Raw genomic sequence first — 128,912 nt, 5'->3', positions numbered from 1 at the left:
TAAAAAGTAGCAATAACAATACATTTGTGGCCCCACAGAGCATTTGTTTGTAGATGGGGTCCGTGACCCTCCCGTCTGAAAACTGGGTCCGAAGAAGAAGGTAAATAATTAAAAAAAACTATAAAAGTTCAAGGCTAATTGAAAAGTTGCTTATAATTAGCCATTCTATAACATACTTAAAGTTAACTGAAAGGTGAACCACCTCTTTAATAGCCAACAGTAAATTACAGGCAAAACCGATCATGATTTCTGTGTGATTTAATCAATAGTCACGCAGGTTTCCAGTCACGACACCTTCCGGTGCAGAAGAAAAAGACTTCTACATAACAGCAAAGTAAAATCGAAACAAGTCCACTTTCATGCGAAAGAAAACTATTATGCAAATTATCGAGTACATTGTTCGCTCAAATATCAACAAAATAAAAAAAATGAGAAAACAGAAAATAGTAAACATATTAAACATTAAAGCTCTGCTTGGTGATAAAAAAGATGGAATCTGCTGTCATGAACACAGTCTCCAAATACAGCATAAGATCGTAACTCTTCCTACCTCTCCTTCAGTCAGAACCTGAGGTTGAGTCTCCCTTAGAAGGGACTGTTCTTCAGGTGAGTCCGTACTATTGTAACAAAAACAAATGTCAACTGAAATGATAGACATGTTTTCCATGTTCTGGCACAGAATGGGCACGGCCTGTGTTGCCTTACTACACTAACTCAGATTATGTTTCTTACCCTGTAGCAGATGAGCAAACATATTTAAGGAATAAGATCCTAAAGATGGATTCAGTGAACTATTATACAAAATATACTCAGTGTTCTGGAAGACTTGGGTCTATCATCATACAAACAGCAATGTTATCTCCAGTTGAAAAAAGCTATATTGTTGACTTGAAAGTCCACATCTGCTCCAGCATTCACCCTCTAGAAAAAAACAAATCAATGACGTTACCCAAACAAAAGCTGGTGTACGTGTCAATAGGATGCCCAGCTAAGTTCAATGCAATATGGGACACTTGGCTGAATGCTCAGTCTTTATAAATAGACACAACTCCTAAAAGCCTAATACGCTTTACTTCTCCCTATCTATATTCTTCTTTCCTTCACCTAACCTGGTTTTGTTGCTTTTGGTCTCGGTAACAACTGGGCAATGGGGAGAACCAATGACACTGGGGGTAAAACAATGATGTTGTGGCATGTGATCTATTGGGTATTTTACAGATTTATGTTCTCAACAAAACGGCCCAAAGAAATTGGTTGGAAAAAGATCGGACAGGTGAAAACCCTGTCTAGCTTGCATAGCAAGTTTGTTGTGCCAAGAGTTGTGATGGAACCCACAATCCTCCCCATAAAATATGATTTTTGAAGTGCAAGACTTGTAAGAGTACAAAGGTCTGATACAGACATGGATATTTATGGCATAGCACTGTGTAAAACTACTGGTCAGGGGAGGAGACACAGCCTCAAAAAGACAGACTCGTAGATCTAATATTTGCTGGTATGTACCTGATCAGATCAGATCAAATCTCAAACAGATCATAGCAGATAAAAACAAGTTACTACCATAAAGGAAACAACAGAAAACAAAGCACAGATGACCTAGTAGAAAACCTTCTTTGGGAATCCCAAAGGGATGCTTTTCATTCCATGGGTTACAGAAGCCATTCCTTTGAACATATATATGTCACAAGCAGTCAAAATTCTCAGTAGAGAGGGAGGATTAACCTAATTCACTATCTGTATATATTTCTGTTTTTTCTTCTTAGTAAAGTTTCAGCATTTTTACTTAAAATAAAACAATATAATCCAACCATGTCAAAACCCTTCCAAATATCATCAGAAATGGAATCCTGTGCAACAGCTGCCACACAATGTGTTCATCTTTCTGAGTAGGGATGTAGCGAACGTCGGAAAAAAAGTTCGCGAACATATTCGCGAACTTGCGCAAAAACGCGAGCGGTTCGCGAACGGTTCGCGAACCCCATAGACTTCAATGGGAAGGCGAACTTTAACATCTAGAAAAGACATTTCTGGCCAGAAAAATGATTTTAAAGTTGTTTAAAGGGTGCAACGACCTGGACAGTGGCATGCCAGAGGGGGATCAAGGGCAAAAATGTATCTGAAAAATCTGCCTGTTATTGCAGCAGTCAGCAGATGAGATCAGAAGCAGGACAGCTGCCCACTGCAGCTACATACAGAGCACTGCAGTAGAAGGTAGATTACTAGCCAGCAAAGCTACCTAAGCTTAAATGTCCCTCAAACCCCTGCAGACTTCTGTCCCTCCAATAACAGAGCAGTATCAAAACGATTACTAGCCAGCAAACTTTCAACTGTCCCTGAAATCACTAACAGGCAGCAGCTCTCTCCCTACACTATCTCTTCAGCACACACAGGCAGAGTGAAAAAACGCTGCAGGGCTTCGGTTTTTATAGGGAAGGGGAGTGGTCCAGGGGAGAGCTTCCTGATTGGCTGCCATGTACCTGCTGGTCTGGGGTGAGAGGGCAAAAAAAAGCGCCAACAATGGCGAACCCAAAATGGCGAACGTCGCGCGACGTTCGCGAACTTCCGGCGAGCGCGAACACCCGATGTTCGCGCGAACAAGTTCGCCGGCGAACAGTTCGCGACATCTCTATTTCTGAGTGACCATCCTAAAATCAAATGCTGCTGTTGCTGACAAAATAACCATTTGAAAAAGCTATGGTACATCTGTGCCTGTGTACTAGTTTCTAGTCATTTCATGCTGGCTCAGTCTCTCCAAGAAAAAAAGGCGTGACGCTATGGGGCAGATTTACTAAAGGGCAAAGTGGCCGTCGCTAGGGAAAATCCACCAGAAATCTCATCCTCAGGGAAAAAGAGACTGTCGATATCGCGCTTTTGTGTTCTTACGCCAGACGAATTTTCAGTCTGGGAATAAAGCTGCCGATATCGGTCGTTTAGACCAATTTGACACCTTATCTGCCTGTGTATGGGGGCTTCCGACGGGTCTTCCCGATTGATATCTGGCCATCTGGTTGATTTTTACCCGACCAACCCGTCAGATCCCCTTGGCGTATTGTAATTCGATTGTTCGACCATACGGCCGAATGTTGAATTACCCCGGATATAGCCCTGCCGTTAGTGGCATATCGGGGAAAGATCCGCTCGTTTGGCGATGTCGCCAAACGAGTGGATCTTTGAGTCTATGGCCAGCTTTAAGGCCCCCATACACGGGCTGATAAAATCTGCCGACAGACGAGTTGCCAGCTTATTTGCTTGTGTGTGGGGCCATCCGACAGACTTCCCCGATCTATACTGGCCGAAAGTTGGCAAGATGCCGATTGGGCAGTCCCGTCGGTTGCGGCCACATCTGTTCATTGTTGCGGCCCTGCGATCCAACTGCACGTATAACCTCCATTCTGATCCAATCGTTGGGCCCTAGGGCCCACGATCGGATCAGCCTCGATACCACTCGTTTGGTGACATCGGCAAACGAGTGGTTCTCCCTGTGTATGGCCACCTTTAGACCAGGCAAACTGATAAGATGAAGCTACACCCTCCTGAATCTTATGTCAGTGACATCATATGATGTATACTGGAAACTCATAAAAGTTATAAAAAACACTGTCATTTTTTCATTTTCTAAAGCGGGATTGCCTTCAAAAAGCCGAACTATTAAAGATTTTTGTGTGAACATTTTTTTTACAACCATTTGAGGGGCATGCCACATTTATTTTAGGGTGGGCTTATGTCTAGAACATCAGAGGATCTCTTTTATCTTTATTTTGTTCCTTGAACATGTGTAATAATAAGTGGCCACTTCAAGCATTTTAACCAACATCACTAATAAAGACGTCCATACAACCTATATGTACCCATTCTATTCAAATTGACCTAAGTGTAAGAATACTAACGAATTTTCGCTAGGCAGAATTGAACTCTAGCGAAAGATCAATAAAAAATGCTTGCGCTGACGAACTAACGCTAACAAACTTTACCAGCGTTTGGCTGCTGAGATGCAACTTTGCATTTTAGTGAATTAGCATAGTGAATTACGCCTGGCAAAGTGGCGTGAAGTGTGGCAGAGTGTTAGATGGCAAAAATTCGCCCTTTAGTGAATTTACCCCTATGGCTCGTAATACTTGGTGGTGGTTAATGGTGCCCATCAGTCCCATGTCCTCTATAGTTCCTGGGCCCCCAGCATTTGCAGGGTCTGTTTCCTCTATATAGTTATAGTTGCTTTTCAGTAAAATGTTTGGTGAATTTGTATCATAGTAGCTGTGGATCAAACAAATACATCCAACCAGTTGGACCCTTTGTCCTAGTAAAACTCACCTAACTGCTAGTTAATCATTTGTGTAGCACACCCAAAGGGCCTAGCCAAAACATGTGGTACTACATGTTTGTGTTCATGGGGGGCCCCAAAGTTTCTGATACTGACCCTGATTATAACTCACATATATTGTCATATTTTTAAGTGATAATCATGGCAATCTGTGCCACTTTTCATCAATTTGAATCATTTCATTGGCTATAAGGCAAATATATCATAGAGTGAAAACAGATGTCCAGAGGGGAATTCCATCCCCAGCTCCCTATTTACTTGTAAATCAGATCCCTACCTTATAGTCTCATTTCTTGTAGCCAGTGATGTTTTCAAATGTACAGCTTGGCAAAAGATGGCAGTATTACTTTTTTTTAGAATCAACTTTTATTTTATGCGTTCCGTTGCACAAAACCAAACTAGATACACATACAACAGCAATGCAAGTGTTAACTGATTTCTTTTTGGTACAGACTGTGGGTCTGTACCAACTGATGTGGATGCCAATTTGCAGAAAAATAATTGAATTTAATAGATGCCAGACATAAATCAAGTGCACATCATCAGACCTACTGAAACAAAACCTATTGCTTTTGTATAATGAGCACAACTAGATCACTACATAGAGCTGGTACATTATGAATTGAGCAGTGATAAGATGCTTTCAAAAGTGATCATATGTTTTACATCATGGAACCATCAGATGAAATCAGAGTGAACTGTCTAAATCCAGTACTATGTAGACATTTCATATGACTAAAAAAAAAAGTATAGCACCACCTGACAGTACAGATAAATTAAAATCAAGTACTTTATAAAATCGTCCACCTTCTTCATTATTTGCATGAAGCTAAATATGCTGCTAATAGCAATAGAGAGGAGATGTCACGGTCGGCACCCAACACCAGAACAAACACCAGGCACCCTGGTCTCGGCTCGTGCTTCACCAGTAGTGTGACCGCCTTTGGGCCTCGGGAGGAGCCCTCGGCTTACTTGGATGCCATCTGGACTTAAACGAGAGGTGCAAGATGAGGGTTCTGGATAGGCAGAGGGGCACAACAGTAAAGCAAAGTCTTTTGGACAGAAGATCGTAGTACAAGGCGTTTAGGCAAAAGAGTAGTCAGAACAGGCCGGGTCGAGGCAGGCAGAGAATAAACGTTGTCAGACAGGCAAGGGTCAAACCAGGAAGTCAATCAGAGGGTTAATCAGAAGAGGTAGTCGGTAATCAGGCAAGGGTCAGAATCCAGAAGTCAGAATAGTCAAAACAGCCAGGCAAGGGTCAAAACAGTGATCAAACAGATTCAGAATATAGCTCAAAGCACCAGGAAACAAAATCCTATCACGGGCACTGAATAAAACCAGAGATCCCTTTAAATAGTATTTGAATTTCGCGCCACTGCGCGCTGACGTCATCACGTCAGTGCGCATGCATATAAAATCCAGGAAGAGGCGCGCGCGCGCCCTAACAGACCGGCGCGGCTCAGTGCGGCGAGCGTCCTCGCCGAGGGGGCGGCAGGCGTCCCTGCCGTCCCCCCACTAGACCACCAGGTAAGGTTGTTACAGGAGAGAGCCAAACACAATATTCAGGCTACAAGCCAGAACCTCAAATAAACAGAAGAATTGGCTGATTACAGTTCATTGATAACTGGCAGTTACATAGTTATATAGTTAAATCGGGTTGAAAAAAGACAAAGGCCATCAAGTTCAACCCCTCCAAATGAAACCCAGCATCCATACACACACCCCTCCATACTTTCACATAAATTATATATACCCATATCTATACTAACTATAGAATTTGGTATCACAATAGCCTTTGATATTATTTTTGTCCAAGAAATCCTTCAAGCCCCTCTTAAAGGCATTAACAGAATCAGCCATCACAACATCAGCCGGCAGTGCATTCCACAAACTCACTGTCCTGACTGTGAAGAACCCCCTACATTGCTTCAAATGAAAGTTCTTTTCCTCTAGTCTGAAGGGGTGGCCTCTGGTACGGTGATCCTCTTTATGGGTAAAAAGGTCCCCTGCTATTTGTCTATAATGTCCTCTAATGTACTTGTAAAGTGTAATCATGTCCCCTCGCAAGGTGCCAGAGAAAACAACCCTAACCTTGACAGTCTACCCTCATAATTTAAGTCTTCCATTCTTCCAGTCAGTTTAGTTGCACATCTCTGCACTCTTTCCAGCTCATTTATATCCCTCTTAAGGACTGGAGTCCAAAACTGCACTGCATACTCCAGATGAGGCCTTACCAGAGACCTATAAAGAGACATAGAAGAGCAATAAAAGGTTCTCTGTAATTATTTCCAAGCAATTAATCACAGACCAAGCTATGTATCGGCTGTTGCAATGGGACTGGTCATCAGCGCTGCTTGGATCAACAAGGCTCAGTGGTGTAATTAGATTTTACTGGGACCCACAGCAAATTCAATTTAGGGCCCCAAAGCATTGGTAAATTGATCTATTCTACCAAGAGATTTTGAAATTACTCATTTATTACAGCTTTACTGAACCCCCTACATTTATGTGGTCTGCTTCCTCTGTAGCTATGCCCTGACATGTCTACATGTGAAGTTCTCTCTGAAATGTTGTGCCGTTCAGGGGTGGTTCGCCTTTTAATATGTTATAGAACTAATTCTAAACAACTTTTCAATTGGTCTTCATTTTTATACTTTTTGAATTATTTGCCTTCTAACTTTTTCCAAATTATAAAAGGGGGTCACTGATCCAATCTAAAGCACAAATGCTATGTAAGGCTACAATTGTTGCTTTTTATTACTAATTTTTCTATTCAGGCCTCCTTTTTATTTTCCATTCTCTCAATCAAATCAATGCATGGTTACTAGGGTAATTTGGACCCTAGCAGCCAGATTGCTGAACGTGCAAATTGCAGAGCTAAATAATTCAAAAATAATAAAAAATGACAACCAGTTGTAAATTGTCTCAGAATATCAGTCTCTACATCATTCTAAAAGTTGTGTGTCACTTTCTATTCTCTGCCCGGATGATTCAGACTGTTGATACAAGATAAGACAAGGCAGCTGATTAACAGACCTTGCTGGGGAACTAAAACTTTTGCAACACTGTTTAAAAAGTAACAAATAGGAGTTAAAGGGGTTGTTCACCTTCCAAACACTTTTTCAATTCAGTTGTTTTTAGATTGTTCCCCAGAAATAAAGACTTTTTTAAATTACTTTCCATTATTTATTTTTTAAGTTTTTTCCAAAATCTAAGTTTAAAGTTGAATGTCCCTGTCTCTGGTGTTTCAGTCTGGCAGCTCAGTAATTCAGGTGCAGATTCTGAACTGTTACAGTTTTGCAGCATTTAGTTGATACATTTCTCAGCAGCCTCTCTGGAGCATTAGCAACTATTGTATCAGTTCTAACAGCTGCCTGTAATGAAACCCATAGATTCTTCTCAGCAGGGACAAAGGTAAAGAAATGTATCAACTAAATGTATCCATTTAGAACAGGTTATAGGATCGGCGACCCCCCCTCCCAGAGCTGCTTCAGAAGGAGAGAAATTACACTTTACACTTCAATATTAGAAAAACCATCACACATAGAAAATAGAAAGTCATTGGAAAAAGTCGTTATTTCTGGTGATCTATCTGAAACCAACTAGTTGTTTGAAGGTGAAAAACCGCTTTAATTACTGGTTTTTAGTAGCAATTGCTTTTACAAATAACTTTAAAACACTGATTTTTTTAAAATAAATGTATATTGGAAAGTTGCTTAGAATAATGTTTTCTTTTATTAGGACACCAATTTTTATTTTGGGGTTGACTTGCCCTTTAAGGGCATATTGTCTTATTCTAGTGTACGAGACACTGCTATGGAAGCCCCAGTTCAGTCACCTCTGTCCAGGCCCAGATTTCCTCCATGGGCACCCCAGCCCCCCACCTTCATGTGTGCAACACCCCCTCCCCCCCCACACACACACATGTGAGTGCATGCGAACATGCACCAGAGCACTGGGCAGCTGTACGTCCTCAGTGATCCTTAGAATGCGGCTGGGCCACAAATTCGAGCCTGCCTCTGCCCAGGATCTTGTGACCAGATCCATTGCATTAAGGTGTGTCTGTATGGTGAGACTAAATCCAATACTTTTTATCCAACCTGGATGGGTGTGTGAGTACATCTTTTGTCTGCCCATTTTTGCACAATCATATCTATTGCCTCATCAGTGATTACTGTACCAAGGAAATACATTTTCTGTCCAATAAACCATTGTTTAAGGGATTGTTAGACTTGTGGTTACCTGCAATTTTATATGCTGTAGCAGTTTCCCCACTGTTCGCTGGCACACACAGCATTCTCATCCAACCAGGTTACGTGAGCTCTGCTCCTGTGACAATCACCCCATCTTAATTTATATCCAAGAAACAATGTATTATGGTTTAACTGGGAAGGGTAATCTAATAACCTCCTGAGTCCTACTTCTGTTTTCAGCTTCAAGAGGAATCTGCTGGATGAAGGGATTAATGGCGTGCTTCTAGCAGGGTTGCCTCTTGAGAATCAGGGGCATGGCATAATGTGTTTAGAAATTAAAGATTTGAAGGAGAAAGAGATTCAAATATATTGAGGGGGAGCCAGCAGGGAAATCGGTGGAGTAAAGCATGGTTCAACCAGTGTATAGCACTGAAAGTTTAGGGAAGGGCTGATACACAAATACACAAAAAGCCTCATTTAGCAATGGGGGGTCAGTATGCAAAAAAGAGGTACAATCCATCATGCTTTTGCACCGCACTTTGTGCCTATGGTCACAGGTTTTTGCTTCACTTCTCCTATGAACACTGCCTGAGTTGTTTAAAATTACATATATGTGTAATTGCAGTTGAAAGCTGTATTGGATCTCATTCTGACATTTGAAACAATGTAGAAGAAAACAGTTCTCTCCTCCAGAAAATATTCCACTTCCTACAATGTTTTGAATATTTTTTTACAGGTTTATTATCAGCGTGCTTCTGCTATATTGATTCAATAGTAAAGAAAAAAGGACTGATAAATACTGGTTTCAATAGCAATTTGACTTTTTTTTTTTTTTAACCCTAAAATCACAAAAAAATATAGTATTTTAATTTTGTAAAAAACAATTCTCGGGTTGTGCTATTTATATGACAAACAAAACTAATGGGGCTATCAGGCACTCAAAGGAATCCACAAGGCTAAAACCAAATAAAAGTAAAAACAATATTTATTTGTAGAATTTAAAATTTACACATCTCCATGGGCACTACGTGTTTCGTGCGATCAAGGCACTGATAGTGCCTGATAGCCCAATTTGTTTTGTTTGCCTTGTTCAGAATTGCCGTTTCCTGAAGCTGAGGGTCTGGGGCTGGTGCACCTGGACCACTTGTTATATTCGGTGAGTTATCGACATTGGCAATTTCTTGTGGTATTATTAATACTCAGCAACAGATATAAGGCCAAATAACCTTTTAATCACTAATTTGTGTAAAGTGTAAAATGGGTCACAGAAAATAAAATCTAAATAGTAATCTTCCCATAAAAATAATCCCCTCAAACTAACAGAGGATAGGCCAGTACAGTACTGTGGACAAATCCACATATTTAACCCCTAGTGGAAATATGAAGCAAACATGGGTGTTCTCATCCTTGGTTAGAAAAAATTCTTTCCTAAAAAGCCACTGGACAGGGAAGTGTATTGCTTTGACCCCTTTCTTTCTCTTCCTATATAAGCAATCACCTTTTCTGGGTGTAATTCTCATAAAGAAAGTCTTGAAAGAAGCCAAAGAATCGGTTGTTGCCGAGGAGAATGATGAAGAGTGAGAAGCCTTCAATGAGCTGAACTTTAAAGGTAAGTAATGGGGGAACCCTGGTTACCAATGTTTTTTTTTATACTTGTATGGGGACCCTGAACACCCACCATTTTTTGTAACTTGTGTAGGTTATTTTGATCTTGTCTAGGGGGACTGTGCAAACAAGGTTTTTTTTAAACTTGTGTAGGGGGAACTGACAACCAATGGTTATTTTTTACTCATGAAGGGGGCCCTGGTCAGCAATGTTATTTCACTTGTGTACAGGGCCCTGGTCAAAACAACATTTTTTGGTTTATTTTTGACCAAGGGATGTGTACATTAGAAATGCAGACAAATTCTAAAATGAAGTGCAATTTAGGTTAGAGTAGGTACCTGCTTAAAGCCTAGCTTGACGTGGTGGTGACAGGGGCCTATCGGCTCCAAGCGGAGTAGTCTGGACCGAGAAGGAAGTCCAAGTCTGCTGTAACCAATAGGGATCAGGAGTAGTCATAGTCAGAATCCAGGCAGTAGTTCAATATGCAGGCAGAATAGGAGAAAAACTCAAGGTTCAGGCAAGGTCAAAATCCAGGAATCAAGTTAGCAAGAATTTAGGAACACCCAGGAATGCAGAAAACAAATCCTATAAGGACTCGCCACTAACCCAAGCTCCGCAGCACACTCCTGACAGGTGGCAGGCTCAATATTCCTTTTGCCAAAGGAGTGTTTGCTGTTTTAGTGCTCAGGACTATGTGTCCTTTTATTGGGGTGTGGCAGGGTCCAGAGGGTGGTGTGGGTGAGGACCAGAGTGTGAGGCCTGAGGTGGGCAGGTCTGGGGTTCATTGCTGGTGGAGCTACGGTGCAGGGAAGGCCACTGGTGTTGCTATGGCAGGCTGGGGAGGCACCACTGGTGGAGTCTGCCACAACAACACAATTGGCCCTCCCCACACCCCAGCTCCACCAGCCAGCTGTATCAACACAAGCTGCCCTCCCGGAATCACAGGTCTACCAGAGGAGCCCCCCCAGCAACACTAGCAACCCATCCCACACCGCTGGTGGAGCTGTGCTGTGGGAAAGGCCACTGGTGTTTCTTTCGCAGCCCAGGGGGTGGGGTGGGTGGAGTCCATGGGGTGGGGTGGGCAGTGCCCGCTAGCCTGCCACAGCTACAATGGCCCTGCGCATACAGCAGCTCCACCACCGCAGGCTGGTGGAGCTGCAGTGCAGGGAGGGCCGCTGCTGTTGCCATGGCAGGCTGCACCACTGGTGCCCCCAACCTGTAGCAGTAACACCAGCAGTCCGCCCCATACCACAGCTTCACCAGGGGTGCTCCCAGTATACCATTGCCCACCCACCCCATGGACTCTGCCCACCCCACGGCTACTGCAGCAACACCCCTCCCCACACCGAAGCTCAATCTGCAGTGACCCAGTCTTCTCTTGCCCACCCCATGCCCAGCCTACCATCAGGCCACCACAGCAATATCAGTGACCCCCCGCACCCCAGCGGTGGCCCTAGCCTGCAGTAGTGAAGTTGCAGTGTGGGTAGGGCCTCTGGTGTTACTGCAGAAGCCTGGGGTGCTGGTGGAGCTGCAGTGTAGAGAGTGCCAATGATATTGCTGCAGCAGGTTCCATCAGTGGTGTCCCCCCAGCCTGTAGCTGAGAGGGTGCATTGCTTGTGGAGGTGCAGTGTGGGGAGGGCCGCTGGTGTCACTGCAGTAGGCTAAGGGGGCGCACCATTGGTGGAGGTGCTGTGTGGGAAGGGCTGCTGATGTTGCTGCAGATGGGCTGGAAAGGTATCATTGTTGAGGTCAGGTCAAGCATTCAGAATAATATATCCTATGCATATATAGGTTTAAGGATTGCCACCCATCTGGTGTTGAACTGGACAACTGTTTTTTCAAGGTGCTGTCAGATTCAAAACTTTCTGCCGGTTTTCTTCATTCTGAAAGTTTGTAGAATCAACCGCAATTAAGTCTCTTTAGACTGCAGCTGGAATGTGTCTTCAAAATCCATTCCTGGATTCTAGATTCAATATGATACCATAAAGCTGGCCATGCACCTTGAAATTACTTGGACACTTGCTGCAGCTTCTATCTGTGTTGTGCTGTGAGATGCAAGTATTATGTATGCAGGAAATTGAAACTGCCCAGTCCTGACATATTATAGCATAACAGAGATAAAATTAGCAGCAGCAGGTCTGCATCAGGGGGAAAAAAAGCCAGGTTTTATAGGCACTGAGCCAGCAATGCTGATATCCTGCTTGTACCATGCACCGAAGTGGAGAAAGAAGGACAGACTTGGTGAAGTGGAGAAAAAACCCATGATCAGCATATAAAGACATCGCTCATGTGGGTAGATTGAAAAATGGGAGCAAGGGTATCTTGGTTGGTACCTGACAAGAGGAAGGAAAGGGACAGAGTGAGATAAGAATATGGCATACTGGGAATGGAGGAGAAAGGTAAAAGACAGTGAAACAGAAAATATCTGAGAAGAAAAATGTGGAGATAGAGAAAAGAAAAATACAAATTAAGTAAAATAATCAAGAAAAGGAAAGATCTTAAAAATTAGAGAAAATGTGGAAGCCTGAAAGGAAAATCAGGCTTTAAATTGTGATTACATGCGGGGGTGGAGGAGCGCACTGTGCTAGCACTGACCGAGAGCCCCTTAAAGAACACGCTATACTGGAGCATCCCACTAGTGTTTAGACACAATGCATATAATTAAAATGTATTCATAAAATAAAAATAAACCCAATGTGAGATGTACAGTAGATTATTTTTTGATTGTTAGAGAACCTGAGCTTAATAAAGGGATGGGAGCAGGCCAGAAACATTGCAACTGCTGCAAATCAAAAGACATATGTTCTTAATAAAGGCTTTTTAAATTTCATCCCTCAACGATGCTGTGTCATATACTAGAGAGAACCTGAGCACAACATGTGATCTGTGCATAAGAGTACCTTAGGCCTTGATTTCAAACAGAGACAACCAGTAAAGCAGTGGTGTGACTACTGCCCACCCTTTTGCCTCGTTCCCCCACACCTGCCGTACACTTACACTTTAAAAATCTCCTTACGTCCTGTCGTCTGTATTGCTCTATCAAGAGTGCACCGCTTTTATTTAATTCTAAAGTGGAGCAGAGCCAACTGCCAGCCAATAGTGGGGAGTCTGTGGGGGATAATTTATCAACACTGCGTAATTTTACCCATAGGCATTAATCCATGGCAACCAGATTGTTGCATTCATTGTTATACTTGCAGCTGGCTTTAAAGAGCCAATTCGTTGATTGGTTGCTATGGGTACCTGCCCATGGGCAAATTTGCCCAGTGTTCATAAATGAGCCCTTGGTATGTTTTAACTCACTAAGTGCTGGAAGACATTTTCAAAACATTTCAAAATGCATGTTGCTGACTACTCTTTCACCCAAGAAGTTAAACTTGTGAACTGGGGTAATATTTCAATATTTATATACTTACAAATGTATATTCATTATATGCCTTTCAACTGCTTTCTTGTTTTCTTTGTTTGCTTTGTTGTTTTAGCAGGTATGTAAGGCAGAATTACATAAGAAGCGCCATGTTATGTCCTGGCCTGAGGAGAAATGTTTTTCGCTGTTTGGGCCTCTGTGTACCTGAAATGCCAGGACGCATTTTGATTCTCAGTTCTGACTTGCTGTGTAGGATCCTTGGTCACAGTTAAAAAATTGCATTGTCTGTGAATAAAGATGAGTCACTTGTTTAGTGTTTTAACTTAACATAACATTAACAAGTGCAGTTGCCAATAGCAACCAGTCGGCAATTTGTTTTGAAATGTCTACTACTACAAGAAAAACCTGTGGTTGCTGTTGGCAACTGCGCTTTGGCAGTGTGACTCAGGAGCATAACTACAGAGGAAGCAGACCTTGTTACTGCAGACCCTGTTAATGCCCTAATTCATTTACAATCTCAATAAATATGGGTAAAACGGGTCAATCTCTTGACCTTTTGGGGGCATCAAAAATAATTTGCTGTGGGGCTCGGTAATACTGTATCTAGTTACACCACTGGTGTGGCTCCCATGTTTGTAAATCAGAACTCAACTCAGATCCTGGATTTGATGCATACCTAGTTTTATATATTAACCAGCTGCATTAAAAACTGATAGCAGATCTCAGTAGTCTCACTTTACCTCACAGTAACTGAAAAAGCACTCAGAAGTGGGCAATCTATATTCTGCGCTATTTTTGCAATTTTGATACAGTGGGAGCTGCCATACTTTTGGCTGCCACATTTTTTTCTGGGAACAAAACCCCAACCCTATATATAGTTTTATCTTTCTTCCTTATTAGTAACATTGGCATTAAAGGGGAACTATCACGAAAATGAAATTTTAATACAAGCTTCATCTTACTGAAATAAGAAACTTTGTCAATACAATTGTTTACATATTCTGCATCATTTCTGAAAAGAACAAAGTTTATGTTCACTATCCTTCTCTCAGAATATGTTTCTCTTCAATCTGTCTTTATGCCAGAGTTGGGTCTCAGATAATCATTGACAGTTAGATCCAATCCAATATATATCTTATAGGGGGGCTCCTTTTGCCTAGAAGATGTATTAGAGCTGACTCAAATAACTGATTCCAGTACAAACAAAATCTAACAAAATAACTGCACAAATTCTGCATGTAGAGAGACAGAATTTCTGGTGATTTTAATAGAGTGAGTTCTAATACATCTTCTAGGCAAAAGGCCCCCCTATAAGATATATTGGATCTAACTGTCAATGAATATCTGACACCCAACTCCTGCATGAAAGCAGAATGAAGAGAAACAGATGTTGAGAGGAATAGTAAAGATGAACGTGATTATTTCAGAAATCGTACAGAATGTTTAATTGATTGTATTTAGAAAGATTTTTATTTCAGTAAAGCTGAAGCTTATAATAGAGTCCTGCAGTGGGTTGGCTACCCGCGGGTTACCTGCAAAAACCTGCGGTACCCTGTGGGTTGCGGGTAGAAGTTCTGGATGCGGGTAAAGACACGGGTTGGCGGTTCTGCGGGTTTGCGGGTCGTACTGTGGGTCTTCTCAATAGCAATATTTACTCCTTTTTTCTGGTCTTATCTACTTCCAATGACATCCCTTCCGGTTTACAATGACAGCATTTCCTGTTTTACTACTTTTTTTCTGATCACGTCTTCCGGTAATGTCACTTCTGGTTTACAATGACAGCACTTCCTGATTATTGATGGTCAGCGGGTCGTGGGTTGGGTAGCTGTTCCAAGCGGGAAAGAATGCGGGTCGTGGGTCCGGGTTGCGGATAAGGTACTTGCGGGTAGGGTCGGGTAGCGGTTCCAAGCGGGTAAGAATGCGGTCTGTGGGTCCGGGTTGCGGATTGCAGGTTGCGGTTACCGGTTGGGTACGGGTCCCAAAAATGGACCCGCGCAGGATTTGGGTCCCAAAAAATGGACCCGTGCAAGACTCTAGCTTATAACAATTTTCATTTTCACGATAGTTCCCCTTTAGGTTTAATATTTACCAGCCAGGATACCCTAGACACATTGCAGAAATTGTCAGAGACACCTGCCAAAAGGGTTGCTATCTGGCAGGTATTTTACCAGCCTGGCCGGTAAAAATGATGGTTGATCCCAATGTCATTAATAGGAAAAAATGATAAATATATAGGAAGGCCGGAAAAGGTGCCATAGATGACATCACTTTATGTACACCAAGGGACAGTCATACCTCCCAACATTTTGGAAGTAAAAAGAGGGACAAAAAATGTTTCCGCACGTAGTGCAGAGAACTTTTGTGACCACGCCCCTTTCATATGATGCCCCTTTCTGTGGACACACACACCCTAATTACCATGTTCATTTTACAAAATTTGGCAGGTTATGAAAGTTTGAAAATAATTCTCCTTATCTAAACTGTTTTTTTGTGTCTCAAAATTGTTACAAAGTATCTTATTTGCATCTGTTAGCTGTTCTATGCTCTCTGCTAAAAGCCAATTTGTTTCTTTTTCTGGCTGTTCAGTGCAGAGAAAATGGGGACTTTCCAGTACAATTGAGGGACTGCAGGTTGAGCTGTCAAAAGAGGGACTGTCCCTCCGAAAAAGGGACAGTTGGGAGGTATGCAGTCCTGTTTTGTACTATTGCATTGATGGAGAATAATAAAACAAAGCTGTATTCAGAAACATATAGGGAAAGTAAGTCTGTCATTCATGGAAACCACAAGGCGACATATGAAGATTTTATTGATTACCAAGCTTAATTATACGTGTAACATGCTAAAAAAATGTCATTTTTCGAAGCGTCTCTTTGCCCATCCAGCAACCAAGCCAATGTGTGGAATTTGATTTGTTTACATGTAGAACTCTCCAAATAGACTACATATCCCGACATTCATTGAACGGCGTCATTGGCCACTCCCCTTTGCACAGTCTATGTGGGAGGAGTAAATATGGCTGATTTGGCTCTTAGTTCCTGTGTAAGTGAAGAATGGGCGGGGCGCTGTAGAAAGCGAGTACAGCTGCGTGAAGTGCTGACAGCTGGTGCCAGTGAGTGAGTGGGCAGGTAGTGCGGGCGGTCAGTCAGTGCCTGGTCGAAGCTAAGGGGAGCCGCTGTGTGTTTGGCTTCGTGTCATGAGCCGAGTGATGGACCTGCGCCGCTGAAGACTAGGTAAGGTTGCTCTTTCAGCAGAGAGTTTACACTTGCATCCTCATGTGATTTACCCCACGTCAGAGCACTTCGCCAGCAGCTGGAGCGGTAAACAGGCAGCTGCCCGGTGAAAGAGTGTCTGTGCTGAGCTGACCCATCCACATCTGAGGCGATACCGTATGGCAATTAGGTGTTCGTAAAGTCGAATCGAATTGTCGTGTGTAAAAGTTACACCGCCATTCACTGATACGTACAGAGACAATATACACATGGGCTAATGGCAATGCTGAGCTTATAGACTTCTATTATCATATATTGTTGGGTTTTATATATGACCCTTGTCTCCATTATAACACATCTTATTTACTTTAACCACTGTGGCTCATTTACTTGCCTATTCTCACATAGTCACACAGACGTGAGAGCTCATTGGCTCCTGGGAATTTTGACAATGCTGCGTGTGATAAGGACTGTAAGGGAATGATGTGAATAAAGTACCCCCTCTTGTAAAATATAAGGATATTATACATTACCGAGGAGTTTCATGACCATATACAGGTCATGGAACTCCGAGGTAACTCCTTGCAACTGGGGGTACTTTATTTATTGTAATAGACACGTTTCAGTGAGTCATGTGACAGAAATGACATCAGAACTCACCGTTTATAACTGATGACATCAGAACTCGCCGTTTATAAGGATATCGTTTACAAGATATTCATTGCTTTTGTGTATTATAAATGTATAGTTCTATATACATATTGCTGGAGAATATGTCACGGCTAATTCCACTAAAGGATAATGATAGACAGAGAAATTTACAGGAAAGGTTTGCGAACATTCTAAGATTTCGAAAGCTAACAGGCACATTTCCTCATGTGTCAGTTCCAATGGGCTGTGCACCTAAGGGCTGTGCTAAAATACAATACAGAGGAGGCAAATTTAGTGTTAAAACTTTAATTTAGAGAACATGGAAGCCATTTAAACCTACTTTTGCCCAGCCTTGCATTGGCATTTTAAGGAAATGCCAATGCTTCAGTGTGGAAGCAGTTACAAGGGTACATGCAGATTGTATTCTATCACCTCAGCCCATTCAGTACTTGGCTGCTTTACACTGTCGTACCACTTGAATTAGAAGTACTGTATCGTTTTGCCCAGGAGCTAGCTTTTTATAGCAGTATTTAGGCACGACATCGGTGGCAAGTTGTCGAATATTTGTAGGAAAACAATCTCATGTGCCGTACATAAGAATCTTTGGTTTAGAATCATTTTTTTAATAGCACACTGTATCACAAAGCAAGGGGAAAAAAACTGAGAGGTGGAAAGTCACAGTTATTACACTTGTCTAAAATTAGAATCGTCGTACTAATGACAGATGTCAGATTTTTTTTCTGAAGTGATTGGTGACAGGAATGCAAATGAAGATGATATATTTAGGTCTGAGTGTAGTCTAGAAATGACATTAAGTGGTTGTTAGGATGGCACACAGGGCTGGATTCGGTAAGGAAGGTACCTCGGGCAATGCAGGAACATTAACCCTTTCTCCCAGTTTGAGGGGGGATAATTAGGGAAACTATATATCACTAATAAAAATGGGCATTTACATATGTTTACACTTTTAACAACAATATTTTCTGGCTGCTTGAGCCCCGGGAAAACGTACTTTCTTCCCCATTATGGTATTTCATGGCAATAGGTTTTTCTTACTCGCATTTGATTCCTCTGCTGGAGGCTGAAAGAGCAGTATGTGCCCTGTGGTACAGCTATAGTATAATTAACATTGTGTAAGGTACTATATAGTGCATTATTATTGTTGACGTCACAGACCACCAATCAAAATTGCTGCCATTGCATGCATGAAACCAACCACCTAATATATTTGCACCCTGAGTTAACACTGCCCATGTTATCTGTGACACAGTGAAACACACCAAAATGCAGGTAAGACATTGCATGTTGTGTCTCACAACAGTATGGCGTTTCACTGTTGTCTTGTGGTTACTGTCACTATAGGATAGATTTGAGAGTCTTTTTCGTGCAGTGGAATGTATAGTGTATCCACTGCATGGAAACACATGGTAAAGGAGCAATTCACCTTTAAGTCAACTTTTAGCATGTTATAGAATGGCCCATTCTAAGCAACTTTTTAATTGGTGTTCATTTTTAATAGTTTTTGAATTATTTGCCATCTTCTATCTAAATCGTTTTCAAATGGGGGTTAATAACACGATCTTGAATAAAAAGCCACGCAAGGATATACATTTTATGTTATTGGTACTTTTTATTACTCTTATTCTTTCTATTCAGGCCCTTTCCAATTTATATCACAGTATCTTTTTCAAATCAGTGCATGGTTGCTAGGGTAATTTGGACCCTAGCAACCAAACTGCTGAAACTGCAAGGTGGAAAGCTGCTAAATAAAAATCTAAATAACTCAAAAACCACAAATAATAAAAAATGAAAACCACTTGCATATTGTCTTGGAATTTCACTCTCTACACTCTCACCATCTACACCATTCTAATTGTTAATTCAAAAGTGAACAACACCTTTAAAACGCCTATGAGTAAGCCTTTGGCCAGAACTTTAAACATCCTCATGACTTGATGTCAGTAATCTTGATCTTGTACATCAGCAGTTTGAAGCAACACGTCTCCTACTATTGCCAATATACAACTATACCAATGTTTTGTTGACAATAAAGACCAAGATTGCCTTTAAATGAACTTTTAGCATGTTGGGGGGAAAAAAGTGATAGTCTGAATTTGCAATTGGTCTTCATGTTTTTTTTGTGTTTTGAATTAATTATATTTTTGTTCAGTAGGTTTCCAGTTTGGAATTTCAGTAGCTAACTGATAGGGTCCAATTTATCCTAGCACCAAGGCACTATTTTGAATGAGGGACTTTAAGGTGAATAGTAGGTAGGGCCTGAATTGAAAGATAAGTAATAAAATGTAGCAATAACATTTTAGCCTTATAAAAGATTGTGGTCTAGTTATTTTTCTGGGCCTCGTATGTTTTTGTGTGGCTGCTTTTATACTAAATTAATATTCTTATTTTGTAAATGAATAACTGTTCAGGTATAGAGACACTCTGTTGTGTGGGCTAATGTGTATTGTTCACATTCTTGTGAAAAAGAAAAGGTGTTTTTTCAGCACTTTTGAAGTTTGTTAAAGATAATGTAAGTTAAAATGAAGCTTTTTAAAATGTAGGTCACAAAAAGTTGCTAGAAAAAATATATGCAAGAAACAATCTTGCATGCTAAGTAACATGCAAATCATCAGTTTTCAGACTTTGCAACATGTTGTCAAGCCATAAAAATAGGTTAGGTAGCATGGTATTCATATTTCCTTAGAGGTGATATAATGTAAAATGTCACCCACCCGATGCATTAAAAATCAGTATATACAGGTGTCATCCTTGACCTGCAAAGAAAAGTTTTACCCAAAAACTGGCTTGAATGTGAAGCATTATTGTAAGCGCAAGCTGGGCCACAGTCGGTGGGGGGATGGGGTACCTATGGAAGTGGGGGGCCCCTAGAAGGACAACAGTGATATAATTTCATAATTTGGAGCACCATAGGTTTTGGTTACATTAAAAAAAAAATGAAACTTGAACGAACTCTAGAGGATGGTGTGCTACCAGCATGCATTCTTGCAGCTTTGTTACCATCAAGTACAACCTACATTGTTAATGTTATGACATAGGTATGGGATCCAGAAGCATATAGAAACATATAACAATTATTTGATTAAGTCAGACTGTATGGAAAAAGTAGGACTCATAATTCTAATACTTCAGAGCTTTCTGTATAATGGACTTCTGGATAGTCAATACAATACATTTATTAATTCTTGAATATGGATCTGCATCTGCAGGCATCAACATCAGCGTTAAAAGCATTAATAAATAGATCAAGAGGTTTACACGGATGTATATCCTTACTTAGTAGCACATTAATACTAAGCTTAACAACAAATAGAACTCTGTGCTACACGTTATTTGTGTAGGAATGTGCTGACAGTATAAATTATTTCCAGTGCTTTATACATTGTCATTATCACTGAACAAATTGTACATTGAGTCCTTGCTGGTAAGTCGGCTTATAGCCTCACCTGGCAGGGCGACTGAGGGAGGGTAAGGGTTAAGAGTAAAACTAATAATTAAAAATAAAACAAAGCCCAGAAGATTTTTAAAGTGGACCTCCACCGTATAACTATTTTTTTTTGCATGTTGGGATTTAAAATGGTTTTACATTTTTTTGTTAACGTAATTCCATTGAAAGCAGTAGCTCTCTATTTTCTACAGTCTTGTCTCTGACTCCTGAAACAATGTTGTAAGCCAGCTGATAAAAGCAGTATTCGGAGTCCGATCCAGAGGACAGAAAAGGGATAAAATAGGGATGCACCGAATCTACTAGTTGAGATTCGGCTTAATCCCCGAATCCTTCATGAAAGATTTGGCCGAATACTAAACCAAATCCTGTCTGCTGCTCTGAGCAATCTGTCTCTCTTATAGCAGGAGTCAGATTTTGACAATGAAGTCTAATATATTAATTGGGGGGTGGGGTTTCCCTTTGCCTAGAACATGTGTTCCTACACGTAGACTCAAAGAATTTGTCTGTTATTTGGAACAATTCTCGTATACTCGTGTATATTTTCTAGGCTAACTGAGTCCCTAAAATTAATAATGAAGACCAAATGAAAGGTTGCTGAGAATAGGTCAATCTATATCATACAGAAAATAAATGCCAAGGTGATATATTTAAAATTAAAATAAAATCTTTCCGGACACTGTACAATTTGAAATAATCTTTTGAGAAAATAGTTCCTGTTGCTAAAATCCCTATTTTTATGCTTTTTTTTCACAATCCATTTAACTCACTAGAGTATGAGTGAAAAGTATTTACAAACATATATTTCCTGGCCATATCTTGCTGCTATTAAATCCACATAACTTCATAATCAGTAGGCTAAAACTGTAGAATAGGCAAAATAGTAGCTGAAGGTGTGTTGAGATCTGTGTCTTGATCTTGTGACCAGTGTATTGAAACAGTGCATTGGCCAAAAACAGCTACTGTATATAGTGTATGAGATGTAAAATAACTTGATCTTTAAATGATTTAACACACCTTTACTGTATACTGCAAATAGAAATGATTTTGTTACCCCGTTTCTTTCTGTGATGGGGGTTGAAGGAATCATATAATGTTAGCTTCCTTGCTTACTGGGAATACAAATTTACAAACTTTGTTAGGAATGTGTAGTTTTCCTTTTCCCTACAAATCATTTATAACACAAATGTGTCCGGATGTGTCGGAATTTTAGAAGAAACATCAAGGTGTTTCCCATATTTCCTTGGCCTTGGTATTTGAGGTGTATCATTAGCTTAACCCCTGTTTGCTCCAAACAACAGTAAACAAAGCCCTCCATATGTGTCCAGCAGGGCATTATTTAACGTGACCTATTTTCTGTCCCATCTTTCTTTATCCACACGTTCAGTCTGTTAGTAGGGGATTATAACCACTGAGAAGTAACTGCTGTAGGCTTTTTATCCAAGCCCACTGTTGAGTTGTGTGCTAAACTGTTGTGTCATAAATTCAGAATTTTATAACTGAGCTTTATATAATGGGCATACCCTATGTATGTCTTACATTGAAATCAGTGTATGTATTATGACTGTTATGTATATTCCTCATGTTCTAGTTTTGGGCTAAGCTTATGATCAGAGCTTCCTATAATCCTAAAGGTTTGACTACTATCTTATTTATTATTCTGAAAAGGTGAGGGTATGTATTTTGCATGTTAATATAAATATAGATTAATCTAGTCTAGTTTAGAGTTGATTAGAAAACAGTGTGGGGGTTGGAGAGACTGAGTATCGTATGCTGCATTAACACTTACATGTACCAGGTAAAAAGCCTTTTGTTTATTGCCCACAACATTGACTAAGCTTTACTGCACACAGATGGCAAAAATGTGTAGACTGTATATGCAGCCAAAAATGCAGTGAAAAGGGAAAACAAAAGACCAACCAAGGCTACATAGTGATTTGGTGCTGTGGGTCCAGGAGCAAGCTTTTCACCTGCTATTACATTAGCCTACTGTTTCACAAGATGCTTGTTAATGCTATTTCCTTCATAAATGGAGTATTGTCATGTAGCACCACAGTCTTGTCTATTTTATTATGTATCCAGAGAGCACTACTACTATATAAATAGTGGCAAAAGTGGGATGCATAATTATAGGTGAAAAAGTTTCTTAAAAGGATACCTTTTGCGTTGTTAATGTGTCGTTTCTCTCTTACTTTACGCTCTGAGAAATCTGGATTTATTGTAGCTATGTAATTGTTAAGTACTACAGTTCAGTACAACCAGTAATCCACCACCTTTCATTTAACAATGCTCTTTGAGGCCACTTTAACCCTCAGGCTAATATAACTTGGCTGCTAATCAAAATCTCAGTGTGTATTTTCTGCAATTGTATACTGTAACCGGGCTTTTAAAGTCAGTAGATCTGAAAGTCATAATTTGTATTTATCTATACTTTACTATAATGCTATACTTTTGCAACCATAGAGCTGTCATATCATGCAAATAAAAATGAATTGCTAAAAATCAAAGATTGTGTGCCTCCTTTTCAGTTTACAGCACACGAAAGTAGTGTCAGCTACTATACAGAAACAATATAGCAGAAATTTACTCTCCTGCAGCCAAGAACCCAGTTCCCACAATGTCCTGAATGCTTAGTCTTCTATGTCTCGGGTCTGTTAATCATAGAACATACAAGTCATTGTGGGAACTGGAGTCTTGGCTGGAAGAGAGGAGATCAGGGGTTTCAGTGGTATGAGTGGTCAGGGCAGGCAGTGGAGGGAATAATAAGATTTGTACTGCTTTTAGTAACCGTGATTCACTAGCATCCTGCATACCTGGTCCTGTAGTTGAAAGTATGAGGACATTTCTGCCTTGCTGGAAGAGAATGAAGACCACCACAGACTATATAGCACATTGGCCTCAAAGTAGACTACTGCCTAATATTTTCACAATACAAGGTTATTGGCACACCGATAATTGTAGTAAAAATGGATGAATGTGTATGTGGGAGGGGGCTACCTGAAAGACTCCATAGTATAATCATAAAATGTAAGGGGACAGTGCTTTCAAATAAAAAGCACATTTTATTTGTCACATATTAAAAAAAATAAATAAAATTTCAGTTGCTCCTGATATTGGGCACGGGTGCGTCAAAAAAAGGCTATTTCTGCGATGCTGTGTCCTGTCAGAGTGCTAAAAAGGTAACCTTGGCTGGTGAGGGCAGCATTAGGACTGTGACTTCAGGCAAATTGGACCTCAGAAATGCCCCTGGCTCTACAAAGTACAAATAATAAAAATAAGCATAAACATATAAAGATAACCTTTGATATGCCCTGGAACTAATGAAAAGGCAATAAAAGGTGGTGAGTGAAGTGTATTTGACAGAATAAAGTGCACATATGAGAGACACATATAAATTAAAGATCTTACAATGTCTTATTATGAGAGAGGATAGTATTAAACCAACACTAAAGAATGCATTCCTTAAATAAACAAGCCGCTAGCAGTGGCAGATTGTAACATGGGCAGATTATTTAGACTATATATTTGCTCTGCTAATGTAAATACTTTGCTTTGACAGTCAAAAATAGGGCCATTCTTCACCCCTGCCAAAAACATGCCAACATATCACCATACTATAGCCACCTCCTCAGTCTCGCTAAGATGTTGAGGAGCTAGATGACTAATAGAGAAGAATGGGACAGTTGTGTCTCTGCCATATTATAAGTGTGTATGACCATGAAAGTCAGTCTGACTTGACATCTTAATAGAATATGGTTGATTACAAGGAATAATATAAGATGTAGGGATGCATTGAATCCATGATGATACACTAAATCCAAACCCTCAAAATGATATGACTTTCTAGATCTGGATAGATTTATAAAAAAAATTTTGGCAAAAAATACCCAGTACATTTATTAACAGTTTTCAGTGGTTTTAAAGTTATTTGCAATTGAAAGCAGTTTTTTTCTGTCCCTTTCTGCGCTGCTAGTTTTGCCCTTGAAATAATGTAGCAGAAGTCAGCCTTGTATGATTCTTCACAGGCATTCCATGATTTCAGAAGTCAGAACAATTTTAAAATGGAATAACAGCACTATAAATTTAGCCTCTTATATCTGCTTTCAGATTGTGGTGGTCACTCTCGGCAGCAACCAGAGCGCATTTTACATTCCAAGATTAGAAGTGTAGAATAGAAAGGCTCATGATTATTAATACCACCAAGATAACAACTAAAAATGGTTTACATCATACAAAATATTCATTTTAACATGCAGTGGGTGCATGAAGGTTAGTTTAAGAGTTGAATTTACAGTTGTTTCCATCTTCTTTAAAAGTTAATTTCTCATTTTATGTAATCCTGCTTTGCTGGACATGGAAAATGTAAAGCCTAGTCTTATTGTATCCTGCTTTTTGGCATTGTTCCTTGAATACATAATTTTAGATTTGGACTACCCAGGAAGTGCACAGCCCTCAGGGAGAATTACCCAGCCCATCGTCACGTTGATTTATTTAACTAATCTGGTCTGACAACAACTCACAGTGCCTATTGCGTTTTTTTTTCAAAGAAAAGAAAACTCTTATTTCCAAACGAAAATTACATTCTTTAAGAAGATTATATTATTTACAGAGGGTTTCAGCAGGATGATAATTTGCCACAATGGCTTGATCTGCTATTAATAAGAAACAAAGTGAAAACAAAGTTGGAATGGGTCAATGGATGGTTTTCTGTTGCCTGAGTATGTAACCTATTCTAATAGTTTAGTTATAGCTCCATATTAAGAATCTATATAAATGTTCTTATTTACTATAAATGTTAAAAACTGGAGGAAAATCAGAACATAATGCAATATTGATTATCTGCTTCCCCATCTGAAGTCTCAAGGAACCAGTTCAAGTCCTATATTGGGTAGGTTGGCCTGATATAAACACCATGCTTTATAGGAATTGTTCAGGATAAAGATAAAACTGTGTAAATATGCTGTGCAAAATGTAAAATGTTTCTTATATAGTTAGTTAGACAAAAATGTCATATATAAAGGCTGGAGTGACTGGATGTCTAATAAAATAGCCAGAACCTAACTTCCTACTTTGCTGTTCTCTGATTGGTTACCAGTCAGTAACCAATCAGTGACTTGAGTGGGAGCCACATGGGTCATAACTGTTTGCTTTTGAAGCTGAGCTGCATGCTAAGGATCAATTGCAAGCTCACTGATCAGTTATGTCCCACATTGCCCCCCCTTAAAGTCACTGACTAAAGGTGGCCATAGACACACAGATCCTATCGTACGAATCGAGGATTCGTACGATTTTCGGATCGTGTGTGGCGTGTGCTGACATCTTTCGTCCGGCGGAGATCGGTCGTTTGGTCGATCGGTCAGGTTTGATTTTGACCCGACCGATCCCGCCGGAGCCCATGGCACATCGTAACCGGATCGTTCGGCCATACGGCCGAACAATCAGATTACCCCCGATATAGCCATGCTTGTTAATGGCATATCGGGGAAAGATCCACTCGTTTGGCGATGTTGCCAAACGAGCGGATCTTTGTGTCTATGGCCACCTTAACTCAGAGTTAGAGAGCTGAAAAGCATGAAGTAGTGTTCTGGCTATTATGTTAGACATCCAGTCACTTCAGCCTTTATAGATTACTTTGTTGGCTAACTATTAGAAACATTTTTTATTTTACACAGCCTATCTATTTACCCTGTTTTTATTTTTACATTGAACTGTTCCTTTAAGCAGCGTTTTCATCATATGAACACACAGGAAAGTTATGGAATTTACCTAGAAGAATGAGGGAGCATTCCAGCAGCAGAAATTTAAATACCTGTATTATGTACTGTATGTAAAAGTGCTCTGAAGTGGCTATTATAATTTTGTTGCTCAGACACTTTGGAGTATATTTGTCAAAACATGAACAGGTAGTTCTCCAGTTCACAACAGGAAAACACTAAAAATCCTACACAGAGTATAGAGATGTAGAATTCTCTTCTGGCAAACTGTCTATTCACATTTGATTAATGTGCCATATAATGCTTTTTTCTTTAATTTTGGCTCCTCCACAATGCAGAGTGTAGATTCTATAACATGAAAGAGGCAACTGCCGAGTATATAAATTGTCTTCTATTTGTTTCAGATTGAACTGGATGAACCTGGGACAGGAATGTGTGCTAGAGTTGTAATTAATACATAAAGCAGCTTTAAAAAAATGAATGCTTAATGTATGAAAAGCAAAACATACTAATGCTGGTCGAAATGAGTGAAGTAATAGAGGAAAAGTACTTTTTTGCATCATGTTTTGCAAAAAAAAAAAAAAAAAGTGCCATTATTGCCATTGCCAGGTGTTTGCTTTGCTGGTCAAAAGGTAACAGTAGGGATATTTTTCATGCAGGTAAAAAATGCCAAGTGAAAAGCAGAGTTTATTATCTGTCATTTAATATCTTGGAAACTGGCACTAGGGGGTGAATGGTCAGACAGCTCTGGGCATTTGTCTAACTAGGTCACTTATGGCTGGAGTAACAAAACACTGGGAGTGTGCCAATGTCCTAATAATATTTATTTCTATTATGTAAGTACTTTGTTATATACTTTTTATTTGTAATTTTATTTTTGGTATGTACAAGAGTCTCTAATGAATGTCTATGAAACAGTAACTCTTCTCTATATGTCACAGCATTTACACTTTCATCTTTAGATTTGTCTACTTATAATGTTCACATTGTTAGCGCCTCACTCTTTTTCTTTTCCTTTTTATCCACAGAAATTGCAAGTCACTTGTTCAGCTATAGCTCTAGCCTGCTGGTTTTGAAGTAAACTGTGAGGAAGGCAGAGTATTTTTGTTTTAGCAGCAGCCATTTGGCTATTTCTGTATTCTATTTTGTGTTCACCTAAAATCTTTCTGGGTATAAACCTATCCCTGTTAGAAGCAGTTAAAGACATTTATTAATTCTGATATTAGGATAATCTTTTCAGAGTGAGTTGTACTATGATATTTGTGATTTTACTTAACAGCAATAAATGAACAGACATTCCCACCTCTCATTTTAGCCTAGCTTCTGAACTGAGAGGTTCTCATTGCAGGTAAAATGCATTCAAAATGTGTTTTTTCTGCATCATTACATAGTTTGAGGAAAGATTAATCATATATATGATTATGAGGGTTATGTAAAATGTCTCCTTTAAGATGCCAATCTGGATGAATGGAAAGTGGTCGAAAAGTATTTGTTTAAAAAGTTTCAGATGGTCTCATATGTGAGCAGTTTAGTATAGAATATGTCTGCAAATGAATATGAATATGGTTACAAAAACAGACTTTTGGTTTGATGAATACTGTGCTGATTATATCACGAGAGGTCTGCAGTTGTTTTTAAGTACAGGTTTCACATGACCTACAACCACAATTTAAAGATTAGTGAAAATGTTTATTTTTACATTTTAGAACTACTCTATATCTGTTGGGAGGGCATTGGACAACCTCTTTGTGTGCAGTCCCCCTATTTTTAATCCAAGTCCAAATGCATTATGCAGGTGCAACATGAGAACGAATAAAGAACTCTTAAAAGGGTATATTTTGCAACTAATGCATGCATTATGTTCAAAAGAAATAGTAAGTGAATGGATGGATGAGGCAATCAAAATGTAATTATTTCTATTCTTAAAACATAATTGCTATACAGTTATACCTGTTCAATAGTAAACAAATGGAATACCACTGGGCACTGCAGAACAGCACATTACCATGGCTAAATCAGAAACTAAAGGTGACCATACAGTGACTGAGCTTAAAGATATGCTACTGGTCGACCCACATTCCAAATAAACCAGTATTGAACAATGTGGCATGTATGGCTGTAACGCAATGTCCTTGTTCCTTTTGAGTTACATCTATAAGGCTGATGGCAGACAAAGAGATTTATTGTAATTCTGCAGTACTGTGGGGAACAAATGTCCTGAAAATACCACCCATGTCTCTAATATTTAAGTTGCTGCAAGTAAGCCACATCACTTGTGGTGATCCAGCTCGAAAATGGCTTCTTTCACATGGCCATGGCCCTAACAAACTGAAAAGTAGCTATAATAAGCAGGATAATGCAGTCGATTTTTATCCATCTTACAGGCATGGGACCTGTTATCCAAAATGGGGACCTGGGGGTCTCCAGATAAGGGATCTTTGCATAATTTGCACCGCCATAACTTGTCTAAAATCATTTAAACCGTAATTAAACCCTATAGGTTTGTTTTGCCGATAAGGATTAATTAGATCTTAGTTGGCTCTTAGTCGGGATCAAGTACAAGGTAATGTATTATTAGAGAAAAAGGGAAAATTATATATATATTTTTTTAAAAAATGACATTTCATAATTCGGAGGTTTCTATGTAATGGGTTTCTGCACAACAGAGTCCATACCTGTAGTTTCTCTCTTGCAGCAAATCAAAATTTAGTTACGCCAGTCTTCTATACTGAAATTGGGTCTGGCTGGTAGGCTGATTTTGTCTGACCATCTGCACATGTATGTGAGGCTGAAGGCAGATTCAACAGAGGGTTCTGGTATTAATAGGACACTCTGAGATATGGCAGTGCTGTATTTTGGATATTTCTGTATTGCATAGTAAGTTAGGTTGATGGACATGTCTTTTTTTCAAGTTCAACCTTTTATGTCTATATATAACTCACCTAACTGCTATTTGATCCAGAGGAAGACAAAAAAAAAAAAAAAACATTCTGAAGCCTCTCCAATTTGCCTCAGAGGGGGAAAAATTCTTACTCTAAGATGGCAATTGGACTAGTCCCTGGATCAACTTGTACTAAAAAGCCATCCAACCCCTTCTTAAAGCGATCTAATGTATCAGCCTGTACAATTCAGTACTGATTCAGGGAGAGAATTCCACCAATCTTCACAGCTCTCACTGTAAAAAACACATTCAGAATATTTAGCCCGAGCCTCCTTTCTTCTAATCGGAATGGGTGCCCTCTTGCCTCTAATCGGAATGGGTGCCCTCTTGTCAGCTGGAAAGACCTACTGGTAAATAAAACAGAGCGAGATTATTATATGACCCCCTTATAATTTTATTGCAGGTATCTGCATAATTGATACCATACCTGAACAGGTGTGGGGGCCATTATCCAGAAAGCCCTGTATTATGGTAAGGCCATCTTCAACAGATTCAATTTAAAGCAAATTATTTAAATTTTTAAAAATTTCCTTTTTCTCTGTAATAATAAAACTTTGTACTTTATGATAATAAGGCTACATGAATCCATATAGGTGGCAAACAATCCTATTGGGTCTATATAATGTTGAAATGATCTTTATCAGACAGAAGGTCTGGGGATCCAGATAGAAAAGGACCCATTATCCAGAAAACCCCATGTACCAAGCATTCCGGATAATAATGGATAATCATTTTATTTAGGTTTCTTCCAGTCCTGCTTATTCTTTATGGTGCCAGTTATTGCGTATGGTGGTTACATTCACTTTATCATATATCAGTCACAAATGTGCTGAAAATATCCTGCACAGTTAACAGGATGACAGAAAAATGATTGCTTTTGTGTTACTGAATTAAAGTTGGTGTGCATCCTATTCAGCACAGAGCAATAAAGTACAAATAACCATTCATAGTAATGAAAGGAGCTACTTGCTATCAAGAGCGAGGGAGATCAACTGGGGGTTCCTTAAAGGAGAAGGAAAGGCTAAAATTAAGTAAGCTTTATTAGAAAGGTCTATATAAATACACCAGTAAAGCCTCAATGTAATGCTGCTCTGAGTCCTCTGTCAAAAGAAACACCACATTTCTTTTCTTCTATTGTGTACACATGGGCTTCTGTATCAGACTTCCTGTTTTCAGCTTAAACCTCCAGGGCATGGCCTTGAGCATGCTCAGTTTGCTCCTCTCCCCCTCCCTCCTCCCCTCCCTGCTGTAATCCGAGTCCAGAGCTATAGTGAGCAGGGAGAGACTCAGGCAGGAAGTGATGTCTCACAAAGCCAATATGGTAGCTGCTATCCTAAACAAACAGAGAACACTTCTAGAGCGGTTTACTCAGGTATGGTAAAGTATTCTGTAGAATAAATATAGTGTTATAGTTTGCACTATTATGGCTAATCTATTGGCAATAAACTGCTTCAGTAGCTTTCCTTCTCCTTTAAGAGAGTTTTTAACACAACTATTATGGGTATGGGACATGTTATCCAGAATGCTTGGGACCTGGTGTTTTCTGGATAACGGATCTTTCCGTAATTTATTTCTTTATACCTTAAGTCTACTAGAAATTAATTTAAACATTAAATAAACCCAATAGGCTGGTTTTGTTTCCGATAAGGATTAATTATATCTTAGTTGGGATCAAGTACAAGGTACTGTTTAATAATTACAGAGAAAAAAGGAAATCATTTTTAAAAATTTGGATTATTTTGATAAAATGGAGTCTATGGGAGACGAAGGGGTACGCCCCCGAAACGTTGTATCTGTTTGGCTTGGCATTAAACACGGGTAATAACCCTTGAGCAGATTTCGTGTGCTGGATTCATTCTATTTACTTACCATTTTTGGAGGTGCCGTCCTCCTATGTTCCATGCACCGTGAACGTGATAAGAGGGAACAGGTGTGCATCTGCATTTCGTTTGGCTGAAGTTCGTCTATGGGAGACAGCCATTCCGTAATTCGGAGCTTTCTGGATATCGGCTTTCCGGATAAGGGATCCTATACCTGTACTAAGATATTTCAGATTGAGTACTTAATTTGTTGGCTGTACATGGGCTGATTAATCAGATCAAAATTGAACTGTGTTCCCACTTAGTACCATTTTGATCAGCCAACAAGTGATACTATTGTACTACAAATAATGATTCAGTGCTGCTTATTTCCTTTATTCTATCCTTTATTCTTATGTATTTTCTCCTGTGGCAGTCCCAGTTTGAGCAGTATTAAATGCAGGCTTATATATCATAATTATATTGTAGCGCTCTAATGTTTATTTCTCTGTATTCAATGCCCATTTGGAGCCTATCTATATCAATGTAGTAGAAATAGCAAACTCTATGCAGTAAAGGCATAACTGAAATGTGTAGTGGGTAGACTGTAGGAACAATTGACAATGCTGTGGACTAGTAAATAGGTGCTACAAGTGATTCTCAATTTAGTTAAAATCACTAGATAATACACATTGAATGCTCCCAAAATAAAATTGTGGTGGTTGCATCTGAACTGCATTTATTTGCTGATCAGAGGATAAAGCTGTCATTATAACAATGGTGCAAAATAAACCGAGAATGTCAAATATTTGTACAGTACAGAACTATTAAAAGGGGAGGTGCCGGTTGTTGCAACTATAATGAAGTAAAGTAAATGCACCTTTTAATAATTTAATTGCAGTTGGTTCAATGTGACTGACTCTCCTTCTGTGTATATTGTTCCCTAAACACATCTTTATATCTGCTTTCTTAATCCAGGCTGTGCACAGGCTTCTGTGGCCTCATCATGTTTCCTTGTAAGCGTAATAAAAGTCAGGGCTTCAGGGATCTTCAGCTATACTTCATGTCATGTGGCTGCTGTAAAATGAGGCACAATGTGTAGTAGTCGGTACAGCTTCTTCCTCACTGGCCACCTCCCAATGGTCATAATAATGAATTTCACAAATGAACAACACAGAATTTCCATAAAATCACCTTTATTGTTAATCTGAGGCCCATTACAGTGGTCTGCTAGCTTGATAAATGGTGATAAATTTGGTGTCCGGAATGGGTTTTAGTTCTCAAACTGTTATATGTAATTTTGCATAATGAGAGCAAATATAATTTTAAGCAACTTCCAGTATATATTAACCACACATTTTTCAGTTTTATTTACAAATTTGATTACTACTGAAAGCCCCATCAGTCTGTTCTTTGCTATTCCCTGCACTGCTGGGTCTGACTTCATGTACCATTGAAATAATGTTGCAGTAGTCAGTTTCCCTCTAGCCAAGATTTCAATTCCCTCTGTGTCTTACACGCTTTTGTGATTAGCAGACGTGTGCAGAAATGTGTAAGGCATTATGCAAAATTATGTTTGTGAGCAGCTTTGTAATACCCTAGTATAGAATATGGGGGCCTGCCAGTGACCTGAGATAGGTGGAACATCAGGTCCATGTCAGAATGTTGGCAAGACCTGATATTTCAGTGGGGGAGATAGTAAGCTGCTTCTTACCTAGTGCTGTCAGTACAGCTTTACAATCCAAAGGAGAGAGGGACAGATTTTAGAAGTCACCTGCATATTCATTTAAACCTCCGGTGGCCATTGGAGCAATTGTATATGCATTTTTGGGAAAGCTTAGATCACAAGGTAGATCACAAAGTAGGCATAATTTTACTGCATGGAAGGCAGATTTGAAATTTTAAACAAACTGGCGCTTTGCACCCTGCTTTACATCCTAGATATATTGCCTGCCATTGAATACAGCATTGCATTGAATAGTGCTGTATGAGTGAGGGACCTAGATATCCCACCTCTGTTCTACTCCGTTTCATTTCATTAACAATGCATGCAGGCACCTTAGAGCCTCTCTCATACCATAGTCCGGTGACCAGCATTAGAAGGGGAATGGCACCCCTTTTCTTTTTACTCTTATACAAGATAAACTAACCTGGCACAGGGGTGCAGTTCAACACAGGGAAACCCCTGTGATTTTTTTGTCAGGTAAAAGTGACGAAGAGGCATGCCCCCAAAACTTTGTGTTTGTGTTCATTTGTACCGATAAAAACATTGATGTATTCAGTGAATTGTTGTCTCTTTTTATTTAGGTGCTGGAAATTATGCACTTTATTTAACGTATGCAAAAAACTAAATGTTAAAAATACATTGTATTTCGATTAAAATGCTGTATTTCCTTTCTTGCTTGATTAAAGGGTTTGGCTTCTTGGCTAAGCTATAAACTAGCTGTTTATCTACATTCTTCTCCAGCAAACTCCTACATGTTACTTTGCTATTTTAAGGATTTTGGCACTTTGTTGTTAGATTTTTGCAGAGTCTTTTCAGAAATGCTTTGATATTCTGCCAGGAATTAAAGTCGAACTAAATCCTAAAAATGAATATGGCTATAATATCTATATTTTATATATCGAACTTATTGTACCAGTCTAGATGTTCAGCATCTGTATAGTAGTAATGATCCAGGCCTTCAAAGCTGTCACAAGATTTCCCCATCTTGGATTTTTTTGGAGTGTCTGCGCCATGCTTAGTGGGCTTTGAGCAGCTGTTGGGATGTTAATCTTAGGGGTTGTCGCAAATTATCAAGCAGAAAATGAGGTTAGCATGATATAAGATGATGTTATAGGGCTGATTATTAAATGCTGGTGCTATGTGTGCAGGTTTCTGAGCTTTCTTGTACCAGTAATCTGAATTATTTACGAATGAGCCCTATGTTGTGAAATTGATATTATATATATATATATATATATATATATATATATATATATATATATATATATATATATATATATATATATATATATATATATATATATATATATATATATATTCAGTATATTGTACATTGATCCCTAATCTCAGTAACAGACAGTAGCACGGAGCATGTGAAGTAAGCTTAGCTACTGGGGCATCTTTGGAGGCACAGATCTAAAGGGTTGCCTTGGATTGGTATAGAAACCAAAAATAATGTACAACATTTCTGCCCTACTTCTTTAGCTAAGCTTAAGTTCTCTATTAAATTGCCCTCCTCTGGAACATACTAATATATTTGTGTAGACAGAACCTCCAAAATATTTATAGTTTACCTTAAAGTGATAATATAACCCATTTATGTTTACCACTCGTCCATATTCCTCTACACAGCTTAGTATGTGTAACAAATCCTAAAACTATTTTGCATTCTTTTATACCATTTGTTTTACATTCCTTAGAGGCAGTTTTATTAGTCGGACTTCAGTCGGAATTTACTTACAAATATCTGAAGCAATTATTATTATTAGCATGTATTTTTAGAGCGCCAACATATTGCTCAGCTCTGGCAATGTAAAATAACGACAGAGAATCTGGCGTTCGCATGGCGTAAAATATTGCACACCTTGATAAGTTTGCCATTTATTTTACACAGCTTTTTACACTCTTTTTCTGGCAAATTTAATTTACACAGTATAATAAATGGGCCCCTTAATTAATTTCTTACTCCAAACTTAATGAATCTTTGCACTATATAAGATTTATTGTACAAGTATATAAGAGAGATTAAAGTATTATACTGGTGGCTATATTACCAAGTTGCCAAGTTTTTTTTTTTTTTTGTTTTTTAGAAATCAGGTAGTGGGAGTGTGAAAAAAAATTAAAAACCACTCGGGTAAATACCTGTTTTCTGATTGTTATTCACATAGAACACTTCTTTGTGATTTGTGAACTGCTGATCACCTACTATCATTTATTATGCTGCAGGAGTCACTGGGCAGTAACCCATGTCAACCAATCAGTGATCGGTACTTCTAGCCAGCTGCAAGTAGAACAATAAAAGCAAATATTTGATTGGTTTAGATTGTTTTGTAATTTTCACATGAATATCTAATAATAAGTTAGAGGGGGGGCTCTTAAGAGAGTCTGGGGGCAAATCATATATCCAAACTGATGAAAACTATGGCCAAACTTTGTACAAATTAGTCAAGATTTATAATCATATAGAATAGTTTGTAAAGATTCACATTCATCCAGGTCATGGTATATCTGTAGAAATAAGTCAAATCAACTGGATTCGCTGTATTTTTCTAAGACTTTTCACCAGTCATCCGACTGACTTTCTCCGACCAGTTGGATGACTTTCTCCGACCAGTTGGATGACTTTCTCCGACCAGTTGGATGACTTTCTCCGACCAGTTGGATGACTTTCTCCGACCAGTTGGATGACTTTCTCCGACCAGTTGGATGACTGGTGAAACGTCATAAAGAAAAACACAGCAAGTCCAGTTGATTTGACTTATTTCTACAAATATAATCTAGAATTTTTTTATAATTTAAATAAATGCTGACTCATTGTTTAAAGTAATTTACTGTGAACAGCTAATCTGCTGTAGTATTTGTTTATTTATTGTAATTCTGGAAAGCAACTTCTATGCATTTTACTTTCCTTTAATCGGCTTACTTGCTTTCTTCTTTTTTTCTTTTAAGCCAGTACCTTCCTGGGGTAAATATAGGAACTGTAATAAAGTCATCTTCCACTGAGCAATTATACTTGAAGATTTCTTCTGTATGTGGATTTTTTTGCTTTGTACTCCTATATTTAAGAGAATTGCAGCTTGAATATTGCTGCTTTTGATATGCGAATTTCAGTCTAGAGATGCTGTTTGATTGGAATCTCTTTGAAGAAAAGCAATATTGCATTGACAAAGGAAATGGCATAGCAGCCTCAACAAATAGTTATAAATACAAATAGATATAATATGTAAATTCTTATTACAAATTATGGGAGTTATAGACACTGTTCCCCTTAATTTATTGCCCTTTATGAGCAAAATGTGTTGTCTTGTGTAGACTTTATAAAGTCTTGTGTGCATACAACTTAGACAGAATGATGGCTATATATTTTTGGAAGGTTTGATGCTGTGTACCCAATCTCACTTTCAGCCCTTTGACATAAACTGAATAATATGAAGTTCCTAAATAAGAATGTAGAATCTAGCAGATTTGGTGCCTTAGCTTCATGGGGTAAAAGCTAATTAGATCATTTCCAACTGAGATTCTGTGTACATACTTAGACCCTGGATACCTAAATGAACTCTGCATAGTCTCTCTCTGTTTAAGTTGAAGGGCACATCAGTAAACAATCCAAGATAATTCAAATCAATGCCAATATTAAAAATCAGTGGCTGTTACCAGTGGTTCAGATGCAGCAGCCCCAAACTAATAACCCAGGAAAGAGTCTCAGCACTATTGATTTTATCTGTACTACAGCTCAAATGAAGGTAAAACAATGAAACTTTCAGATACAGGTTGCTGTTTTTACCAAATAAAATGTTTGCTTTGTTAGCAATTAACATCACCATGTGACGTTCTGCTGATGGAGGTTGTTGGGTGTCTTGCACTGCCATACCTATGGTCGAAGGCCCCTCCTGACTCTTAACTCCCCCCCCCTAAATAAAACAAGCCAATGTCCATTCTCCCCACGTGACACTCATTGCCTGGCCTCATGATGGAACAGATTGCATGAGCAGTTGATGCTAGCGTTACGCCAGTGATGAATGAAAATGTTATTAGCTACATATATACAAAATATGGGGTATAAATGTGTACAAGCCTAAAAAAACACCATAGCTATTGTCAAGTAAGATGGTTGCAGCATCATACAAAAACACATAGGGCTTGCACTTTTTTTCCCATTTGCATTCTGTCCCACTGTCAGTAAGCGATTATATCCTGTTATGGAACCTTATGAACAGATCATACTCTTTGTAATTAGTGTAAAGCTGTACTGGCACACATGGAGATTAGTCACCCCAATAAATGTCCTCTACCACAGACAACTAATCTCATGCAAATGTTTTCCCAATGGCAATACTGTAAATGACCTGTGGGAAAATAAATGTCTTTCTCAAAGTAGTCCAAAGTTTCCTCACGAGGCAACCCTTAGGGTAGTGGCACACAGGAAGATATGGAAGGGAGAGGCATTTTCGGGAGATTTGTTGCACGTAAAAAAAATTGTGTAACAAATCTCCCGAAAATGCCTCTTTATTGTCAATAATTAAAATTGCTGGCGGTATGCCCATATCACCCAAAGTTTCCTCTGGAGGCAACTTCGGGTGATTTAATGATAAGTTGGGCATACCACCAGCAATTTCAATCATTGGCAATGGAGAGCCATTTTCAGGAGTTTTGTCACCTGCAGCCATGCATAAATAATTTTCCTGTGTACCACTGGCCTTAGGATCATGGTTACATAGTTAAGTTGGGTTCAAAAAAGACACAAAAGTACATCAAGTTCAACCCATATCCACAGACCAAGTACAGTCTGCATATTCTGATTATTAATCAGTCTTGCTGTATCGGCTTTTATGGCAGATATTATTTGACTTGTGCTGTTTTGATAATTTATGATGATCCATAAGCTTGACCTTCAATCTGAAGCCCAGACCACACTGAGCATGTGCATGGTCTTGGTCTTGCGGCCAAATGTGAAAGCATAAATTATTTGTTTTTATTAGGTTTAGGAAGTTCATGTTTAATGTTTTTTTATACAAAATACAGAATTTTTAGCATTATTCTATTTTAGACTTTAGTTCCCCTTTAAGAGGTCTCTGTAAAAGGTTTACAGTCTTTTATTTGCAGTGCCCTGTAGGTAGTAGTAAATCATTCTGATGTTAAAAACTGAGGTCAAAGACCCTCTTATGTGTCATGACTGTAATCTGCAAGAAGTGCAATTTGCAGGCAAGGTTAGCCTGAATTTAGCCTTTTTGGGTGGAAAGAAATCTGTCAGTGCCTTTCTCTGAAGCCCCATGCCCAGTTCTCTCTAAAGACAAAAGCCAGTGAGAGTTTAGCTTATGGCATATAACAGTTGATTTGTTGGCGATAACTGAAGAATAGGATCTGTTATCTGTAAACCCGTTATCCAGAAGCTCAGAATTACAGGAAGGCCATCTCTCATAGGGGCAAATTTACTAAAGGGCGAAGTGACTAACGCTGGCAAAAATTCGCCAGTGTGATGTCATTTCGGGACTTCACTGATTTACTAACGGGTGCTGGCGTAAATTTGCTAGCGAAGGAGATAGACTGTAGCGATACTTCGCACTCAAACGCCTGGTGAATTTTCGCTCTGGCGAATGGACGTAACTACGCAAATTCACTAAGATGCGGATTTTAATGAACATTACCTCTTGCACCAGATTTGCCTTCGCCACCTCAGACCAGGCAAAGTGCAATAGAGTAGATAGGAGTTCCTCAAAAAGTCCCAAAAAACGCTGGCGGCATTTTTCAGGGTGATACGCTGCAAAAGATCGTAAATTTGTTTTAGGGTACCCAGCTTCCCCCCTACATTTCCTAACATATGGCACATAAACTATACACTGGGCACATGTGTAGGGCATTTTAACAACTATTTTCTTTGATTAAGGTTCCCTGGGCTTGTGTAGTGTACTGTAATGTATTTGCTGCAACATATACGTCCATTGAAATTTAACTTCCCGCCGTGTGCAAATTAGCCAACGCTAGCATAACTTCACTTTGCTTGCCGAATTAACGCTAGCGAAACTTCACCATCATTTGACGCCCTGGACGCAACTTCTCATTTTAGTGAATTAGCATTGTCCTGACAAATTTTCGCTTGCCGAAGTGTGGCAATGTGAGCAAAGCCGTCGCTGGCGTATTTCCGGAGGTTAGTGAATTTGCCCCATAGACTCCAGTTTGATAAAATAATTAACATTTTTTTAAAAAAATTTCCTTTTCTGTCTGTAATAATAAAACAATAGCTTGTACTTGATCTTAAATAAGATAGATTTAGGTCTACTTTTAGTAGACTTGCGGGGGTATGTAATAAAAGACGCTAATGGAAAAACTATTCGCAATGTGAAAAGTTATGCCTTTCTGCAAACAAATTTTGCTTTGCACGAATTTAATATAGCTTTTTGTGAACTGAAAACTGTTTAGCAACCACTTCCAACAGTGGAAGACCATTTGTGAATTTTATAGTTTGCACCAATGAACAGTAAAAGTAATAAAACTTCTTACTGAAAAAGTTGTTGTTTGCTCCAAAAGATTACAACACCTTCAAGCACTTCTAAGAGTGCGCAATTAAAATTCGCAATGCACCATTAAAATTTGCAATGCAATAACAGCTTAAGGAATAATATTACATTGTGAGATGTGCATTTTTATTTGTGTGAATTGTTTTTCTCTTTGCGACTTTCATTACATCCCCCCCGTTAAGGTCCAAATTATGGAAAGATCCCTCATCCGGAAAACCCAAAGTCCTGAGCATTCTGGATTATAGTTCCCAAACGTGTAGTACAGTTACACAGATGTAGAAAAATATAAAGACTATTGGGCCTATGTATTATGCTGTGTAAAACTAAATTTGTGTAAAAAGCTGTTTAAAGTAAATGGTGAATTTATCAAGGTGTGTTTTAATTTACACTGCTTCAGACCCTTGTAAGTTCTGGAGGAAGTTGCTCAAAGATAAAGAATATATGCCTGCCTATGGGTGGCAAATTATTCTGCCATTTTTTACACCACATAATAAATCTGCTTCTTCTGAAACTGCAGTTGCGTCACAAAACTTGTATGTTCATCTGGGTTAGTACTACTGCTGCAGAGAAAAAATATTTCTGCTTTGGAAAGCCCTCCCCAGTCAGATTTACTTCTAGGTGGCAAACTATAGCCAACAATCACAGATGTACTTTCAGGTAATTGGATTAGCACCAGCCCACATCTTATTCCATATTCGTTATTTCAAAGGGAAACTGTAAAATAGCATTTAATAGTCTTTTCCCCACTAAAGGAAATGTATTTATGATTTTTTTACTATAATGTATGTTTTAGTTCTCTTTGGCAAGGAACAGATTTACTGTATGTATCTGAGTCAATATTAGAACTAACCTGTTCATATACGGACAACTTGGAGAGGGTTAGGCCTTAGGGTTATGCACTTTGCAAAGAAAAGAACATTGTTTTGTCGCCAGTTGAAAGGCAAAGTGGAATGGCATTGCTCATTATTTATATTATCCCTTTAGTGCACCAACCTAGTACTCTGATGCTGCAAAACAGAAGCACTGGGTGTTGTGAACAAAAAAAACAGTAGGCTATTTCTACATCTAGATCATTGTTGTGCCTGAGGGACTTACTGACCTGATTACTCGATGCAGATGGTCATCCCAGTACCAATTATAAGTAAGGAATCAGACTAAAGTAGAGTGCAGCCAAGCAAAGAGGTTTCTGCATCACACAAGGCTTTTCTTTTGCATCCGTTTCCGTTTCACCAGCCCTGTCCTTACCGTCAAGAGTCTTTTCAAGCTGCAAAACTTGCACCCATGGAAATTTGTGTATGGTAGGCAGTAATACAAAAGAGGTATGATGCCTTTATGTAATAATTGATAAAAAAAATTAGAGTAACTGTCACGTGTGACGTAGAAAACTATCATTGTTGTTTGTTAAAATAAATCTTTGAGTTTTGCTAGCGGCAGTGGTGGGAGGAAAAGGTTAGGAGATATGGCAATGTAAGCTAGAGTCCTGCAGCGGGTCGGGTACCCGCAAGAGAGCAGGTAGCCTGTGAGTTGCAGGTAGAACTTTTGGGTGCAAGTATAGACCCCGGTTTGCTGCTCGGGTTGTGGGTCTTCTCAACTACTTCTAATGATGACACTTCTGGTTTACAATGACAGCCCTTTCTGTTCTTGATGGTCGCTGGTTGCGGATAAGGCACTTGCAGGTCGGTAGCGGGTCCAAGTGGGTAAGAATGCGGGTTGCAGGGTACTGTTTGGGTTTCAAAAATTGGTTCCACGCAGGACTCTAATGTAAACTAGGAAGACAAATGGGAGCACTCCCCCTCTCTCACCTGCACGAGTGATTCAGCGAACCTGTTTGCTTACACGCAACATGCCCCCGGTCCAGGCCAATATCATGTGAAGACAGTACAGAACTAGCGGAGCATTTCGGCAGCTGAATTCATAAGATCTTAATTTATTAAATATAATTAAAAACATATATATCATAGCAATGTCATATACCCCACGCTAGATGCGTTTCGTGGCGTCTCACCACTTTCTCAGAAGCATCTTCCTCAGAAGCCCAGATGACCGTTGCTGTCAACCATCATGTCATGGGTGGAGACAAACCTCAGAGGTTTAGTAGCCTTTTATGTGCCAGGCAAGATGAATGTGCAGGCGGATTTCCTGAGCAGGAATGCCGTGGAGCCAGGAGAGTGTTCTCTGAATCTCTCTGTGTTCCAGACCATTACCCAAAGATTTGGCAATCCATAGATAGACCTCATGGCCTCGGATCACAACCACAAGTGCTGAAGGTTCTTTTCAAGGTACCCATCCCGGATATCCAGTGGAGTAGGTGCTCTAAATCAGAACTGGAGAGGGATGTTCGGTTAAGTCTTTCCACCCTTTCCATTAATTTGGAGGGTGTTGAAGAAAATAGACAAAGAAGGAACACAAGTGATTGCAATAATTCCATTTTGGCCCAGGCGTCCCTGGTTTCCACTTTTGAGGCAGATGTCAGTGGAGCCTCCAATGAAACTACCGGTTGTGAAAGATCTGCTAATGCAGGGTCCAGTTCCCTTTCAAGAGGTGTTCCACTTGTCGTTGAGGGTGTGGAAGTTGAAAGGCAGAGTTTCTCAGTTATGGGCCTCGAGAAAGACCTGCTAGAATTGCTATTGAAATCTAGGAAAAACTCAACATCAAATCAGTATTATCGTGTCTGTTTGTGTTTTGTCAAGTTTGAGGAAGATAGAGGATTTAATCCTAGATGTCCTTGTGCGTCGGAATTGGTGCAGTTTCTCTATGCTGGGTACCAAAGGAAGCTTAGCGTCCGTACCTTGAGAGGACAAGTTTTGGCATTAACTGAAAGGTCATGGGCTGAGGAACCCTTAATCATCCGCTTATTCAGTGCACTGAAGAGAGTGTGTCCAGTGAGACGACTAAGAATGCCTCCCTGAGATTTTTAACGGAATCTCCTTTTGAACCTTTAGAAGAAGCTTCGGATTGGCATGTTACTTTAAAAGCTTTATTCCTGGTGGCGATCACTTCAGCTTGTAGGGTGGGGGAAATTCCTGACAAAGTTGTCTTGAGACCAGCATTTGAATTTCTTCCAAAGGTTGTGTCACAATTTCACATGGATTTGGAGATAACCTTACCCTCCTTCTGTCCGAATACCAAAACAGAGCGTGAGCGGCAATGGCATACGTTGGACCTAGTTTGAATAATCTCACATTATCTGACCAGTACACAGTCATGGATGAGATCGGAAAGACTCTTTGTTTTTTCAAGAGGCCCTAGAAGCGGTTGTGCTCCGTCTAAAGCGACTATTAGTCAATGGATCATTGGTTGCATAGTGTTAGCCTATCACAAGACAGGCAGAGAGGTACCTAGAGACTTGAAGGCTCACTCTACTAGAGCACAGACTGCTTTCTGGGCGGCGGAGGCCAGAGCGCCGCCAGATGTAATTTGTAAGGCTGCAAGATGGACCTCCTTACATACGTTTATCAAACATTATAAGTTGAATGTTTTTCTTTCCCAAGGTTTTGCAGGCTGTGTTGCATTCATAATAAATATTAAGCATCAGTTATGTCCCTCCCTTCTTATTAGCTTTGGAAATTCTCATGTTGGCGATGAGCTGCCATGGGTGGCTTGGGAAATAGAGAAATTTTTATTACCGTAATTTCTATTTCCAAGTCACGTACCATGGCAGCACTCGCCAACTTCCCTCCCTTCTGAAGCTAGAAAACATAGATAAGGTGGGGGTAGTGTAGAGCGGATATTATAGGGTGTTGGAGTTAACCCTTTCCTTTCCAGTGACCTGAGGGGCGGGGAATACTTATGTTGGTGAGTGCTGCCATGGTAGGTGACTTGGAAATAGAAATTACAGTAAGTAATAAAAGAATTCTGTTTTTTTTCAGTGAAAAGAATGTCACCACTTGAATAGTTTCAGTAAGAGGCAAAGCTACTTTTGTAGGATATTCAGTGTTCCTATACAACAGTGCATCAGAAGAAACATTCATTTTGTCTCTGTTTAAGAAGAAACAGTCCATTTTATCTCGGTTTAAGGTAAAAACCTCTGTGTATGTTTAAGATGTAAAAAAATATTACAATAAATATACAGATGTAATCAATTATTTAGCCATAAAGTTGTCTTGGTACCAGTGGCAGGGATCAGCATCTTTTAAAAGACCATTGAGACCTCAGAATATAAAAGATTCATGCAGAGACTTGTAATGGAATTTCCAGAATCATCTTATTTGCGTGATTATATTTTCATATATAATCCATTATATATATATATATATATATATATATATATATATATATATATATATATATATATTGTTTCTCTTTTTTGTTGCTTCCTCTTTGTCAGCTCTTCCCTTTAAAGCAAAGTCATCTGTGGGAGGAAAGTCCTCTTACATAATGAAATCCCCTGGTGAAATGATGTTGCTGTCATGTTCAGCCTGATAATATATGTGGGTAGATGAATTTGCCTCTGGTTTGCAATAGAATTAGTTGACAGAAACTGTTACAAATATCTAATATCTTTTTAGTTATACAGGTCTGAAACCTATTATCCAGAAAGTTCTGAATTACTGGAGGGCCATCTCCCATAAACTCAATTTTAAGCAAATAATTCAAAATTTTAAGAAAATATTTCTTTTTTTCTCTATAATAAAACAAACCTTGAACTTGATCCCAACTAAGATATAATTAATCCTTATTGGAGGCAATACGTTTAAATTACTTTTTTTGTAGACATAGAGTATGATGGTTCAAATTATGGAAAGACCCCTTATCCAGAAAACCCCATGTCCAGAGCATTCTGGATAATATGTGCCATACCTGTACTAATTAGTACAGGTATGGAATCTACTATCTGAAATGCTTGGGACCTGGGTTTTTCTGCATAATTTCTTCCGTCTTGTCTTTGTTGCAGGCTGGGCAAGCACATGCACAGTGTGAAACAAGTATTTTATTTATTTAAATCTACTGCATATGTGCCTGCACATGCCTGGAGAAAAGAAGATAGAAGTGGAAGAACATCTTGGCAAATGAGCTTCTACAGAAATACCCGTGTCAGTGTGATTTTTTTTTTACTGACCCGAGCAATTCCAACAAGGTATTAGGTAAGCAATTATGATCAAGGGGTGCCTAATATTTTTGCACCCCTCAGTTATTATAACTTTAGTTGTCCTTTAAAATCACCCAGTAGGATTGTTTCTATGAATTTACAGAAAAACCCTGATGTTACGTTTCCTGACTTTACAGACATTTTACAGAATTTTACATATGTTCTTTTTACGTTCCTTTTTATGTTCTGATGCATAATTAGAATTTTTATAAACGGTACAGCACTCTCTAATTTATTAAACAGACTTACTCAACCCCATAAATTAGGGTGGTGCAGGGGATAAAACAAATTAAATAATTTAAATTTAATTTAATTAAAAAAATAAAGCTAGCGTTTCCTCAGTGATTTTATTTTTAACAGATATATATGGACACTTTTATGAATTAATTTGGGACATTAACAAACTAATCAACTAATGAATTATTACACCCTAAACAACCAGTCTACAATTATCAATTGAATGTGCATTATTATGAACTTTGAATAACAGCTTTCAATAATCAAATTTAACCTGAATTAATGAATGCTATCAATTTTGAAAAATTTTGTGTGAATTTTTGTACTTTATAAATTTATTAATATATATGGTTTTTTGCATACGTGTAAATTAAAAGGTGAATATTTTGTATTAACATATGTGTAATTAATTGAATCAAGCGGTTGTGAGAGTAATTAAAATGTAATATAATCACTCATAGACAAAATACAGAGTGCAGATTTTGATATACTTTACAACATTAATTATGTTCTAATGCATCTCAGTGGAAGCATTTTCCAGATTTTACATTTGTTTCCCTGCATAATTTGGTCCATTTTTTTAAATTTGTTTTTATTGAAAATGATGACGTAAAATCACATGGTACACTTGTACATTTTTCCATAAATTGAAAATTGTTGTGATTATGACATTAAATATAGAACATTTTAATAACTTGTAGAACTTTCAGCTCAATTGTGGTTTAAGGCGTGAGGATGTAGATCCTATGAGGATTAGTTTAGATAGGAGGTTAGTAATCTATTAATCTGATGACTCCTGGGAGGCGCATGATCAGGTTGTAATTGTTCTTGTTGTAGAGTTTCTAGGTATTGGGATGATTCCATGATCAAAGGGTGCTCTTTCAATGTTTCCATATCGTACCACGATGTATGTCTAAAAACCCTTGTTTATCACCTGTAAATGTTACTTTTAGGTCTTTTTTTTTGCAGTTTACACAATTTTTATGGTTTCTGGGATATTATGGTTTTTGTTCCTGGTCCCCTGAAAAACATAAATTTGGGGTTTGACTGTATTCAGTTTACATAAGGTACTGTTTTATTATTACAGAGAAAGAGGAAATATTAAAAATTAGAATTGTTTGCTTTATATAGACTCTGGGAGATGGCATTCCCACAATTCTGAGCTTTCCAGATAACAGATTTCTGGATAATAAATCCATGAAATTCCGGTTGCTCTCTATCCTTTCCTGTGAGAACTCTCCTTTTGAGAAATAAAAATTGGAGAGGCTTCCAATGGGTGTTTTCTCTGGATCAACTAACAGTTAGGCAGGTTATATATAGACTTAAAAGGTTGAACTTGATGGACATCTAACAAACTTTTTGTAATTAAACTTTTGTCATTCTTGTTCTACTCCTCTCCATAGCTGTCAAGCTTGTCGCATTGTATAGCACATTTCTCCAGACACATTTCAGTGGCTAGTAGAGAATTAGAATGTCAACCTAGGCTAAAGGAACCAAACCATCAAATCCTGCTCTCCTTCCGCTCTTCCACTTGTTACAGTAATATGAAGAGACAGGTTTGTGAGCCTGACATACAGAGGATTAACCTAGTAACTGTCGTCTCTGCTTCTGTATGACTGGATTTTCACCAGTAATAAGATATTTTGAGATTAATGTAGTATACAATAAGCACTCACTGAGCAATTTAATGTCTCTCTTTTGTTCCAGTTTTTCTCATTTGGACAAAAGGTGAGAAAAACATTTGTTTATGTGTGGATTTTTTAAACGCCTAAATGTTTCAAGCGTAGCCACACTTTTTCAGGGCGACTAATCTCCCCGAACTGCCTTCCCCTGGCTTCCAACCGGCTAGAATGAAAATCGCAGACGGGGGTGGCAATCGGAGCGCTTCGTTTTTCAAAGTTGCCCGAAGTTTCCTCATGATTAGTCAGCCCTAAAAAGAAGAGGAGATTTGTCTGACCATGTGTCTCTGCCCTTAGTGTTTATTTCTAAGGCTGCACCAAATCAAGGATTTAGTTCAGGATTTGCCCTTTTTCAGCAGAATTTGGCTGAATCAAAGTGCCTGGCCCAACCGAATATGAAACCGTAAAGTCATGTGATTTTCATCGGACAAAAGAAAATTGCAGGGCTATTTTCTGCAAACATCATGTGGTTCTTTTAAACCTTCCTTAACCTTATTTGCCTATGCAAATTAGAGTTCAGATTCAATTGGGGATTCAGCTGAATCCTTCATGAAAGATTCCGGGTTTTGCTGAATCCCAAATATAGTATAGTAGATTTGGTGCATATACGAAATAATAGGGATGCACCCTGAAGGCAATTTAGCAGTAGTAGTGTTCTGCAGGATGAAATTAGGGTTTATAATTCAGTTAATTTTTTAAGCAACTCATTAGACCATTCTTTCACAGTTTATTGAAAACTATACCACTTATCTTACAAAACCATCTTTGCAAATTAGGATGCAATCTGAGGCATCCATCCTTTATTAAATATTTGTGAGGATATTTTGATATGATTGCACCCTCCCCCTATGTCTTAAGAGATTTGAAACAAAGGGGAGCTTTGCCAAAAACATCTGAAGATCTTGGGGTCATTGGCACTATAGTGCCAACGCTGTTTAAGGGGGGGGGCAACCATAATTCTGGTACGATAAAATTACTTGCTGCAGTATAAAATAGTTCTTTCCATATTTTTAACAATTTTCGTTAATGTTTTTGCATGACCCGATGCTTTATGCCACATGAGATACAGTTCTCCATCCCATGCTTCCAATATTTATCTTAAAGGGATCCGTTGACTTTTCCCTCTTCTGTGTAAAGGAGGACATGTGCTGACGCAGAGGAACAGGTACTTCATACACATGTGCATTGATGCTCTATGCTCTGGGACTTTACAGAAGTACATAGCCCAATAAGGGCAGAAGATGGAGTACTAATCCTAGAAGCTAACAGTCTGTTTAGGGGCTATATCATATGCCATGTCCTTATTAACATCGGACATGGCAGCCTTATAACATGATAGTGCTTGGGTCACTAATGCTAGAAATGGAAAATGAAAGCCTTATGAATGAAACACTGGAATTGAAAGTTGTTCACTAATTGACATGGGGACCCGGAAGCTATGGGTTGTAATAATGCCAGGGTTCAATGTCCAAATAGTAACCCACCAGAACTCCCTGGCCTCTTGTATAATGACAGTCTGGTGCACAGATATAGTCAAAGCACAAAATATACCGACACACAAGACCAGATGCAACTTGGGATCACCCCTGCGTGTTTGAACAAGTTAAACGTTTCAGGGACACGCATCTTCGTCAGAAATACACAACGCTGTGAGAGTGCAAATTTAAACCACAGAATAATTACATCATAGTTAATTTACATACAGTTCATTTAACCCTTAATAAAAAGAGTCCCAAATATTTAAGTCCACAAAGAAAGTCCATGATCTGTGATTGATCAAAATCCATAAGTCAAACACAAAGTTCCATAGTAATCAAAAGAAGGGATGTGTCCTGGAAATGTTACACTTGATTAAACACGCAGGGGTTATCTCCTCTGGCATATAGTCTTGTATGCTGGTATATTTTGTGCTTTGAGTAATTACAGGGTTCCCACTTTGGGCTGTATCCTTATGCGAAGTGCACTGAAAGAAATGCTGGAAATGAGATCATCCTGAAAATTTCCAGTGACAGTGAATCGCTTTTATTACCAGTTCACTACCCAACATCAAAACACTGCACATATTTCAAGCACAAGCATAAAATAATCTTGATTTTAGTGATCTGCCATTCCTCTAAACCAGGGGTCCCCAACCTTTTTTCACCCGTGAGCAACATTCAGAGGTAAAAAGAGTTGGGGAGCAACACAAGCATGAAAAATGTTCCTAGGTGGTGCCATATAAGGGTTGTGATTGACTATTGGTAGCCCCTATGTGGACTGGCAACCTACAGAAGCCTCTGTTTGGCAGTACACCTGGTTTTTATGCAACTAAAACTTGCCTCCAAGCCTGGAATTCAAAAATAATCACCTGCTTTGAGGCCACTGGGAGCAACATCCAAGGGGTTGGGGAGCAACATGTTGCTCACGAGCTACTGGTTGGGGAACACTGCTCTAAACGATGACACTGTTAACCCCCTGCAATATCACTGGTTCTTTGAGGCTTTAATTGGTGGAAATATTATCCTTTATATCAAATAACTGTCAAAGCAACTGTGATATGTTGAATTTATGTTATTGTAATATTATTCTATATACATGTGTTGATTTAAATCTTACTGCTCTGTTTCTGTCAGAAGAAATTTGTCAATGACGCAGATGCCAATTTGCTATTGTATTGCAAGTGCCCAGGTAGATGCAGAGTGCCTGTGACTAGCTATGAGAAGCTGAACATGCAGCAGTTGTAACATTTTTTCTTACAATGAATATTAGCAGTCATTGGCAGCAGTAGAAACCTTTGTCTTGAGCAGCATGTTCTCTTATGAACCCAGCTTTGTGTGCTGTATCTCAGCCCATCTCATAATGAGAAATCTGGCAGACGGTAAGAGCTCTGACGTACAGACACAGTGTCACTGATTTAATCTGTCTGCGTGGGTGGAGGTTTGGGGCAGGAGACTGGAAATACTTCTCATTTGTGTCTTTATAACAATGAGGTCCAGAAAGAAAGTGATGCCAGTGTATAGTCAGAGGCATTCACGAAATGTCACAGGCTAAAAGGAAATCCAAGCCCCCCCCATAATTGCTAGGCTCTATGAAGTATGACCATTTGTAAATCTTGTAAATTGAACTCCTAATTTTTCTACTTGATGTTTGATATTTAGCTTCTAATATTTCTATATCTGTTTGCATTTGCAATATAAAGAAGCAAATGTGTTTAAAATTCTTCCACGATTGAAGTGAAAAAAACCCTCACAAAATATACGGTAGTATTATTTTCTATCAAAATAGTCGCAATTTATCCAACTGAGAATTTTTTAGAAGCCCAGGAGAAGTGTATGAGTATGCAGTTTAAGGACAGCTGGCTGTTGATACAAAGTAGCAGTAGTCGGCCAGCTAAGCAAAGTAGTCAGAAAGATCAGCAGAAGAGTAGGGGGCTAGGCTTAGGGAACTGTCAGAATCCATTAAAAATCATGAAAAGTCTGCATATTTTTTAATTGATGTATATTGCAAAGTTGCTTGAAATTAGGTTTACTTTTCAAAAAGCTTGTTATGGTTTTGTGGAGTTCCTCTTTAAGTTTCATTAAAGGTGGGTATTATAACTGATACAGAAAAGAACTTTCATTTGAAGCAACGTAGGGGGTTCTTAACAGTCAGGACAGTGAGGTTGTGGAATGCACTGCTGGGTGATGTTGTGATGGCTGATTCTGTTAATGCCTTTAAGAATGGCTTGGGTGATTTCTTGGACAGGCATAATATCAAAGGCTATTGTGATACTAAGCTCTATAGTTAGTATAGGTATGGGTATATAGAATTTAATTAAAAGTAGAGAGGGGTGTATGTATGGATGCTGGGTTTTCATTTGGAGGGGTTGAACTTGATGGACTTTGTCTTTTTTCAACCCAGTTTAACTATGTAACTATGTAAGTAGTTGCTAATACTCCAGAGATGCTACTGAGAAATGTGTCTACTAAATGTTGCAAAATTGTTACAGTTCAGAATCTGCACCTGAATTACTGAGCTGCCAGACTGAAACACCAAAGAAAGGGACAACTTTAAACTTTTTTTTTTTTAACAATTCTTTATTTTCATGAAACCATAAGAATTGCAAAGAAAGTTACAGACATATCCATGTGTACAAAAATATACCATAAGCATTGAACAAATGCAAAAGAAGGATACAATGTCAGCAAGTAAATAAAGAAAACATGAAATAAAAACAAGTAAAAAAGGAAAAAACCGGCTTGGTGTTGTCATTTCCAAAAGATTAAATCTAAATGCCCTGTATTGACCAGAATCAGATAGAGGTATAGATAATTACTTTGTTTGTGTTCGTACCCCAGAACCATGTGCAAGCAAATTCCAAAGACATATCTAGGGGAGATGAGTTAAGCCTTCAGGAGGGAGTTACCACTGGTTCTGTGTCCACCCACAAATCCCAGACTTTGTTAAATTTACCCGGGCATCCCCGTCTCATATAAGTAAGCTTGTAGAGAATTACGGATTTATCAATTAATTGTTCCCACTCTTTGTGTGTCGGACCTCCCCGCGATTTCCACCTCATTGCAACAGCCTTTTTAGCATACATACAAAGTATTGACACCAGAGTCCGCTGAGCCCGTACAGGGAGCACATCCTCTAGTTGGTTGAGCAATAATACCTTAGGGTCGTTCGGTAAAGGAATATCAGTTCTCTCGTGAATCGTATGTATAATTGCTTCCCAGAACTTCCGTATGGAAGGGCAATCCCACACCATGTGGAAGAAGCCTGCAGGCGAAAAAGCGCACCTAGGGCACACCGGACTAACATTGGAGTGCATTTTGTGCAGTCTCTGGGGCGTAAGGTATGTCCGGTGTAGGTAATTTAATTGAGTCATTTTATCTTTAGCACTTACTATCCCCTCATAAAGCATATCCAAGGACTCATCCCAGTTTTCAGATGTTAAGGTCGGGATATCCTGTTGCCATTTGCTGAGCACCCTATTTAAAGTGGAATTACACTGATGAGTCAGATTCTTATAGAGGTGCGATAGAGGTTTGGCCAACTCTTTAGTGTGCACTACCTGTTCTAAGCTATTCGGAGTGGTATCTATACAGGAAGTCAGGAATTGAGAGTTAAAAGCATGCCGCAGTTGTAAAAAGCGAAATAGGAATTTATTTGGGAGAGAAAATTTCTCTTTCAGCTCCTGGAAAGTCAACAACTTGCCACCAGCTACGATGTCCACAACGTATTTTATGTTATATTGTGCCCAGAGTTGTGGATCCGGAACTTGCTTAAAATGCAGAAGTTGAGGATTACACCACAGGGGGGCATACTCTGAGCAGTAATGTTCTGCCTCTGGGTAAAATTTAAGGGCGGCTTTCCATACTTTAAACGTAGCCGTCATCAATGGGGTGATCTTATCGGAATAGGTTACACCTCTATATAAAATATTTTTAAGTTCCTCGTACGAGCCTAGGACCTGTGCTTCCAGGGATATTGCAGCATTCGATTTAGGTGAAATGGCCCACTGTCTCACCACCGCCAATTGAGCCGCCATGTAGTATAGATAGGGGTTTGGGGCAGCTAGCCCTCCTTGGGAGGTGGGAAGCTGCAGCGTCGTAAGGGCTAGTCTAGGGGAAAGTCTGTTCCAGAATATGGAGACCATGAGGGACTTTATTGAGGCAAAGATGGACTTTTTAATCCCTACTGGTGATTGTCGAAAAATGTATGTTAGTTTGGGGATTATCACCATTTTAAACAGGTTAATTCTTCCAATTAGTGAGAGTGGCAAATTGGCCCATAAATCCCTTTTTTGCTCCATAAGTTTAAGAAGAGGAAGTATATTCAACTCACTGTATTTTTCTAAATTTACATGGATCCAAATACCTAAGTACTTGAATCTATCTACCCATCTTAAGCCTAGTGAGTGTTGTGGATGATTGTCTGGGAGCTTGTCTATGGGAAATAAAACTGATTTCGACCAATTTATTTTAAGGCCTGAATAGCTGGTATGACTATCAATAATTTCAAGAGCGCGTTGGAGAGCTTGGTGAGAGTTAGGTAAATACAGAAGAGTGTCATCAGCGTACATTGAGATAGTTTCGCTCATTTTACCAATGGTTAGCCCCCTCACGACTGGTGCAGTTCTGACCCGACAAGCCAGCGGCTCCATAGCTAATGCAAACAGCAGAGGCGAAAGGGGGCAACCCTGTCTCGTTCCCCTTCTGATCGGAACTGCCTTTGATACGTTCATGTTAGTTCTTATTCTAGCGATCGGGTTGTGAAATAGCGCTCGGACCCAATTAATATATGTCGAGCGTATACCCACCCTTACCATTGTGGCCCACAAGTATTCCCATTCCACCGAATCAAAAGCCTTTTCATTATCCAATGAGGCTATTACCCTAGTTCCGGCATTGTCATGTTGTATTGCAATATTGGTAAACAGTCTCCTTAGATTAATATCGGTAGAACGACCTGGCATAAAGCCAGTTTGATCTGCCGAGATTATGTCCGATAAATGTGGGGCCAGTCTCAATGCCAGTACCTTAGCCAATATCTTGGCGTCCGCATTGATCAGTGCGATTGGCCTGTATGATGAGCAATCTAGGGGGTCCTTACCAGCTTTCGGGATTAAGATTGTTAGTGTTTCCCTCATAGAGTCTGGGAGGGGTTTCCCAAGTTTACAACTTTAAACTTAGATTTTGGAAACCGTAAATAATAAAAAATGAAAAGCTGTTGAAAAAAGTCTTTTTATTTCTAGAGAACAATCTGAAAAAGTGTTTGGAAGTTGAAGGGGGTTATTTGTTAAAGGTCGAGTTCTGTTTTTCCCAAAAAATTCTAGTTTTTCAGTGGTAGCTTCAGTAAAAATTCTAATTTTTCTGGATGGAAAAAAATTCTTCTGACATTTATTATGCCCCGAAGCTGCAAACAGACTGATCCAAAAATACTGAATGTAAGAAAATAGGAGCACTCGTTTATTTTTATTTATGATTACAAATAGTAAAAGGCTGTTTGATACAGCGTAGCTGTTGCCATTAAAAGTAGATTCTTTTTATTTTATTACAACCAACAGTCGGCCCACAAGTGAATAATTTGATGAAATAGCTTGACAGGCCTAGGCATGTTATTTTTAGTCCCTGGACTGTGAATGTGTCAAATGTTCACTCAATGGCATCATTGTATAAAACCATGTGTTTCCATCTTGTCAGTTCAGATTATAATGACTCGATTATTCTTTAGATTTGTCCAGTATACAGTCATTGACATTTCATTGACGTGAATTTGGCCGCTGCTTGTGTACAAATGGACATTTTTTTTAAAAAAAAATTCCCAAACACTAAGTATTTTCCTATCTTTTTGTCAGCATAAGGCTCATCTCCATATGTAACGGTATCAAGGAAATTAATTTAATTCTTTAAGTGCTGTGGATCACACTGGCTGTAAAGTACCATAATACCAGCACCATCAATTTTACTGTTCCATTTTTTCCTTTTTCATCCATGCCGCACTGCATGTTGTTTGGTGTCACAGTGTGCATTGCGTTTTTCAGTTAATTATTTTAATTGAGGTAAAGGTTATGAGTGATGAGCAAGAGTGACCTTCACATTCATCAACAGAGAACATTCCTCTGATTTAAAGAGAATGTTTTGAATTATTTACATAAGTGTTTTCCTCTTTTTATCTGCAGTTGGCAAATTCCACAGAATATCATATTTTCGGCAGTAATTCTATATCACGAGGGCAGGGCAAAAATGCAAATTCTCTTTTGAGTTGTGGAAGTCTTGTTGTTAGAATTAAAAGTACAATTTTGTTTCTTTTTTCATTACCAGATAATAAAAAGAGAATTGTGTATTTGTTAAACCATAACAGTAAATAATTGCTTCAGTAATATTACTCTACCTGATGACTTCTAATATGTTTTTTTGTATAGTACAGGTTCAGGGCCAAGATCAGAAATTACAGGGCCCTGTACGTCAAAATTTCCTGGGCCCCCTGGGCTGTGGCGCCGTAAGCCCCACCCACAAATCCACCCACCCCACAGGTCCACCCCCACATGTTAATAAAAAAATATTGGTGGTCAAGGCCCCCCATTAAAAAATATTGGTGGCTAGGACCCCACATGGTAAAAAGAAAAAAATGGTGCCCAGGGCGCCCCCCACACAACAGGGACCACAAAGGGTTACCTTTATGGGGGCCCTGCCATGTTGCACTTACCAGGGCCAGATTTATATAGTGAGCGCCCCTAGGCCCACTGCCGTTCGTCCCCCCTGTCCCCTCCAGGGGGATGGGAGCAATGGGGATTGGTGCATGGGAAATTTAAAAAATGATTGTATCTCCAGCACATCCCCAGTGTTTTTGAACTGATGTGGGTGTGGTTGGACAGCATGCTGCCCCCCAAAATCCTGCCGCCCTAGACCTGGTGGCCTTTCCAAAAATCTGGGCCTGGAACTTACTTCATTAGTGTTGCCCACCTGCTGTCAGTGAGCTGCCAACTTCAGAAGGGAGGAGGGGAGCACAGGTGGCTGCATTTTCTTCCATTGACAGCATTTTCTTCCTTTATTGGTCACAGAATTTCAAGTCCCAGTAAAGCTGCATGATGATTGGATGAGCTGGAGGGGAAGATCAAAACCTCAGCTATCCAATCCCTGAGCAGCTCAACCGGGACTTAAACTCTGTGACCAATAAGGGAAAGGAATGGATAGAAGATACCTCCCCCTGTGCACCTGCCCTGCCTTCCCGAAGTCGGCAGCTCTCAGAATGCAGGGGGACCCGGCTAATCAAGTAAGTGCATCACGGCCGGGTCCCCCTCTGATGGCAGCCCTGAGTACAGGTATGTGACCTGAGGTTTTTTATATAACGGATCTTTCTGTAGTTTGGATCTTCATACCTGAAGTCTACTAAAAAATCAAGTAAACATTAAATAATTCCAATTGGCTAGTTTTGCTTCCTATATGGACTAATTATATCTTAGTTTGGATCAAGTATAACGTACTGGTTTATTATTACAGGGAAAAGGGAAATCATTTTAAAAAATGTGGATTATTTGGATAAAATGGAGTCTATGAGAGACGGCCTTTCCATAATTTAGAGCTTTCTGGATAACGGTTCCTGGATAACGGATCCCATATCTGTATTACAATTATCTGTTATTTGCATAGCACCAACACATTTATTACTGCTTTACTGAGATTTTAATAGTTCACATCATTGCTTCCACAGTGCATCCCACAGTATAAAGACCCTATATTTACACACAGGCACTATTGTCTGTTCCATCAAAAGCCATGTCATTTTTTTGTCATTTTAATCCAGTACATCACCAATTGTATCCTGCTTGTTTTTTGCATATCCTTTCTTACTCCAAGTTCATTCATTAACTTGAAATATTCTTTCTTTTAGTTACCTTTATCTGTATGAGATGATATTTGAAACACATCTAAGTGGTTCCAAGAAAGTGTAAAAGAAAGAAATCTGAATGTTTGAGACTGTCTTCATTTGCAAGCTACCAGCAACAGTCTGGAATTTATACCTGATTGTACCCATCGTTCTGTAAAGGGGACAAAAGAATAAGAAGAATAAGCTATGGAATCACCCCATGTTCCAGTTGGAAATTTAATAGACCTTGACTCAGACCCCGTGATTGTGGTACCAGCCTGTCCTGTCCAGTTGGACTCAGATGGTCTCCTAGAGTTGCATGAAAACAATGCAGAGAGAGAGGCCCAAGATGAGGAAGAGGAGAGTGATGCCACAGAATCTGCAGACAGTGAGACCGACATGGTGGGATCTCCTAGCCGTCATTGTTGGAACCACTCACAGAGATCCTCCTCTGAATCTTTCTCATCAAATCAAAGCACAGAGTCTGCCCGTGATGAGCTGATGTCTGAACAGCGAGAATTTGTGAGGAAATATGTTGAAAAAATCTTTGAAGGAGGGTAAGCTGGAAAAAGGTGGCATTGTGGGAGAGGGGGTGAGCTTTTAATTTTTCCTTTTCAAACAAGAACAGTGTACATTTCCTTCTAGTAACAGACTACTGAAATTTTGTATTTTTTCTAAAATATCTATAGTTAAAGGGATACTGTCATGGGAAAAAAACATTTTTTTAAAAATGAATCAGTTAATAGTGTTGCTCCAGCAGAATTTTGCGCTGAAATCCATTTCTCAAAAGAGCAAACAGATTTTTTTGTATTCAATTTTTGAAATATGGGGCTAGACATATTGTCAATTTCCCAGTCATGTGACTTGTGCTCTGATAAACTTCAATCACTCTTTACTGCTGTACTGCACGTTGGAGTGATATCACCCCGTCCCTTTCTCCCCCCAGCAGCCAAACAAAAGAACAATGGGAAGGTAACCAGATAACAGCTCCCTAAAGGTGGCCATAGACTCAAAGATCCGCTCGTTTGGCCAAACGAGCAGATCTTTCCCCGATATGCCACTAACGGCATGGCTATATCGGGGGTAATTCGAATTACGATGCGCCAAGGGGCTCCGACAGGTCGGTTGGTTAAAAATCAAACCTTCCCGATCGATATCATGGCCAGATATCGATCGGGAAGACCCGTCGGAAGCCCCCATACACGGGCAGATAAGCTGTCAAATCGGTCCAAACGACCGATATCGGCAGCTTTATTTGCCCGTGTATGGCCACCATAACACAAAATAACAGCTGCCTGGTAGATCTAAGATCAACACTCAGTAATAAAAACCCATGTCCCACTGAGACACATTCAGTTACATTGAGAAGGAAAAACAGCAGCCTGCCAGAAAGCATTTCTCTCCTAAAGTGCAGGCACGAGTCACATGACCAAGGGGCAGCTGGGAAATTGACAAAATGTCTCGCCCCATGTCAGATTTCAAAATTGAATATAAAAAAATCTGAAATGCACTGAAATGGATTTCAGTGCAGAATTCTGCTGGAGTAGCACTATTAACTGATGCGTTTTGAAAAAAACATGTTTTCCGATGACAGGATCCCTTTAAGTGTAAAAATTATGGCTGTGATATACAGTATGATTTTGCATTACTGTCCCCAAAGGAAAACTATACGGCAGATAATTACAGGGCTCTATAAATGATGTCATATAAAACAACCCATGTGCAAAAAAGCACTCCTAAATTAAGCCTTATTTTAATTTTATATATAGTAGAACCCCATTTTACGTTTTTCAGGGGACCAGAAAAAAATGGTGTAAAATCAGGGAAATGTATTATGCATAATATATAGGTGGGACCACAAAACAACAATGTAAAATGAGGGGAAACTTAAAATCAGGGGATGTAAAATCGAGGTTCCACTATTTTTTTTATTATTATAAAAACAGACCTGATCCAGGGACTGCAAATACTGGACAATCCCCAGTTTGCAGAGATCTATAAACACTAGCTGAATAGCAATCTAATAGGTGCATTTTTATTTATTTTTTTTGCCAATGTGTTTGCTTAGCGCTTTCATCTGCCATTAGTAAATGACTAATTTTGCCATTATATCTAGCATAGAAGTGTGTGTATTAGTGTGTTAAAGCACAGTGTGACAGAATAAGTAAATGGCAGGCCCTGAAAACAGAGATCCCTTAAGGGGCTAACTGTGCTTGCTGCTAGCCTGCCAAAGCACATCACACTAGAAGCTTGCCTTGGGAGCTGCTAGGCTTTATCCTCTCAGTGCAGAAAATCTGCACACTCTGCATTTATGCCCTTTTCTGTTGTCACTTAAAACCTCAGGCGCATAGAATACTTGTTGTGAATTGAGGAGCAATTAAACACAACAGTTAGTATTAAAATATCAGTACTACAAACTACGTTTGGTATTCCAAATTACATTGAAGAAAATGACAATTTCCCGGGTTCTGCGGCATTCTATGTAAAGTGAAAACATAATTTCCCCCAACCCCTCAAATCAATTGAGGCACCCACCCAACATAACAAATGCAAATAAAGGAGAATCATGCTCTAGAAAAGAATGGCTATTGTCTAAACGTAGGGCTGCAAAGTCTTATCTTTTGTGGGTACAGGTCAGCAAAAGGATACATTCTGTGCAGAGCTGAAATAACTCTGCTGTTATTCTGTAAGCTCCTTAAATGCTGCTTTATCTGGGATTTAGTGAGCACTGGCAAGTTATATTTGTAGAGAACACAAGTGATTCATACATACACAGTAAAGCTGTCCATATAAGCACCATAAAAATGTGTTGTATGATTTTAAGTACATGTATGGAGTCCTACTGTTCCCAACTATCTATCTGCAATCAGTAACGTAACTAGAGGGGGGCAGGCCCTGGCGCTGGATGTGCAGCCAGGCCCCCCGCCCCCCCTATGTACACCCGGAATCAGCCCGGATCTCTGCCGGAGTCAGTGGCGCGCAAGCTGCTGGGGGGCCCTGAGGGGGTGTGTGGGCCCTGGCCCAATCGCATCCCCTGCTCCCCTGGTAGTTACGCCACTGTGTGCAATGGACATTGGTTAGTTAGTGTCTAAAAATGTCAGCCAGTGCATGCTTTATTACCACAGTTCCATGGGTGGAGCCAGAACAATGGTAGGTGGGCTTAGCCTGATGCTAGATAGAGAAGGATTTGGGGGCAATGCCATATGGATATGGCTATTCTAGATACTCCTGAAAACACTAACTGTGCTTCAGTTGTAGTAATATTTAGGGTGAACACTTATTTCCGGTCTTATTTTTTGTCTTGGGTATTCTTGGAACTATGCTACAGTAGTGTTTTCATATATATGTTACATTATTATGATGTTACGGGGCCTGATCAAATGTTGGACCCTAAAAGGAAGCTTGAACAAAGTCCAAATACCATTACAGAAAAGGTTTAGTCAGGTAGATAATATTTCCACAGTCCCCCAAACAAACCACCAGTACAATACATGCATCAGCTTGCTAATAAATCTTAATAATTATTATACTATTTTGTAATTTCTGCCTTTATTTGGGACCCCCATAACATGCTTGATACAGGATCCACAGCTGATGGCCAAAAACAGAATACCAGGTTGGCCAGTGATACATATGTGTATGGGTTAACTGGCTAAACCAGAACTGGGTGGGCTCACGGTTTGAAAAAGTGATCCAAACTATTGTATATTTCCTCAGGCATTTGTTAAAATATGTCGTAAACTGACGAATAGTGCACATTTAAGTTAAAAAAAACATTGAATTTGCTTTAGTTGGCCTTAAAATATTTGTGTAAATACACACACACACACACACACACACACACACACACACACACACACACACACACACACACACACACACACACACACACACACACACACACACACACACACACACACACACACACACACACACACACACACACACACACACACACACACACACACACACACACACACACACACACACACACACACACACACACACACACACACACACACTGTAAAAAAGACCAGCAACACCGATATATTTTGTGCAAAAATTCAAGTGTATTGAAAATGCATGTACAACCTGTACATGCATTTTCAATACAATTGAATTTTTGCACAAAATATATCGGTGTTGCTGGTCTTTTTTACAGTATGTAATCTTTTTTACCTTGCACCCGACTTTGAAACAGTTTAGCAGAGTGCGGCCCCATATAAATATTTATATATATATATATATATATATATATATATATATATATAGGAAGGTTTGCTTTAAAAAAAAATATATATTTATATGGCTTACTATAAAAAAAAAACATGTATGGGATCTGTTATCTGGAAACCCGTTATCCAGAAAGCTGTTATCGGTAGACTTCATTTTATGCAAATGATCCAAATTTTTACAAATGATTTCCAAGTTTGTTTGTCGAACTTGATCACAAATTTTACTTTAATTATTTAAAGTTTACATGATTTTCTAGTCGACTTAAGGTATGAAGATCCAAATTATGGAAAGATTTGTTAAACCCCAGGTCCCGAACATTTTGGATAACAGGTCCCATACCTGTATTTAGATGCTAGTACTGTTGGTCTAGTTTCCAAGATCTGCTCTTTGAAACAACATGTTGCCTGAGTTCTTGTCACAGAATTCTAGCTGCAGTCAGTGTGTATTTTTTGGCTCCTTTACATAAACATTAACTTCAACCAGTTGATAAAGTCTAAGCTGTAAGGTTATACAGGGCAGTTCTGAACACTGCTTCTTTTAGATATAGCCATAGCTCCCATTTTATATACCACATGCAACTGTCCAACTTCAATTTCAATTCCTGCGAAATGTCATTATAAGACATTTGTGCATGTTATGAAGCTAAAGAGAAGATGTAATAGATCATTGGGTTTTCCCACATCAGTGACCTGTTGCTTGTCAGTTTTGCATAACTGTAAAACGGCAACTTGTACATTCGCTGGAAAAAGCACAATTTGTATTGTAATTTCTGCAAGGTTTTTTAACCTGTACCATAAACATCAATGGAAACTGTTGTGACACCTGGACTGCCTTAGGATCTAGGCAGATTGTAGAATTATTTTATGAAGGGTTGGTTACAATTTTTAATCAATACATTGGCTATTTATGGAGCTGGTTTATCAATGGTTTCTTAGCCCAATGAAAATAAAGCATTTTCCTCGCAGCAGGAATGTTAAAGTCACCCCATATACTGGAGAAGTCCATGGGAACATTTTCCCAAGTGCTTTCACCCTTAAGAAAATTAAAGCAAGAAGGTAAAAATGTGAGAAATAAATGCATTAGTAAAGAACATAAGCCCTGGAATGCTCACTGTTGGGTAATGTTTTCTCAAAAAAAAATTTTGTTTGTGTGCAAACCCTGCACACGCATTTTTCTGAAGAAATACAAAAATCAATGTTTTTACACAAAATTCTTTGTACACATGTTGTGGGTGTTGTTCTCAAAATTTGTGCACACACAAGGACCACATTTAAAAAAAAATAATGCAGATTTAAAAAATACATTGTGAACATTGATTTTTTCTAAACTAATATTCGTAATAAAGCCACTGTCAGGATAGCATAGCTCCCAACTGTTCTATTTTTCGTGGGACAGTCACGATTTTGACAGTTTAGCCCACTGTCCGGGTTGTTAGTGAAATATCTAACTCCTGTACTGGACAGCCAGAAAAAATTACAAATTTTATGAAACATAAAATAAGGGGCTATTGGCAAAGAACATTCAGCACCTGCACTTCGATACATTTGTAAAAATTTAAGATAAGCTAAGATACAATTGTAAATAAATAAGATAAGCAGGTCTCTTGGGAGAACTCAGGCTTTCAGCTTAAAGGGCAATTCACATTCACTAGCAAAACTGTAATAACACATAAAACAAGACCCTAAAAATCCCACAAATGGGAGTTTCCCATAACTCATTCCATAACATGGCAAATTTTGTAAAATGGACATGGTAGGGGGTGTGGCCATAAAATGGGAGTTGGTCAAAAGATTTTCGCCGTGCTACACATGGAAAATCTTTTTGTCCCTCTTTCCGTTTCTCAAATGTTAGGAGGTAAGGGATAACGTATGCTGCCTCAGCTATCGACTGGTCCAGAGATGCTGTTGTAAATTTGGAGTGAATTGAAAAAAAGCTATTCCAGCCATGAGGATAGGGATGCTAAAAAAATAAAAATGTGTGGGTTGGTTGTGCATAGAATGAGGAAGGTGGAAAAAAAGAGTAGACAAAGCAAAATCAAGTTGAACTTAGACTTACAATGCATGATAGACAGATTCACATTTAATTTGTTTCTATTCTTATTTCCCATTCCCTCCCTTTATTCTTCTCTCTTACATTTGGTGTTTTCTTCTAAGATATGAATACATACAGCAGTTTGTTAAAAGACTGCATTTTCATGGGAATCCATAATTCACATAATGATTTGCATTGCACAACTCTGGGGGAAAAAAATATTTCAAATCCCAATATTCACCTACCCCGTTCTACCTTTAATTAAAGATGATTTTTAATTGAAGTCTTTGAAATGTAATTGAAGTGTATTAATGAAAATTAATAATTCATAAAAATTAATATTAATTAAAGTATGCTGTTTTACGTACTTCAGTGCTGCCCTTTGTTTGGGTTCTGAAGCACATTTGGGATCTAAAGCACCTTTGGGCTGTGGGTCAGACTTGTTTATATATTCTAGTTTATGGCAGATCTTTTAGGGGATTATTTATCAAAGTCCAAATTTATCTCAATATTTTTTGCTACAAACTCCGATCAAATCCTCTTGGGTTTTTTGCGCTTATTTATTATTATATTTTCCCGAAAATTTGGCTTGTGGGAAAAAATATGATTTTCACGATTTCTTCAGATTTTTCACCCAAAAACCCAGATTTTTTCCAGAAAACTTCGGGGTATTGCACAAAACCCATCGCACATCAAAAAATCATTGGGACTTCTCCCATTGACTTATATGCAACCTCAACAGGACTGAGTTGCCGGATTTTCTGATTCAGACTTTTACATCCCCAGGGTTTAATAAATTCTGAAAAATTTGTGATTTTTTTTAGTTGATGTAAAGTATAGTGATCCAGATTACAGAAATACCTCTTATCTGGAAAATCCCAGGTCCCAACCACTGGATAATAGGTCCCATACCTGTAGTATGCCAGCTAATTACCAACGCATTTAGTTAGAGCCCTATCCAACTTCATCAAGGTCAGATAAATTATGAAAAGTTGTTATTGTGAACTCACCGCACAATTGGGTGAGTAAATAGCTCCTGATATAATGGCTTCTATGGGAGATAGCCTTTCTGTAATTCAGGGATTTCTGGATAACGGGTTTTCTGATAATGGATCCCTTACCTGTATATTGAATAAGAAGCCTTGTATATGCTACATCACTGAACATGCTTGGACTTTACAAATCGTTGATCCAAGCAACTATCTATATACCCCTTTATTATTTTATATATGCAATAGAGATGAATAATTTGTTGTGTTTGTGTATCTTTTATTTTTTCAATAGGGAAGACATGGACCAGGAAGAAAAGGCCCGCTTTGGGGAGCTTTGCAGTACAGAAAATGGCAAGGGAAGGGAATGGTTTGCTCGATTTGTCAGTGCCCAGGTAATATTCTGCAAACTGATACATATACATACTTTTTCAATCTAGAAAAATATGCAACTTTTAGGAATCCATTTGGATGCCCCAGTTTGATAACTTAAATTACATACAATTTATAAATGTTTGTATATAAAAAAAAAAAGTCTGTTTATATAAATATCAATAAAAAAAAAGTCTGTTTATATAAATATCAATATATATATAGGATTGGTGAGGCTGAGGTTATAAAATGGACTATGCGTTTTGTAATTCCAATAAAATTCCACTTTTGTCACTTTAGTCATATCCTTTGGCAAGGCTAATAGTAGTTGGGCAGGGCTAATAGTAGTTGGACAAGGCTGATAGTAGTTGGACAAGGCTGATAGTAGTTGGGCAAGGCTAATAGTAGTTGGGCAAGGCTAATAGTAGTTGGGCAAGGCTAATAGTAGTTGGGCAAGGCTAATAGTAGTTGGGCAAGGCTAATAGTAGTTGGGCAAGGCTAATAGTAGTTGGGCAAGGCTAATAGTAGTTGGGCAAGGCTAATAGTAGTTGGGCAAGGCTAATAGTAGTTGGGCAAGGCTAATAGTAGTTGGGCAAGGCTAATAGTAGTTGGACAAGGCTAAGGGTAAGGGCAGATTCGGGGATATTACTTGCCCAGGCAACAATCTCCCCGAATCTGCCCGTGTGCCCTTACCCTAATAGTAGTTAGCAAGTAAGTAGTGTTTGATAAGTAGCAGTAGGAGTTTTATGGATCTTGCAGCCTGACTGAAGCTTCGGTCATTGCTCTTTTCATTTAGGGAAGAATATTTTCCTTTCAACAGAATATTTTGTAGTAATTAGATGTTCTTCTCTTCCCAGCGCTGCAATTCCAAGTGTGTCTCAGAACAAACCTTCTATCGGCTTGTCCAGTCTTTTGCTGTAGTGCTGTTTGAGTAAGTGTTTTGTCACTGATTTTATGATTCAGCTTATGTAAATGACAGTGCTGCATCTTCAGTCTCTTCCTTCTCACACTATTTTAGGTGTCACCAGATGGATGATTTCGGGCCTGCCAAGAGCTTGATGACTATGTGCTTTACTTACTATTATATCGGTGAGCTATTGATGTATCTTAGTGGGATTTGCCAAAATGGACAGTTAGTGCAGTGCCATCACTATTTACCCAGCAGAGACAGCTGAAATAAGGCTTTGAATTATTTATTATTCCTGGCACCAAAATAGTTTCAGCATTGTTTTTTCTTTAATTTCAACTCTTTCTTTATGTATTCTGCGTACTCTGTCCTCACAGTTATTATCTGTTCATAATTTTTTATTATGAAATATTCAGAAAACGTAAAAGGGAAGCAGACCCTAATATAACATTTTTCATATTGAAAGCAAATTGAGTTCCAATTCATTATCCAATTCATGATCCATTTGCATTAATCAAAGCATGTAAATTATTATAAAGCTATTTGTGCACAATATTGCCATGGAAACAACTATATGTCTTCACCATATTTACCCTGACTACATGTGCCTTAAAATAATAGAGACATAATCATCTTCCCTCTGGTCAAGACTTCATTTCTTACAATGCCTTGCACGTTCTCTAATTAATAGACCTGCAAAGAAGTAATATACAGAAGTTTGCATAGACGTGTGAATGGGTAAAACACCATTCAGTGTAAGTGTTCTTGGACCGGTTGTAGTTCTTTGGTTCCCCCAGCTCCCTGCTATAGGCTCTTGCACCTAAAGGATTGTGCACACGCGTCCAACTCCCCCTTGTAATCGCAATTTGCACTTTGTATATGGCAGATGTAAATGACCCCATGTTTAATCTGCGTATATTGGAAAGTTGTAACGTATGACTCATTATGCAAGTAATATTAAAACGGGAAAGGAACTCACATTTCATTTAATACATTTGCCACGGATCACTTCTTGTTCTGTTTCTGCCTTTACTACTGTTGACCCTCCTACTCTTTAATCTGCATGATGGTGCTGTTTTACCACAGGCAGAGCACACATTCCTCCTACAGAGTCACGAGAGAAGCCAGTGAGCACAGGGAGCATTGATGCATACCTGAAGTCTGCCAATAGCTGGCTGGCTGAGAAAAAGGACAATGTGGAGCGCCTCTTGAGGACCACATCAACCACAACAGAAAACATGAAGGGCTTCTTTGGGGGGTTAGAGAGCAAACTGAAAGGACCACTTTCTAAAAAAAATGAGTAAGTTATGTTTTATATTCAACCATACCTTATTTGTGTTTCATTTATTTTTTGTGTGTCTTTAATGCTTTTAATTTGATTGTAGCAGATAAAGGGCTAGATTACATTTGATGAGGAAAACTAATCTACTAATTCAATTCCAGATTTCCCCATACATTTCCATTAAGTTTTCATGAGGTAAACGGTGAGATGAGTTTTTCTTTTGGACCTGAATCTATCCCTATTCTCCAGCCATTTCTAGTGGCTAATTTACTAACATAGCTGCTAAATTGCATCAATGCAGTTGCTTATGAGATTTTTCATTTTATAATTTATAGTATACTGATAAAATACATTTCTGATTATTTGTGGGTAAATTTATTGGTGAAAGTTAGCATCTGTTTAATAAACATTGATCCATTTAAAGGAACAGTAATACCAAAAAATGTAAGTGTTTTAAAGTAATGAAAATATCATGTAGTGTTACCCTGCACTGCTAAAACTGATCTGTTTGCTTCAGAAACACTACTATAGTTCATATAAACAAGCTGCTGTGGAGCAATGGCGGAAATTGAAAAATGGCTATATTGCACAGGTTAACTAATGGATAAAAGATTACACCATTAGACAGACAGAGCTTATTTGCTATCTGCTGTGTAACCTGAGCCTTTTCTCCTTTGAATGGCTGCCCCCATTGCTACACAGCAGCTTATTTATATAAACAATAGTAGTGTTTCTTAAGCACACTGCAGTTGTACCAGTGCAGGGCAACACTCCATTATATTTTCATTACTTTTAAACACTTTTATTTTTTGACGTTACTGTTCCTTTAATGGGCGCAGAAGCACTATTAGGAATTTTTCTTCTCCACAAAACTTTAATGACCTAAAATAATCAAAAATAAAAAAGCCAGGAATATCAGCTAGGTTAGTGGATAAATAATGCATAAAATTCACTGATGTTTATGTGCCATATATATATGTGTGGGTTATGTATGACAAATTATGCCTTTATCATTGTGTGTATACATTTGTAAAATATTGTGATGAGGTTGACTGTAGTAACAAGGGTGAAGGTTTACCAAGGTCTTATAGTTTGTACTGCAATATTGTTACAAATACGGTATTAGTTTCATTCTAAAAAAATAAAGCAGTTTTATGACAAAAAAAGTTTTCATTTGACAAATTTATCTTACTTTTTGAGATCTAGGTGCACTGTAATTTTTTAATACTTATTTAAAAAAAATAGTAATTAGCTGGGTCTCATGTTCACTTCATCAGTAATGATTGCTCCAGAAAACCTAATTTGCACTGAGATTGTTGTGGGAACTTCACAGGGCTATATTTATTTGGGCGATGGTAATGTTGTTTCAGCACAGGTGTATTGGTTGATCTATTAAAGATATGTTGCATTGTTTTATTTTCTCTTTCAGCCAAAGTGAGAACCACACAAAAGAGAAGGCTTCTGATAACAGTAAGTTTTTCTGTGTTGCTCTTACTTTTTTCTGGTTTAAGATGTATGTAAAGGAAAGGAATGTGCTTCTACTTAAGGGAACACCAAATTATGAAAGTGTTTAAAAAGGATTAAAATATCATATGCTGTTTTCCTGCATTTGTAAAAAGGGTGTGTTTGGTTCAGAAGCACTACTATATAAATACGCTGTTGTTAAGCCATGAGGGCAACCGTTCTACCTGAAAAAGAAAAAAAGCACAGTTACATAGCAGATAACTCTGTAGAATACGTGTTTAGTTCTGATACAGGCATAAAAACAGGAGTTTACTGCCATTCATGGTTTTCTACAGGACTAAATAATGAATATCTTTCTCATTTAAAATAGTACATTTGTTGCCAAGAAATAGTTTATTTGTTGGGTCTAGATCAACAGATTTTCTTATTGGCTAGTAAGAGCTTTACTTCACACTGACAATGTTCCCTCCCTGTCAGAGCATGGTATCAAAGCTTTCATCGGTGCAAAATACAGGCAATAATAAAAAGAGAGAATAAAGCTAGCTTATGGGGGGTCACAATTTTGTGCTTGTGTCTCCCGGATCTGGTGCAAGAAAAAGCTGCTAAAATCAGTGTTAACACTTACTCACATGTTGCCATAACTGTGAAGAAGTTGAGTTGTGAAGTATTGTATTTTTTCGTGCTAGACTCCCTTCAAAGTCCAGAGGAGAAGAAAGGAGAGAAGATATACCTTTATACACACCTGAAGCAGCAGCCCATCTGGTAAGGAGCAATAAAAGAGTGTGTAAACAAAAAAAAAAACAGCCTGCATCGATCTCCCTGTCTGAGAGCTCTACTTAATAACTGGACAAAGCAAACTGCAGCTAAACTGGAAACTTATATCTGCTCGTTATTTATTGTGTATGTCATACAGAAGACCATATCTATTTTGGAGACATTTTCTTTTTACAGTAAGGAGGTCTTACATCATAAATTGATGCAAGCATAATATATTTATTTTCGAATTACATTGTTTTTAATATTTCAGGCACACCCTGCGTTTCTGGAATGCAGCATTTTTTGACGCTGTGCACTGTGAGAGGAGGAAGAGATCTCCCACTACTAGGTAAGCATATAATTTTAGTCCAATCGAAAGCAATACAGATTACATCCTCTAACAGCTGTCATCCAAAGTACAGTGAAGTTATTGTGTTCACATAGCTTGCAGGACCCTTATTTTGCAATTGCAATTAATATAAGAAGTACTGGTTTGCTCCTATAACCAGGTCACAAGCTGTTATTTTGTTACATTTGTGTTTCCAGTTTAAACATCCTTTAATAAATATACATTATAAATAATTTAGTATTTCAAATGAGATTAGGTTGTGCACATGAAAATCCAGATATAAGTGGCTAGCACTGTTCTTTCAATTTGATGGAGCTTTGGGCTCTATTTAGCCCGAGCCAATGTCACGTTTACCAGGAGCTTGGGAGGAAACCAGAGTACCCAGAAGAAACCTACTGAAGTACTGGGAAAACATACAAACTCCTTTCAGATAGTACCTGGAATCAAACATAATATTTGAGCTAACCATTGCCTTACCATGCTGCCACATTGTAAAAAACCAAATTAAATTGGATTTGGGCAATAAGAAGTAATCTTTATGGCCATATGATACAGTGTGGTAATTATAATATAGTGCCTTGTTTGAGTGTTCCTCTCTATAGATCATATAAAGGAAAATGTGAGCAATACAACATAGAGAATTTTGGCTTTCAATGTGCTACTTTCCAGTTTTTTGTCATTCAAAATGCAATTTTTCAATTCATCTCATTACTATAGACGACCTTTTGCAGAGTCAGAAAATGGATAATGAGGCTTTAATCACCACTATAAAGAAGCTTCATAAACATGTTGACATTTCCTTTCTAATTAGCCTCTTGCAGCCCTCCGAGAAGACTTATTTTTCAGCTGCACCGTGCCAGGTGTTTTATTACCTGACTTGTCACAATCAGCAGCTGAACTTTACAAAAAAGCCCTCAAAAGGAACATTTGCTGCTCATACCACGTGGTGATGTTAACACACCAGATTCACGCTAGGTTTTCAATAAATTCTCTGCAGCACTTTCATAGTAATCCTTATCCTAAAGGTAACCGTTAGCTGATGAAAAGCTATAAAGCTAAAAATACAACTCTGGTTCTGTAGAAGCTCATAATATGTTGGATTATGGCCATTTCTGGAACAGGAAATCTGTAATCTTGATGCATGGTCTTGCTTCTTCACTTGCCAATGATTTCATTCTTCATTTCTTTTTAACCTTTGTCTGGAATGAACTCTTATCTCTATCCTTTTGCTAACCTTGTTTCTGCTGCCACTCCAGAGAGAATGCTGGGGAGGAAGAGAAAGAGAGGTTGGTTGGCATATGTTATTTAGCTGTGTATCCTTCTATATAGTTATGTGCTTTACTAATTCTACAGACAGCCAAGAGAATATGTTTGTTCATATTAAACGGTTACCTTGAGTGCAGCCTTGGGGGCTCGGGGGTCAAAATGCATTAAACTTATTATTGTATTATTCTACGTTCATGCTTTTATACTGAGAACTGACATTTAGTTTGTCCTTTTCCCCTAGATATTAAAAGGAAATAGTTAGAAGGTAGAAGTGATTTTCTTTAAGTCTAGGGTTCCTTCACTAGGTAGGTGATATAGAAGCTATCTTACAAGGAAAATATGAGCTAGGCTTAGGTAAAAAAAAAAAGTGTATAAATAATGTTTTTTTTTTTTCATGCTGCGTCATTTAGAGAATCAAGGTAGTCTATCTTAGGCTAGGGCCCGAAGAGTTGTAATGTTTCCAGGTGCAGGCACATCTGGCAGAAGGGCAGAAGCAGAGGAGCAGATTATCAGGTTTATCTTGCCCTAGCCTTATAGTCTATAGCAGGGATCCCCAACCCTTTGAACCCGTGAGCAACATTCAGCTGTTAAATGAGTTTGGGAGCAACACTAGCAAGAAAAAAGTTTTTGGGGTGCCGCATAAGGGCTGTGATTGGCCATTTGGTATCCCCTATGTGGACTGTCAACCTACTTGAGGCTCTGTTTGGCAGAATATGGGGTTTTTATGCAACAACAACTTGCCTCTAAGTCAATAATTCAAAAATAAACTCTTGGTTTGAGGCCACTGGGAGCAACATCCAAGGGGTTGGAGAGCAACATGTTGCTCGCGAGCTACTGGTTGGGGATCACTGGTCTATAGGATGGAGCAGGCAGGACCTCCCTCTAAGAACAGTTACTACATTTTATCTTAGCCAAGATAAAAATAAACTCAGGAAAACAAACCATTTTAGCCCATATTTTGGCTCACACTTACCTTCCAGTCCTCATCTGTGGCCCACCATTGTCCTGTTTGGTTGCTACAGAACACATATGTAGTGCAATTCCCAGAAAGTGGAGGATTTGTTGCACATGCAAATGATTTGTAAATTGCTCAGTGCTACCTGCTATGATATTCCCAATAGGCAAATGCCTATTTTAGGTGTTAGGGTGCATGCATGTTCCTGGACCCCCTAGAGAGCCTTTTGGATGCCACTCCCTCAAACACTGCAAATATTTAACTCGCAAGTGGGAAAACATACTCAACACTTAAGCTTTCTGAATTTGCCAGCAGTCACCTTGCTAGGAAACTTGTGAAACTTGGCTACTTTGCAAAACAGAAGCAAAGCACATGTTTTCCCACCAATAATTTACGTTTTTGTCAGTGGGAAAGCATTTTCAGGATATTAGTTGCCCACAATAGCAGAGACTGGTCGTGGGAACTAATCTCCACTTGTGCCAGAGCCCTAAAAGGCATATATGTGTTATGCACACATCTCTACCTTATGTCACATGTATATAAGGGCTTTGAAAGTGTTAAATTGTTTCCACTGTAATGAGTATTGTTTTTCTGTGAAGTGCTAAATACTACTTTCAGAACAATCATCTTCCCACCTACCTAAACTGTAGTACTACTGACATGCTATTCTGAGTGTGACACATCCCTATTCTGCAGCTGCAGTTGGGAAATGACAATAGGACGCCCATATCAAAAGTCTAACCTTCACATTTCTAATCACTGCTCTTTGCTGGCTGTAATTAACAAGCTACAGCAGCAGTTAAACAATAGAGCAGGTGGAATCTGTGGCCATGCTTTTATCTCTTCAAAGGCTTAATACGGTACATTTCAGCACTTTTTGAAATCTTAAGCCCAATCACATGTTAGTATTTGACTCTATAGAAGCGGGAGATCAAACTTTAGTCTTCAGATTGCTTTGAGTACTGCTCAGGTCAAATATGCATTTTTATTCTTTGGGCACTTTATTGGAGGGGCAGTATGCCCCTTTGTTCAACATGAGGTCAATGAATGGGACATTGGTATACTACCCCTTTAAAGAAGTCCTGTATGTCACCTGATTTAAATATATTGTTTTTCAGCAACGAGTCTCCGTTTCATAAGGCCATTCTAGGAGGACATAAAAATATGAAAATGCATCTTCTTCAAGAACATTATTAGATATTAGTTATTAGAATTCACCAAGATGCTGTCTCCAGGGTGACTTCTAATTTACAAATATGCCATGCCCTCAATTGTACTGTAACGAAAAAGGACTTTGGTAGTGTATTTAAAGGGATACTGTCATGGAAAAAAAAAATTTTTTTTCAAAATGAATCAGTTAATAGTGCTGCTCCAGCAGAATTCTGCACTGAAATCCATTTCTCAAAAGAGCAAACAGATTTTTTTATATTCAATTTTGAAATCTGACATGGGCTAGACATTTTGTCAATTTCCCAGCTGCCCCTGGTCATGTGACTTGTGCCTGCACTTTAGCAGAGAAATGCTTTCTGGCAGGCTGCTGTTTTTCCTTCTCAATGTAACTGAATGTGTCTCAGTGGGACATGGGTTTTTACTATTGAGTGCTGTTCTTAGATCTATCAGGCAGCTCTTATCTTGTGTTAGGGAGCTGTTATCTGGTTACCTTCCCCATTGTTCTTTTGTTTGGCTGCTGGGGGGGGGGAAAGGGAGGGGGTGATATCACTCCAACTTGCAGTACAGCAGTAAAGAGTGATTGAAGTTTATCAGAACACAAGTCACATGACTTGGGGCAGCTGGGAAACTGACAATTTGTCTAGCCCCATGTCAGATTTCAAAATTGAATATAAAAATATCTGTTTGTGCAGAATTCTGCTGGAGCAGCACTATTAACCGATTCATTTTGAAAAAAATGTGTTTTTCCCATGACAGTATCCCTTTAAGTCTGCTAACATTTCATTTGAGCAAACCATAAATAACAATGCTCTAAAGTGAAAATTCAGGACACTTGACCACTCTCTGACCCACATAACTCTGTATGCCATTCTTTTGCACACTGACCACACTCCATTCTAATGAGCAATAAGTCCTGACAAATGTTCCTAATTTTGCCTTTACTAGTGCATAGAGCTGGTTGACTTCTGCCACTTACAGTGCCCATGTCTATCTTGTGCTTCCTTTCTTCTGTTACATTCCAAAGTCCATAGGCATGGGCTGCCTTGTCCTCTTTCCCTGGGACAAAACACATAGAAAGCTGCGTAGTATGACAGATGCTAAATTGCCCTAGTACATTTTTACTTTTATTTTCCAACCAGTAGGAGACTGGGCAAAACTACGCTTGCTACTGGCATCTGCACTGTTAGTGGTAAATAATACTTATAGGGGGTAATGTAATAAAATACACTAAGTTTGCCCAGGAGCAGTAACTCATAGCAACCATTCAGCAGGTAGAATTTACTGGTCACCTCTTTAAAAGCAAACATCTTATTGGTTGCTATGGGTGTTATTGCTCCTGGGCAAACTTACAACTTTTATTACATATGGGGGATAGCGCGCTGCCCCAGAAAGCAGAGAATGGGTGTGCATGCAAATTATTTTTAATTCTTTTATGTGACATTTTGTGTCAGTGGTGGGGAAAGAAGCTAAGCATTTAGCAGCACAAGGTACACTCAGTAAAAAATTCAATGGCACATGTGGCAGGTGCAGGGTCAAGCCCTTGTGTGCGGGTTTGGATACAATTTGTTGGACATTTCTATACTTAACATGAATGATATCACAACTCTCTCATAATATTGTTATAATCATATAGATGTGAGATTATGTTAGCATTCATGTTGCAATATGCCATTTATTCCAATGTACTGCTTTTATGGCTTGGGGAAAAATGTAATTGCTCATTAAAATGCTAAAACTTATAAAACATATTTATATATAAATAAATTCAACACATTCTTGGTATGTGATGAGTGCTGATGATGTGTAACAGACATAATAAGAATAACTTGGGCTTGGTTACTATTTTGGGGGGAAAAAATTCTTTGTGTGATTGCTCCTATTTATATTTTTATATCTAACAGAGATAAGTGGTCTCATATGACTCAAGAAGAGCGGGATGACAGTCTTCAGTTCAATGAGAACATTACGTTTGGACAGTTGGGGTAAGGTCACTGGCTGCTATTGCCTTGGCAATTCCCCCCCAGGCATTTCCCCCACCCGGTTCTCTGCAGCCCCACCCTGTTCACTTTATTCAAATTCTCCTTTTAGCAGCCAGCAGGACTGCAAGCAATATTTTTAGAAGTGCACAGTCTTACTGGCTTCTGCAAAACAATTCTAATAGGGTGGGAGAGGCACTGAAGGCACCTTCCATTTTTTTTTCTGAGGATAAAGCCGTCTGGTTTTTATTAATGTTAGCCAGTAGTGTTTTGTATATTTATATACAGTAATAATTAGAGTTGTTTTTGGAAGTTTTAGCCTTTTAAATTCTCTTTTAAATCTTTTCTGCATTCCCAGCACATTCACACACAACATGTTGGCATTTGGGTTAAGCAAGAAATTGTGTTATGACTTTCTGAAGAAGCAAGCCGTGATTGGAAACCTGGATGAAGGTGAGAAAGTTGTCTTGTCCCATTTTATTAACAGAATTCCTCAATACTATGGGTGGCTGGCCAGCCTGCTCACACTTAACAAGTTAAAACAAGAAGTACTAAGCTAGGATCTGTGATAGACACTGTTTTGGCACAGTTACAAAGTAGTTATCAATTTTGAAGAATTAAGAGATTTTGAATGAATTATAGTGGATTCTAATGATTCTCTTTAATGGTTTAAGTATTGTAACTTAGTTCAATGTCCCACTATGCACGCGCACTTCACACACTTCTTGAACACAATAAAATTCATTCAAAAGTAACACACCTAACGCGTTTCATGTGTAACCACACGTAATCATGTAACATAGAATTGGTTTGATTTGTAGACCTATTTTATTGATGCTAGTTGTGCTCATTCTCGTTGTATAGGATCAGTAATAGGTTACTTATTTGAGTTCCAGTAACTAGTCCCAACTAATACACAAAGACTTGTGATCGTAACTATATTTTTGTACCATGTGCAGTTCATCTGGCAGATTTCTCTCCTGCCATTCCAGATGTACCCACCTACCTATAGTAAATGAAATTGTACCACCTTGTATAACATTGTGAGTTGGGTGCAAAGCAGTCTCGGAACCCTTCCCATGGGTTGCATAGACATAGGAGAAAAAATACAGCTGCAGCACTTCTTTGTTGCAAAAAGTTGTATTTATTAGGTCAGACAACCAGGCAACGTTTCAGGCTTAGTCTCACCCTTTTTCAAGCCTATAGCTGTTACTTCAACAACAATACTGCTAAGGGCTTTGAATTGGGAAGTTCTAATAAGCACACGTGATATGGATCCATGAAACAACAAATGTACTTGTTTCTCTTGCAGAATACATTTTATTCCAAAGTGTTATACAATTTGCCTCTATACTGCATGGCATTACTGAACTGCTTTCTTGTGATGTTTTTACAGATAAATTTAAGCAACTCACTGACCATATTGACCAAATGACTGTGGAGTAGCCCTGTAAAGGGAGCAACCTACAAGCCTATTCCAGTATTGAAACACTAAAAAGGAAGAGTGAACTTGCACGATGCAGAGGGCATCTGCCTATTTTAGTGGAAACCGAGAGAAAAAAACTGTATATATTTTGAAAGAAATAGTGTATAAAGTCTTTTGTCTACATATGGAAATCAGAGTATTTATTGTTGGTAGCCTGTGTACTCACTGTATAGTGGGGTGGGAATGACAACGTGAAACAGTGTTTGTGAAAGAGAGCGGTTTCTTTATTTTTGTATAGCCAGAGAAGCTTTTTAATCTTGTTTCCTTGCCAAATCAGCATGTGTTGCATTGCAGCAGCATCTTACTAGAAGACGGCTGATCATGTACTAATATATTTGTCTTGATAATTGTGCTGATGGAGAATAACTGTTTTATTTTTAATGTGCTAGATGTTTTAGGCAATAAGTGACTCCTCTACAAATGCGTGTTTCGCATAAAGATGGCACCCGTCTCTGATTTAAGAAAAAAAACAACCCACTATATTAATATATATTTAAAAAAGAATATATTACAAGATATGCAGGGAAATGTAAAATTTTATCAGCAATACTTGTCCTGGAGTTAAAGGGAAAGTGCAAGTAGATGAGTTTGATTAGGATTGTCCAGTCTTCCTGGTGACCTTTCTGTAGGGCAAAGGAAAAACAGATCTTATAAACAACATACTAATTCAATTTGGCACGGAGTGAGATAAAGCCTGTTTGATATCACTGAAGCTTATTACTATAGAGGCTTGTACTGGGTATAAAAAAATATTGTGTTTTGTAATAGACAAAATTATCTCTGCTCTTCAGTCAGGATGTTGTGTCATTCTGTTCTCTATAGGCAAAGGCTGGGGTGTAGCCTTCATACAGAACTACTATTAACTGCCCACCCATAAGCTTGGTCACTGGTCTTGTAAGCCTAATGAGATAAGCCATCTCACTATCCATAGCAGAGACCTCCGAAAGTCACACATAGCCCTTAGCTCATAGACTTTATTTACTATGAACATGAGCAACAACACTTCCACATACAGTCAAACCCAGATTTAAAATGTTCCAGGGGGCTGGGGGAAAAAAAAACATAAAATTTGAGAAAATGGAGGTATGAATAATTTCTACTTTTTATGTAAAAATGGTATAAACTACTAAAACCCCTTAGGGCAGAGACACAAGCTCCGGTTTGGGGAGATTAGTCGCCCAGCAACAAAACTCCTCTTCTTCGGGGCGACTAATCTCCCTGAGCTGCCACCCGCCGGCTAGAATGTAAATCATCGGCAGGATGGCAATCTGTGCGCTTCATTTTCCGAAGTTGCCTCACGAGGAAACTTTGGGCAACTTCGGAAAACGAATCATTCTGAGAGCCATCCCGCTGGCGATTAAGATTCTAGATGGCGGGAGGCAGTTCGGGGAAATTAGTCGCCCCCCAAAGAAGAGCCAATTTATCGCCAGGCGATTAAATCTCCCCAAATCTGTGCATGAATTCCCTTAAACTGCAGGGAAAAACTGTTGTTGTTTTTTTTTTGCTTTTTTTTAAGGAAAACGGGGCAAAATCATGATGTCAAATATGGGAATCCGGGCAATGCTCCCGTTGAAATGCATAAGAACAGGAAGGGACTGTAAAAAACAGAAATGTAAAATGGGGGGTTGATTGTAGCTGCGTTTATCAACTCCTGGTATTATTGCTGTGCTATAATTCAGTGCTGTCACTTAGATCTGTGTTGTGTAATGCTTTGGGGACAAGCTTTATCTCCTTCATATGCACAACTGGAGTATTACTACTGAGTTATTTTGTGCAACTTTTTGAAACTGTTAATTTGTATTTTTGTACATCCTACAATTAGTCGAGCAGTAAGCAGTTGGTTTTACAGCATGCAGCTGTTGTGCTTGTGTTATCAGTATTTATATTGTGCGTACATAGCAACATATACAGATCTAGTGCTTCCACATGTTCCGTATATCTGCTTTGTCTTTCTGCTAAAAGCGCAGATTTCACAAGCGTTCATTGAACGTTCATTAAACATATTTTACATTTAATATTAAGCCCATAATATTGCAGCTATTTGTTTTATTCAGCAATTTAGTCTTTGTCATTGCTTAGGGGTCCTCCTTGGATATTAAAGCATCGGCGATCAGCAGCACCTTTTTACAACCACTAGAGGTGCTGTTCTATAGAGAATGCTCCAGCATAACGGAAAGAAAAAAATATAAAGGTAATAATAAATACAGATTTACATACCAAGCTGAGATGCTTGCATTGAAAGGTGCATGCGTTAATACCCTGCTTTACTGAAAGGCTGTTATTAGAGTGGGTCAGTCTGTGTTTTAACCTTGTATATGATATTGTCAATCTGGGTGATGTATTATGTTTGCATATTATTCATTGGCTGTGGAACACAATTCAGTGCATCCTGATTGCAAAATCTTAGCAACAATGGCAACTGGTTTCTTCCTCCCACCCTCTCTATCCACCAATATCTCTCCATATCTGTATGTTGGAATTAAGCACTGAGCCCTTTAATTCTGCAGTATTTTCTTCTGTAGCTAAATAACTGGTTATTTATGCCCATGTGACCTCATTAGGTCTAATTACAGTTGAAATCTGTACCACCTCTAGCTGGCTCCCTGATATTGTCCCGTATTTTGTATGAGAGTCTATACAGAACAGGTGGCAGCCTTGATATTAACCGTGAAACACCGGGAGAACAATGTAATTAATCGGTTTACCTGTTTTGCACCTTAATGTTTACCTTACATGGGCAATAAAAAGGTGCCAAAAAGTGCTATTTATATACAGAGTCTGCTGAATATTTGTGGACATCGATGCCCCCCCCCTTAATGTGCTTGTTGCATTCCATTTAAAGTAAAAAAAACAATGTTTAAGGAGGCAGAAGTAAGATTCATGTTTTGTATTATGTATAATCTGGCACACACAACAATGTGAAAAAATAAATTATTGTCCAAGCACAATGTGTCTGTCCATTCTTATAGAGCTAGATATGTAGTTCTGGAAATGTCTAGTCCTGTCAGTGCAAACATGTATACGGTGCTGTGTTCTTTGTGAGTTGTATTCTTGCAGCATCTCAGTGTGTTGAACATGGTGCCCAGCATTTACACAGCAATTTATAAGCACAGGGCCATGTTTATACTCCATCACTCTCCAGCCTTTAGCATCATTTCTGAACCCAAGTAGGTGGAAGAAAAACCTTGTAGCGTATGCCAGTTTCACCAAAACCAGGAAAAATCCATAGGTTTATCCATAGTTCAACACACCACCCACAAAAACATAACTTAAGCTTTTTGAAAAGTAAACATAACTTCAAGCAACTTTTCATTATACATCAATTAAAAAATATGCAGACTTTTCATGATTTTTAATGGTTTCTGACGGTTCCCTAAGCTTAGCCTCCTGCTGATCTGTCTGACTACTTTGCTGAGCTGGCTGACTACTGTTACTTTGTATCAACAGCCATCTGTCCTAAGCCTGCATCTTCCAACCCCCACAATTCCTGCACATGTGCTTTCAATAAGGAAATGAACATCACAGCACAATGCATTGTGGGTTATGTAGTTCCTGCATACTGTCTGTAAGCTGTGGAGTAGTTGTTACAATTTGTAACATCAGTGTTCATTCCCTCCTTCCCTGCCAGGATTTCAAATGATGCAGAAAGAGAAGAACTGTTAACCAGCTGGATTTCAGCATAGAAAATGGCATTTATTTATACTTTTTGAAGAAACGCGTAACATTGATGGGTATATTAGGAGTTTCTGTGGTATGTGGGTCTATCAAATTTTGGTTTGGAAGCCGGAGTTCCCCTTTAATTTTTATAATCCTCAACAGATGTAAATACTGTTTGACGGCATTAAGTTAATTTGCCAACACATTCTTACCTGACAGCAAACTGACCATTATTGCTGTTCATGAACAAAATGCCTTACTCTGTCTAGTTCTTGTAGCATTACAATACAAAGGGATAAATACCCTGCTATAATTGTTTGTAATGCCTGTTTCTTTCTTGCCATGATACTAATTGCTGTAGCTATATTCCCACTGATATCAGGCCATGTTCTATATGTACCTTGAACAGGACAAGCACACACACATCCTTAACACACCCAATAATTATGGCTTGGTGCACAGAGGATTTGGCAACTTCCAGGTACAACTATACAAGAGATCACTGGCACACAAGATTTATGTTTACAGGGCAAGCCCTTGCAGTTGTATTCATGCGGAAGTGCAATGTTTTGAGGCAACGGCTTGCCCTGTAAACATTGTCTTGTGTGCCAGTGAACTCTTTTACATGCCCTATATGCCACACCCATCTTGTAAGGTACATAATGAACTGGAGATGTAATGGAGGTTCTCAACTGGTCTGCACAGAGCCCTGACTTCAACCCAACTGATGGCAGCCAAGCCTGATCAAACAACAGCAGTGCCCAACCTCTTAAATGGGATCAAATATCACCAATATTGTTTCAGCAACTAGTGTAAGGCCTTCCCTGAAGAGGACCAGCTTCTTATTCATATAGCGTATTTATATGAATATACCAATAATGATTTGAGTACTCTGGCAAACAGGACTGAGTTAGAGTGGACCTTTAATATGGGCTCTTGCGCATCAACACAAGAGTAGACATGTGCCTCTTAATAGTGGTGCAGTGGATTTATAATTTAAAAAAAATGGCTGCCCTAGCTATTAGAAAAAAAGCCACCAGTGATGTACCCTCCCACTGCTTCCAGTTCTGGGCTTGAATTACTTGAGTAATTTATTATGCTGTTTTAAAAAACTGTTGGATACATACACCACACATCGACAGGCTTTGCCGTGTAAAAAAAATAAAATGGCATCAAATTTTTATGCGTTTTTTCTTATAGTGACTTCCACTGGAAGCAGTGTAAAATAATTTCAGCAAATCTGGCGTTCGCATGGCATAAAATTACACACATCTTTGATAAATTTGCCATTTATTTTACATGGCTTTTTACAACGGTTTTCCCTTGAATTTTGTTTTACACAGCAAAATAAATCTACCCCTACAAAGGAAAAGTGCCTCAGTGGGAGACTAGGCCCTTAATCATAGCCCGAGTGGGTATACTGCCCATTTAAAGGAGATTTTGGGACTCCTTTAGTGTTGCCTTAGTGCACACCATTCATCTGATGTGCGTGTGAAGTCCATTGCTTGGGGAGGTGTAGAACAAAAACTGCATAAGCTCTTCCAATGTGCTGGCTGAAATGATCACTTTGGGTTGAACTGACTTTGTAAGACCCCTAGCTCTTATACCTTATAGGCAACATTTCCTGATTAAATAGCAGTATCGTGGTCTGTTTTGTATCCTTACAAAGAACTAAGCTCTGTATTATAATTGGCAGAGCAGTGGTTAGAAGCAAGATTTCCCTCCAGCGCCTGTTCCAATTGTGCTGCTTTTCTTAAGGGGAAACATCTTTGAATCTCTTAAAGGAGCAGTTGAGTGTAAAAATGAAACTGGGATAGGTTGTGCAAAATAAAAAATGTTTTCAATATAGTTAGGAAAATGTAATACAGGTCAGGGATCCGTTATCTAGTAACGCATTATCCAGAAAGCTCTGAATTATAGGAAGTCCATCTCCTATATACTCTCTTTAATAAAATAATTCACATTTATAAAAATGATGATTTATGATGTTTTTCCTTGAATATAATCAATCCTTTTTGGAGGTAGAACAATCCTATTGGGTTTAATTAATGTTTAAATGCTTTTTAGCAGACTTAAAGTTTGGAGATCCAAATTACAGAAAGATCCTTTATTTGGAAAACCTCAGACCCCAAGCTCTCTGGACTACAGGTCCTATACCGGTATTTAAAGGCTGGACTCACTGGTAACAGGTTAGAGAGCTGCAAAGCAGGAAGAAGTGTTCAGACTATTATGTTAGACATCCAGTTACACCAGTCTTTATACATTACATTTTTGGCTAACAACTATATTAGAAACAGTTTTTATTTTGCACAGCCTATTGTATATAAAGTGTATTCAGGGAGGCATTGGAACCTTCAGGTCAGTCACACACAAATTCCTATTGGACAGGACCTGAGTAGAGCTAATACCTAGGATTTCATTATGGATGCCAGTGTTAAATGTATGTTCCAAGAAAGTGTCAATTTTGTATTTTATGATTTTTATTAGATCACCAAAATATATCAAATCCCTGCATTATCAGGCCATGAAAACACTTTTATAGACTGAAGTCTCTCAGCAGTTCTGCGGAGTATACATTAATTACATTAGAGTACATTGTGGGATTGGTTTTATATTGTGTAAAAGGAAATGTTTTACCTTTCCTAATAAATTCCTTAAAGTAAAATCAAATGAAGGTTTAATAATGAGCCATTCCAGGCAAAGATGCATGCTTTATGTACAGATGGAACTGCTGCCGCCATAAGTTCTTTGATCAAACCTGTTATAGGGTCAGTGTTGCCATGACAATACTTCAACGTTGAAGGATAATCAACTTTAAAAACGTGCATTAAAGAAGAACACACAGGCTATGTAGCATTGTATAGATCACAAGTGTGTCGGAGGGGGCAGGACACCATGTTGCCTGTCCAAGCCAATATCTCTCTGAAGAAATCCGTCTTTTTTCTCTGCAAAGTCTCTTTCAAGCGTATCTGTGACAATAAGAATCAATGTACTACATGTTCTATCTCCAATTTAGTTTTATGCTATTTTCAGGAACATAATAGGAGACCCCCCACATCACCTCAGAAAGGGTTACACAAAAAACTAAGACACCCAGACATCAGACTAAGCATCCTAGTTATAGTTCTATACTTAGGGGCCGATTCATTAAGCTCGAGTGAAGGATTCGAATGAAAAATACTTCGAATTTCGAAGTATTTTTTGGGTACTTCGACCATCGAATTGGTTAAATTCGTTCGAATTCGAACGAAATCGAACGAATCGAAGTAAAAATCGTTCGACTATTCGACCATTCGATAGTCGAAGTACTTTCCCTTTAAAAAAAACTTCGACCCCCTACCTCGGCAGATAAAACCTACCGAAGTCAATGTTAGCCTATGGGGAAGGTCCCCATAGGTTTGCTAACCTTTTTTTGATCGAAGGATTTTCCTTCGATCGTTGGATTAAAATCGTTCGAATCGTTCGATTCGAAGGATTTAATCGTTCGATCGAACGAAAAATCCTTCGATCGATCGATCGCAGGATTAGCGCTAAATCCTTCGACTTCGATATTCGAAGTCGAAGGATTTCAATTCGAGGGTCGAATTTCGAAGTATTTTTAACTTCGAAATTCGACCCTTAATGAATCTGCCCCTTAGACTAGTTATTCTATACCTAGAATTATGTGACATGTAGGCCTTATTTATTAAAATCCGAATGTTAAAATCTCGAAAAATATTGTTTTTTTTCACTGGAAAATTTTTTTAGAGGAAAAAAACAATAATTTTTCAAGATTTATTATACCCCGATGCTGCAAAGAGCCTGAATCCGAATATCCACCATCTCAGAACTGTCGAGGTCCTGTATAAGTCAATGGGAGAGGCACTTATCTAAATTTGAAACTGGGATTAGCTCGAAAATCTGGGTTTGTTTGGGCAAAAACTCAAAAATTCTAGAAATTTGGGAAAAAACCCAAAAAATTAGAGCAATCCGGGAAAAAGCCAGAAAAATTTGAGCAATTTGGTTTTTTGCTCAATTTATAGAGTTTTTTCAAAAACGGGTTGAATCAAATTTTTTATTAATAAATAAGCTAAAATCGGAGCATGGGAGTTTGGTTGTGTTTTTTTAATAAAATATGAGATATATTCAGTTTTAAGTAAATTAGACACCCTTAGACACCCCAAAAAAATTGTGCTTACACTTCAGCTACAACTCCAAAACACTTTTATGTGTAGTATAATTTCTGAAAATTGCCTCAAAGCTTGCACTTTAGAGCAGACTGCACAAAGCTGCATCAATATTTGGACATTTCCCTGGAAAATTAAATATAAATGCATATTTTGTGTCTTGATTTCTCATGTTATTACTATGAATAATGGATGATGAAGAAAATAACCTCTAACTGGACTTTTTATGCAGCCTTGTTTTTGTCTAGGATAGGATAAGATTCCTTCCAGTCCAATGAATATATTCATTTTATAATTGTATTATTTGTTAACATGTAAAAGTTAAAGAGATTAACATATCCATCACTGTAAATGGTTGCCATAGGTATTTCTTTTTCAGTAATATTTCTGTACTTGATCTTGTTTGCTTTCAGAGCTTAAATAAAAAAAATGAACAATTTAACCATATGTTCATATAACAGTTCCATAAAAGAATGCCTATGATAAGGCAGATCTAACGTATCATTTGATGCCTATTGCTCTTTCAGTATCATATCTTTGATTCTCTCGGATCTCTTGCCAGATACATCTCTCAGCAGTTCCACTTCATCATTAATTAAACTAATTCACAGATCTAGGGATTTGAAACACAAGCTGTGGTATTCCTCAAGCCTCAGCACCAGTCTGGCATCAATAACAGGCTGGTCAGCCTCCATGCAGGCAAATAAATGTTTTATTCAAAAGACCTAATTAGACAGCTTTCCACTAGGATACTGGATTCCGCAGGTTTGGTACATATCATCTTTCCAGCTCTTGAAGTCTGTGGTGAGGATGATCATCTGACGTCAAACACTTTGCCTTGCATGCTGCTGTACTGACACTTCAGAACAAGGATTTTTCATGCTGTCCCTCTTTTTTATTCCATGAAACCTAGGGGTGCCTAGCCTCCCACAGGACATTCATACCAGCCAATCTGATGACTGTAGTATTATTGATTTGATGCACCATGGGGTATGACCTGTCAATCAAAACAGACCGTTTAAATCTATAAATGCAACACAAGGTGTCAATGATTTAAGCTATACTAAGTATAATTTACTATGGAATTCAACAATTCCCCCCTCTTCAGTACAATGGATTTAGACTAGATCAATGTATATAGACTTAACATACACAACCCACCTATAAAGAGAAATATAAGAATATTTTTGACAACATATAGTGTGCAGTACAGTAAGAGACATCCTAAGATTATTCTCAAAAAGCAATGAGACAAGAAACTACTTTCTTAACTAGAAAAATCAAACAAAGTAAAAAAGTGTAGCCTGTCAGTGGTGGATGGTGGCCAATCAATATTTTCTCCCCAGGTGTATTTACACAAATGGAGTAAAACACTTCACATGACACAAATTGGAGAATGCCATCAAACACTACAACTCATACAATAGAACGTAAACAACAGACACTTTGTGGTAGAGTCCTGCAGTGGGTCGGGTACCCGCAAAAAACCTGTAGCACCCTGCGGATTGCCAATAGAAGTTTCAGGAGTGGGTATAGACGGTAGTTCTCCGGGTTTGCAGGTCGCGGGTGTTCTTAATAGCGAGTTTTACTTTTTTTCTGATCACACCAACTTCCAATGATGTCACTTCCGATTTACATTGACAGCACTTCCTGTTTCTTGACGGTCAGCGGGTCGCGGATCGGGTTGCGGATAAGGTACTTGCGGGTCGGGTCCAAGTATGAGGGTTGCAGGTTGGGTTCAGGTTTAACAAATTGGTTCCGTGCAGGACTCTACTTTGTGGGCTGCCAAGCAGCACAAGGGGTTGAAGAGGAGATATCAACAAAGTTGTAAATAAACAGTCCCACTCATTGAAGCATCTGGGCCAGCCAATAGGGTTGCCACCTATTTAAAAAGTACTATGGGGTGGGGACAAAAGGGGTCAGTCTGTGACACGGGGGGTGGTGACAAAAGGGATCAGTCTGTGACATAGAAGGGGCCAGGCAGGGATGCAAGGAGGCAGAATAATAACAAAATGGGTGGAGCTATTACATCACAGAAGGTTTGAGGAAGGCAGGGCAGGACTGGGAATAAAAAGCAGTCCTGGAAAATAAAAATCAAAGCAGCCCACATATAAGCGAGAGACACTGGCAGTCAGACCCCCCCCCCCACAAGTTACATAATAACATTGGTGGCCTGGCTCCCCCCTACAAGTTAAAAAACCCATTGGTGGCCATGGTCACCTGCCCAAATTAAAAAAGCCGGTCCTTTTCCTCATTGGCGACAGTAGCTTTTTCATTCTCTTTTGGGGCTTCGGCAGCTTCTTCTTTAACCCCCAATGGCTTCAATTGATACAGATATTGTTAATTCCTCAATTCCCAATTTCTTACAACACAAAAGGATTGTTCAAAATGTAAAAGAGAGAAAGAGAAGGAAACCTTGTTTATTGTGTTTATGTAATTTAAAAAGCCACCCCCACTTTCCACCAATTTCCATTATTATTTATAGAGGACCACTTTGAGACCAATTATTCAATTTGACAATTCATGTGTCACTTTTTATTCATAGGTATTAAGAATCCTTACAAAAAAACCATCAATTCTATGTATGATATTAATTACTCCAAACTTCTTGGTTGCCCAGGTAATTAATTGATGACTTAGGTCAATTATGAATTATTAAATAAAAAAAAAACACAATAAATTATAACAAAAAGTTCGGTGATATAAAGTGCAAATGCTATATCCTTGATGATATACTAATAGTGCAGTATGTAACAATAGGTTACTAAATACTTATTAATTTATCCAATTAATAGATACAAAGTGCAGTGCTTTAAATTGATTATAGTTAATACAAATTTTATGACCACAATTAATTGAAGCAGTATATAAATATAGTTTGGATAATAAGTTATAAAGTGCAAGTGCTTAGTCCTAAAATATCCAATTAATTATGTATTTTGCTTCAAAATGTATCAATGAATAGCTTAATAAAGTGAATAATGCTAATAAACGATTTAAAAAGAATATGGTCTATTATTTTCCCATCTCCCCGGTTAATACCCAGAATATGGTGGATTTACTCCCATAGAATCTAACTCAATTTTTTGAATTTTAAATCTCCCCTGTTCTTATTTGAGGAGGCTGTTCTAATCTGAAAAATCGCAAACCCAACAGACCTTGGAAAGGAAAATAGGATAAGGTAAAGAGAAGATAAGTATGAGCGTTAAAAAATTGCTTCTGCAATCTCTAATCAGTGCTAAGTTTAAAATAAGTAGAGTCAAGTCTTTGCCCTGACACTTGTTTCGCCAGTGGTTTTCTCAAAAGGCAATTACATATCCCGTCTAGCTTGGCCTTCTTTATAGCCGCATGGATCTAATTCATAAATACGTCACTTCTGCTTCCCCGTTGTGGGTCTTCGGAAAGTCATTTCCACCCTTTCTTCTTGGGTTATTCGCTTCCACCTTTCCATCGCGTGGCAGAAGGGAGGCATGGACAGAGATTGGAACAGTCATGATGACGAGGAGGCTTTTTAGACACGAGTCCCACCTTCTTCCTCACCAAACACCTTCTTCGCTATGTAATTCATCCATCTGCGCATCTGTCAGTCCCTTGGTACTGGCTTGCGCCCCGGCAAGAGATCGCGGCGTGTGTGCGCACCGGCGCGGTTGCGTCGAGTTGTGCGCGCGTGCGTGGACGGAGGTTCGCGGGCGCGCGCACGTCTTTGACGCGCGCGCACGTTTTTGACGCATGCGCACGGTGCGTAAAAGGACGCCGAGGCCTGCAAGTCACTGCGAAGTGATCTTGCCTCTGACACTAAGTGTTTTTGAATTCCACATTGCTGATCCACTGGTTTCCTGATTATTGGCCTGTTTTTGACTCTTCTCTCGGATTTCCCCTGGTACCGCTGATTTCCGTTCCTGACCCACGCCTGGCTTTGACTACGTTTCCGCTTATCCCTGTTTGGCTACCTCGACTAGACTTTTTACAAGTGCCTACCCAACATTTATTACCGGCACCTCTGTTACTCTCCATCTGGACTTATTCCTGTCTCCACCCAGGCTCTAAGTTCCAGTGAGAGGCATAGGGGAGGCTATTATTTCGTCGGACCCATTACAGAGCCTGATAGCATCTCCAAAAACACCACCTGCACCATCTCCCTCTGCATTAACCCAAGGCTATCCGGGGGAACTATAAAGCATTTGTCCAAGATGAGGAAGAGTCACATAATAATTTTCGCTGATTCTATATCTAACATTATATCGTATGGTTTATATAAAGGCTGTAAATGAATTATTCTCGTTTATACCATGGTTTATACCGTGATTTATACCACAGTATTTAATTTGAATAGCCAATGGCTTTCTCTTTTCAGAAGCTCTTGTTCCAGATTCCCTTTTCTAATTCCCAATTTAACTTGTTCGATGGCCCAAAAGGACGATTTTTTAGGGTCTGAATTATGGAATTCCCGAAAATGTTGTGCCACAGTTGAAAGAGTTCTTTCTGTTTTTGCATCGCTTTCTGCATTTCTGATGGTACTGCAATGTTTTTGTATGCATAGTTTGAGCATTTGAGTTGTCATCCCTACATATTTTAAATTGCAGGGACATCCCAATCGCGGCTTTGGCAGATTCTTCTTCAGTTCCCTTCAGCAGCATCACTTTGGAGGTCGACACTTAAATAGAGTGGCCTATCAGGAAGATTGCCAGTCCGGGCCTGGAGGGAAAAGAAAAGAAAAAATGAAAGTTTCCCGCAGTTCAGTGAATTAAGAAGCTGGACCAGGGGCTGAACTTAAGTCACTACAGCCTTGGCAAGTGATTTACAAGGCCGTTAAAATACTGGCCTGGTGTCAACCCTACCTGCAAGCTCTTTACCACAAAGCATTAAAAAAGGTGCTTATTTCCCAAATAAAATGCTTGTTCAATGAAATTACTGCCAAGATACATTTACTAAATGAAATAATACAGTTTGAACAGTTTACAAGACAACAAGTTATATACAATTATAGACCTATCTCCCTACCCAACATCAACCACAAATGATACACAAAAAGCCTTGTAGAGAGATTCCTGGGGATTCTTCAGGTGTAATTCCTTACAGGAAGGCAGGCCTGGACTAGCAAACGATGGATTCTGACAAATGCAAAACTGTCAGAGGGGCTAATGTAAGGTGCCATAAATGTTAAGTCTTTGTATAAGCTGTTATAAGTTTAAGAAAGGTTTTTGCTTTTGAAGGATGTCAGGAGCTTTGGGAATAACGTGATGTCAAAGCTGAATAATAATGGGAATGTCAAAGCTGAAATCCTCTGTTCTTCTGCACCCAGGCTGATACAGTGGCTTCAGGTCATGGGTGGATTTTCATTAAAGCTTGCATCCCTAAACCATTTTGTCCAAAAAAGAACCTCCAGAGAAGGTCCCAGTTTTAAAAAAATAAATACTTGCAGACCAATGTGCCTGCTTGCCTATGTGTACCTACCTGTTGATATGGGGTGCTGCCGAAAAGCCTCTACATAAAAATCACTACCTGTCAGCTCACAGGGTACTCCAGTGTGTAATGATGTCATCATGAGATTCTGAGTTTTCATTAATCCACCGCACTCCTGCCGTTTACCTCACTGCAATGTGGTGCTGATCATCCGTCGACCAGCAAGGCCCCTCAGCAACAGCAATCTCGATTAAGGATCCACACACACGATATTTATATGCAGTATATTCAAATTTATTTCAAAAACACCACTGTATCAACGTTTCGGGGGGATTTAACCTTCCTTCATCAGGATGCAATCACCAGTGCAGAAACCACCTTTATAGGTATGACTCCACCTCTTCCCCCACAATCCAACATTTCACATGTGCAAGCAATTCATTTTAATGAACTGGAAACAATGAAAAAAAAAATTTCAGTAGAAAAATTAGAAAAAGTATTTAAAAGGATATATTGAAAATGATTGTAAAAAATCTAAAAATCTTCTGTATATCAGGTCCCATCGGTTATGTAATAGTACGTTTTCCATACATATTACCAGTTTCACCACATATATCCACTGCATGTTCCCCAATATCAATCATAGTATAATATCAACTAATCACATAAAGTGGAAAAATGTTGTTCTCTCAACATAAGGTAGCAAGAATCAGCTATGAGGCAGAAAAACTGCTAAAAGAGTGTTGTCCACGCAACATGTTTTGCGCCCACAATATACAGTGAAAACATAACATTTAAAATGTGACACAGAAAGTGACGTAATTACAACCATTTGTCTGTTATTCTTACATATTAAGTAGAGTACATGCAATGTCTGTTGCAATTAAAGTACATATATATAGACACCAATGAAAACATGTGATCAAGATCATATACTGCAATAGAATAAAATAGGACACATGAGGGGGATCGAGCACAGACATTTAAGTAGATATGATACATTGCAGGTCTCACAGGTAAAATAGTCTTTGAGTCATAAAGGGTTGCCTTGGGTTGGGTGGTTAATTTTGTCCCCTTTAATAATTGAGGCACAACACACACACACACACACACACACACACACAAGTTAAACATAGAGAAGTGCCCTTTTTAGGTTTACCTAAAAACCATTGTGTGTTACCTTTCTTGTAACTAGATACTGGTGATTCAGACAGCACTTTTCTTGTAATACAATAGGCCAGTAACTCTGGATGGATTACTTTTTCTATATCTTTATTTTGGGTACCTAATGTATGTATGTATATTTGTATTTGTAAAGTGCTCCTCGAGGGCAAAGCACTGTACAGCAAAACAATAAATTAGTAGTAACAAACAAGGGGTCATTGGAATAAAAAGTAACAATAAGTGCATTACTAGAAATACAATCAGGGGTGCTTCACCAATGAGGCAAGTTGAGGCCATCGCCTCAGGCGGCAGCGCCCCACTAGGTACCAGGGGCAGCAAAAATGCCACTCCTGGTACTTTAAGAGCGAATTTCAGGGGGAGGGGGGGCAGCAGCAACTGCTGCTGCCTCAGGTGGCGGAGAGGCCAGGATCGCCCCTGAATACAATTCACATAAATACTACCTACCCCGTAGAGCTTACAGTCTAAATGGGAGGGTAACATACAGACACAATTCAGAGGGCTATTAAGGTGCTGTGGGTTACAGTTTGTTACACTGTTATATAAGTGCCAGTTCAGGTGTTATCCAGGTGCTCCCAGAGGTAGTCTTTGAGTTTTGTTTTAAAAGCACTGAAGTGGGATTCTCTCCTGAGAGATTCAGGAATGGAATTCCAAGAGAGAAGGGTTTGATACTGGAAACAGCAGTAGTAGTGGGGGGGGGGGGTACAATCAAGCGGTTGCTCTGAGAGGAGCGGAGGTTTCGGGCAGAAACATATAGAGAAACAAGAGATGAGATGTAGTTAGGTGCAGAGGAATGAAGGGCAAAGGAGGGTTTTGTCTTCCCTTTCTAAAATATAATCTACAAATTGAAAATAACTGTTTACATGAACTTTAAAGGAGCTTCCAGAAATATTTATATATCTAATATATCAATTAGGTTGGCCAATAAAGTGCAACCACAGCACCCATTCATGTCCCTTTGCATTGTCAATAGTATTCTCCTGCAGAAGATATTTTAGTGTTGCAGAAGGGCCCTGTGCACCGACTTTTACTTGTTGCTAATAAAGCAGACAACGCCATTAAATTTACCACAGAAATCAATTTGTGACTAAACACACACTAAGAATAGATGGGGCTTCCGGCAATGCAGCTTTTGGTGACATGAAGAGACCTATAAAGAGTAAGAAAGAGTAAACAAAATGATCATCATTCTTTTGTTGGTTAAAGAAAAAGTTAATATGTTACTTATATTCTCAAATATGCATAAAGCAACAAGATGATCTATTCGATATTACATTGTGCAGCCAACCCTCCATTTCTGAATACACTAAACATGACGAAAACTCAAAAGGTACAAGGTAGAAATAGACAGCACTGATTATGACATGTATAGGGCTAGTCCACACGGGGAGATAGCGACGCGTTTGCGGTCGCGGCGACAAAGCGCCGCGACAGTCGCCGCGACCGGCGCAGGCGACAGTTTTGTATGGGCGCCTATGTAAAAACGCCTGTGCTAACCACACGAGGCGATGCGCTTTTCAACAGTCGCCTGAAAATGCCTCGCCAGGCTTTTTCAGGCGACTGTTGAAAAGCGCATCGCCTCGTGTGGTTAGCACAGGCGTTTTTACATAGGCGCCCATACAAAACTGTCGCCTGCGCCGGTCGCGGCGACTGTCGCGGCGCTTTGTCGCCGCGACCGCAAACGCGTCGCTATCTCCCCGTGTGGACTAGCCCATAAGACATATCTGCTACTACTCTCTGTTAACTGCCGATTTATGTAAACATACGTTTGTACAATGCAGAGTTGAAAAATATTAACAAAAACATGTGTATGGAAATGGAAGAATTGTATTGATCTATTGCTGAAATAAAAAATGTTTTCTGAAAAAAAAATTGAGTTAAATACATTCAATTATCTGGATGTTCACCTCACAAAAATAGATTGTCGTATACACAAGCCTCTACTTTAAAAACACAGTACAGATAGAAACAAGATTTTACATGCAACTAGTTTTCATAACCAAAGCCATTCCTAAAAGCCGATTCTTAAGGGCACACAGGATATAATCAGACAATAATTGCTATACAAAGGCGGAAAGAAAACTAAGGGGAGATTTGTTAACAAAGATTATAACAGTAATACTATTAACAAATTTAGTTTCACAAGATTTGTTGTCATATAAGTACAAGAAAGGGAACACACAACTCCCCTTTGTATCTTCATTTGGTATCTCTACTCACTAAAAGACTATGCTGCCTGTGACACCTGCAATGTGGTGTATCTACTTACTGTCTCCTCTGGCCTCTGCTGGTCAGAGCTCAAGGCAAGTTAAGACTTGGATTAAAGAACATCTAGGTAACATTTGTAACTTATAATGAGAAACAAACACGCATACATCATATCCAGGCATTTTTTTTTAAAAATGAACCACAATGTAAGTCAATTGAAATGGTTGGTGCTGGAGGTTATTACGGTGCCATCTAGAGGTGGAAACCTGAAACAAACGTTACAACAAAGAGAAATATCTTTATTAAAAAAATTAGGCACGATTACTCATAAAAGGCCTAAATGAACATTGGAGTATAAAATGCTTTTGATAACATAATACTAACTGAAATATATTTGCCTCCACAGATTTTGAAACTTTCCCTAGCCTTTATTTTGAATTCTGAATAGAGCTAATGGTATGTATGGGCAAGCTTTATTTCCTCTCCTAAATTGACGACTCTCTTGGTCTTGAGTTATTTTGTTTTACTGAACTATGTGCTGGAGTGGGCAGACAGGCTGATGCTATAAGGCAGTACCATATTGTTAGCTCATTCCCTCATGTGTCCTCAGTGTTGGACTGGCCCACCGGGATACCAGGAAAACTCCCAGTGGGAGAAAAAAGAGGCTTAATAATGGAACAATAGAGTATAGTAAGTAGATATAAAAGACTTGGAGAATGAAGAGGTTAAGTGAGTAGAGGAGGAATAATAGTTTGGAAAATGGGCCCATGGTCTAAGGTTTTCTGGTGGGCCCCTGGCATCCCAGTCCGACACTGTGTGTCCTTTTTTATTCTGTTACAGCATATGGACGTGATGGCGTGTATTTGAGCGGTTCTCATGGTGTATATAATGTGATCAATCCTCCTGGATCCTGGAGGATTGGGTTATTTCTTACGTCACTTCCTGTGCCAATTGGGGTTTCACTGTATCGTTTTAGGGCAGTGTTTCTGCCTCATTGGCTATTTTGTCTTTTTATTAGTAGTAGTAGTCAGTCTAGCCCTAGTATAAAAGGGTGTAGCAATAGGTAGTATGTCTGAACCCCTTATTAATGTTTCCTGTTATAATATTCTAGGGGTCCCTGCAATAACTGGGATGAAATAAAAGGCATCCGTTTGTTCGGAGTGCCTATTGTAAACGGAACAACAGCAGTAAGTGTCTCAGAGTCCCATATTTAACAACAAGGTAGCATTAGACAGTCTTCTACAGCAAGTATATATATATATGCTCAATGTGTATCTGGCCATCCAAACAGAAAAGCAGCATGTTTTTGTGAAAAAGTAATAGGCTTTTGGTGCTGCTTTTTTTTGATTGTTCAGTACTACAGCACCCTGACAGTTGTTCAGTATGCAAAGAGCCATTTTGCCACTGTGTTGAGCACTACATGTTATTCTAACAATATTGGACATAGGTATTTGTGAATACCCCACTGTTCACAGAACCTTTAAAACATAAAGCATGGCCATAGAGCAACAGCTTACATTGACTGGTGGGGTGGTTCACCTAAAGTTAACTATAGGGGCGGATTTATCAAAAGTCGAGGTGAATTGTCGAATTAAAAAACTTCAAATTTCGAGCTATTTTTTTTGTACTTTGACTAGGGAATAGTGCAAATTCGATTTGAATTTGAAAAAGATTTGAAAATTTGAATATTGAAATTTATCATGTCTCTTTAAAAATTCAACTTCGACCTTTCGCCATCTAAAACCTGCCGAATTTCTGTTTTAGCCTATGGGGGACCTCCTAGTACCTATTTGAAGTCAATTGGTGGATATGGGGTTTTTTTCGGAAAACTTTGATTTGCATTCGATCGAATGTGCTATTGCTTCAACTCGTACAATTCTATTTTGGTCAAATACGGACCTATTCCATTGAAAACGGACCTATTCAGCCAAAAAAACTTTGACTTAATTTCTGTTGGTCTTTTTGAATTCGAATTTTGAAGTTTTTCCAAATTTGAAATTCGACCCTTGATAAATATGCCCCGAAGTATGTTATAAAATGGCCAATTGTAAGCAACTTTTCAACTGGTCTTCATTATTATTTTTTCATAGTATTTGCCTTCTTCTGACTCTTTCCAGCTTTCGAAGGGGGGGTCACTGACCCCATCTAAATACAAATGCTTTGTAAGGCTACAAATGTATTGTTATTGCTAATTTTTATTACCCATCTTTCTATTCAGACACTCGCCTATTCATATTCCAGGGCGGAGAGGGAAATCGGGTGACTTTTTGTCACACAACATGGAAGTAAAAAATGTTTTCCCCTTCCCGTCTCTAATTTGCATATGCACATTAGGATTCTAACCTGTGTTCAGTGCATCCCTACTTCCGGGGCCCCCCGTGCAAATGCTGGTGCGCATGCGCGAACACCGGCACAAATGCTGGCTGCGCCACACACTTTTTTCTTGGGGCTCGGTAGATTAGGGGAGAGGGCCTGGGCCGGTGAGGGCCCACTGGGTTTCTTCCCTGTGTCCTGACTGCCCAGTCCGACCCTGTCTGGTACAAATCCCTATATCACGAAGAATGAATTTTTTTGATTTTTTTTTTTTTGGCATTTAGAGCTCTAAATCTTGTTTCAGAAGTGAAAATACACAAAAACTCAGATTTAGAAAGCTCAGATACTCCTGAAAAAAAAACCTATGTATAGTAGGATTGCCACCTGGCCGGTATTTTACCGGTCTGGCCGGTAAAAATGATGGTTGATCTCAATGTTATTAATAGGGAAAAAAGGTAAATATATAGGAAGCCCAGTATTTTTTACAGGTAAAAATGATGCTAGATGCCAATGTTATATTAATAGGAAAAAATGTCAAGAATAACAGAAGGTGGTATTTTTTTTTCAGAAAAGATGGCAACCCTACGTATAGATTTCTAGGTAAACTAAAAATCACCCTAGAAAATGCCAGGAAAGCACAAAATTGTTCAAAAAACAGCTGGAGTGCAAATACAATGGGAAATTCTGCTGGCACTTATTGCTATACTTTTTCAACGCCTTCTTTTCTAACTCCACACAAATAGCTGAACTTTAAAGGTGCTCTAAAAGCTAGAGAAGTTCTCTAAAGACACGCCTCCAAGCTCCTGCTTCCATCTCAGCGAGCTGTGTTTATTATGCCTTCTACGCGCAAAAAAAAAAAGGCGGGAGGCTAGTTCTCGGGATGCTCTTTTATAAGTAGTTGTAGCAGGACATGAGCGGAAAATAATAATTGAAATAGACAACCATAAACTCCCTCCTACAGTACAATCAGGAAGTCACGTGAAGCAATGGCATCGCTTATGTTCCGCCACAGGTAACCCCACGTGACTGTCAAAAGCTGGGCGTGTTCTTTAGCCGAGCGCTAATGTTACCATAGCAACGGACGCTACCACCAGTGAATGTCAGTTCTTCAGCGCAATGATGCCTCTTTGGATATGTCGGCTGTTTGGTTTATTTCTATTCCCGGCACTAGCGTTTTCACAGGGCACTTCCATAGCATTTAGCCAGCCAGCTAACTGTGCAGCCGATCAGTTTTATAACACTGCCTCCCTGTCATGTGTCTCGTGTGGATCATCCGTCGGAGTAATGGCCAGTCCTGACCGTAAGTCTCCTTATTGTTTCACTGTCAAGGATGTTAACAGGAGGTACCAGCGCTAATCTCAGACTAAAACATGGCGGCTGAACTTTTAACATGTTAATATTCATATGTAACTATGTATAGCGTTCGAGGCAAGCCACACTATTCCAGTGCATTCAGTTGGGAAAAGGGGAATATACTGAATTCTATTTCTTCACACAAACATATCAGTTCCCACCAGGGTTGCCAGGTCTAGTTTCCAAAAAAGTCAGCTACAAAACCAGCCCAAAACTAGCCAAGAGGCACTTCAAAAGTAGCCCAAAATAACACAACATGTGCAGTGGAAAAAAAAAGTTTAAAAAACAAATTAATATATGTGAAAATACACCTTTTTCAATTTTCACCGATTTGCACATTTTTCCGTGAAGCAAAACGGGAAAGATTCGCCCTCTTCACCAGGAGGTGTAACTACAGAGGGGGCTCAGGAGGGCTACATTTCAATACATTTCAATAAATATTGGTAAAACTATTTCAATAAATATCGGTAGATATTTTGGTGACCAGCAGATTTTTGCCCCAAATTTGTCTGAAATTGAGGAAAGTCACCGGAAAATGTTAAAATACAGAGCCCAAAATCTGGTAACCCCCAACTTCTACGCAAGTCAGTCCCATTGCATAGCGTATTATTGTAGTCTTATATTAAATTTGGCAGTCGGCAAATTGTTAAACAAGAACTACATTACTCAACATGCATTGGGAGATGCAGGCTTGGCACATTAGGGCAAGAGAAAACTATGGCTGGTTTCCAAAGTAAAAAACAGCCAAAGGCCCAAAAAGTAGCCCAAATCTGTACCTTGGCTAGTTTGTACCCACCTGGACTTTAAATTAGTAGCCCAATTTGGCTGGAAACCTGGCAATCCTGGTTCACACAGACTCAAAGGAACCCGTGTTACTTGTAAAAAATACATTTATATCTATTCCTGGAAGGACCAAATCATTAATTAATGTACCTTTTCTACATAAGAACCCAACTGAATCCACTCATGTCTCAATGTACTAATTGAGACATGTACTAATTGAATATGGCTTGGCTCTTTTTGGATGACTTGCTTGACCAGATATGAAGTGTTGCCTGAAATATTTTGGGAGACATATATTAATGTAGCATTTTGTCCATCTTGCTAGGATTTCCATTTACTACTTTTAGTGTATTTGGAACAGCTTTACACGTTAAAGTCCAACCTCAACCCCCTTAGGAATCGTTGACAGGAAATAAATCGCTGGACGTTCCTGTATGTACTAATATATAAAACAGAGAACTTTTTATAGTTCAGTTTTTCATAGGCCAAGCGTGCTACCTGTGTAACTGCAGGTCACTTAAATCAAGGCTAGATGGTCCAGCGTTATCTTTTTAGAAATAGTTCTCTGTGCTAATTCTCAGAGCTGGCCACACAAAGGAAACACTCACTCTATGCCCAATGACATGGATTTTGTTCTGAAAAAAATCTGAATGTTCTCAATCATTTTGTTTGACACATACAGTCATAGGGACCTTGGCAGGCATTTTTGTTCACAGGGCTTTAAGGTGGCCATACACAGTAAGATTTAAAATGCCTATTCGGGTCCTTTAGAGGAGTGCCCTACCCATACTTTACTAATGCGAGGTCTACTTCTAGTGATGTTGTCCCATTAGGATATACATCCATAAAAATATTGTTAGCATTCTGTTCCATGGAAAATATTATTTAAATATTGATTTATGAGAATAAACATGTATAGTGTTAGGTTTAAACTTCTATTTCCAATGTAGCCTTAATGTAATAAATATCTGAATGAAAAGCATGAAATAGGAGGGTGATTTAGACAAGCTGTTGGTTGACAGAGTCTTGAGATCTACTGATCACCAGCTAAAAGTCTACTGGTAGATCACAATCTACCTTTTGGGCACCCAGAGCTGGATTTACATAGTAGGCGCCCCTAGGCCCACTGTCATTAGTCTCCCCGTCCCCTCCCTTTTATTCAATCAAATTTTCATCATCGGGACTAGAGCAATGTGGATTGGCATACAGAAAATTTTAAAAATCTATTGTATCTCCTGCTCATCCCCAGTGTTTCTGAAGCAATGTGGTGTGGTTGGGCAGCATGCCGCCCCCTAAAATCCTGCCGCCCTAGGCCTTGGTGGCCTCTCCACAAATCCCGGGCTGTGGGCACCCCTGCTTTACACAAATACGGTAGCTTATCTGCCAGATATCGATAAGGCAGGTTTGATTTTCCAATGGGATTGAGGTGATTCAGTCCTCATCTTATAAAAGCTAAGCACTAGTGACTAGTAGGATATTTACTGATTACAGCTAGCATAGAAAGGCTGCACTGACTTAAAACCTGTGCTTTATTAACTAGGTCTCCGATGCACCTGTGCTAAAGATAATGCGATCAGTGATCTTGGATCCCCTCTGGTGAACTGCACGCAGTGTGCCATTGTGAGTACAACAAAAGCACAAAACAAAAACATGTAGATCTTTGTAGAATGTTGTGAAACTATGTAGAACTATGTAGAAATTTAGTATCTCAATCTTTCAGTCATAATCTTGTTAAATAAAAACATCTTGGTAGATCAGTAAGTCCTCTGTTTCAGTTTATTTATATAGACATAGAAGGTTTAGAAGGCACACACCCAAAATTATATTAGTGAGGAGCAGAGCCACTGCAGATTACCCATTAATGTCTCCGGAGACAATAATATACATTGAGGAATCATACACTAGTTACAAAAATCTAAATTTGTTTAATACAAAACATAATAATGCAAAACAAAGTGTCTTACACTAGTTGACCAATGTGTATAAGAAACGGATCCGCACACACGCTGATTAATGCAGTCGGGGAATATCCCCTTTTATTCAGCCACCAAACATCAACGTTTCGGGGGGGAAAAAGTTACACTAGTAACTACACAGTGGTCTTCATCAGGGGGAAAAATATACAACAAAAAGCAAAAAAAGTGGCAGAATAAATATCAATTCCATGCAGGCTTTATACCTTAATTGTGCGATTATCCTGCTGGGTCTGGTTCAGAGGAACACTACTTAGACCTCATATTTGCTTTTTGTTGTATCTTTTTTCTGTGATGAAGACCATTGTGTATATTATTAGAAATTGTATTAAATACATTTTGATTTTTTTTAACGAGTGTGTGATCCCTATTCCTCAATTGATATTTCAGTCTATCTATATTATCATAATAATATACACAATGGTCTTCATCACGGGACAAAAAAGATACAACAAAAAGCAAATATGAGAACTGAGTATCGTTCCTCTGGACCAGACCCAGAAGTATAATCAGGCACAATTAAGATATATAACCTGCATGGAATTGATATTTATTCTGCCACTTTTTTGCTTTTTGTTGTATTGTTTCCCCCTGATAAAGACCACTATGTGGTCAACTAGTGTAGAACACTTTGATTTGCATTAAATATATTTTGATTTTTTGTAACGAGTGTGTGATCCCCATTCCTCAATTACTATTTCAGTCTATGTGACAGGATTTCTGGCTTATTTGAAGTCAATATAGTAATCAGCATCTTTCTAATGTGGAGAGTATAAGCAAAGCAGATAATACTAATGTTTTTCTCTGTAATAATAATACAGTACCTAGTACTTTATGGTAACTATTCTAAATATTGGTGGCAAAATAATCCTATTGGGGTTATTTAATGTTTACATTTATCACTTAAAGTATGGTGATCTAAATCATAAAAGATATCCCTTATACATATTCACTGTGATACAATAGCAAGCCAATGTATGCCAGATCATAGATGTTTGTAAAAACTAGTTTTTCTTTTTCCTTATAGGACCAGGTGGTATCTTTTAACCAGAGAGAATGCCTTTCATGTACAGGCAGCACCTGCACATGTGGAGCCCAACAGATCAGAGGTAATTTATTAACTTAGTAGCGATAATATTGCCAAGGTTGTGCAAAGCTGCAGTTAAAGGGGTTGTTCACCTTTAAATTAACTTTTAGTATGATGTAGAGGGTGATATTCTGAGAAAATTTCAATTAGTTTTCATTTTTTATCATTTGTGTTTTTTGAGCTATTTAGTTTTTAATTCAGCATCAGCAGCTCCCCAGTTTGCAATCTTAGCAATCTGGTTACTAGGGCCCAAATTACCCAAGCAACCATGCAGTAATTTGAATAAAATAGCATTCAACAACATACTAATAGTTAACTTAAACATGAACCACCCTTTAACACAAGTGAAGTCAATTTTGCACTCTGCAGTTGCAACATTTTCCTGCTGTTATACTTTCCTTGGCCTGTTTTTATATTTATATTTTAATTATTATCCATTTTAGTACTTGCCTTCATACTACTACTTTACAAGCTGACCATATACAACATGCCCACACAAACTCAGCAATGCAACAGAAAACTTTTGTAGGGATTATTTTCTACACTGGGAAATTTGCACTTTAACTCATGGCGAGCAATCAAAAATCTGTTTTCATTATTTTACTTTCAGCTGCTTTAAACATGCTACATTTTGATTGGTTGGTATGGGAAACTGCATAGGTTTAAATTTGCCCAGTGTTGATAAGTATAGTTTTAATATATATATATTACACACTTATCTATTAATAAATAATTTATATATGGTTTTTTTTTAAAGCGGAAAACCTTTCCAGCAACACATACTCATGTGCAGATTGTGGGGCATTATCAGTACCTAATGACATTGGAAACCAGTAAGTTAAAATATGATCTGTGATTATGAAAACATTGCCACGTATACTGTTAACTCTCTGACTTTGGATCCTCTACTTTTTCCTCAGCACTGATCTACAGTTAGTTGGGTGACTTTAACGGGTCTTCATTGATGACTTCTGCCAGCCTTGGCTTTCTTTATTTACACCTTTGTTCCCCATCAATGTACATATACAGACTCCCATATATTCAATGAACTGAAATTACCTTCTTAAACTGCTCCTTACCAGAACCTGGCCTATTTCACATTTATTATTAATCCATTTTCTATTTCAGATTATCACCTTACTACCTTTTCTGTCATACAGTCAATATTCCCAGGTTCAAAATACTTGTACTATGAACCTATCTGCTTTAACTAACATTCTTAATTTCAGTCTCATCCCTTAAAATGTCCTCTGATCTCATTCACTTTCCAATAACTATAAATCCATTCCGTCCTCTGCCTTTGACTCCCATTGATGTAATCCTTGCTACGGCTAACCTGAAAACAATTCTTCCACTCCTGTATGTGGACAGTAGGGTGTATATGCAAATCCCACGGAAAAACTGACATCTCTGCTAAACATTTCTACTTTCATACCTAAATGACAACAAAAGGTTAATAAACATGCTGGCTTAAATCAAAGCCTTTCTTACTGGGCAGAGCAAATCCTTCTTAACAAGCAAGATTACAATTATGCACTCATAAACAATAACAGTCCCAATTCCCAATGCTTTTCCATATGCAGCTCCCTTTTAAATCCCAACCCTCACCAAAATAATCATGCAGCTTTCTACATCCTCCTCAAAAATCCTTTCTACATTCTCCTTGCACACTTCTGAAAAAACAGTGTAGATTTTATTCAAATAGATTCAAAAATATTTCCTCCTTTAATTCTTTCAGTCTTGGTCATGTTTATGAACTTATTTTGTCCTTATCACTCACTGCTGTTCCCTTGATCCTATACTTTCAATATGTAACACTGTGTGCCCTTACTCTAGCTTTACACTAGTGATGTGCATTTCAGGAAATCTGAACCCGCACCCGAACCGGCAAAATGTTGCCATTGTAGGACCAGCATCTAACCCATACCCGTGTCTTCTTGCTCTGTACGCTACTTTGGTACGTGCCTCTGGTTAAAAGACAGAGAATCTTCAGGATCAGAGGAGAAGTATACTTCTCCTGTCTGACCGCACCCAACACTAACCCACAATGGTTGGCCAAAATTTCAACCAGTCGACCCTGGTTCTCTTCTTAAAGGGGGGCATTTCATTCGCAATTGAAATTCCGTTTCCCTGCTTAGAAATACAACTTTATGTAATGTACTTTCATTGAAAATCAAAACCATGACTTTTTATAGTGGGTTCACCCTTTTCACTGCTGGCTTGGATTAATACCCTCACAACTCTACCACTATCCACCAACTGCCTGAGCTGCAAACAGTCAGCAGCACTCTAGGTTCCGGACAGCAGAAAAGCATCTGAAAAGTCTGTTTCTTATACATGATGCTTTCCTGCTTTCCGTAACTCAGATCGCTTTAACAGTAGATCTTGAGATAACTCTAGCCTTGGGTGTTAATGTTGTCATTCAAGCCACTGTTAAAGGCATAAATAGAATCTGCCAGCACAACATCAACCTCACTGCTCTCATCACAAAGAACCATTTTTGCTATATAACGTGAAAGTTAATTTCCTCAAGTCATGCTCTGCTTGATATGTGAAATGCTTTGATCTGGATTTTTCAGGTGCATTCTATGTCAGCAAACCTTCATAAGCAGTAACTGTGTCTGCCCTGAAAGTAACCAGGTGAGCAAAATTACTATTTTATTAACTCAAAGCAAACCAATAAGAGACATTTTACTAAATTACTGTCTTGTTTTTTTCTGCAGTCTGGAGGCCTCTGTTTCCCACAAGCAGCAACGGTAAAGCAATATTTCTGTTGAATGTCTAAGATTACGTACAGTAATTTATAAACTGTATCATTCAGGAACTGCACCCTATATTTAGAAGCTGGCCCCCAGTTTACACCGTGCATAGGTACCCCCATATACATTCCATGTATTAAGGCTAATTACTAACAAAAAAAGAAAAGATATGTTATATTTGAGATAGTGCTCAACAAAGTACCTACCATATTATTCCTGAATCAACTCTAAGGATCCTAACGCTCACACTAAAAACAAAGTTGACAAGTTTATTTAGCCCCAAACCCATGGGCCTTGAGCATTCTTTAATAGGCCCCCATTAGTATATTATAGAATATGTAGGACTTGACCACAAGATGGTCCAAACTGGCTTGGTCCAACGCTCCAATGCTTGATCCAATGATCACACGGGCTGTAAAAGAACCAGCAACAGCAGATTGCATACACAACCAAATATGGTCCTCAGTGATACAAGAGAGATAAGAGCCCTCACAATAAAAAAGTATTCTCCAGTTATGATTCCACCCCTCATAATCTGTTCTAGTCTTCTGGTCTGAGATTGGGAGACAATTCCTGATTTAAAGGAAGGTAGATATGGCAGGACTAATGACAATGTGCTAATATTTTCTTTTAACAGGTATATTCTATGGCATCAGCTTGGGAAACCTTATACTTAGAATCTAGTTATCAGGCATGTAGGGTAAGTTTCTGTGCATATGTTAAGCAAAACTTTTATATACTAGATGATCATTTATAAAGATGTATTTTTTCAGTCTAGATTATTGTGACCTATTCAGATTGATCAAAAATGTTTCTTCTTCAGTCTGAGCAGATTCCCATATAGTCTTTGCTCTAATATCAATATTTATATCATTCTCAGCATTTTAATATTAACAGTCAATTAAAAGAATAAAATGTGTGCCAGTTTTAGAATGTAGAATATGCTTTGTTCAATAAAGCTCTTCTCCACTTACCGGTATGTAATAAAAGGCACTACATTTGCCAAGGTACAGTAGCCCATAGCAACCAATAAGATGCTAGCTTTTAAACAGGTGACCAATAAACACACTGATTGGTTGTTATAAGTGATATGAACTCTAGCAAACTTTGTATTACTTAACTCCCTTAGTGTATTAGGAGACATATAAGCAAAAAAGAGGGTTCTTCTACATTTATTGAAATTTGTGAAATTAACTTGAACCCCAAACAAACAAACAAACAAATTGAAATTGCAGCTGTGGAGCTCCAGTAAATTGTTTTCATTGGTGAAATTTCATTCCTGATGGACAGGAATTCCAAGCATGGCAATGGAATTCCCCAATTCCCAGCCTTTGTAGCCTTAGAAGAGGGACATGGTAGTTGGTAGTAAACTTTTAAAGGGAACTGCCATTATTATAAACATGTTCCCATATTGTAGCAGATTTTGAATAATTATTTGATAGTGTTTTTGTGTTAAATAAATATAGATATAAAGATATACATGGGTTATTGTAGTTCTTTCTTACCTTTTTCTTCTGCAGTTGGCCAATGCAAATTACTAAATGATATTTGTCAGTGAGTCACACCTGAGTGTATGGTTTGCAAACTGAAAATATATTTTAGGTTGGGAAACTCATAAACATATTGATACAAAATCTTAGCAATTGTAGCAACTTAGCAACAAATAGTAAAAATGTTGTGAAACAGATTTGAAGGGACCATGATATCTGAAATAATTATTCACCATTAAGCACCATTAAGCGCATAGAAAATCTATAGGGGTAGATTTATCAAAAAGTGATATTAGAGCTCAGCAAAGAGAAATTCAAACAATTCCTCAATGGGTGAAAGTAAACATTACCTGTTTGAAAGTTAAAGTTACTGGTTTCATTAATACACTTCCCATAGGAATGAATCTAAAGTGGGCGAGTTTTTCTGTAGTGCGCTCTAATGTCGCATTTTGACAAATCTGCCCTTATATGTGATGTCAACATGGCATTTATATTATCTCACCATAAAACATACCCTGTGTAATCAGCCCATTATTTTAAGCCATATGGTTGGTAAAGTTTCCTGAGGTGCTGTTCTTACTGTTCCAAAGAAGCAACATTTTTAGGATATTTACAAATACTGTGGTGCAGTCTACAGCCAAACTTTTCTATGTTCAGTTCTGGTCATAGAGAAAAATTATACTTTCATTTTAATTTCTTTTTAAACTGCAGACAATGCTCTTGATCTCTGTTATAGTGCAATATAGAACAGACATCTATATAAATTTTCTTTTCTTCCAGATTTATAGCAACATCACTGCTTGCCAGCTTCTCACCAACTTGGTCATCCTAAATGTGACATCCCTGGCGAGCACACCACTGAATTTATACAGTCTCATATACCTCTCACAGTGAGTCTGTAGGAGTAAAGAGATCAGGGATTTATAAAGCAACATGATTATACTGCTGTTTACACACTGTGGACCTCAAAGCAGGAAAAAGACACTGTTCAGCACAGAAACCTGAGCTAATACACGAAGGATAAAAAAACACTATATCATTGTGATCAATAGGGGGCCTAAAATATTGTTTAAAAAGAAGCTATATAAAAGAGAGACCCCACATTTATTTTTCTCTGGGACCCAAAGCAATACAGATTTGCTGAAGTTTACTTGGGGCTGAAGTTGCAAATCTATTTGTAAATAAACAGAAGGCTAGTCAACTGTTGTATGTTCTTGCTGGTCTATGGGACCAAACTGTTTTTTTTTCTGTTGCAGAAATAAATTCCTCCCACCGTTATTCTATAGCACTAGTTCAGCTCAGCTGTGGAACACAGCACCATCACCAGCTCAGTTGTCCTTTACAAGAAATGTGCAGGTAAGTGTGTGATATAAGAAATGTATAGAGGAATTTCTCATAAGAGAAGCATAGACACATGTTATCTTCATTTATATTTTTATCAGCTAATTGCTTCTTTCTAAATACAGATGCAGTTCAAGCTTCTGAAATATGATATCAGAGGAAACTTTTTGGGCTGGCAAGATCTGAGAGGAGGAACTTTGCAGGTAAAGAAGTCAGCGCCATATAACTATAGAAACAAATCACCATGGTAGTGGATATATACAAAGTATAGTTCCCTATGTTTGACAAATGTGGAAAAATGCTTTGAGTATCACACAGAACTCATTTTTTCAGCAGCACTACTTCCATTTACTTTTCTCCAGCTATTTTGTTAGGTTTAAAAACGTAATGTTGTGGATGAGCCAATGCTGGCTACATGTGATTCTGGCTAACATTGGAATTAAAGGGACAGTAGACTATCTTTTATTATTAATATTCATAATAATACTAGCATGTATATATATAATTGTCACATGGACAGAACAGGAGATATATATTTTATAGTCTTCATTGCCTTTCACACAAATTGTTTTTTACATTTTTTCCCTGTTCACCAAAAAGGCCTATTTGTGTGTGTGTCACAATATGTAAAAAAATTGTTTCCTGTTAAAAATAACAATTCCAAATTATGCTTTACTTCGGCTCAGGTTGCCCTAATGTTTGTTATACATAGGAATACAATTTCTCATCTGGCATTGCTTTGCTAATTCCATCCTTCTTGTCCTTTTATGAACTCTGTAGATGTGCCCAAATACTCAGGCTGTTTGGGATGCTGCGTTTAGATTTGGGACATTCTACCGTCTGTCCGTGAGTACAAAACATTGTATTTGAGTCTATCTAGTTTGATACATTCTCATGTATCAAACATTCATACTGGCAGGAAGTACACCATCAGAAGGCAGATTTATACATTTTGTAATTGGAGTTTTTTGTAAATTCAATCACTAGCATATTTATAAAAAAAAACATAGAATTTACAGAAAAAAACATCACTGGCAGTGTTAACAGACAGTTAACTAAAATGTAATATTTTGTCTTCTGTCTCAGATCCACATATCAGAAGGTCCCTTCATCAGGACTGACCCATATTATTAGGTCCATGTTATTCTTATCAACAAAATACTACACAGAATATATAAACTTCAATTCTTAACATATATTTGATATTAGACATACTGGCTTGTGTGATATTGCTAAAGCGCTGTTCACTTTGTATTTACAGTGCACCCTACAGGTAGCTGACTTACTGCAGAATGTACCAGAACCTGTTTTTTATGAGCTTTTCGTTTCTTACACCAGTAATGGTGTCAGTATGGTGTGGCCAGTCCCAGTGTGGAATGCTGGCTTTCAAGGCAGTACAAGTAAGTTTTTATGAATATTGGTCTTTAAAGAGATTCTGTCGTGATTTTTATTGTCATTTTTATTTCTAAATTACACTGTTTACACTGCAAATGACTCACTCTACCACATGAAATTGAACCAAAAAGTGTATTTTTTTGTTGTTGTAATATTGGTGTGTAGGCAGCCATCTCAGGTCATTTTGCCTGATTATCTTGTGTCAGGGAGCTGATATCTGGTTACATTCCCATTGTTCTGTTGTTAGGCTGATGGGGGAGGGGGTTAATATCACTCAAACCTGCAGTACAGCAGTAAAGAGTGACTGAAGTTTATCAGAGGACAAATCATATGACTGGGGGTTCCTGGGAAACTGACAATATGTCTAGCCCCATGTCAGATTTCAAAATTAAATATAAAAAATCAGTTTGCTCTTTTAACTGATGCATTTTGAAAAGAAAAACAAGTTTTCTCATGACAGTATCCCTTTAATTGTACATCTGTTGGGGGAACACCCCTGTGTTACTGTTACTGCTCAAAATGAGAGATGAAATAGAATCATATGTTGACAATTATCAAGCTCTGTACTACTAAACAGTTTCTGTAAAGCCATTTATTTGTTGCTTTAGTTCTGCCATTAGAAGTTGTCCATTATAACAGACCAGCTAGAGAAAATGCTCAATCTGTTTCTATAAGGAGATGCAGGGGAATTGTATTTCTTTGTTTTAAACTATAATCCATGCTGATTTCTTTCAGCCTTCTTGTTTTTAATTTGCCACTAATCACAGAGTAGGCACAAGAGTGACCTACTTATAGTTTAAACAGAGCTGTCCAGCTTGAGCCTGGTCTGGCGTGGCCCTCCAATGGATGTTATGGCACCCTATCCGCTTAAAGCAGGGGTCCCCAACCTTTTTTACCCGTGAGCAGCATTCAGATGTAAAAAGAGTTGGGGAGCAACACTAGCATGAAATGAAGTTGCTGGGGGGCCAAATAAGGGCTGTGATTGGCTATTGGTAGCCCCTATGAGGACTGGCAGCCTACGGGAGGCTCTGTTTGGCAGTACATGTGGTTTTTATGCAACCTAAACTTGTCTCCAAGCCTGGAATTCAAAAATAAGCACCTGCTTTGAGGCCACTGGGAGCAACATGTTGTTCACGAGCTACTGGTTGGGGATCACTTGCTTAAAGGAACAGTAACACCAAACAATTAAAGTATTTAAAAAATATGTTTTTATCTTACACTGGTACAACTGGTGTGTTTGCTACAGAAAGACTACTATAGTTTATATACAAGCTGCTGTGTAGTCATGGGGGCAGCCAGTCAAAGCACAGATTACACAAAAAAATGGATGCACTCGGCAGGATCCCATTGTATGCTATTACAGAGCTTATCTATTATCTGCTAAATAGCCAGTGCCTTTTCTCCTTTTTTTTAGCTTGAATGGCTGCCCCCATGGCTACACAGCTGCCTATTTACATAAACTATAGTTGTTTTTCTAAAGCAAACACATACGTTTTACCAGTGCAAGGAAACCGTACATTATAGTTTAATTACTTTATAACGCTTTTATTTTTATTTGTTACTGTTCCTTTAAAGATATAATAGACACTCAACTTGGAGAAGGTTTTGGCAGTGGTGTGCACCCGTGCTTAATGAAATATGATACAATGTGCAAAATAAAGTTTTATATTGTGTTCAGATTGGGCACTACCATTCAAGGCTCTGGGCCAGTCCTACTGTTTGGAAACCACTGCTCTAAGGCATAAGTGAGGAATACTCTTGGTTTAGGGAGAGACCCACAATTATAGCAAAAGCTTAGATTTAAGTCAGACATTCTGTACTACACTGAACTACATATCTTTGAATCTGTAGTTATAATCATCATCAAGTATTTATATAGCAACAGCAAGTTACGCAACACTTAAATTAGAAGCAAAAAGGTTCCCAAACTTGATGTATGTGAGACTAATGTATCTTGGAGCCAGGATTGCATTAGTGGGGAAAATGTCACCAAATTATGTTTCTGCGTTTCCTTTAGAATATTGGAGCTATACCCACAGCACATCTTAAATATGATTAAAAGTGAATTATATCCCTTGTTCAACATGGATTAGTATGAATAAGGCTTGTGCTGAACATACGTTTGTCTATTGTTTAATATAATAAACATCTATGTTTTTTGTTATTTCTTGAGCTAAACAGGGCATAAATGGAAAATTGAAGCTCTATGTTTGGTCCTTGCAGGCTAGATAATTCGATTCCCAGAGCACAGATAAGAAGAATTTGGTAATGCAGGGGGATTAACGTTTTAAAACAACATTGCAATCAAGTTGGAAAGGAGGCATACTGCCCCATTTACAAGACTGAGTTCTCTCCCAAATCATTAGTGACAATGTGATAGTGGGGAGGGAGTTTGGTATACGTTTCTCCTTTGGGCTTTGTACTGTGGAGTAACTCCCCAAAGTGTAGTACAGGAAGAAATGTTAATTTCATAATCTTCCCAAGTTTGGATTAACAGCAAAGTTAATACAATAATAAGACTTGTAAGGCTGTCATATAGACACAGGCCCGGATTTATGTATCCGCGTCTGCTTCCGCATCAGCGTCTCTCTCCCCTCCCCGTCTCCCTCCCGTTCTGCTATCTCCTCCGCCTCTCTCTCCTCTTCCCCTCCACGTCCGCCTCCCCATCTCTCCCCTTCCCCTAACCGTCTTCCGCCCCTTCTGCTTCCCCCTTTCGCGTCCCTCCCCGTCACCTTGTGCATTCGCTTATATGCGCATATCTTGAATATGTGTAAATGCACATGCGCAACTGACTTTAATGCGGCTGGGCAGCATGCTGCCCCTGAATTTCTGCTGCCCTAAGGCACAAATCCAGGCCTGTATAGACATGTTTTGGGTACCTAAGCAACCGTGGTCTGTGGGTCAAGAAATTCTCGACCTGACCCTAACCCACCTACTCCCAACCTGCACCCTGCCTGCCGTTCCCCCTCTATTTATAGTGCGAGTCTATAAATATAGGGTCCAGAAGCCAGGCTGAACCCGCCTGACCTGCGGGTTTTGGGCTGACCCTCACATTACTACTAAGCAACATTTTTTAAAGCAACAGCCAAAAACATATAATGGATGCTTAATGCTGTTTATTTTTTTAGAAACAAACAAATGTAAAAAAATCAGATGCAAAAGAAAAAAAATAGAAAACATAAGCAGGACAAAGCCATGTTGTGCCACACAGCAACTTGTACAGATGAGATGCTCTGAAAATATTAATTCTATACTACTACAGATATCAAGAACCCATTTTACAGTCTATTCTACCAAATGGTTTTAATGTCTGTCTGTTGTTCTCAGATCCAATTTCCAGCAGCAGTACCAATGCTTTAAGACGATTCTTTCTGGTTGATGGCATTTCAGGAAGAACAGGAAACATTTCCAACCCGCCCGCATACGTTACTGTAGCAACAAGTCTCAATCTAAGGTGAGCTGCTCATGTGGCTTAGCTGATTAATGTTTAAGGGGAAGTATGTATTTAAAAGCACATATTTTTTATGGAAGATGATTACTTCAGATGTTATTTTGCTACAAAATTGAATGTGTCACTCAGAGTACCACTTTTCACCTCTTAACAGTAGCAAAACCCTTCCTTAGCCATAAGCAGAACATCACTGTTACCTATGGGTAAGGTATAGACAAACCATTGATGTTTGAAATTGAGTTCAAATAGCTCTGATAAATATAAGATGTTGTATTGTTTGAATCAGCTTCCAAATAAACAAGTACATGAATGCATTACTCTTTAATTTAAATGAACATGTTTCCAGAAAATATATATCTGAGTAGAGTATTCCTCAGAGACAACAGTGCAACATCACTCCACTGGCAATAGTGCAGGTAGTAGCCACAGGCAGCTAGCTAGGTAGTATTGTATTATCCACTGATTTGACTTATGATTACTAATTTGATTATACAGTAGAACCCCCATTTTACGTTTTTCAGGGGACCAGAAAAAAATGGTGTAGAATCCAGGAAAATGTAAAATCAGGGAAATGTATTATGCATAATATATAGGTGGGACCACAAAACAACAATGTAAAATGAGGGAAAACTTAAAATCAGGGGATGTAAAATGGGAGTTCTACTGTATGTAGAATTTTCTGTGCACAGAGTAATGAAAGGTCATGTCATGTGACATATCTTAGTGTTTTTTGTTTATAAAGCCTGTTACTTTTTTTCTCCATGGATCATGCAGTGTATATGTGACTACTGGAAACACATGGGATCAGTCTCCCTTCCAGCTGACTGTCCAATATCAGAAGATACCAGGCATAAGTGGGACAGCTCAGGTCAGTATCACTTTGTTGTTACCAATCTGTCTAGCCTCTTCAAACAACATACAGTACATATACTGTGCCACATTGCACAGGGCAAGTTTTCCTGTCTCTGATGTATTCCAGTATACTGGCTCTGTGTTTGGGACCAAATGTTTTCATTTAGAATCAGAATTGTGTATATTGGTGTAAGAATGTTGGTAAATCCATCTGTAAATCCAAAATATGAATGTTGGTAGTACAGCTACATGGACAAACAATTCTACAGCCAGATCTGCAGAGATATCGGCCTCTTGGGAATCAAATCCTAGCTATTTATGTCACACCAATGAATACTCCATTCCCTTAAACCAATACCACAACCAGTTACGTATCAAATAAGACTTTTACTCCCTTCCATTGGATTTAATTGGTGTGGACCTGTTCTAGATATATTTGTATTATTAGTAGCTTAACTACATTCTACTGGACCCAAGAGCATATTCAATTAAGAGCCTGCATTGCTAAATTGACTTATTCTACTAAGATTAATTGCAATTGCTCAATAAGTAGGGCCTTATTGGACCTTCTATACCCCTGGGCAAAAAAACCCCCACAGCAACAGAGCAAAGCAAAGACCAAGTAAACATATACAGGAGATTAGTATTGTTAGCAGTTAAGGGGGAAAAGTAAGTCACGGTGATACAAATCAGTAATAAAACATGATAGGATAAATCCATCTAGCCCTGGTAAGAGAAGTCAGTGGAGGGTAATGGCACTGTAAGTAGCGGATGAGCTGCATTAGGAGTCCAGAGTTTGGTTTAGCAAAGGTGCATGTTTACTAACATTGGAGATAAATATAACTATTGATGTTGCCCATAGCAACCAATCAGCAATTAGATTTCAACGGCCACCAAGTTAGGAAGCAAAAGCAAAGATCTGATTGTTTGCTATGGGCAACATCACTGGTGATATTTATCTTCAAGGCTAGTAAATACATCCCACTAAGTCTGAAAAGAGGGAATACATTGTTAACCAGTTAAAACCAGGCTTTGATGGAGAGAGGAGAAGCCCATCCAGTGCATTGCTATTGTTTTATTGGCATAGAATAACAGAAGATTGGTCCTCCTTTTAAGCTTCAGTGTAGCATATTCACAATGTCCCCGGCTAATAAACTGTCTATATTTTCTTTGGGCTTCATCTTCCCTTTATTCAATTAGGTACAATTTAGGTACAAAGCTGGTCGCTGATTGTTCATGAAAGCTGCAGGTTGTGGTACAGCTGTGGTATCCAGAAAGCTCCAAAATACAGAAATGCCATTATCCCTAGTTTCCAATATAAGCAAACCATTTTTCCTCGTGTTTCATTCTTTAAATTCAGTTTGCTATTTTCCCTGTGATAAACAGAATTTCTAAAGAGACAGTACATGATACATTTTTTTTCAAATTCAAATCGAATTTGGACTATTTCCTAGTCAAAGTACACAAAAATTAGCTCAAAATGTTATTTTTTTTTTCTTTATTAAATCTGCCCCTTAATGCATGGTGCATCTTTCTGCTAGTACAAAAAACAAAGTATTTATGTCTCTCAAGCTTTTGGGTAGAAGAAATACTATGACCTGTATTTCAGCAACATTCATTAAAAAGAAGAGAACAGACGTAAGTTATGCAATGTTTCTCTCATCCCATCTGCCAGGTCTCATTTGCGGTTACCTACAGTCAGAGCCAGGGTACCTATAAGAGAGACACTGATGTAAGTTTTATGTGTTATTTCTCATTTTCTTCAGTTTTTTGTGTGTATGACATCCATGGTGTATCATGTCTAAGGGTTCTAAATTTTTCCTGCTTTTCATTTCAGATTGCATTGGGAGTCCTTGGGTCCCTGGCTAGCCTATATGCCATCCTCGAGACCAGCAGTTGGCTGCGAAGATCAGGGCAACAGTATATTGGTATTCTGGTGAGATCATAATTCACTGTATTTACAGATAATTTAGTTTTTTTTATATGACATAACTAGTATCAGTATACCTGAGTGGGAACTAGGACCTGCTCTCACAAACATTGCATAGCTTTGCATAACCATCCCTTCAGGTAATTACATATTCAGCATTTACACCCTCTTTTCTGTCTGCAGGTACTCATAAAGTTTCTGGCTTTCTTGTCTGGAGCACTGGCAAATACATTCTTCCTTATCACCCTGGGAACTGCAATATATTGGCTTATAGCATTTAAGGTATTTAAACACGTTTACTGAGCTGAAATTAAAATATTTTTAAAGGGGTGGTTCACCTTCAAGTTAACTTTTAGTATGTTATAGAATGGACAATTCTAAGCAACTTTTCAATTGGTCTTCATTATTTTTGATCGTTTTTGAATTATTTGCCTTCTTCTTCTGATTCTTTCCAGCTTACAAATGGGGGTCACTGACCCCATCTTAAAACAACAACTGTGTAAGGCTACAAATGTATTGTTATTGCTACTTTTTATTGCTTATCTTTCTATTCAGGCCCTCTTCTATTAATATTCCAGTCTCTTATTGAAATCAGTGCATAGTTGCTAAGGTAATTTGAACCCTAACAACCAGACTGCTGAAACTGCAAACTGGAGAGCTGCTGAATAAAAAACTAAATAACTCAAAATCCACAAATAATAAAAAATGAGAACCAGTTGCAAATTGTCTCAGAATATCACTCTCTACATCATACTAAAAGTTAATGTAAAGGAGAACAACCCTTTTAAATTGAACTGTTAAAGGGGACCCGTCACCAAAAAAAATTATTCAAAATCCTATTTTATCACATTAGTCAAGCAATATGAACTTTAATTACACTATATAAATTATTTGAATCTTGTTTCCTTCAGTCTGGGATTTCAAAATTATAGCAAGCAGGCAGGAGCCATTTTGTGGGCATTGTTATTAAGACAAGCCTTGCATCATCTCAGAATCTTGTTTATGCACCAGAATGGGGGACCTTATGTCCATCCCCATGCACTGGCTACAGATTTAAATGGTAAAGAGAACGGGGGAATGTGTGGAGAGCAGTGACATCTAGGAAGTGCTGAATGGAAAGTGAAAGTAATTGTTGCCCCGCCTCTATGCCCGTGGCATAGAGGAGTGGCAGACAATATTTGATTGACAGCTGAGATTTTTAAATGAGCTTACAACAGCTATGAATGCTTTAATAAAAATAGAAATTGGATTTCATGTTTAATTTGAAAAGGACTTTTATTATACAGATTTTTGTGGCTGGGTGACAGGTCCACTTTAATCATTTACCAAGCTGCCATAAACATGTAAATGCATTCATTGTTAAGTACTGCAGTTATTTTCGGTTGAAATAAGTCAACCCTTTAAGCTGAACTGCGAGAGAGAGAGAGAGAGAGAGAGAGAGAGAGAGAGACTCTCTCTCACAGGACTTTCGTGAAAAATTCAGTGGTTTATGTCAACGTTTTGGCTCCTAAACTCGAGCCTTCTTCAGGACCAGGTTATGATCCTTTCATTGTGTGTGCTCCAGCCCAAATAGCATTTATGGGATGATTTTGACGTAGTTGGCCAGCTTATATATATTGCAATATATGGACAAACAATCCCTGTTTTGTTTAAAGGTTAAGGCATTTTTTAGTAGCTGTATGCACAAAATGTCTCTGTGTTGTAAATATATTGATAATGGGTTGAGTGCAGCGGACCTCTTGTATTTGTCTATGTATTTTGTGGTCACACCCTCATTGCACCCCCCCCCCTGATCGTTTTAAAAATTAGTGGTTAGCACAACTTTCCCTTGTTTGTTTTATATATATATATATATATATATATAAAATATATATTATTGTCAGCATAATACTATGCACTAAATATCTCACATATAGGAGAGACTGGAGGTAAAGGATGAATCTGCAACACCATACAATAAAAAAGGAAATGAGAAACTCCAATTGCAAAACCATAGAGGCACTTAATGGACAAGGAAAATCCAAAATGAAGCATTGGCACACGCAAAATACCTCTATAACTCCATGATGGTTTAATTAGTAGTAGTCAAAAAATTGTTGTGTGGCATAAACCAAGACAGAATAAAGTAGCTCAATGGCAGAATAAAATAAACATTATTAAAAGAGAAGAAAAACACATATGCCAGATTTTATGCTATATTAATTACTTATCCTAGCATAAAATATATTGGGAACTTGAATGTTTGCACTTTTTTCTTCCAGGGGCAAACTTCAGTAGTACATGTCACCTTGCCTCCTGCTGGTGGGCAGATAGAGAGTGATTTTATCATATACTTATCAGTTGCTTTTGCTCTGAAGGTAAGTTGAATGTACAATCAATTGTCCCAAGAGTATATGAGCATGTGACTTGCAAGCCCTCTGATCTCTGTGTTTACTTAAGACTGTAGAGCTACTTCATCTTCTGGTCTCCCAGCTGACTGTCTCCATGTTCTTAGTTGACTGGGAAAAGCCAAAGGAGAAGATAACATCCAATTCCCAAGGCAAGTTCATTCACTGTGCATAAGGGCAACAGAGTAATTTTTGGGTTTTTCATGGATGGTTTCAGCTGTCAGCTCACCTGGAACTGTGACCAACATCAAAGCATTTATTGCTTTAAAACTTGTTGTCATCAGGCAATAGGCTCTCCTGTGTTCCATAAGTTCAAAATTATTGTACACATCCAGTATTTTTATGGCTGCTGTTTTCCCCATCAAAAGGTCTATGAAGAAAATATCCTGCTATTTCCTAAATAGCAATACCGTGATTTGAGTGCAAATCAGGGTCCTTCAAAATAAGCAGTATAAAAAAGTTTTCAGTTATTAGAAATTCTTTATAGAAAATGTATATAGAATTTTTTCCTCTTACCTTGAAAAAGACGTTACCGTCTGTTGCATTGTAATAAATGTAATACCAGAGGAAGCCAACTGCCAGCATGTTTAAGCCTTAAAAAAAAAAATACTCCAAACTCTGTTTCAACATTCACTCTTGTGTTTCTTTCCTTAGGGAAATCTAATGTAAGCATCTGGAGGACTATTCTTGTGGCTAATGAGTGGAATGAGATGCAGACCTACAGGAAAATTAGCCCCATATTCCAGCTTTTCTCAGTGTTGCTGCTTCTAGAGGTAACATATTTCTGTGAGCAATAAACATTGATAATGCTAGATAATGTCATCATCATTTCTTACCCTATTAGTTAAGACCATCCTAAAGCTACTCATTAAAAACAGCAAACTTATGGGATCATGTATCCAGAATGCTTGGGACCTGAGATATTCTGAATGCAATGCATTTATTCAGGGGCGATCCTGGCCCCTCCGCTGCCTGAGGCAGCAGCAGTTGCTACTGCCCCCCTCCCCCAGAAATTCGCACTTAAAGTACCAGGAGCAGCATTTTTGCTGCCCCTGGTACCTAGTGGGGCACTGCTGCCTGAGGCAACAGCCTCAACTTGCCTCATTGGCGAAGCACCCCTGCATTTATTTAATGTGGAGCACCATGCCCTAAGGCTACTAAAAAATAAATGTAAAAAATGGGGTTGTTTTGCCATTTCTGTGGATTTATGCTAGTTTATATTCAAGTGGAAAGTTCTGTATTATTGTTACACTGAAAAAGCAAATCAGCGAATAAAGGTAAATGTTTTTGTTTAAATAAGACACTAATGAGAAACACATATATGGTTTCCCGATACCAGTTTTTATACATGTATAACATGTTTATATCAGTTTAGGCGGCCAAACAGGCAGCTAGGTCACCCAGCATGATGTAGCCAGTGGTTGCCAGTGAGCATTTGATAAAACTATTTCCAGGCTGCAAACACTGATCAGATTAGTTTGGCTTTTCACTGGCTGGCCTCTACCAGAATATGGGTCATGCAGAGTGCTTGGAATCACACCCTCCCATCATTCCTATGGTATTTGCCTGCCCCTGCAGGTGCACTCACAGATCAGGTGATTATTTCTCGAAAATGCATTAACCAGCGTTTTTGAGTGCTAATCACCTGTACAGTATTGCCTAATATACCCTAAACTGGATAGGAAACAATCTGGATCCCACAAAAATTATTTATTTGTCCTATCCAGGAAATGTCTTTTAAGATCATTTCCTCTAGTTGCCCAAAAGGACTGAGATTCAAGCCAAAAGGAATTTTACCGATCTGCAGGCTGAAACTGTGATGCTATTATTGGAAAGAGTTTAAAATAATGATACAATTATTTTAATAACTGTCTAGTTAATGATACTCCAAGAGCTTTTAAAGAAAAGTTAAACTTTTCAAAAATGACAAAATAAATAATTGAATACATTTGGATACTGGATAAGGTAAAAAAGTTTAGAAAGAAATGCTGTAATACTATTAACTCTACATAAACATAAAAAGGAATGCAAAGGCTTTAAAGATCAAACAGTTCAGTTCATGTTTTGCAATGGAAGGGTTAAATCCAACTGAAATAAAACAAGCACCATGCTGGAAATTCTGTGCTTACAGGAAAGAGAGAATGACTTAATAACTCATAACGGATTTGGTTCATTGATCCAAGCAAGATTATGGTCATTAGGAACAAAGAGTCATTGTGAAGGTTGCAGATGATGAAGAACGCATGTAAAGATAGATGAAAAGTGAAAAGAGGTCTGGGGGAAATAGAGTTAAAGATGCTGCTAGAAGGCAAGAGCAGAGTGAATGAGGTGGTAAAATATGAGGGACAAGTGACAAACCCAGGATTAAAGTAGTAAATGTAAGGCAACATGAAAAAGCAGAATGCAATTAAAGTGGAATAAGGAAAGGGTTAAACAAATGGAAGTGGAATAAAGTAGGGATTGGCAACGTTACAGATAAAGGAAAGCAAGACGTTGTTTAAAATTGTAAAAAGTAAAAGTGATAAAAATATAAGGTGATTGTGTGTTAGGGGACAACACACCAAGGTTCTATTGGCCAGTGCATGAAGAGTGAAATACATAAGATGAGGACAGGAGAAATAAGTCAAGGTCATCAGTCAACAAAATAAAACAAGGACAACAAAGAGGTTAGTGTCAGAGAGAAGAATGGGGAAGCAATGGAAAAAGTAATAATGCTGGTAGGATTGTTTGGTCACAAATTGAAAGCATAATCAGGAGTAGTTAAAAGCAAGGACAGGAAGGCAAAAAAATAAGAATGGGCAAGGCAAAGGCCTCCTAAGGCAACCCCATCCCTCTGATCAACTCCCAGTTGCTTGTGTAAGTGACTGGCTGGGAAATTTTAGCCACTCCCATCCATAATCATTTAGAAGTCTGTGATCATACAAACTGTTATTTTTGTCTGCAGGTGGTGGGGCTTAAGAACATCACTGCCAAAGATTTAAATCTTGACCTGAACCCTCCAAGTGGCACCTACCTGGCATCCTGGAGCATCATTCTGAGATTTGGCATAGCTGCATCCATGTGGTTGGCAGTGGGCATTGTTCAGGTGACTATATGGAAAGGAAAAGCCTCATTCAGTACAAAAATCCAAAAAATCCAAAGGATTTTAATTATTGCTTAATGGATAAGTATTTTATTCAAAGAGAGGGTATAATGAGAAGACTATGGGCAAGTAGTGTCTGCCACACAACGATGGTGTGCTAAAAAATTACACACGCCAGTACATGGCTTGGCTAGGGAAAATGTAGTTCTTGAAAAAGTTGCTAATGAATAGCAACACCTCTGCTGTTAGTTGATATTGGATTAAAGCATTCATTTTTGCATTTGCAGATTCTGTTTTGTGTTGTCATCTATGAACGATTTTTTGAAGACAAAATGCGCCAATTTACCGATCTGTGTTCACTGAGCAATGTGAGTACTGGAACAAGTTAGTAAATAGAAGCACAACATGCCCTAAATAATTCTTTCATTTGTTTGTGTGTATTATTGTGCATGAGTTCCTGATGGTATGTAAGTATATGAGAAGCCACAGGGCCATTCCCATGTTTCTTGTTACAGTATAATACCAAAACTTTATTTATTTTTTATTGCTGGTTATAGCCCAATATGCTGATAATATTTAAGTTGTATGTACTGAGTATCTGGCCCTTAACTGGTCTGATGGTATATCTGGTTCATCTCCCTGCAGGTGTCGATTTTCATATTGACTCATAGGTGCTATGGGTACTATATCCATGGTCGCTCTGTACATGGACAGGCTGATGTAAGCATGGAGACCATGCTGTCAAACCTGAAAAAAGAAGAGGTGACTAAATCTACAGTATATTCTTATTGCTTATTTAACAAACTTTCCCTTTTTCATCTCTTAGCAATCATACCTGAGAATGAGAATCTGCAGCAAAACACCTAGCTGGCTATTGCTTCCTAAATAGTTCTGTCTCTCATCAGTATCATCCAGATCTTTATGACATAAACTATATGTATCAAGACAGGTAGCCATTGGTTGGTTTGGCTGGAGCTCCAATCACTTTAAGTAGTGCTTGTGGCTTTTTTGTTAGCTTTCCTACTTTTGAAATCAGCATTACCAGCTTGACCCTAGCTGTAAAGAAGAGTTGTTTCATTTGGAATTCGTTGTGGTAATGTGCAGAACCAAAATTGGAGAAAGGGGTTCTCTGTCCAAAGATTCATGGACCTAACTGTATATATATTTTTGGAAGTTAAAATAGCATTTATGCACCTTTTCTTCATTGAATGATTTAATGTCAAAAAGGGAGGCGTATTGTCCCTTTAATAAATTGCACCTTGTCTCAGTTACATTGCATTGTTACATAGTCTAAACTAAGCCATATTGTGCTACTGTTGGCACCAGACATTCTTTAAAGGGAACTATAGATCCAATTGAAACATATGTAAGGAGACCTACAACTACTAACATAGGTCACTTTGTTGCTTTTGAGCAGCAGAGAGATAACTATAGTGCCTTAGTGTTTAAAAGCAGGCAAAAAAACATACTGCACAATTATTTGCAAAGGACTAAGACAAGTAGCTACACTGACAAAAAAAGAATAAGGGTTGTCTTGCCCATCAAATATAATGTAGAAGCAAAGTCATCTCACCGATTTTTTCCATACCAGTATTCCCCTGTAAATAGAGTTTATATTTCTCCATGTGTTTCCAGTTCAGGACTTGAGCATTCAGTAATAATGAGTTTCCTTTATTGACCAGGAGAACTTGTGTCCTTTGAGAGGTCTGGAGCCCAGTTCTGATATCCAGACCTTTGAGGTTCTGTTGAGTGATCGAGTGCGGGATCAGTATGAAAAGATTATGGAGCCACTTCTTGAGGTACAGGTTTAATTCTGAGACTTGCAAGCCCTACAATTCCTTCTTGACCCCCTAATGTACTAAAAGACTGAAACTTGGCAGATATATCCTTAAAGAATATTTGTTCTACAGATAATTATTAGTAACACAGGTGCAATTAGAGTTCCATCTTCCTTCAAAATTCAGGTTGAATGTAACTGAATAGGTTGTGTGGCAGGATTAAGATAACCAAATCTTACTCTATTTTCTAGACACCCAGGGGGCAGAGAGGATCCACTGAAAGCAACCCTTTAATGCAGCAAAGGATAAAGACTTATTACACTATTAACCGCTTCCTTTCCTCTTTCCTGGATCATGTAAGTTTATTTTCATTATTGATGTCTAATAAAGCCAAGTGCTCATTGCTAATGTCTTTGTGTCGGGGTTGCTTCTGTTTCAGCACGAAGCAAATATTGCAATAAAAAATACACAGTTGTAATGATTAAGTGGCATACAAGGCTTTAAAATCTACAATATTTTTCTTAACCCCTTCTTTAAGAACTGTCCACCCTTGGAAAATTGTTGCCGGCAAGCAGGCAAAGTGAAGGGGGTGCTCTCACTTTTGTATAAATCCCAAAACTCAGACACCCAACTAAAATATATGGTGGACTGGGAAAGACATGTGGGACGACCAATTCTATAAGAAGAATGGAATGAAATATGGGATACTATATCTAGGATTTTCCCTAACACAGCTATTAAAGAATCAGCTTATAAAGTGATGCCAAGATGGTATCTTCCTGAAAGGAAGCACAGAATCAACCCCTCCGAATTGCTTTTGGGGCTTCGCAGATGTGGGGAATTTTTTACATATTTGGTGGACATGCCCAGTTGCAACTTCTTATTGGGATTATATTTTTAGAACTAAACATGGTATATTTGAAATACCCATAAAAAAAGACATCTGTCTAGCCTTATTAGTTCTTCCCACTAAACATTTAAACAAGCCACAAAACAAACTTATCCCAAATTTTAGCAGTGGGCAGAATTAATTTGGCAAAACAATGGTTACAAAAATCCATCATGTGATAGTAGACAGAATAAACACAATGCAGAACCTATAGTGTTTTACCAAAAAACAAACTGTTGTCCCACATTTTAGCAGTGGCCAGAATAAATGTACCCAAACTGCAATGTTAATGATGTTAATGTTGTAATCTCAGAACATGATGCTACCATAATACCAGTGTGTAATGGATGACCGTTCCTGTTCTTATTGAAAACACACAAATAAAAGAGGTTTAAAAAAAATCAAAAATATTTTTCAGGTTTACAAAGAGATAGACTATGTGGTGAAGGACAAACTATTTCTGGAACACATCTTGGATATGGAGTTCCAGCAACCTATGGAGAAGTCTATTCTTTACAGTGGTAAGCATAAGAAACTGCCTAATCTTTTTCTCTAAATTATATCTGTAAAGGGGGGCAGCAGTTTCCTCTGAGACGCCTTTAGGCTTTAGCTAAATCAGTGACTTTCATTATTAAAAAATTAAAGATTATCAATCAATATCTGACTCTGCCCCAGTTTTCAAGGCACTTCTATAGGCCTGAATAGTGTCTGAGTGTTTTAAGACTGGCAGGAGGGCTTTGGAAAGATGTAAGGAGGATTATAGGGTTAAGAAAGAACCACAAGATGCCAAATCAAAGCTGTGCAATAGGAATATAATTTCAGATTAGTCCCTCCCACTATATAAAATACAAAAGGAGCATTGTAAAAGGGTAAGTGTGCCTTTAAATATATGTACACATGGGTATTTATATTTATATTAAATGGAAAACACCATCATACACATTAAAATAACATATTGTGTTGCTTGTGATGTATTTGTACATGATTTCATTCACTAGATGTTTTTTCTCCTTGTTTAGATGATAGTGCTCGTTTCAGCCGGACTCTGTTCTATGGCAATGAGTTGGTATTACTATTATTTGACACCCTGCTCTTCTGCATCATTGATTTGGGGACACAGAATTTTGTGCTGGCGACAATCATAACATATGTGGTTCAGATGGTGAGATACCGGTTGTGGCTATTGAGCTGTGTGCTTTAGGTTACAGTGTCATACACAATCAAGTAAATGAATGACGCATAGAAATGCTCCAAGCTATGTAAGGGGAAGAAGCACACCAATTCACATGGGCTTAAGCCTTCATCTTGTTTATTGCAGACATTGTGGACCAACCCCTTCCTCAGGTGCAAATACGAGGAAGGGGTTGGTCCCAGAAAGCTTGTGCCACAATGTCTGCAATAAACAAGCCGTGTGAATTGGTGGTGTGCTTCTTCCCCTTACATAGCTTGGATACTATTGGACTTGGAGGCAGTCTGGGAATTGAATGCACCCTACATGCAAGTAAAGCTGGCCATAGACGCAAAGATCTGATCGTACGAATCGAGGATTCGTACGATTTTCGAACCGTGTGTGGAGAGTCCCGACTCGTCCAGCAGAGATGGGTGGTTTGGTCGATCCGACAAGTTAGAAAATTTCTGTCGGCTGCTGATAATATCTCTGCGTGTATTGCCGATCGTACGGTTTTCAGAGGGAGACTGTCATTAACTTTGGTCGGACATAACTTTTATACGATTGCTGTCAGGGGCAGATAATCGGCTGATCTGTTCTTTTCTACTTTATTTGATCGGAATGGTTAGTGGCAGGTCGGGAGATGGGGAAGTCCGATCATACGATGATTCGTACGATCGGATCTTTGCATCTATGGCCATCTTAAGTGGTGTGCAGCAGTGAATGTTCATTTCTTGCTGGCATAGAAATGCTCACCACAATTCAACAATTTGGCTACAATAGTGCTGGTCGCCCGTGCATACAGAATTGACATAAACTCAACTGATTTATATATCACAAACATTAACACATTAACAATATTAGGTGTTTTATTGGAACAAACAAAATTGGGCCACAGTGATTTCAATTATTCTTGCAAATATACCCACAAGAATCCCCAGTGCTGTATTTAAAATAATAATAACAGTATTTACTGTAAAATCCTGCCCCTGCCACAGTCCTGCTCTCTCCTCCCCTTTCCCAGTTCATCCAAAACCCCATATTTCTCACAACTGCTGACACAGTACTGCTGTCCCTCCCTGCTTCTATTTATTTGTGCAGGGTAGAGCCATCTAATTATATGTATAGAGTCTTGTGCAAGGCCCTGAATATAATGCAAATACAAAATATTATCGTTTCTAAAGCAAACACAGCAGTTTTACCAGTGCAGGGACATAGTACATGATATTTTCATTACTTTAAAACAATTTCATTTTTGATGTTACCCCCTTGTTCAACATGAATGGGGCCTGTCCTGAATATACTTTTTACCTATTGATTAATCACAAAAATCTACAGGGCAACAGGGAAAGTTAATCTCCACCATGTTTGGTAGATAATTATATTATGAATGTACAGCTTCATCCTTTCCCTTTTTGTTGTAACTGTTTTGTTAGCATAATCCCATTGTGATGATATCGATGCACTCTAATCTAACTATATACATTGCAAGGATCACTCTCACACTCCCTGGTTGCCTTGTTAAGATCAAGAAATAAAAAAAAACACACTGGGGCTCATTTCTAAACACTGGGCAAATTTGCACCTGGGCAGTAACCCATAGCAACCAATCAGTGATTAGCTCATTTCAGCCAGCTGCTGAAGTTGGACGATGAAAGCAATTGTCTGATTGGTTGTCATGGGTTATTGCCCAGGTGCAAATTTGCCCACCGTTTAGAAATGACCCCCACATTCTTTTGACATGAGCACTTAAAAAAAATACGTACTGGCCCTATTCATTAGACCAGTGTTGAAAAGGGGGTGTAATGCCCCTTTAAGGAAGGAGGGAGGTTTCATATTTATGCAGATAAGTGGCACCTGCACTTGGCAGTTCATAAATACACAGAATTTATAGTGCCCATTGATCATTAACTAAACTATCTACTGACAAAAACTAGATTATGAGGATTATGTATTGTAGGAAACTTATAGTTTTCTTTCTCTGTATTTTGCCTCCAGTTGGTGGAAATATTACGTTATCAAATTGGAAAGAAAAACGTGTCCAGGCAGACAATGGTGGAGGAGAATTTCCTCATTTGATGGAAGACAAGAGAAAAATCATCTGAGAGGAGCCAATTCCCATAGTGACGCACTAGCAGAGCTTATGAGTGTGAGACCAGTGTCTGATCCGACACAGAGAAAATGATATTCACTTACAGTGCCTCTGACATTATCCTCATTTCTATTCTTTTGCAAGGACTTGTATCAGAGGTGGCTTATTATATATATATTATATATGCCCCTTGTTCTGTTACCTACAACCAATCAGTGTCGTATCATGTTTCTCTCATATTGTTTTATTTTTATACACAGGGATCTGCAGGGCAGGGGAGTAAAGTCAATAATCAAAAAATTACTTCAGAAGAAAATTGTTTTCCGCAACTGCAAAGATTTAAGATAATGCCTTTAACCCTTCAATTGCCATTGAGTTTTATTAAATCTAGATCATGATTTGCTCTATGACTCAGGATCCAGTATTGCATAGACTGTAACCTGGAAGAGTAGAGTCCGTGGTGCCGGTGCATCAGCATCAGATCTGTGGCAAACAATGTGTTTAATATGTAGTGTTGTGCTTATTTATATGTATTTTATTGTTTTATTATTTATAAGTCCCTTTTTTACACAATCCAATGATTTAAAATCATGCATATATACCTAATAACTGTTATATTGCAAATAATCAAAATCACCTTAAAATAGCACAGTCTAAATATATAAAGAAACAGGTGGATATGTGGGGTGCCCAGAAACCCCCCTTGGGCAAACTCTTTGGCTGAATGTTTTTTTTTGTTTTCTTCACAAGTGTCATTTTAACCTCATATGTAATAAAAGGCACCACGTTTATCCAGGAGAAGTAACCCATATCAACCAATAAGATGTTTGATTTTAAACAGGTGACTGGTAAATTGTACCAGTTGCTATGGGTTATTGTACCTGGACAAACTTAGTGCCTTTTATTACATAAACCCCTTAGTGCCAGAGCAAGCCTAAAACAGATTCTAGATGTGGCAGCTGCTGCAATAGCCTCTGTGTATACAAGATTAGTAGCATTGTTTGTGCAAACATTTTTTTATATAAAATTTTCTATATCATATTACTGTCTCTGTGGTTTTTATTTCTGGCAACCAGCTGTACAAGTCACTCATGTTATTGATTATGAAATCAATCTTTGTGCCACATTTCCCTTTTATTTGGGCAGGACAGGTATGTAGGCTAAATGTGGCTTTGGTATTTTAACTCCCCCCCCCTACTAACCCTACTATGGGTTACTTAACCTGCTGTGTATGACTTTATTTTGATATAATGCGGCCCAGGATGTCAGCTCATATCCTCACTAATATATTTAGACGCTCCCTCACTAACCGCTGATGTTCAACCCCGAATAACAGACTGCTTAGTAGCTATTCCTGGATGAACCAATGCCAGATTAAGCTCAACTTGGCCAAGACTGAACTCATGGTCTTTCCACCCAAGCCGAGCCCTTCTCTTCCTTTCACCGTTACTATTGATGGCATGAACATTAATCCAGTTAACTCAGCACGCTGCTTGGGGGTCACCTTTGACCAGTCCGTCACTAATCATATTAATAATACTGCCAAAACCTGTCGTTTCTTCTTCCGTAATATAGCCAAGATACGCCCCTTTCTTTCACAAACAACAGCCAAAACAGTAATGCATGCCCTTATCTCTGTTACCAGGATCCTTCAGCTCTCTCCTAAAAGGGAACCTGCTCAACCCCAACTAAAGGTGGCCATACACGGGCAGATAAAGCTGCCGATATCAGTCGTTTGGACCGATTTGACAGCTTATCTGCCCGTGTATGGGGGCTTCCGACGGGTCATCCCGATCGATATCTGGCCACGATATCGATCGGGAAGGTTTGATTTTTACCCGACCGACCCGTCGGAGCCCCTTGGCGCATCGTAATTCGATCGTTCGGCCATACGGCCGAGCGTTCGAATTACCCCCGATATAGCCATGCTGTTTAGTGGCATATCGGGGAAAGATGTCGCCAAACAAGCGGATCTTTGAGTCTATGGCCACCTTAAGATCCTTAGCGTGGCTGCCTGTTAAGCAAAGAATAGCATATAAACTCCAAACTCCTACTAACATTCAAAGCCCTTCACTCCTCTGCTCCTCATTACATTTCTTCTCTTGTCTCGCTATATGTTCCTGGTCGTCTTCTCTGCTCTTCTCAGAGCCACCTTCTCTTCACACCATCCACATCCACCGCCACCTCTCATCTCAAAGACTTCTTTCTTGCTGCTCTTTACCTCTGGCATTCCATCCCTGAATTCCTCCGTAAGGAATCCTCTCTTCAAGAAAAAACTAAGTGTCTACCTTTTGGTCCACTAGAACATTAGCCTAGTCCTGTGCCTACTGACTATGCCTTATCATCTTCAATTTGTGCCTGTACGTTAGCCTCCCACCCACCCAAATCGGTGACATTTATTGAAAATATATAAAATATATATATATATATATATGTATATATAGTATTTTATGCACTGAACATCGATGTGACTCGTTAACAGCGCTTTACAAATAAAGTTATACATATATATATATACATATAAATGGAAGACATTGGACAGTGCAGTTCTAGCAGAGTCTACAGTAGGAATACAGGCTCAGCTTTGTTGGCTCAGCTCCCAGCAGTTTTTTTCTAATTATTCTGTCCGACATGTCATTCCAAAACCAATGAAGCTTCCTGTGCTGCTATTACAGCCTCTGCTGTTCTTGGATAGCTTTTAACTGGATGTTGGAACATTGTTGGTGGGATTTCCTTCCATTTCACCACAAGGTATGGCTAGAGATGTTAGGGATTGGCTCATTACTTATCATAAATTTCCAAAAGCATGCTTTTAAGATAAAACATACAATTTTATTACATCATTTTAAAATGCAAACAGTTCCCTCATGGAGCCTAACGCGTTTCATAGGCACTTAGTCATAGGCAAACTCTAATAAATCAGTAAGTTTTAATCCTTAAATACCAACTCTCATAAACACTCCCCAAAGCTAAAAGCCAATTACAATCTCACACATATGCTACATGCATCAATTAGAACCAGGGCTATTGGCTTAATTGTTTAGAAACACTTAGTAATGTTGATATACAATCCATGTTACAGGGTACAAATTAAGTATCAATTTAAATAACAAAGTATCAACAATAAATAAATAAATTTATTTACACGTAGCAAGTGACATCAAAAGTAAAATTTAAACCTAGTGGCAGCCTAGTCTGTAAGTAAAAGATCCAGTTTACCTCTCTTCTACGTAGTTTAGTAAGTAATGAGGCTATACTTCTGTTTGGTCACTAGAGGATTCCAGCATGCGAATAATTATTTACTCATGTCTATTTCCAATATTTAAATATGTTAGGGAGTAAAATTATTTAATATATATGTTAGGGAGTAAAATAAGTTACTTGTGTCTATTTCCAAGTAACTTTAGAGTTTAAATATATATATTAAAACTCATCCCATAGGCATTCAGTTAGGGCTCTGTGCTGGCCCATCAATGTATGTCCACTCCCTTCTCTACAAACCAATTTTGTACTGGCCTCGCTTTGAGCATGGAGCATCATTGTGTTGAAACAGAAGAAATCCTTTCTCCACTTATCACAACAATCACTCAAAAAATCACTCAGTCTCCATGTCTCAAAATATCCTGCAACTGTACTCCCTGACATGGAATGGGCATATCATTGGTCAACTCTGATACACATATAGGAGCTCATTTGCAATTGTCAGGGCAAAGCAAAAAAAATAAGAACCATAGTTTGCATGTTGCACCCAATGTATTCTATTCAAGGTGGATGGTAGGTGGCTCCAGCTTGTGCTTCATCCAGATACATAGGCTAGGCAAGGGTACACAAGGAAATGGGGACCCATGTCCTGAAGTTCTGCCTTTGATAGATGTTAACTGAAAGCTCCTTCGCTCCCAATATAACTGAACTTAGAACTCCTGCACCACATTAAGCAGAGCCTAATTTGTCAGAACAGGCCCTGGACTACTCAAAATATTGTATTTAGTGATGGAGCCAGTATTTATCGTACACATGCATAAGACAAAAATATATTGTTTACATTTTTAATTGCAACCATCGGATTTGCCAACATCTCCATTTGGATTCTGTTAGTTTTTGATTGCAGTGTTGGACTGGGCCAGCGGGACACCGGGAAAAAACCTGGTGGGCACCAGCCCTCGTGGGCCCCACTGGCCCAGTCCTTGCACAGAAGTGACTTCTGACTTCCCTCCCTGGCCCCCAGCACAGATGAATGAAAAAGAAGGTAGACGCAGGGGGATGTTGCGGCTCAGGGAGGGGGTTGCCAAAGGCGGGTGGTGGGGGCCCGAGGGAGCAGTCCGGGTGGGCCCCAGACCGACGCTGAATGTGAGCAAACTATATCTGCCTGTATGTACCAAGCTTAAAGGAAAACTACACCCCCAAAATGAACACTTAAGCAACAGATAGTTTACATCATATTAAGTGGCATATTAAAAAATCTTACCAAACTGGAATATATATTTAAGTAAATATTGCCCTTTACATCTCTTGCCTTGAGCCACCATTTTGTGATGGTCTATGTGCTGCCTCAGAGATCACCTGACCAGAAATACTTCAACTGTAACTGTAACATGAAGAAGTGTGGAAGCAAAAGCCCTTATTTTTTAAAATGGCAATTTTCTATTTAGGATTACCCAATGGCACATACTACTAGAAAAGTATATTATTATGATAATGGTTTATTTACATGAAGCAGGGTTTTACATATGAGCTGTTTTATGTGATATCTTTTTATACAGACCTACATTGTTTGGGGGGTATAGTTTTCCTTTAAAAAGCGCATGAAATCTTGCACAAGCCTAAGGCCTCTTGAAATGATTTGATCTGCAGCTATATCACTAAGTAATATCAACTTCAGCCAGCAGATGTTGCTATAGCTGTTCAGATGTACATTTGCTAGAACAAGGCAATTTTCTGTGTCCTGTTCAGAACAATATGCTGCATAATATGCAGTTATAGAGAGCACAGGGATAACAAGGTTCTAGTCATTCAATTATTATTCAACTAAAAATCCAGACATAGTCCAATGACTATTGGACGTGTCTGCGCTTGCGCACGTACGCGTGGGGGCGGG

At 38.7% G+C, this 128,912-nt stretch overlaps 2 protein-coding genes across 4 annotated transcripts; both read left to right on the top strand.

The window, feature by feature from the left end:
* Positions 1 to 16,529: 16,529 nt before the first annotated feature.
* On the top strand, positions 16,530 to 78,023 carry kiaa0513.L (KIAA0513 L homeolog). 3 transcript variants are annotated; one of them, XM_041590200.1, is made up of 14 exons: positions 16,530 to 16,713; positions 43,371 to 43,518; positions 55,864 to 56,396; positions 63,391 to 63,490; positions 64,325 to 64,398; positions 64,486 to 64,556; positions 65,461 to 65,674; positions 67,086 to 67,126; positions 67,807 to 67,882; positions 68,148 to 68,225; positions 69,482 to 69,511; positions 73,518 to 73,598; positions 73,951 to 74,045; positions 74,989 to 78,023. In XM_041590200.1, the coding sequence occupies exons 3-14, from the start codon at positions 56,047 to 56,049 to the stop codon at positions 75,036 to 75,038; spliced, it is 1,260 nt and encodes a 419-aa protein (XP_041446134.1). In that variant the 5' UTR covers positions 16,530 to 16,713; positions 43,371 to 43,518; positions 55,864 to 56,046; the 3' UTR covers positions 75,039 to 78,023. The 3 variants fall into 3 exon arrangements, with proteins under 3 accessions (XP_041446134.1, XP_041446133.1, XP_018113474.1); XM_041590199.1 differs by lacking the exon at positions 43,371 to 43,518; XM_018257985.2 differs by lacking the exons at positions 43,371 to 43,518; positions 69,482 to 69,511.
* A 16,907-nt stretch (positions 78,024 to 94,930) lies between these two features.
* LOC108714094 (meckelin) lies at positions 94,931 to 124,858 on the top strand. The gene is made up of 28 exons (XM_018257983.2): positions 94,931 to 95,307; positions 97,684 to 97,763; positions 99,144 to 99,225; positions 99,961 to 100,036; positions 101,783 to 101,843; positions 101,927 to 101,959; positions 102,600 to 102,662; positions 104,233 to 104,342; positions 104,709 to 104,808; positions 104,919 to 104,996; positions 105,574 to 105,639; positions 106,055 to 106,193; positions 109,516 to 109,642; positions 110,414 to 110,507; positions 112,167 to 112,223; positions 112,329 to 112,427; positions 112,605 to 112,703; positions 114,683 to 114,778; positions 114,861 to 114,960; positions 115,463 to 115,581; positions 117,753 to 117,893; positions 118,178 to 118,258; positions 118,536 to 118,652; positions 119,573 to 119,689; positions 119,920 to 120,024; positions 120,976 to 121,078; positions 121,577 to 121,719; positions 123,724 to 124,858. The coding sequence occupies exons 1-28, from the start codon at positions 95,124 to 95,126 to the stop codon at positions 123,802 to 123,804; spliced, it is 2,751 nt and encodes a 916-aa protein (XP_018113472.1). The 5' UTR covers positions 94,931 to 95,123; the 3' UTR covers positions 123,805 to 124,858.
* Positions 124,859 to 128,912: the final 4,054 nt, after the last annotated feature.

This window comes from Xenopus laevis, chromosome 4L (assembly GCF_017654675.1).
Source record: "Xenopus laevis strain J_2021 chromosome 4L, Xenopus_laevis_v10.1, whole genome shotgun sequence".
NCBI classification, from domain to species: Eukaryota; Metazoa; Chordata; class Amphibia; order Anura; family Pipidae; genus Xenopus; species Xenopus laevis.
The sequence above is the reverse complement of the archived record's forward strand: the minus strand, read 5'-3'. Positions and strand labels throughout refer to the sequence as shown.

Coding starts and splice junctions, on each gene's coding strand:
- LOC108714094 (XM_018257983.2), top strand. CDS start 95,124: ATGATGCCTCTTTGGATATGTCGGCTGTTTGGTTTATTTCTATTCCCG. Junction 97,764..99,143: donor ACTGCACGCAGTGTGCCATT/GTGAGTACAACA, acceptor TTTTCCTTATAG/GACCAGGTGGTATCTTTTAA. Junction 106,194..109,515: donor TGGCTTTCAAGGCAGTACAA/GTAAGTTTTTAT, acceptor TGTTGTTCTCAG/ATCCAATTTCCAGCAGCAGT.
- kiaa0513.L (XM_041590199.1), top strand. CDS start 56,047: ATGGAATCACCCCATGTTCCAGTTGGAAATTTAATAGACCTTGACTCA. Junction 65,675..67,085: donor CCACTTTCTAAAAAAAATGA/GTAAGTTATGTT, acceptor TTTCTCTTTCAG/CCAAAGTGAGAACCACACAA. Junction 69,512..73,517: donor GGGGAGGAAGAGAAAGAGAG/GTTGGTTGGCAT, acceptor TATATCTAACAG/AGATAAGTGGTCTCATATGA.